Here is a 121,896-nt window from a genome sequence, read left to right as displayed (position 1 = left end):
ATCGTAGTCCACGTGGATTGTAACGTATGAAAAAGTTCAAATTTTTTTTTTTTTAAAGTGAACAAATTTGTCGACTTTTTCATGTGTCAACCTAATGCTCATGTCAACCTTTTGTAGGTGTTGACCTAATGCATGTTGACCAATAGTGGTTGACCTAAGTAAGGTCCACCTAAGGACCATATCCCACCTGTTGTCCTCGTTGCAAGAAATAGGTTTATAATCTGGCTCGTTAGAGCATGCGAATGTTCATCCTTTGAATATACAGTACACGCCCATAGAACTATTATCCTTTCTGCAAATGAACCAATGCTTACAGTACACATTACACACACTCAGCTGAAGGTGTAGATGCAGTCAAGATAAATACATAAGACAGAGATGTCCGTACTTGCTCAGAGTTGAGTATGGAGGCTCCAACGTGTGAGCAACAGCTTAGCATTGAGAAATCTATTCCCAGCGCAGACCTTCATGCAAATTTGAATAAGGCCCCCTGAGTGCACCATAAAATATGCATTGGGTAGATATCAACGCCAGTGATCATCAATGGTCATATCCAATTTCTGCTCCTAGGAGATGACTCAACAAATTCAACTGTACAGAACCTAGATGTGCTGAGAGATGGAAAAATATGAACAGTTTGCAGAGTGTAACCGCCCATTACAGTTCGGTCTCCAATCCCTCTAATCTCACCCCTTTCAGTAAAGGACATTTTTCTTTTTATCTTTGTGTAGATAAAGGACTATAGTGGGTCTAGAAACTATAGAACAGATGCTCTACATCTTGTGAGGGACCTCCATTGGCTGATTTGCCTTCTACAATAATAGGCTATGAATAATTGCTGAGGCAGAAGAGTCCAAAAGCATGTTGCACCCTTGTGTAGCGAGAACCATTCTGCAAGGTACTGTTGCTAGGTGCACATGGAGATGGGTTGTGTCTATTTCCTAGTGGGGTAAGGGATATTTGACCCACGTGACACGCAAGAGAAGGGGAGGAGCAAGTTCGGAAAAGGGTCCAGAAATGGACCCTTGTGGGCTTGCTTCGCTCACCATGCTTTGGGCACGGTGGCTCGCTCCACTTCACTCGCGACCTGATTACTTAAGGTAACAGTTGGTGGCGTGGATACTGAAAGTAGTATCCTGCCATCCTTGCTCCGCCCCCTGACATCACAGGTCCCTTAGCCCACTAGGATTTAGCATCTACCCAAGGGATGAGGTGGTGCTTCAGTATTTGAACTCCCCAGAAACAAAAATTGAACAGGAAGTTCCACTTTCAGTGACATATATAAAAGTGTGCTACTTATTGATTTTTGTCTGAATCTCTCTAATGGGCCTTTACTGGGTTTGTTCCAGGGGCACATCAAGGGTCATTATAAGACCCCGATGCTGTCCCAGGGTCTAGTGCAGTGATGGCTAACCTTGACACTCCAGCTGTTGTTGAACTACACATCCCAGCATGCCCTGCTACAGTTTTGCTATTTGGCCATGCTAAAACTGATGCAGGGCATGCTGGGATGTATAGTTCAACAGCTGGAGTGTCAAGGTTAACCATCACTGGTCTAGTGTGCATGCACAGGTCTTCTAGAAAATGGCGCAGTGGCCATATTCCTAGTGATTTTCCTACTGTTCCTGTGTGAAGGACTGGGAAAAATTTTAAGGTGGTTTCTTCAGCGCTGTTGAAGTGGGACTGCAGAGGATAAGCATTAGAAAAATGCACCAATTATAGATACACCAATGGCTTGTTCCTAATGTTATCATAACTGATCAGTCTACCTGTTACTTGTATCCTGATTATCTTTTGAACTCTTATTTATTAACCTGCACCCAAGATACTACTGTGTCATCATTACTTTATCCCACCTAACCCATTAAAAGTTATTCACTGATTTCGGCTCAATATATTCATCACACTGCATACTGTGTTTACGTCTCCCCATTCCCTTTACATCACAAAATATACCTCCAAACTTTGAGTCATCAGTTTTGAACATAGAGGGGAACAATGTGAAGATCTACACAAGCAAGCTCTGCATATGTTAGCTCTGCGTGTGCTCCGTAGCTGAGGAAACACAACAATGAGCAAATATGGGTGATACATAGGCTTATTCATACCTCCCAACATGACCCTCTCCAGGAGTGACAGAATGCTCTGCTCCTGGACATCTCTTAGTTTAGGATTGCCATCACCTGTGCTGAAACACCTTTCTTATCCATTAACCTGTTCAACACAGGTGCTGGCCACCATAAATGAAGAGGGAAGTCCAGAAACAGAGCATTGTGTCCCTCCTGGAGAGGATCATGTTGGGAGGTATGGCTTATTGTCAGGTCTGCAACTGTGTCTGTTCCTGGAGGGGGCACTTGTTAGTCAGTGGTGGGAGAGGAAACGAGGAGGCTGTAGAAGATTTCTGCGCATGTGCGCAATGATATTTATTTAGCACACAGATGTATGACAGTCACTGAAGCACAATACAATACTGATGGTTTGAGCAAGGAAGCTGACAGAGATATAACAGTCACAGGTGATGATCTGTAAACCAGTGAGATAAACAGTGATGACCCGCCTAGAAGTCGATGGCAAACATCGGTGGTCGACTTGGAAGTCTATGGTAACAGGATCAAATATGCAGATGATGGTAATGCAACTGATGACAGTGAACACAGGCAATAGTAACTCCGGTGATTGGTCTGGTAACCAACAGCAATGAATTCACACAGTCTGTATATAAGCACAAGTCCACAAAGCCAATTGCAAGCTGGTTGCTTTAAGTGCCAGATGGAATAGCACAGTGCTGAACGCAGATAAACAACACACAGATGAGAATGGTAAGTAGCACCTGGAGAGGTGGAAGCTGACTGTGGAAGGAGTTGTAGCAGAGCTGAATGGCTGGAGCCTATAGTTCCATAGAGACACTGGAGCAAGGAAATCACTGGAGACACAGTGGCGTACCCGGGGGGGGGGGGGGGGGGGGGTTCCGAGCACCAAGAACCCCCCTCCTCCACTAAAAAATATATATATATATATATATATTTTGTTCTGCTTCATGAGTATTATTAATGACTGTCTAGCATCCCCTGCAGCCTGCTGTCTTCCTGGTGGCACTTGTAAGTGCTTAACAAAAGTTTACTTTATTTTAATTATAGTACATATATAGCCATGTGCATACATATATACACACATGTTATAACTATATACTTATAAACACACACACATATGATATACATACATGCGTATATATACGTGTACTATATATATATATATATATATATATATATATACATGATTAATATGCTATGTATATATGTATATATATATATTCATATATAGGTGTATATACGGTATATATATATGTGTAGATATGTATATGTGTATGTGTGTATATATATATATATATATATATATACACACACACACGTTTTATGGACCCAGCACATACTGGGTCACCTCAATCCCCAACCCCGTGCTTGGCTCCACCCAGTTCTGCCCCCCCCCCCCCCCCCTCCCATGCAAGTCCTGCGTTTCCCACTGAGACAGGCGATGCTGTACACTGGATGCAATGCATTGTACACAGTAGCGGATCTTGCCACGGGCAAGCAGTACTTTTGCCCGGGGCGCCGCACCAGGGCAAGATCCGCTGCTGGTGTGTGCCCGCTGCCCCCGGCCGCTGCCGCTGGGAAGGGAAACTAGACGCGTACGCGTCTAGTTTGCCTTCGTGGAGAGGACCTTTGCTGTGCGGTGCGCGATGACGTCATCGCGCACCGCACATCAATTCAGTCTGTACAGGGGGCGTAAATGACCACGCCCCCTGTACAAAGCCACGCCCCCTAATGCCGCCCGGGGCGCCAGAAGCCCCGGAGCCGGCCCTGATTGTACAAAGCAATGAGACTGAGCCGATGTTCTTGATTTATACCCCCTGGTCAGCAGGCATTGGATGCTTGAATCATATGTGCAGACACGTCACAGGATTGGGTGTTTGCAGGTCAGCAGACCGCAAGTATCATGGCGGCGCCCATGCTGCACTGATGGTGGGTACACACTGGATGGACTTCAGGGGTACACAATGAAAATGGGCTTCATGCCCGCGGACAGAGCATTCATGCAGTCGCAAACTGGGGCCGTGACCTCCGGAGGCCTGCACACCAGCGCTTCTTAAGTGAGATGCCACTAAACGCCGATTCCTGACACTTACCACGTCATCCCTTTAAATTGGGACACTCATGAATTACACAGGTTCTGTGGCTGAAACCAGGTGAAATGCTGTCTTGAAGTCAACCATCCACAGAACCTGTGCAGAACCTGTGCTGTGCAATTCGCAAGTGTCCCAGTATAAAGGGACAGTATGGTAAGCCTAGTGATACAGAGTTATACATATCTCAGTTTCATCTCCACTTTCCGCTGAAGGGTTATAAATAAAGGGATGAAAATCGGGTGGCATTCCTGGAAAAGAGGGCAAGTCTCCCGAAGCCGCTTCCATTGGCATCACCACTTACCTATTACGTAGCATCATCGTAGCTCTGTCCTCTGCTTTACAATGAGCCTACAAGCCTCCCGCACTGCACACTTATGACAATGCCACCCACCTATGCCAAACCGGCTGCTCCTTCCTGGAGGGGGTAGCTTGAAAGTCAACAAGTATGACATAACTGGGTGACAAAGGGCAGTCACTAGTAGGGTAGTTTGAGTGAGAATCTGCCATGGGCATGTAGGTATAATTGTGGGCTGTGCTGAGTCATGTATACACAGAGTTTTGCCTGATTTTGGACAGCTGTCTTGCACTGGTGACAGCGTGCGCTGATAACGATGATATCTACTTCCTTACGGGTAGTGGGGGCGCGGACACATAGAAGTGTGTAACTCTGCAAACGGGTAAATACCTGCAATTATTAATGTGCATGCAGTGCAAAGTGCAATTGTGATTGATTTGAATGCAGTTCTGCCCCAGCCACAGTGTGTGTTCCAATGCTATAGAGGGGCATGCCCATGCCACCCCAGGGGCATTACCACAGCCGTGAGGGCAATCCTTGTACTTCTGTAATGATAGACTTCCCCTCCTCCTAAAACCCCAAATTCATTGCTACATGCACTAGAGGCAGATGGATCTGACACCTGTTCCCCACCCCCTGCAGGAATTAAGGGGCATAACGACACCTTGTCCGCTGAGCATTGTAGGAAAAACACCACAAGTACAAAGTGATACATGTTATAGCTGAGGCTTGGAGTATTTATTTGAGGTGTTAATAAAGCTAAACCAGACGGCAGTGATCATAATGATTGTTCCCCTCTCTACACATCTAGAACCACTATTAGGATGTGGAGGGGGTGGCACTCGATATCCCGGTGCTCGGGATCCCGGCGCCCAGCATATTGGTGCCGGGATACCGATAATTATTCTCACTCTTGGGGGGCCACGACCACCCTGGAGAGAGAATAAATAGCATGGCGCGTAGTGCATCATCGTCCTTCAGCGTGTTGAGCGCAGTGAGCCTGCAAGGGGCTCTTTTGCGCTCACCCCGCTGCCGGCATTCCAGTGGTCGGGATCCCGGCGTCGGGATCCCTACCGCCAAAACATCGTAATCCACCCTGTGGAGGCTTCTCCCGAGTGTGCACACCTTAATGTGGAGGAACATTGGTGAGAACACGGGATGTCTTGCAGAACGCATCGGGTGTACATTGTAAATAACATGCTTTACATTTAATCTAAACCACTATATAACTCATTAGAAGCATAAGTCACCTCATTTAGGGCTCTATGTATTAAGCCTCGGAGAGAGATAAAGCGAATGGAAATACAGGGGTCTGTGGGCCTATTTCAAAGATGGATGCAGCCGTGCAGTCTCTCGCAGCGGCTGCGTGCATGAAGGATGTGGCCGCAGTGTGATTGACAGCGGCGACCGTCGGGGGGGGTGTCAATGCGGCGTTGGGAGGGGGTAGGGCATTCCGAACTGGGGCGTGTCGGGAGCATTTTCGTGGTGGCTGCGTGCCGTCACACGCAGCCGTTCGGGGAAAAAAATGGCCGCTGACAGCCTGACAGTGCAGATCCGATGCATAGGAGGGCGGCCTCACACATGATGGGCGGCATTGGCCTGTGCTGGACGCCCCCAAGCCTATGCAGCAATCTGCATTCATCTTTGAATAGCCCCCTATGTACTAAGACGTGGATAGAGGTAAAGTGGAGAGAGATTAACTACTGAACCAACCAGCTCCTGTCAGTTTTCAAACACAGCCTATAACATGGCAGTTAGGAGCTGATTAGCTGGTACTTTATCTTCATCCATTTTATCACTCTCCAAGGCTTAATACGCGGACCCCATTATCTGCATCGCACAAATTAAATATTTAATTTAAATCTTTAAAAAATTGTAGTTTCTCTTTAGGTTGCCGAAATTTGTGGTATTTGGAAATGGCTGATTCTGGCATGGTGACGTTATTCCTTCTCTTCCGCTCCCTCATCTTTGCCAGTAAGAAGAAGAGAAGAACGATTATCAGTATCACAAGTGAGTTTCCCAGGAGAAGACTGTAGAGGAGTACAGGGTGAGGGGCCACCGGGTCTCCTAAAACCATAAAAACGTGATTACTGACAAACACCGTTACTAATTTCACACAGATTTTATTTACGTGGATATTCTCGAATTGAGGAGACTGTCCATGGCGTAAGTGTCCACCAAGACAAGTGTCCACCCTTACGTAAAAGAATTTTGCCAGATTGATCAGTATATCCAAACTACAGAACATCACATAAAAATTTGACTAGCATGCATATTTACTAAAGCAGCGTTTATCCATGGATGTACAGTACTGGAGCTGTATATCAACAAGAAAGGTACTGTACGAATATCAAACTGTCATGTTTGTCTAAACATTTCACCGTATTACCTCTATCTCATGTCGCTGTAGTGTATGGGGCCCTTTACACGTGTAAAATGTAATGGAATCCCTCACTGTCCAGACCAGTGGTAGCTCTCCTGGTCCTCAAGAGCTACCAACAGTTCATGTTTTCCAGCTCACCTAGCAGGTGCACAGGTGCAGCCATTACTAACTGACACGTTTTAAAAGATCCAGAGATGGAGCTAATTACTTAATTTGGGATTCTGTGAGGAGACCTGGGAAACGTTAACTGTTTGTAGCTCTCGAGGGCCAGGGTTGGTTACCCCTGGTCCAGACCAATGCTGTAATAACACTTTATCCTATTCTATTTATTCTCACTCCTTCATCTTCTGTATTTTTCTTCTGTCCTCTCTCTCCTTTACTCTCTCTCTCTCTCTCTCTCTCTCTCTCCCTCCCCCTCACTCCCTATATAATCCTCTTTTTCCCCTTTGCCTGCCTTTGTTCCTCACATCTCTCTCTCCCTCCCTCTCATCCTCCATCTGCCCCCACTCCCTCTGTCTCCTTTTATCCCTCTGTCTTAAAACTCATTTTCTTTCTCTCAACACTCTAATTTTCTCGCTCAACACAGTCTATCTCCCCCATATACCCTTTCTTTCCTCCCCATTTTCTTTCTTTCTCTTCCCTTCTCTCTACCTCTCCCTCTCTCTCTCTCTCTCCCTCCCTCACCTCTCTTTCCCTCTCATTTCTGTCTTTTTTTTCTCTCCTCTCTTTCTCCCTTACTCCCTCTCATTACTTTCTCTCTCCCCTTCCCCCTCTCACTCCCTCTCTTCCCCGACCGTTATCCCTCCAACGCTTCCTTTCTCTCTCTCTCTCCCTTCCTCTCCATCCTTCTTTCTCTTTCCCCTGTCCCCCCTCTTTTCCCTTTCCCCTCTGTCTCTCCCTCTCTCTAAATCCCTCTCCCTCTCTACCCACCTATCTTTCTGTTTCACTCTCCCTCTCTCATTGTCTATCTTTCTCTCACTCTCTCCCTCTCCCTCTGCCTCCCTCTCCCTCTCTCATTTCTTGGCCTTCTCTAGTTAGTCACATTTTATGACTTCTTTACTCTTTGCCTAAGTCTGTTACTTCCAATTGATAAGTTAATGTAGAAACCAATACATCTGATAAGGGGACCTCGGTGAGAACAGTTGGGGTACATGTGTGCTAATTTCCAACCAACTTATCCAAACTTTGGGGACGATTCAGACCTGGATGCTGCTATAGCAGCGGTCGCAGACTGAAGCCCGGTGAAGTGTGCGCACGCTCAGAAGCCGCACTGCATGCACGCACAAAGGGAAATGCGCCGGCATCTCACTTGTGCAATCGCCTCTGCCTGATTGACAGACAGAGACAGTTGTGTGGCGGGAAGGGGCATCGTGGCGGCGTTGCGGCGGCATTGAGTGTGCGTTGCGGGGGTACAGACATTTACGGACTGTTTGCGGGACAGGCTGCAACGGCTGCGTGACGTCACACACAGCCGATGCGACCCGAAACATGGCGGGTAGCTGTCTGCCTTCGCAGCTAGGTGGCGCAGGCAGACTGCTTCTCTAAACACGCAAAAGAATCGCCACCGTGCGATGATGCTCTCGCATGTCTGCGGGGGAAGGAACTCTGAATCGGCCCCTTTGTTCTTCAACTCTACATCACATTTTGACTGTATCTTACCTTGGCGCCTCGAGCTATTGAAGCCACCTAGAATACATAAGGGGAACAATTAATGTAAGTTTGTACTTTGCATTCTCTGCTTCACATAAACATTTTAAACACTTATTATTATTATTATTATTATTATTATTATTATTAATGTTTCTGTTTACAGCACACAGCACTTCACAATGCTATAAAAAGATAATGTGCTATTACACCAGGGATGTGCAGTCAGGGGAGGCAGGGGAGGCAGTGCCTCCCCTGTGATTAATTAGTAAAAGAATATATACAAGATATTCTATGTCATAAGTATCTTCCTTATGTAATGGCATTTTTTTTTTGGGGTGAAATTACTTTGGGAGGCACTGTTAGCGGTGCCTCCCATACAGAATAGGAACGGGGAGAGAGCGGGGGGCAGAGCCTAGCACCGGGCTGTAAAAGCCCATTGAAATACAGTGGCAAAGCGGCACTGAAAAAAGTGCCTCGCTGACAGGGACACCACCCCCATGTCAGCGAGGCAGCTGTGATTGGACTGCGGATCCACCACTGGATCCGCTGTCCAATCACCAAGACGCGGCGGGAGGCAGAAGTTGGAACGGGAGCAGCAGCAGCGGTGGGTCTGCAGTGACTGCTGCTCTCCCCTGTCATGCTCCGCTGGCTCCGTCCCCCCCTCCCGCACACAGGCACCAGACGTCTTTCCTGTGGGCAGCTGATAGCTGCCAGAGTCCGGCGGCTCTGTCCTCCCCTCCCGCTGACTGCTTGTACTCTGTGCGGCTCTCTCCGGGCGGCTGCTCCGTCGGCATACAACAGCACGCAGGTTTTTCTCTCTCTCTCTCTCTCTCTCTCTCTCTCTCTCTCTCTCTCTCCTTCTCCTTCTCCCCCTCTGTAACTCCTTATTTTCATTCACTTTTACAGGTCCCACTATTGGATTCTACTGGACAAGTGGACGTGATTCTCGGCGTGGGATGAAGGTAAGTAATCTCTCATTTTTACAGGTCCGCTGTAGGATTCTACTGGACAAGTGGACGTGATTCTCGGCGTGGGATGTAGGTAAGTATGTGTGAGTGTGTAAGTGTGTTATAATAAAATTTTACTTTCACGGTGTGTGTGTTGTGTTTTTATTTGGGTATTTTTGTTGTTGTAGAACTACAAGTACCAGCGAGCCCGTTATTTACCCGAATGCTGGTTCTTGAGGTTCTCCAAGTACCAGCAAGCGGGGGAGGCTTTCTGGGCCTTGTAGTTCCATGACAAAAAACAATATTCTTTTTTTAACACTCATGACTATCAGCCTGGCACCCACCGCCCAGGGGTGCTGGGGACAGCCTCGGGCTTCACCCCTGGCCCTTGGGTGCCTGGAGGGGGGGACCCCTTGATTTAAGGGGTCCCCGCTCCTCCAGGGAACCCCGGCCAGGGGTGACTAGTTGGGGGGGGTAATGTCACGGCCGCAGGGACCTACGTAAATGTGTCCCCCGGCTGTGGCATTATGTCCCTGGCTAGTGGAGCCCGGTGCTGGTTTTAAAAATACGGGGGACCCCTACATCTTTTGTCCCCCGTATTTTTGGAACCAGGACCGGACTAAGAGCCCGGTGCTGGTTGTCTAAATACGGTGAACCCCTGTCCAATTTTTCCCCAGTATTTAAACAACCAGGACCGGCTCAAAGAGCCCGAGGCTGGTTATACTTAGGAGGGGGGACCTCACGCATTTTTTTTTTTAAATTTTTTAACCCATTCAGACCCTTCTCCATTAAGTTAATGGAAGCCCTGGACAACAGAATTGCATTCATGTCCTCCTCCCACTCCCTTCCCAGTACCAAACACTCATTTTTTTTCTATAAAAATGTACAATATATCACAAGTATGATGAGCAGGCAGGCAGTGGGCATTGGCGGCATCGGAGTGAGATGCAAATTAGTGGCGGAGGGCTGGGTCAGTTTATGGTGGCCGAGTTTGTAAGCCGGTGGTGGTGGCAGCGGGCATCGACTCAGGGGCAGTAGCGGGCATTAGCTCGGTGGCGGTAGGGGTCATCGGCAGATTCGGCGGACATTATGGCTGTAGGGCCTCACCAGCCACTGACCTCACCGCACACCACTGTATTACACAAAGAGGTAATTAGATCCTGCAGTCTTATAAGCTATAAGAGTGAGATGGTCCCGTCAGCAGGAATGGGAGCGAGTGATGCTGTTTGTATAAATGGAGACATTTCTGTTTTTGGGAAGAATATTAGCACAGCTTTCAAAGCTTTTCCATGGAGTGGAGAGAAGACATCTGAGGAGAACTATCAGAAAGACAATCAGTAACACGATAGAACACAGATCCAGAAAGGACAAATGTGTCATGGTGTCCTCTGTGTGACGGTAATACTGTGAAACCCAAATGAGTTTATCCGTTTCCAAAGAGAAGTGGTTTAAATAGAGAATCTTTTAGGCCTGAGTCTTGTGGTACTCAAACTGATAAAGGTAGTGGACAGGGAAACTAAGACTAAGGGGTGTATTCAATAGCTGTCAGAAGCTGCTGTCTTGTCGGAAAGATTTCGGTTGGAAGGGGTTCCGACCTATTCAAAAAGTGCAGTTTTTTTCCGACAAGTAGGGAATTCCAGAATAGCCGCCGATCCAGGTGCTTCTGTCGGAAACGGAGCCAAATCCGACAAGTTTTGACCCCCTTTTCCGACAATCTCAGTCTGACTTTAAAAAGAGTCGGATTGAGGTGAGGAGACGGGGAGCGGTGCGGTGACTACGGGGAGCGGTGCGGCGGCTACGGGGAGCGGGGATGAGAGGTACCTTGACGGCCGTCCCCTGGCCGGGCACCTCTTTTCCTGCAGCACGGCACTGGGCGGCCGTGATATGCGGCTCAAGCAGCTCCCTGTGTTCTCACACACCGGGAGCTGCTGACAGCCGCACGGACACCGGACAAATCTGACAGCCGGATTTGGCCACTCTTTGAATAGGGGTTGTCGGATTCATTCAGACAAATGCATGTCGGAATGGATCTGACTCATATTGAATATACCCCATAGGGGCCTATTTATTAAAATGTATTTGCAGCATATCCCCCCAAAACAGCCATAAATATAAATTATCTTCAAGATGGACCAAGGAAGGACCACAGCAGATTTCTCCAAAATCTTCCACTGCCCCCCCGACAAATGAAGCAGCCACCATAGTTTTGTACAGTATATGGACTGCTTTGCTACTGGATTTACAAGCTGCAGAATGTAACACATTACATCGTCCCCAACAACTAACAACAACATGAAGTTGAGAAAAGGAAAAAAGTAAGAGCTGAGAGTGAGACTGTTTGTGAAGTACTGGGGGCAACCATTAATGCCGCCCTGCAACTGCCAGCCTGAGTAAGCTCAGGCTTGTTCAATCTGCTGTGGCAGATGAACATCGTGACCGATGGTCGCGATATTCATCCAGAACTGGGATCGCATCGTAGTGTACTGACCGCAAATGCAGGAATGAGGTTGTATGCTTCTCCGCCTGCATTTGCATAGCTAAGGATTGCATTTGCAAAGCTTACTGAATGAAGCCCATATTGTAGAATTGTTATCTTTATCAGGTTCACTTAAGTACACTCTAAGATATTTTCTGATTGGCTGGTACAGAGCAAAATTGTGCTTTATTTTTAAACCATCCGTCATACTGTACTGGTCAGATAAAGCCAGACTTGAGCTTTCCAGGCAGCAGAATAATATCTTGGGTTTAGCAACTCTATTCTCACTACCTGCAGTTCTACTGTACGTAGTATTACAGCTGTTTTTCAGCAACCGTGTAGTTAGCGTGACAGCTTTTTTTGCTGCAGGCTATAAATATGTTAGATCTTTTCAATAGCTTTCGGAGCAGGAAATCTGCTTTACCGTATGTGATGTTGCTAGGCAAAGCTCATTAATTTCACCAGGACATAATCTTTATACAAAGTAAGTGCCGGTTTGAAAAAAAGAGGAACAGAAAAAGCTCTTGCGTGACACCACCCTAAGATGTGACTACTATGGTATACAGATGGTAGATCCCCGGTAATATGGTCGACATGCAATAGGGCAACAGTAAATAGGTTTAAAGGGTCAAAAAGTCAACAAGGACATTGAGTCAACAGGTAATTGGTCGACAGTGATTTAGATCGACAGGGTTAAAAGTTGACAAGTTTATGTGTTGACCATTTGAATGTCAACCTTTTAAAGTTCGACACATTGTTTTTCATAGTATTCATGATTTTGAAAGTTAGGGATAGGGTTAGAGTTAGGTTTCGAGTTACGGTTAGGATAATGGCACTTGGTGGAGGGGTGGGGTTAGGATGTTGGAGGGGAGGGTTGGTATTGGGATGTTGGAGGGGAGGGATAGTATTAGGATGTTGGAGGGGAGGGTTGGTATTAGGATGTTGGAGGGGAGGGTGTGGGTTAGTATGTTGGAGGGGATGGTTGGGGTTAGGATGCTGGAGGGGAGGGTTGGGATTAGAATGTTGGAGGGGAGGGTTGGGATTAGGATGTTGGAGGGGAGGGTGTGGGTTAGTATGTTGGAGGGGATGGTTGGGGTTAGGATGCTGGAGGGGAGGGTTGGGATTAGAATGTTGGAGGGGAGGGTTGGGATTAGGATGTTGGAGGGGAGGGTTGGGGTTAGGATTTTGGAGGGGAGGGTTGGGGTTAGGATGTTGGAGAGGGTTGTGGTTAGGATGTTGGGGGGGTTGGGGTTAGGATGTTGGGGAGAGGGTTGGGGTTAGGATGTTGGGAGGGAGGGTTGGGATTATGATTTTGGGGGGTTGGGTTGGTATTAGGATGTTGGAGGGGAGGGTTGGGGTTAGGATGCGGGGGGGAGGGTTGGGGTTAGGATGCAGGGGGGAGGGTTGGGGTTAGGATGTTGGGAGGGAGGGTTGGGATTAGGATGTTGGAGGGGAAGTTTGGGGTTAGGATATTGGAGGGGAGGGCTGGGGTTAGGATATTGGAGGAGAGGGTTGGGGTTAGGATGTTGGGGGGGAGGGTTGGGGTTAGGATGTTGGGGGAAGGGCTGGTGTTAGGATGCTGGAGGGAAGGGTTGGGGTTAGGATGTTGAGGGGAGGGTTGGGGTTAGGATATTGGAGGGAAGGGTTGGGGTTAGGATGTTGGAGGGGAGGATTGGGATTAGGATGTTGAAGGGGAGGGTTGGGGTTAGGATGTTGGAGGGGAGGGTTGGGATTAGGATGTTGGAGGGGAGGGTTAGGGTTAGGATGTTGGAGGGGAGGGTTGGGATTAGGATGTTGGAGGGGAGGGTTGGGGTTAGGATGTTGGGGGGAGGGTTGGTGTTAGGTTGTTGGAGGGGAGGGTTTGGGTTAGGATATTGGAGGGGACGGTTGGGGTTTGGATGTTGGTGGGAGGCTTGGGATTATGATGTTGGAGGGGAGGGTTTGTGTTAGGATGTTGGAGGGGAGGGTTGGGATTAGGATGTTGGAGGGGAGGGTTGGTATTAGGATGTTGGAGGGGAGGGTTGGGGTTAGGATGTTGGAGGGAGGGCTGGTGTTAGGATGTTGGAGGGGAGGGTTGGGATTAGGATGTTGGAGGGGAGGGTTGGGGTTAGGATGTTGGAGGGGAGGGTTGGGGTTAGGATGTTGGAGGGGAGGGTTGGGATTAGGATGTTGGAGGGGAGGGTTAGGGTTAGGATGTTGGAGGGGAGGGTTGGGATTAGGATGTTGGAGGGGAGGGTTGGGGTTAGGATGTTGGAGGGGAGGGTTGGGATTAGGATGTTGGAGGGGAGGGTTGAGGTAAGTATGTTGGAGGGAGAGTTGGGATTAGGATGTTGTAGGGGGGTTGGGATTAGGATGTTGGAGGGGAGGGTTGGGGTTAGGATGTTGGAGGGGAGGGCTGGGGTTAGGATATTGGAGGATAGGGTTGGCGTTAGGATGTTGGGGGGGAGGGTTGGGGTTAGGATGTTGGGGGAAGGGCTGGTGTTAGGATGCTGGAGGGAAGGGTTGGGGTTCGGATGTTGAGGGGAGGGTTGGGGTTAGGATATTGGAGGGAAGGGTTGGGGTTAGGATGTTGGAGGGGAGGATTGGGATTAGGATGTTGAAGGGGAGGGTTGGGGTTAGGATGTTGGAGGGGAGGGTTGGGATAAGGATGTTGGAGGGGAGAGTTAGGGTTAGGATGTTAGGGGGGAGGGTTGGGGTTAGGATGTTGGGGGAAGGGCTGGTGTTAGGATGCTGGAGGGAAGGGTTGGGGTTAGGATGTTGAGGGGAGGGTTGGGGTTAGGATATTGGAGGGAAGGGTTGGGGTTAGGATGTTGGAGGGGAGGATTGGGATTAGGATGTTGAAGGGGAGGGTTGGGGTTAGGATGTTGGAGGGGAGGGTTGGGATTAGGATGTTGGAGGGGAGGATTAGGGTTAGGATGTTGGAGGGGAGGGTTGGGATTAGGATGTTGGAGGGGAGTGTTGGGGTTAGGATGTTGGGGGGAGGGCTGGTGTTTGGTTGTTGGAGGGGAGGGTTGGGGTTAGGATGTTGGAGGGGACGGTTGGGGTTAGGATGTTGGTGGGAGGGTTGGGGTTATGATGTTGGAGGGGAGGGTTTGTGTTAGGATGTTGGAGGGGAGGGTTGGGATTAGGATGTTGGAGGGGAGGGTTGGTATTAGGATGTTGGAGGGGAGCGTTGGGGTTATGATGTTGGAGGGAGGGCTGGTGTTAGGATGTTGGAGGGGAGGGTTGGGATTAGGATGTTGGAGGGGAGGGTTGGGGTTAGGATGTTGGAGGGGAGGGTTGGGATTAGGATGTTGGAGGGGAGGGTTGGGGTTAGGATGTTGGAGGGGAGGATTGGGATTAGGATGTTGAAGGGGAGGGTTGGGATTAGGATGTTGGAGGGGAGGGTTGTGATTAGGATGTTGGAGGGGAGGGTTAGGGTTAGGATGTTGGGGGGGAGGGTTGGGGTTAGGATGTTGGGGGAAGGGCTGGTGTTAGGATGCTGGAGGGAAGGGTTGGGGTTAGGATGTTGAGGGGAGGGTTGGGGTTAGGATATTGGAGGGAAGGGTTGGGGTTAGGATGTTGGAGGGGAGGGTTGGGGTTAGGATGTTGGAGGGGAGGGTTGAGATTAGGATGTTGGAGGGTTAGGGTTAGGATGTTGGGGGGGAGGGATGGGGTTAGGATGTTGGAGGGGAAGGGCTGGTGTTAGGATGCTGGAGGGAAGGGTTGGGGTTAGGATGTTGAGGGGAGGGTTGGGGTTAGGATATTGGAGGGAAGGGTTGGGGTTAGGATGTTGGAGGGGAGGATTGGTATTAGGATGTTGAAGGGGAGGGTTGGGGTTAGGATGTTGGAGGGGAGGGTTGGGATTAGGATGTTGGAGGGGAGGGTTGGGGTTAGGATGTTGGGGGGAGGGTTGGTGTTAGGTTGTTGGAGGGGAGGGTTGGGGTTAGGATGTTGGAGGGGACGGTTGGGGTTAGGATGTTGGTGGGAGGGTTGGGGTTATGATGTTGGAGGGGAGGGTTTGTGTTAGGATGTTGGAGGGGAGGGTTGGGATTAGGATGTTGGAGGGGAGGGTTGGTATAAGGATGTTGGAGGGGAGCGTTGGGGTTAGGATGTTGGAGGGAGGGCTGGTGTTAGGATGTTGGAGGGGAGGGTTGGGGTTAGGATGTTGGAGGGGAGGGTTGGGATTAGGATGTTTGAGGGAAGGGTTAGGGTTAGGATGTTGGAGGGGAGGGTTGGGATTAGGATGTTGGAGGGGAGGGTTGGGGTTAGGATGTTGGAGGGGAGGGTTGGGATTAGGATGTTGGAGGGGAGGGTTGAGGTAAGGATGTTGGAGGGGAGAGTTGGGATTAGGATGTTCTAGGGGGGTTGGGGTTAGGATGTTGGAGGGGAGGGTTGGGGTTAGGATGTTGGAGGGGAGGGTTGGGGTTAGGATGTTGGAGGGGAGTGTTAGGGTTAGGATGTTGGAGGGGAGGGTTGGGGTTAGGATGTTGGAGGGGAGGGTTGGGGCTAGGATGTTGGAGGGGAGGGTTGGATTAGGATGTTGGAGGGGAGGGTTGGGGTTAGGATGTTGGGGGGAGGGTTGGGGTTAGGATGTTGGGGGGAGGGTTGGGTTTAGGATGTTGGAGGGGAGGGTTGGATTAGGATGTTGGAGGGGAGGGTTGGGGTTAGGATGTTAGAGGGGAGATTTGGGATTAGGATTTTGGAGGGGAGGGTTGGGGTTAGGATGTTTGAGGGGAGAGTTGGGATTAGGATGTTGTAGGGGGGTTGGGGTTAGCCTGTTGGGGGGGAGAATTGGGGTTAGGATGTTGGAGGGGAGGGTTAGGGTTAGGATGTTGGAGGGGAGGATTGGGATTAGGATGTTGTGGGGGGGTTGGGGTTAGGATGTTGGAGGGGAGGGTTAGGGTTAGGATGTTGGAGGGGAGGATTGGGATTAGGATGTTGGAGGGGAGGGTTGGGGTTAGGATGTTGGAGGGGAGGGTTGGGGTTAGGATGTTGGAGGGGAGGGTTAGGGTTAGGATGTTGGTGGGAGGGTTGGGATTAGGATGTTGGAGGGGAGGGTTGGGGTTAGGATGTTGGAGGGGAGGGTTGGGGTTAGGATGTTGGAGGGGAGGGTTTGTGTTAGGATGTTGGAGGGGAGGGTTGGGATTAGGATGTTGGAGGGGACGGTTGGGGTTAAAATGTTGGTGGGAGGGTTGGGGTTATGATGTTGGAGGGGAGGGTTTGTGTTAGGATGTTGGAGTGGAGGGTTGGGATTAGGATGTTGGAGGGGAGGGTTGGTATTAGGATGTTGGAGGGGAGGGTTGGGGTTAGGATGTTGGAGGGAGGGCTGGTGTTAGGATGTTGGAGGGGAAGGTTGGGGTTAGGATGTTGAGGGTAGGGTTGGGGTTAGGATGTTGGGGGGAGGGTTGGGGTTAGGATGTTGTAGGAGTGGTTGGTGTTAGGATGTTGGAGGGGAGGGTTGGGATTAGGATGTTGGAGGGGAGGGTTGTGGTTAGGATGTTGGAGGGGAGGGTTGGGAATAGGATGTTGGAGTGGAGGGTTGGGATTAGGATGTTGGTGGGAGGTTTTGGGTTAGGCTGTTGGGGGGGAGAATTGGGGTTAGGATGTTGGAGGGGTGGGTTGGGGTTAGTCACTATGGGATTGGTGTAGGCTAAAATAACAAAAAAGCATGTGCTGACCTTTTTAGTGTTGACCATTTGAATGTCACAGTTTTAAACCTGTTGACTTTTCAACCATGTCTATCCAAGTCACTGTTGACCAATTACCTGTTGACCTAATGTCCCTGTCAACCTTTAGACCATGCTAAACTATTAAGTGTTGACCATCTGGTGTTGACCTATCCTATTCACTGTCTACCATGGTACTATTGATCTATCAACTCAGACCCAACTCCTATATACAGCCACCATGTCGACACTGAAAATGATGACAATCATATTGTCAGCACCAGAATTTGACAGCTGTGATGTTGACATGCAGTATTTAGGAGAATTAATGTCAAGGCCTGCAATCAGATCTTAACCTGTACAGAGTTATAACCAGCGGCGGCTCCAAGCTCTGTGTCGGAGGGGGACTGCTGCTGGCCGTGCTGTCTGGTTTAGAGGAGGAGGAGAGGAGAGAAATCCCCTGCCACCGGCCAGGTCCTGGCACCTGCACAATGGAGCTGACGGCACCGACGCTGGCACTTCGTGATTTGCTCATGCTGCCCACTATAATCTATGTATGCACACAAAATGGCTGCCTCACTGGGTACTCTCTATGGCAGGCTGAAGAACCCATTTAACTATTTATGCAGTGAGTATTGTGTAAGTCATTGCTTATTGTTTCTTATAGACAATTTCCAAAGACCTGAAGTTTAAATGCTCATTGTGATTCCACTTTTTTAATATAAAAAAACTTTGGGGAGAGTTATCGGATACAAGTGTGGCCCGGGACTATGGGCCTAATTCTGAGTTGATCGCAGCAGCAAATATGTTAGCAGTTGGGCAAAACCATGTGCACTGCAGGTGGAGCAGATGTAACATGTCCAGAGAGAGTTAGATTTGGGTGGGGTGTGTCCAAACTGAAATCTTAATTGCAGTGTAAAAATAAAGCAGCCAGTATTTACCCTGCACAGAAACAAAATAACCCACCCAAATCTAACTCTCTCTGCACATGTTATATCTGCCTCCCCTGCAGTGCACATGGGGGGTCATTCCGAGTTGTTCGCTCGTTATTTTTTTCCGCTACGGAGCGATTAGTCGCAAACTGCGCATGCGCAATGTACGCAGCGCGCCTGCGCCAAGTAAATTAGCTCAAAAGTTTGGTATTTTACTCACGGCGTAACAAAGTTTTTTCATCGTTGACGTCACACACACGCCCAGCGTTCGGCCAGCCACTCCCCCGTTTCTCCAGACACTCCCGCGTTTTCCCCTGAAACGCCTGCATTTTTCCGCACACTCCCAGAAAACAGCCAGTTTCCGCCCAGAAACACCCACTTCCTGTCAATCACAATACGATCACTTCAACGATGAAAAATCTTCGTTCCGGCGTGAGTAAATCTACAAAGTTTTGTTGTAAATTACTAACCGCATGCGCATTTTTGCCTTAATCGCTCTGTTGCGAAAATCGGCAAAGAGCGAACAACTCGGAATGACCCCCTATGTGTGATCCTGTGCTGTACTCGCAGCTTCCAGCTGACAATATAAATGACAGCATGGTCAGTCATTATGGGTATTATAGACGAGTGGCACAATAATTGTCTTGGGTTTTGCATTGGTGCTTTGGATTTTATTTTGTCCAGGACGCTATCTGTCTTTAGTTTGTTTGATCTCTGTGTACTTTTTTGGTTCCATCTTGGTGCTTCAAACAAAAACTGGTAATTTAATTGGCTCTTTTGGTGCAGGGACTTGTGTGAATAAAAGATAACGACTAATACAACAACAACAACAACAACAACAACAACAATAATAATAATAATAATAATAATAATAATAATAATAATAATTAATAACTAGCTGATGTGCCCGATGTCAAGTGGGCAAATGTTTGCTTGGCAGAAAATTTTACCCCTCTTCACCTGCTTAGGAGTTGAATTTCAAAAATCCCTGCTGAGTGAGTGGCTGCAAATAACTGTCACAGTTTCCAGACCACCCAGCAGGTGAACACAGGGAGAGTTCCCCAACTGTCTGCATTGTAAATGGCAGGTGAATGTTTTGCCATATAGCTCCAAAATCAAGCTATCAATTATTATGCCAACATTTTCCTGCAAATCTGCAGACCATGGGGATTATTCAGAGTTAGCAAACCAAAAAAGTTAGCAATTGGGCAAAACCATGTGCACTGTAGGTGGGGCAGATGTAACATGTGCAGAGAGAGTTAGATTTGGGTGGTTTATATTGTTTCTGTGCAGGGTATATACTGGCTGCTTTATTTTTACACTGCAATTTAGATTTCAGTTTGAACACACCCCACCCAAATCTAACTCTCTCTGCACATGTTACATTTTCCCCACCTGCAGTGCAAATGGGGCCTAATTCAGACCTGATCGTAGATATGCTAAATTTAGCACATCTACGATTAGCCACACTGACATGTGGGGGGACGCCCAGCACAGGGCTAGTCCACCCCACATGTCAGACCCTACCACGTCGCACAAGTACAAAATCGCTTTTTTACTTTAGGAGTAGCTCACTACCTGCGCAGCTCCTACGCACTGGCAGGGAGCTACTCGTTGCTGTGAGGGTTGAAGCAGCTGCGTATGACATCACACAGCCACCGCGGCCCGCCCCCCCGCACGGTCCGGGCACGCCTGCGTTGCCCGGACCACGCCCCCTAAATGGCGGCCATACACCGCGGTTCAGACATGATCTGCTGCTGTGCAAAAACGCACAGCATCGATCAGGTCTGAATTAGGCCCTTGGTTTTGCCCATTTGCTAACTTTTTTTTGGTTATTAAAAAGAAAATGACCTAGACGCGGGAGGTGGTCAAGATCCCACTGGACGGGATCCCGGTGGTTGAAATACTGACACCGGAATCCCGACCAGCACAATCCCGACATATTCTCCCTCCGTGGGTGTCCACGACACCCATAGAGGGAGAATATAATAGTGTGCCGAGCGTAGCGAGCCTGCAAGGGGCCGCGTTCCGCTCGCCACCCCTGTCGGGATTGTGTGGTCCGGATTCCGGCGTCGGGATTTCGAACGTCGGGATCCCGTCCAGCGGGATTTAGTACTGATCCCCTAGACGCTGAATTTCAAAAACCAATTGTTATCAATAAGAAATATATACAGTATATGGGACATATTTCAGATCTCGTCAGCTTCCATTCGCTGTTGCAAAAAAACCTCTGCAGGTTTGTAATATTAGTACAAGAAAAAAAGATCAATCAACTGCGCCTGGGAGTAGCGGACAATAGAAAAATATGCAGCTGTATATAAATGCAACTGTGTGTCGATAAAACAATAAACTAATCTAATAGATGCATATAAAATATTTTTATATAGACTGTAAATCTATAAAGCCAAAACAATTTAATAAAAATACTGTGCACAGTACTCTGACAATTCCAGAGAATCAATACAATATATTAAATTTGTCAATTTGAATGAGCAACAATGAAACATAAGCTGTACTGTATGTCTAATAGTAGCAGCTATATAAGAACAAAATGTCCATTTAATCTTACCGCTTTGAAGTGAGGAATTTGGTAGCTGAATATTCAACCAGTCTCTCAAAACTTAGTAAATAAAAATCACAGTGGGTATAATATGTCCTGTATATCCACTTGTTGGTATTATTTCTCTGGAATTGTCAGAGTATGGACAGTATTTTTATTAAATTGTTTTGAATATATATATATATATATATATATATATATATATATAGTGTCAGAATAAGGGGAGCGCACCAATGAATAATATTAAAAGACACACTTTTACTTGTATAAAATATCCACATACATGTAAGTTAAAAACGTTGCACTTAGCCACATTCCCCGATGACCACCACTTCAGTGCAGTTCAATCCGACAGCGGTGTCTTTTCCACGGAGGTACCGTCAGCTCTGTTGCTCAACTTGTGACAAGAATTCATCCGCAAAGGTAAGCCATGTCCAACGCGTTTCGTCACAGGAGGACTTCGTCAGGAGATTCTTTGACGAAACTGCGCCTGGGATTAGCGTTGAGCAACAGAGCTGACGGTACCTCTGTGGAAAAGACACCGCTGTTGGATTGAACTGCACTGAAGTGGTGGTCATCGGAGAATGTGGCTAAGTGCAACGTTTTTAACTTACATGTATGTGGATATTTTATACAAGTAAAAGTGTGTCTATTAATATTATTCATTTGTGCGCTCTCCTTATTCTGACGCCTTTTAGAAATCCCTGACTCCTGGCTGGAGTGGATGAGCTGGCACTGCATGTAAACTTCACAATTCTGGGAACTATCTGTGTGCGCGGACCAGACTTTTACAATATATATATATATATATATATATATATATATATATATATATATATTATATGCATCTATTAGATTAGTTTATTGTTTTATCGACACACCGTGACATTTATATACAGTTGCATATTTTTCTAACTTTTTTGGTTTGCTAACAACTTTGAATAACCCCCGAAGACCTTTCATGTGCCTTGCTCAGATAACGGCTTTATAGAAATATGTGACTTATAAAAGTCATCCTTCTGCTATTAATATATAGATAATAATAAGTGTAATCTCAGGCTAGAATATAGGTTCAAATTCAGTGTACTCTTGCTATAAATCTGACTCGTATATATGCAACGCACATTCCTCCATATTTGCTCAATCTTACCACCTCCATACACCACGAGCTCTGCACATTTCAGATTTCATTTTGATTGAGGATGTGAGCACCATTAATCAGGCATGCAGAGGGGGTGGAGGGGGGAGGGGGCTACTCATCTGTGCCCAGGCCGGTTAGAGCTGCCCACCCCCACCTGTAACACCTCTCCTCTCTGTCTACTACCGCCAGCTGTGCTTGAATAGCAGCGCAGCTGCAGTAACACAATGAGCAGTGAGAGTTCAGAGGCTGCTGCCACTGTGCAAAAGCAGTCTCCTATCACTGCCCATTGTACTATACTGCCCAGTGTGCTATATGGCCCATTGTACTACAGTATATTGCCCTGTGTGCTATACTGCCCTGTGTGTTATATGGCCCTGTGTACTATACGGCCCAGTGTGCTATACTGTCCAGTGTGCTATACTGCCCTGTGTGTTATATGGCCCTGTGTACTATACGGCCCAGTGTGCTATACTGTCCTATGTGCTATACTGTCCTGTGTGCTATACTGCCCAGTGTGCTATACGGCCCAGTGTGCTTTACGGCCCTGTGTGTTATATGGCCCAGTGTGCTATACTGCCCAGTGTGCTATACTGCCCTGTGTGCTATACTGCCCAGTGTGCTATACTGCCCAGTGTGCTATACAGCCCTGTGTGCTATACTGCCCAGTGTGCTATATGGCCCTGTGTGCTATACGGCCCAGTGTGTTATACTGCCCAGTGTGTTATACTGCCCAGTGTACTATATGGCCCAGTGTGCTATACTGTCCAGTGTGCTATACTGCCCAGTGTGCTATACTGCCCAGTGTGCTATACGGCCCAGTGTGCTATACTGCCCAGTGTGCTATACTGCCCAGTGTGCTATACTGTCCAGTGTACTATACTGTCCTGTGTGCTATACTGAGCAGTGTGCTATACTGCCCTGTGTGCTATACTGTCCTGTGTGCTATACTGACCAGTGTGCTATAATGACCAGTGTGCTATACTGCCCTGTGTGCTATACTGTCCTGTGTGCTATACTGACCAGTATGCTATACTGACCAGTGTGCTATATGGCCCTGTGTGCTATACTGCCCAGTGTGCTATACGGCCCAGTGTGCTTTACGGCCCTGTGTGTTATATGGCCCAGTGTGCTATACTGCCCAGTGTGCTATACTGCCCAGTGTGCTATACTGTCCAGTGTACTATATTGCCCAGTGTGCTATACTGCCCAGTGTGCTATACTGCCCAGTGTGCTATACTGCCCAGTGTGCTATACAGCCCTGTGTGCTATACTGCCCAGTGTGTTATACTGCCCAGTGTGTTATACTGCCCAGTGTACTATATGGCCCAGTGTGCTATACTGTCCAGTGTGCTATACTGCCCAGTGTGCTATACGGCCCAGTGTGCTATACTGCCCAGTGTGCTATACTGCCCAGTGTACTATACTGTCCTGTGTGCTATACTGAGCAGTGTGCTATACTGCCCTGTGTGCTATACTGCCCAGTGTGCTATACGGCCCTGTGTGCTATACTGCCCAGTGTGTTATACTGCCCAGTGTACTATATGGCCCAGTGTGCTATACTGTCCGGTGTGCTATACTGCCCAGTGTGCTATACGGCCCAGTGTGCTATACTGCCCAGTGTGCTATACTGTCCAGTGTACTATACTGTCCTGTGTGCTATACTGAGCAGTGTGCTATACTGCCCTGTGTGCTATACTGTCCTGTGTGCTTTACTGACCAGTGTGCTATACTACCCTGTGTGCTATACTGAGCAGTGTGCTATACTGACCAGTGTGCTATATGGCCCTGTGTGCTATACTGTCCAATGTGCTATACTGCCCAGTGTGTTATATGGCCCAGTGTACTGTATGGCCCAGTGTGCTATACTGGCACGGTCTGCGGAAGTGGGTAGAGAGGAGAAGTCCAGTATAGACAGATTGGCTAGGTAAAAGGTTTAACAGAAGCAAAAATTGCCAGGGAAAAGCAGGAGCACCGAATGTAAACCTTTAGCTTCCAGTAAGTAAATCTGTGAAACATCACACGGTGCCCTTAACGTCAATTAATTATTTAAATAAAATCAAATAAACTGTAAGGAAGAGAGTACAGTATATCAGTAATCAGCTACACGGTGGAGTCACATTATTCTGACCACCAGCTAATAGCCAGAGTAACTGCCGTGTGCGGCACGGACAGCAGCTAGACGGCTGATCTGTCATGTTATACACACGTCTGGTAGCTTCCAGGTTCATTGTGACTGTGAGCTGCTTCGCTGTAACCTGTCGGTCGGCCCTCACGCACCTTCATGGCCGATGTTCACCTCTCACATCAGTGGCACGTGGTGCTCCGCAGGTTCCACATCGGTTATTTGCAATGGTGCCATTTGTCCTGTCACGATACACCTTCACCGCAGCAGCACACGGACAGGTCACACTGCACTGTGTCAGAAATACCGCCACCCTTGGCCCCAAAGCTGATAATCATCCCTTATAGCAACTCAGATAAATCTACCCTGTTACCCCTGACGGCAACGAGTGATATGTGTGCAGACGGCCTATCGCACACCTTATATACCCACCAAGCCAGCGCATGACATGTGACGTACTTCATTGGCTACGCGCTGCCGACGTCACATGTAGGAGGTGCTCATTATAATGTGACTTGACTGTGTAGTAGTAATGCAGTAATATACAGACAGAATATACATTTCAGTGTCATTGTCCATGTGTTACAGTGCGTCATACTGTACCTGCGCAGGTAACATCTATAGTGTGATACAGAAGGCTTTCCCCCTTGTACTGGAGCAGGCAGGAGAAGGTGACGTTCTGTTGGGCTTGGCATTGTGTGGTCCCACTATACAGACGATTGGCAATCCAATATGAGTTACTTGGCTTTGGAAGCAGGCCATGAACACTGTCCTTATACTGACGCCCTGCATATTCCAAAACCAGCGTCACGTGTTCCACTTTATATACCTCAATTTCACAAATGAGATCTGTGCCGTTGGTATATGCTTTCAGGTTTTCTTTTGGGAGGCAGAAAAAAATGGGCAAAAAAAAAAATGCAATTAGTAATTTAAGATGATATTTATCACAGCTTGCTATCATTGTTTGGAACATACAGTAGATCCCTCATGATAGAGCTCCCCCTAGTGTCTAGAACTTGTCACTTTTCTCTTCCTTCAAAGGCAAATGTCTAATGCTATGTACAAAAGCACATTTTGCACCGCGTTTTAAAAAATAATCTGGCTTCATATTAATGCGCTGAGATATTTGAGAGAGCCACGTAGAATGAGTAGAGCCTATAGCAGTGACCTACTGTACATTATAATGGGAAGTCAGCCGTCAGTATACCAGCAACGCCATCCATCTGACAGTATGCCGGCAGCGGGGTGAGCGCAGAGAGTCCCCTTGCAGCCTTGCTGCGCTTGCCGCACTACAAGCTCGTTGCTCTCGCCACAGATTCTATTCCCACTCTATGGGTGTCGTGGACACCTACGAGTGGGAATAGACCCTGAGTGCAGTAGCGGATTTCCCACTAGGCACTTGGACACCCGGTGCGGCGGTAAAAAAGTGGCGGAGCTTCGTGGTAAGGGGGTGGGGTGTCACTGTAGGGGCGGGGCTTTGTGCCCCAGCATCCGATTTACGGCACTTGGGGTCCAAAAAAGGGGCCGCGCTTCGCGGGAAGGGGGCGTCCCAACCCCCGTTTTTTGTCACTTGGGAGGGGCGGGCTGCCTCCCGCGGAGTGCTGTTTCTGCAGTGCCGGCTCCTGCTCACTGACAGGAGCTGAGTGCTGCACATAATGTAACAGTGGCAGCACTCGGCTCCTGTCACTGAGCAGGAGCCGGCATTTTGGTGTCGCCCCTCGGCGGGTGACACCCGGGAGCGGGCCGCACCCCTTATGGTATCCGTTTGGATGGTAGACCATGTTACGGTCGACAGTCATTAGGTCGACCACTATTGGTCGACATTGACATGGTAAACATGGACACATGGTCGACACATGAAAATGGTCGACACTTGAATGTCGACACATGAAAAGGTCGCCGTGAGTTTTTCGCAATTTTTTTTTTCATTTGTGGAACTTTTCATACTTTACGATCCACGTGGACTAGGATTGGGAACGGTAACCTGTGCCGAGCGCAGCGGTATTTGGAGCGAGGCACCTTGCTCAAAGCATGGTGAGCGAACCGAGCAATGCGACTGGATGCGGTGATCTAATTGGGGTTCCCCATCACTTTACGCAGAAAGCGACACCAAAAAAAGTAAAAATCATGTCAACCTTTTCATGTGTCGACCATTTGTTCATGTCGACCATGCCAATGTCAACCAATAATGGTAGACCTAATGACTGTCGACCATAACATGGTCGACCATACATACCGGAACCACCCCCCGCACACCCCTTGTGACGCCAGTGCACGTGAGGCACATGCCTAGGGGCGGGGTACTTGCTGGGAGGCGGCACACCAGGCTGATAACGGTCAGGTGATTCTTTTTTTTTCTTCTTCTTTATTACTTTTTGTTTTCTCATTTATTTTGCAAATGACGGGGGTGGGACAATGGGCAGAAAATTGTGGTCCAGGAGTTGGTAGTAGAGTGAGGCTGGGGCTGCTTTTGTGGTCTCGAGGCATCTGGACTGGCACCCGAAATGAAGGGGGCAATTACATGATTGGGGGGAAGGGGGGGGGGGGGGGGACGGCGGGCCAGTAATGTACCTAGAGGCGGCCTGATCCCTAAATCTGCCCCTGCCTGAGCGGCGGGATTGTGGCTGTTGGCATTGCCAGCTGTTGGAGTTCCGGTGTCGGCAAATTAACTGCATCCCTTATAATGCACTGGATTTATCTGATTGTTGGAGGGGAGTGAATGGGCATAAGGAGCAGATTATTACGCAGCAACAATGGGATATAGTCACGCCACCATCATTGTCACAGAAGGGCACTTAGAGGTTTATTCATGAAGCAGTGAAAAGTGTGGAGAAGTTGCCCATGGCAACCAGTCAGCTGCTATGTATAATTTTATAGAATGCACTTTATGAATGTTACCTCAACGCTGATTGGTTGCCGTGGGCAAATTCTCCACTTGCTCACATCTCCACTCTTTTCACTGCTTCATGAATTGACCCCTTAGTGCCAACATACCCGCTTCCAAAGGAGTCTCCATATGGACATGCACCGCCTCTCTCCAGCCTTAAAGGCAGGCACATTTAGACGTGACTTCACTTTGCACGCCAAATTTGAATCCCTCCCCATTTAAGTAAGATCCTGAGCACTTTCCCTGGACATGTAATAAGTCACATTACCTTGCTCCATCATCTGTATTGTATTCATTGTCTGTGTACTGGACCCTGTATCTCCTGACTACAGTTCTGCTACCTGCCTGTGCCCCTTGACCTCGGCTTGTCATACCGTATTGCTCCTTTGTCTGTGACCCTGACTTGGGAACTCCTGACTACATTACGGTCTGCTGATTCAGGGCCACTTTTCAGTTACATTCTCGCACCATCACCTCCAGAGGGCAGCTAGAGATCTGCGACCTGCAGATTACTACCAGCAAAACAGGGATGGCCTACCAACGATGAACAATGGTTTATGGCCGATGTAGAATAGTTTTGCCATCAATGAGAGAGAACCAGATGATTTCCCTCCATCGATAGCATGGCATAACCAAGTGTGTTGTGTTTTTTAACAAGGTGCTGGGACACGGAGCATAGCTCCACCCCCGCAACTCCTGCACAGCCCTGCCACTTTGTTTTGATTGGTCCACGGGCCAGTCTGTGAAAGAAATTGAATGACCATCGGTTGTGGTAACCATCAATGGTCACCCATTACATAGTTGGCAGCCATTGATGGTCAATTACCATGTCGCTATCGATGGGAACCATCGATGATTACCACACCGATGGCCATCCCTAAAGCAAAGCTACACTATAAGATCATCTGTCCAATCTTTCTGGTTGGAGCGAAAATTTGGTAATGTCTCTGGGAGCAAATGACAATTAACCATTTGCTCCCAAAAGCCAGAAAATGGGCAAAAATGGTCGTTCGGATAAATTGGTTAAATCTTATCAAATGGATTTAACCAATTTGTCAGAACGTCCATTTGTGTCTGTTTTCCAGTGTTTGGGAGCAATTGGTCATCTGTCATTAGTCCCCATACATTACCAGATTTTCTTTCCAATCAGAAAGATTGGACAGGTAATCTTATAGTTGCGACAGAACTCGGCAAAGACAAAGGGGTACGATAGACGGGATCCGGTCTGAAGATCGACAGTATCTAGGTCGACAATGTTTAGGTCGACCACTATAGGTCGACAGTCACTAGGTCGACATGGATGGAAAGTCGACAGGGTTTCTAGGTTGACATGTGCTAGGTCGACAGGTCTAAATGTCGACATGAGTTTTTCACATTTTTTTTCTTTTTTTGCATTTTTTCATACTTAACGATCCACGTGGACTACGATTGGAACGGTAAAGTGTGCCGAGCGAAGCGGTAGCGGAGCGAAGGCACCATGCCCGAAGCATGGCGAGCGAAGCGAGCCATGCGAGGGGACGCGGTGCACTAATTTGGGATCCCGATCACTCTACGAAGAAAACGACACACACAAAAAAAATCCTTATGTCGACCTTTAGACCTGTCGACCTAGCACATGTCGACCTAGAAACCCTGTCGACCTTCCATCCATGTCGACCTAGTGACTGTCGACCTATAGTGGTCGACCTAAACATTGTCGACCTAGATACTGTCGATTTGATGAACCACACCCACGATAGACACTACCTCTTGACCCTGCCATAGAAATCTTGGTCTGAAAGAATCCTGTCCCCCAAAAATGTGATAATCATGAAGAGGCCAGTCCCCTTTTATTATGGTGTCTTAATTCAGTTACTGTTGGGAGGCAGCAAATTCCTTAGCAGGAGTATAGAAAAGATATGTTCCATTTCAAAATGTAGTAAATGCAGGGAAGCAAAACGATGAAAAGAGGTCTGACATCAGTGAAAGTTGACTTCATGCCAGTTGTTTTTATTGTTTGTAACCTCTAACATATCCTGTTTCTATTTTATTTTATTTTATTATTCATTTATTTTGCTGAGGTTTGCAAAGGAAATCAAAATGAACCATACTTTAAAATATACAAAGCCACAGAGAAATGACACAATAAGGTCTGACATTGTATTTTACTTGCACGCAGTACTGCTGTCTGGATTTAATTAATGTGTATTTTTTTTTTTTTGGTGATTTTTTTTCTGTGAATATTTTAAATATCGCTAAAACCCCTTTTCCACAGAGCAGAGAACCCGGCTTATTGCCGGCCCAAGCCGGCATAACATGGGTCCAGGCTCGGGGTGAAAGTGTCAATGCTGGGTCGTGCATCCCAGGTCTGTTCTGGGTCAGCAACCCGGGGTCCGACCAAGGTTATTCCCGGGTCCAAACCAGGTCGGCTGCAGTGTGAAAGGCAGACCCGGGTTATTGGTGACCCGTTCTGCCTAAAAGGCAGCAGATTGGTGGGCTCAGGAGCACTTGGAGATGACATCATTGGCATCGGATCACCCAGCATCAGATTAACATCATGACCATTGGCCGCAGCTTCAGACCTCTGAGTAACCAGTCTGGCTTTGGCACACCCAGAAAATGGGGCAATCATGCTTTCCTCTAATGCTACCCATCACCACCCCTGAAATTCTTACACACTGTCAATGTGGCAGCAGCAAACAGGGAACCTGCGACCGGAGCCGTAGCGCCATCACAAGACATGCTCACTGTGACTACAGCACATGCTCAGTCCCGAAGACATTGTTCAGTTGTGACCAAATCGGGGCTTCATCCGGGGCTGAAGAAGCCTCTAACAGCAAAAGGCTGCAGAACCATTTCTGGTATAAGTTTAACCTGTTGTATCAATTTACATTAGGTATGGTAAACACCGGAAACACATGCTATATGGCTGAAAAAACTGTAGCATAAATAGGAACCAGACCAAATTTAGGCCCTAATTCAGACCTGATCGCAGCAGCAAATTTGTTAGCTAATGGGCAAAACCATGTGCACTGCAGGGGGGCAGATGTAACATGTGCAGAGAGAGTTAGATTTGGGTAGGGTGTGTTCAAACTGAAATCTAAATTGCAGTGTAAAAATAAAGCAGTCACTGTTTACCCTGCACAGAAACAATATAACCCACCCAAATCTAACTCTCTCAGCACATGTTACATCTGCCCAACCTGCAGTGCACATGTTTTTGCCTAACTGCTAACAAAGTTGTTGCTGCAATCAGGTCTGTATTACCCCCTTAGTCAGATTCAATCAAATTTGCTTGAAACCCATTATTTATTAAATTCTGAAAAATTAAAATTGTAAATTAAAAACTTGCATTGTGTTGGTCTATAGACATCAATGCTCAAATATTTAGTTAGGCTGATCTAAGATGTAAACCCATTTTTCCTACCTAAAAAAGTGACTTGCCAAAAATCTATCACACTGTCCTTGAGAACAATTGACATCACCGAGCTAAGACTACAGTATATAACAGTTGGGGCCCCATAGCTTTGGACAGGTATAGCAAGGGTAATAATGGGTAAATTCAGTTAGGGCCGTAAAGAGCTGGCTTTGGCCTGGGTACCTTCGAAGGGTGTGACCTAATCGTGAGGGTCATGCTGAACAGAGGTGGCAACATGATCCCACCAGCCAGGAACAGATCCAAGATGGGGTGTTCAGTTTGATTGCACCACCCCCACCTACTCAAACCCATACACACATAAACACAGACAGAGTAGACAGTAGAAGCTTCCCTGGCCCCACTACAAACCAGCGCACTGCAGCATGTTCTGGGCTGGGGATAGAGTCTGTTGAAGACCCTTTTTTTTCCTGGCGGGCCCCACCAGCAAATCCAAGTATAGGTATTTTGTACCCATGCCCTTCCACTCTCTGGGACTGGAGCTTGAGTTCAGTAGAGCAGCGGCATGGAAACACAAGTCAACCTAGACCCTTATATTTGGGGTATGACCTGTCGTTCAATGTAGCTATTATTTTGCACTTAAATGACATTGGGGGTAATTCTGAGTTGATCACAGCAGCAAGTTTGTTAGCAATTGGGCAAAACCATGTGCACTGCAGGGGGGGCAGATATAACATGTGCAGAGAGAGTTAGATTTGGGTGGGTTATTTCGTTTCTGTGCAGGGTAAATACTGGCTACTTTATTTTTACACTGCAATTTAGATTTCAGTTTGAATACACCCCACCCAAATCTAACTCCCTCTGCACATGTTACATCTGCCTCCCCTGCAGTGCATATGGTTTTGCCCAACTGCTAACAAATTTGCTTCTGCAATCAACTCAGAATTAGGCCCATTGGTGGTCATTCCGAGTTGTTCGCTCGCAAGCTGCTTTTAGCAGCTTTGCACAGGCTAAGCCGCCGCCTACTGGGAGTGAATCTTAGCTTCTTAAAATTGCGAACGAAAGATTCGCAATATTGCGAAAAGACTTCTCTGTGCAGTTTCTGAGTAGCTCGAGACTTACTCTGCCAGTGCGATCAGTTCAGTGCTTGTCGTTCCTGGTTTGACAAACACACCCAGCGTTCGCCCAGACACTCCTCCATTTCTCCAGCCACTCCCGCGTTTTTCCCAGAAACGGTAGCGTTTTTTTGCACACACCCATAAAACGGCCAGTTTCCGCCCAGAAACACCCACTTCCTGTCAATCACATTACGATCACCAGAACGAAGAAAAAACCTTGTAATGCCGTGAGTAAAATACCTAACTGCATAGCAAATTTACTTGGCGCTGTCGCACTGCGGACATTGCGCATGCGCATTTGCGACTAATCGCTCCGTTGCGAAAAACAAATAACGAGCGAACAACTCGGAATGACCCAAATTGTGTAGATTAAATTTAGAATTGGGAAGCTTGGACAGCAATTTTGTCAGTCATTCTACACATAAAATATGTTCAGAGATACATATCATTGTCATATAAGCATTATATTTTGGATATGTTTGAAACATGCTCACCATATACAAGAACATATGTTCCATCCCCCACTGAGGATCTGCTGTCTGAACCAATCAGCAATGAAGTAAAGCAGAAATATGTCTCGGTGTAAGCGAGTCTTAGATTGTCGATGGTCAAAGACATATCTGTTGTGTGGTTTGGGTTACTAGGTCGTGCTGATTGTTTGCTGATTATAGAATTAGGATCAGTACCAGGAAAAACGTAGACTCTTCTTGTTGTTTTAGCCTCTATTTTAAACCAATATAAAGTAACTCGGATCACTTTCTCTGTACTTAATTGCAGCTGGCAACTTATGTTAGTGGTGGAGCCGACCAAGGCGGCTAGAGCAGCGGGTTGCTGCAGTTTTACAGCAGAATATCTGCTGCCTGCAAAGGGAAAAGAGAAATGAGTTAATATATATTATAATTATTTACTTATATCCATCACGTTTTCCAAAACACAGATTAAAAATGTATGGATTGAGGTTGGGGAGTGGATACAAGTTGCCTTTAGAGATTGGCAGAGGCACCCTTTGTATAGTTTAGTCTAATGGCCACCTAAAGTTTACCCAAAAGGCTCTTCGAAATAAATGGCAGCAAGATGACTATGGGGTATATTCAATTAAAGTCGGATCCATTCCGACATGCATTTGTCGGAATGGATCCGGCAAGCCCTATTCAAATGAGCGGCCAAATCCAACTGTCAGATTTGTCCGCTCATGGGCCCTCATTCCGAGTTGATCGCTAGCTGCTTTCATTCGCAGCGCAGCGATCAGGCAAAAAACTGGCAAATCTGCACATGCGTATGGGGCGCACTGCACACGCGCATCGTACTTTCACAAAAGCCGATGCAGTTTTACACAAGCTCTAGCGACGCTTTTCAGTTGCACTGCTGGCCACAGAGTGATTGACAGGAAGGCATGCCAGGTGTTTCTGGGTGGTAACTGACCGTTTTCGGGGAGTGTGCAGAAAAACGCAGGCATGCCAGATAAAAACGTAGGAGTGGCTGGAAAAACGTAGGCGTGGCTGGGCGAACGCAGGGCACGTTTGTGACGTCAAAACAGGAACTAAATAGTCTGAAGTGATCGCAAGCTAGGAGTAGGTCTCGAGCTACTCAGAAAATGCACAATCTTTTTTTGTAGCCTCTGTGCGATCCTTTCGTTCGCACTTCTGCTAAGCTAAGATACACTCCCAGAGGGCGGCGGCTTCGCGTTTGCACGGCTGCTAAAAGCAGCTAGCGAACGAACAACTCGGAATGAGGGCCATGGTGTCCCATCCTGCTGCTGCTAGCGGCTGACCGGTGTAGCTGTCAGCGGCGGCAGGGAATGGGGGGGGGGGATCCCCATTAGCGGCGGCCAGGGAGAGGTAACTGCATCGGCCGGGGGTACCTGTCAGACGGCGAGGGATGCTGTCAGTGGCAGAGGGGGACACATCAGCGGTGGAGGGGGACACCTCAGCGGCGCGGAGAACCTGTCAGCGGCGGCGGGGGACACATCAGCGGCGGCAGAGGACCTGTCTGCGGCGGCCGGGGTGCGCTGCCGGACACCCATCAGAGGTGGTGACCTGCAGCCCGCCGCCCTGCTTTCCCAACTCATGTCCTCAATCCAACTTTTTTTTAAAGGTGGATTGAGATGGTCGAAAAAAGGGGGCCAAAATCTGTCAGTTTTGGCCCCGTTTTCGACAGAAGCACGCGGATCGGCAGCTATTCCGCCGATCCACGTGCTTTTCGACTAGTCAAATTACTCGACTTGTCAAATAATTTGGGGTTATATTGAATAGGTCGGAACCCCTTCAGACCTAAAAAAGTCAAAAACTGCCGTCTTTTCGACAGACGGCAGCTTTCAACTTCAATTGAATATACCCCTATAAGTCAATGTCCCAAAGAGAATCCTACGTGAGACTGCTGAATACTGGCAAAGGCTGTGAATACTTATGTACATGTGATTTGTTGGTTTTTTATTTTTAATACATTTGCAAATATCTCAACAAAAACTTTTTTTCACGTTGTCATTATGGGGCATTGTGAGTAGAATTTTGAGGGAAGAATTAATTTATTCCATTTTGGAATAAGGCTGTTACATAATAAAATGTGGAAAAAGTGAAGCGCTGTGAATACTTTCCGGATGCACTGTATATCCCATCGGATCCAGTATGTAATATCTGCGGTATGTAATATCTGCTGACTGGATGCCGGCTGTCAGTATCCCAACAGCTGCATCCCATTTGCCAGAATACCAGCGGCAAAGCAGCGAGTTCCTTTGCTGATTCGCTGCGCTCTCCACGCATCGGGCCAGGTGGCAAGCTTCGCTCACCAGAGGTTCTATTCCCACTCAGTTGGAAGTGTGGACCCACCAGCTGAGTGGGACTTACGGGCGGGTGTCGGTATTCTGGCTGCCGGTGAAATGCCAGTTGTTGGGATTCCAGCGTTAGTCTCCTGACCAGCGGGATCCTGACAGCCGCCATTTTGACTGCATCCCCAGCCCACCATCTCACGATGGCAACATTATAATAAAATAATTAGATTTTTATTCTTTATTCTTGAATAAGATACATCTTTAACAGTCCTACTAAAGAGATGGTAAATTAGCAGTTGAAGAGGTTGAAGAGGTTAGGTGACCAGCAGCATAGCGCAGCATTAGTGATACCAAGAATACTGTAGTATGGCCAAATGTATCGGAAGCTGTGAAGAAGCCAAGGAGACTAAGGGGGCCATTCCGAGTTAATCGCTGGCTGTATTTGTTTGCTGCACAGCGATGAAGCAAAAAAAAGGCACTTCTGCACATGCATATGCGGCGCAATGCGCACGCGCGACGTACTATTACAACGATCTATGTAGTTTCACACAGGGTCTAGTGATGCATTTCAGTTGCACTGGCTGCCGCAGAGTGATTGACATGAAGTGGGAGTTTCTGGGTGTCAACTGACCGTTTTCAGGGAGTGTTCAGAAAAGCGCAGGCATGCCAGGAAAAACGCAGGCGCGGCTGGGCGAACGCAGGGCATGTTTGTGATGTCGAATCCGCAACTGAATGGTCTGAAGTGATCGCAAGCGCTGAGTAGGTTTTGAGCTGCTCTGAAACTGCACAAATTATTTTTGTAGCCGCTCTGCGATGCAAGCGTTCACACTTCCACTAAGCTAATATACACTCCCTGTGGGCGGCGGCTTAGTGTTTGTACGGCTGCTAAAAACTGCTAGTGAGCGATCAACTCAGAATGACCCCCTAAGAACTAAATAACGATCCCCCTGTGAAGATGCAGGAATATCACAAGACATTTGAGTAAGATCTAATAAAGGGATCGGTGTTTGGGGACAGATTTTGAGAGTTATGAACACACTACCTTTTACATATCCCAAATATAAACAGCTGTCTGTATTAAGCAGCAATAAACTCAGACATTACAATTATTCATGGCGTAGTAGAATAGCTCTTACAGAAAATATGAAGTATGAATATAATAGTTAGATACTGAGCCGCCATTGTTTTCCTGCTGCTGTAGACCTGAAAAAGACAAAGAGAGAAGAATGAGGGTTTTACTTGCACATGTTAATAGGCTACTCAGCACTTACTTACAAGCTCATGAAGCATAAGTAATTTACATCTTCAGACAATGGGGGTAATTCAGAGTTGATAGCAGCAGCAAATTTGTTAGCAGTTGGGCAAAACCATGGCCCTCATTCCGAGTTGATCGGTCGCAAGGCGAATTTAGCAGAGTTACACACGCTAAGCCGCCGCCTACTGGGAGTGAATCTTAGCTTCTTAAAATTGCGACCGATGTATTCGCAATATTGCGATTACTAACTACTTAGCAGTTTCAGAGTAGCTCCAGACTTACTCTGCCTGTGCGATCAGTTCAGTGCTTGTCGTTCCTGGTTGACGTCACAAACACACCCAGCGTTCGCCCAGGCACTCCCACCGTTTCCCCGGCCACTCCTGCGTTTTTTCCGGAAACGGTAGCGTTTTCAGCCACACGCCCCTGAAACGCCGTGTTTCCGCCCAGTAACACCCATTTCCTGTCAATCACATTACGATCGCCGGAGCGAAGAAAAAGCCGTGAGTAAAAATACTATCTTCATAGTAAAGTTACTTGGCGCAGTCGCAGTGCGAACATTGCGCATGCGTACTAAGCGGATTTTCACTGCGATGCGATGAAAAATACCGAGCGAACAACTCGGAATGAGGGCCCATGTGCACTGCAGGTGGGGCAGAGTAACATGTGCAGAGAGAGTTAGATTTGGGTGGGTTATATTGTTTCTGTGCAGGGTAAATACTGGCTGCTTTATGTTTACACTGCAATTTAGATTTCAGTTTGAACACGCCCCACCCAAATCTAACTCTCTCTGCACATGTTATATCTGCCCCCCCTGCAGTGCACATGGGCCCTCATTCCGAGTTGTTCGCTCAGTATTTTTCCTCGCATCGCAGTGAAAATCCGCTTAGTACGCATGCGCAATGTTCGCACTGCGACTGCGCCAAGTAACTTTACTATGAAGAAAGTATTTTTACTCACGGCTTTTTCTTCGCTCCGGCGATCGTAATGTGATTGACAGGAAATGGGTGTTACTGGGCGGAAACACGGCGTTTCAGGGGCGTGTGGCTGAAAACGCTACCGTTTCCGGAAAAAACGCAGGAGTGGCCGGGGAAACGGTGGGAGTGCCTGGGCGAACGCTGGGTGTGTTTGTGACGTCAACCAGGAACGACAAGCACTGAAATGAACGCACAGGCAGAGTAAGTCTGGAGCTACTCAGAAACTGCTAAGTAGTTAGTAATCGCAATATTGCGAATACATCGGTCGCAATTTTAAGAAGCTAAGATTCACTCCCAGTAGGCGTAGACTAAGCGTGTGTAACTCTGCTAAATTCGCCTTGCGACCGATCAACTCGGAATGAGGGCCATGGTTTTGCCCAACTGCTAACAAATTTGCTGCTGCGATCAACTCTGAATTACCCCCATTGTGGGACTGCAGCAGAAGTGCAGATTATTTTATTTCTCCTGAGACGTCTTGCCACTATGCCAATTTTTGTGTCGCAAGATGAGATGTGATCATTTATCTTTTCAAAAACATTTAGGGTGGGATGTTTCTGGCTGACCGCCGAATGGGATGCCGGCGGTCACAACACCAACACCGGAATGCCGATCTGTGAAATCCCGACAGGGGCAATATAAATATGTTCCCCCCCTCTCCCCTTTCCCCTAACCCTCCAGCCTAACCCTAACTCTCCCCTTAGTACCTATCCCTAACTTTCCTCCGTTGGTGCCTAAACTTAGCTCCCCTTATCCTGCAGCCTTACCCTAACCTCCCCTCTAGTGCCTACACCTAACCTCCCGTCGGTGGTGCCTAACCATAACGCCCCCTCCCCGGACCCTCCTGAGTGGTCGCTCATAGAGCACGTCATTTAGTATGTACCCACCTTTAGGGTAATTATAAAATAGTGTTTTTACTGATGCCAAATTGAAAAGTGTAATTGTTACAAACTGTAAGGACAGTGGGTACAAACTGCTTTCCTTTCAAGTCAAAATAAACATCTTCCTGTTAAATAAAGCCTGAAGTTATTATTTATGTGGTCACTGAGTCTCGTAGTGAAGTATCTGGTAAATAAGGCTTGAAGAAAACAAAACATCAGGTAATACCTAAATAATATTGTTACACATGCAAATCAGTGACTTGTAGAGGTTCTCAGGTCTGCTTCAGGGGGTTGGTCCAACAATGGAATCTTGGGTGGAGGCACCGTAAAGACAGTTTAGAGATCAAAGAAGTTTTTATTAGGTTCAACTAAAACTGTAGTGAACTAAGGGTGACATGTACTAAGCAGTGAAAAAAGTGACGTGAGCCAGTGGAGAAGTTGCCCATGGCAACCAATCAGCTGCTCTGTATACGGTTATAGTATGTAAATTATAAATGTTATGTCAATGCTGTTTGGTTGCCATGGGCAACTTCTCCACTGGCCCACGTCTCCTCTTTTATCACTGCTTAGTACACGTCCCCCTAAACCAGTACATGCAGGTCAGGGTCATAATTTCATATTAGGAGCCCAGAGGTGAGATAGTTGTTTGTGCCCCCACCATACTTGCTAGCATTCACTGCCAACACCCTGTCCCATCAGCACCAAGAAACACACTCTTTCCAGGGGTGCTGAGATAGTGGGAGGGGACTAATTACATGGGCCTAGGGTTGTTACAGGATCCTTGACTGGGTCTTCTGCTAAGGAGGACATTATCACACTGTGTGGCTGTAAGGAGGAGGGGACGTTAGAGTGGGGGGAGTGTGCACTCAAGAGAAAGTCTCTCCCCATAGGTGCCAGTTGCTGTAGGAGGGGCTGTAGGAGAGGCCCTGCCTCCTGCACATCACATTCACTTCCAAAACCCCAGCAGCACCCAAACAGGGAAAAGGAGGACTGTGGCAGATGCCCCCTGGGCTCCCAGCTATGGAGTAGGTCAGTGTGTCCCCTTCAGGGCTAGCGCCCGTACGCGACTGCCTTCCATTGCCTCTTGTATTTACTAACCTGATGCAGGTAACACCCAGGCTACATTTGGTCATCCTGGTTGCATTAATGTGTCACGCGCAAACCCCTGAAGAACAAAGACCTGCGTAGACAGTGTGAGGTTGCAGGTGGGAGCTGCATACAATGCAGCTAAACTGTAGCCCTGGTGCAAGCCCCACCATATGCAGCGATAGACTAAGCAGACTGCAAGGACTGACCTCTGCTATTTTAACAATAGTGAAGTAACGGATTGATGAAAGCTACTTACTTTACCTATAAATTCACATTTCCGGGCAATAGCATAACTCACCTCTGTACTCTTGAGAATGTGTCTTAAAAGTTAGGAGTGCTAAAGCAAATAGCCTTATGACATGGGCCCTCATTCCGAGTTGATCGCTAGCTGCTTTCGTTCGCAGCGCAGCGATCAGGCAAAAAAACAGCATTTCTGCGCATGCATATGGGGCGCAATGCGCACGCGCGACATACTTTCACAAAAGCCATTGCAGTTTCACACAAGGTCTAGTGACGCTTTTTAGTCGCACTGCTGGCCGCAGAGTGATTGACAGGAAGTGGGTGTTTCTGGGAGGTAACTGACCATTTTCGGGGAGTGTGTGTAAAAACGCATGCGTGTCAGATACAAATGCGGGCGTGTGTGGAAAAATGCAGGCGTGGCTGGCTGAACGCAGGGCGTGTTTGTGACGTCAAAACAGAAACTAAACAGTCTGAAGTGATCGCTAGCTAGGAGTAAGTCTCGAGCTACTCAGAAACTGCATAATCTATTTTTTGTTGCAGCGCTGCAATCCTTTCGTTCGCACTTCTGCTATGCTAAGATACACTCCCAGTAGGCGGCGGCTTAGCGTTTGCACTGCTGCTAAAAGCAGCTAGCGAGCGAACAACTCGGAATGAGGGCCATTGTATTTTGACAGCCACACAGCCGGCTCATCTCTAGAGGGAGTTAATCCAGTAATTTAATGCTATTGGCTGGCTTGGAGCCTGGATTTTGCAACACTGTAGCCGGCTATCCAATTGCTACTTTGGTACTTTGGAATGTAACTGATTCATAAGTGAAATATTTACCATACTGGTTACAGTTGCAGTACTTTTAGTAAAAAGTGACATTAATCCTTCCTTAGGAGCAAAACTCAGCTCCATCACTATTGTGGTGAGTCAGTCAGCTACCTAGACAGGATTTGCTGTAGAAATCCCAAGAGGATTCCTGTGCACCAAAATAGTTACCCAAGCCTTGTACCCTTGAGGGACTTCTATTATAGCCAGAGCTTTTTACTGCAGTATAAAGAATTGAATAGGGTTATTCTAATTGTTTTTTTTATGTATTTTAATAGTGTAAGTTGTGAATTATTCTTGAAATGACTTCTTAACGCCTTATGTGGTAAAAGTACTGTGTAAAACAGTTTAGAGAACAGTTTATTAAGCAGTGAAAAAATGATTAATGGAAACCGTGAACAGACGTATGAGTTAAATGACTCATGTAATTTATTTGTCACATTGTCGGTGAATTCTGAAAAGTCCTACCTTGGAAATTCTGCAAAGCTGCGTTCTTGTTCCTGAAGTCTGCTAATTATCGTTATATATTTTTGTTTAATGCGTATGAAAAATGTAGAAAGGGGAGACTTCTGTAGGTGAAATAACTGTCAGCTTCGGTTACAATACTTTAGCTGGAGTTCACACTTATGCAAATGAATCTGAGATAATAGTTTCGCCTAAGAAGGTTACACTCACGTTACAGTATAAGGTAACAGAAGCTTATCTGCATAAAAGGGGAAGCAATGGGGGGAACTTTACCTCTCTGATGTGAGTAGGGATCTGTGCAAACATGAAACAGAGAAATGGCATATTACTCACCACATTGCAGTAGCACAGACCTGTAAACAATCCTAATATTGCAACAGTAGCAATATGCTACAGTATATGGCCTCATCGTGAAGGTGGTGTGGCTATATCCCCCTACAGGGGTGTGCCTAGGGGTCAGTATGGAAAGCCGGCGGCCGGGATCTCGATATACAAAATACTGACGCCAGGATCCCTATTGCGAAGAAGTCGACAGGGGTGTTATACCTTCTCTCCTACCCCTCTAACCCTAACCCTCCCTACCCAGGCCCGGTGACAGGGGGGGGATAAAGGGGACACTTGTGCAGGGCACCGAGGTTCAGTGGGGCCCCAAGGATCAGGGACACAAATAATGGGGCCACAGTGCCAATATTGCTTTTTAAAGTGTATACTCCAACTGCTCAATTTAAGTAGGAATACAATTAACAAACCCCCTAAACTCTCTCCTTTCCTTTTACCACATCACTGTGTCCAGTCCCTAAGGTCCATGCTGTATTGCCATCATTATGCATGTTGCTGCGCTGCGCTTTTCTGTATGTCCCTGCCACCACCATTGAAGAGACGGGTAGCCCAGCAGGAAAACCACCTGCTGATCTTACTGACAGTCAATGCTCCATTTTTAAAAAAAAAATCCCCTCTAACGAGTTAAAGGAGGTTGAGGGGACCCCAGAGATATCAGTGTACTGGGCCCCAAGATTTCTGTTGCTGGCCCTGACCCTAATCCAAACTCCTAAATTTACCCTAATGCCTTAACCCTAAAGGTTATGATGAGGTGATGACTCCAAAACGTTGAAGAAGGATAAACTGTTACGTCATTTCAGCTGCAGTGCCATGTTGAGGTGCTGGCTTGCATGCCGGAAGATATCCAACACTTAGGGGGGTATCCAATTACCTGTGATAGTGCATGGGCGTGAAAAATTTGTTTTTTGCTTGTTTATTATCACACTATCCAATTAGGTCCTGTATTTTTGCACGGAAATACATAGGTCCCACAAAAAGCCGCTGACCTCTGTATTTTTGCGACACTTATCGTGGGTCAAGGGGGCACTTATCGGAGATTATGCTTCATGTGCTTAAGCCCTATCAGGGCTACTTGGCTACCCCCCATACTCCTTAAAAGGGTGCAAACATTAGTGTTTTTATTGTGTTAAATGTAGCACATCTAGATTTTTCTTTTTCATGTTACCTTTGATTATACTTTTACTAATTTGCACCTTTTTTGCATATACCATTTAATTGACGAAGTTAAAGCACATGTACACCAAGATACATTTTTCTTTTAGTGTTTTCAATTTAGTTTTATTCTCTATATCATCAAATATTTTTTTCTTTTGATATTTATAGCTGCTTGTAGTATTGACGGGAAGCTCATAGACAGAGATCTTTGTTTAAAGTTCTAAGTTTTAGTATCAATTCCTTTTCTCCTTTTTTTCTGGTTATTATTCCTGTATTTTGGGCCTTATTCCGGTTTGTTTGTGAACCAAAAAAGTTAGCCATTGGGCGAAACCATGCTGCACTGCAGGTGGAACAGATGTAACATGTGCAGAGAGAGTTATAGGCCCTACACACTGGTCGATCTCACTAAAAGACATGAACGATCTCGTTCATGAATGAATGAGATATCGTTCATATTTTTCAGTGTGGAGGCCCAAGCAATGAACGATGCGCGGCCCCACGCTCGTTCATCGCTGGTGCCCTGTCGGCTGTGCGTGCAGGCCAATATGGACGATCTCGTCCATATTTGCCTGCACTTCAATGGAGCCTGGTGACGGAGGGAGTGAAGAAACTTCACTCCCCCGTCACTGCCCCCCGCCGCCGGGTTGCCCGTCGTCCGTAACTGCCGCCGAGCAGCTCGGCGGTGGATCTTTAAATGTGTAGGGCCCTTTAGATTTGGGTGGGGTGTGTTCAAACTGAAATCTAAATTGCCGCATAAAAAATAAGCAGCCAGTATTTACCCTGCACAGAAACAATATATCCTACCCAATTCTAACTCTCTCTGCACGCTCATCTAAAGCTCATCTGCCCCACCTGCAGTGCACATGGTTTTGCCCAATTGCTAACTTTTTTGGGTTCGCTAACAAACCTGAAGAACACCCTTTATTCAGTTAAGAGGTTTATATAGGAATCCTAAGCCAATTCTATATAGAGATAGACATACAGTATTCATCTGATTGCAAATGTAACTTACTTTACCATTAAAAAAATCTGGATAAACAAACAGGCTCAGCAATTATTACTGATCATCCATCATTTTTTGGCTAAAACTCTGAAAACAAATTGGACCCTCCCAGGCTGGTGGTGGAACACCCTTTTTTACTGAAAACATACAAAATCTTTAACATTGCGCCTATTTCAAGGTTTATTGCTAAACAACATTTTCCTCTAATGGGCAAAACCATGATGCCCTGCAGGTGGGGCAGATATAACACGTGAAAAGAGAGTTAGATTTGGGTGAGGTGTGTTAAAACTGAAATCTAAATTGCGCCATAGAAATTAAGCAGCCAGTATTTACCCTGCACAGAATCAATATAATCCACTCAAATCTAACTCTCTCTGCACATGTTACATCTGCCCCACCTGCAGTGCACATGGTTTTGCCCAATTGCTAAGTTTTTTTGGTTCACTAACAAAGCTGAAAAACACCCTTTATTCATTTAAAGATATGAGACAGAGGGTAAAACTGTATATATGGTGTTTCAATCTTTGTAGTGATTAAGGTACTTTTTAGCCCTCCGTTCCCATGTCTCTCTGGCTTATGTCACTATTACCCCATGTGCGTGTTCATTCGTTAGCCTATATATTCTGAACTATAATCTTACTCAGGTAAATACAGGTATGCTGTGACCTGACACATAGTGCTGTGATGTTATGTTATTTTAGGAGTGCGCAGAACGAGCTGCAGGTGAGAAATTGGCTTTTGAGGGAGAAAGGACTGCAGAGAGCTGCGAAAGTACTGGGTGCGGAACCTCAACATTGGCCTGCCTTTAGGCAGCTGTTCCTTGTGCAAGGGAGGGGGGGGGGGGGGGGTGGAAAGTATTCCCTGCACCGTTGTGCTAGAGGCAAATGTATTAGTACACCCAATAGGTGTGCCGAGTGTAAGAGTTTGCAATGTTTGCGGAGTGAGGATACCCAGCATCTGAATTGCTAGATCTCCTGTTGGTGAAAATGGATATGTCATATCGTAATATTGTCCTTGCTGGTTGTCTAACAATACTGCCTCAGTCTTATCACATGCGTCTAGTCAGTGTGACATCACCCTGTAGGAGGGAGGAGGGAGATACCTGAAATGGGATTCCACCAATCAGGAACCGGTGTATCCTCCCCAGGTGAGCACGGCATGATGGGCATTTGGAAGGTTTTAAAATAGGTTGTGCAGGTCAGCTCCTGATGTTAGTTGCAGGACTCTGGCTAAGGGGTGATACTGTGCCAGGGTACCTTGTGGAACGCATCACCAGTGCTGTGTGGACTTACACTTATTTACTCCTGTGGACTAATCTGCTATCACTGCTGTGTGGACTCAGTGATAGTTCTGCTGTGTGGACATGTTTATCTGTAACTTCTGTGTGGAATTGCTGTGGACCTATATCCTCTATTGGGATTTAGTATTTAGACTGCTACCTGTGTATTGTTTCTGGGCTATATTTACTCCTGTTTCCTGTGTATTATCTATTCCTGTGTGCTGTGAGAAATAAACCATCACTTTGGTTTTATCGGCTCTGTGTCTGAGTGATTCAGTTAAGAGGTTTATATAAGAATCCTCTGCCAACTCTATATAGAGATAGACATACTCATCTCATTGCAAATTTAACTTACAGTACCATTAAAAAAAAACCTGGATAAACAAACAGGCTCAACAATTATTACTGATCAGCCTTAACTTTTTAGATAAAATACTGAAAACAAATTGGACCCTTCCAGGCTGGTGGTGGAACACCCTTTTTTTACTGAAAACATACAAAATCTTTAACATTGCGCCTATTTCAAGGTTGATTGCAAAACAACATTTTCCTCTAATTGGCAAAACCATGGGGGTAATTCCAAGTTGATCGCAGCAGGAATTTAGTTAGCAATTGGGCAAAACCATGTGCACTGCAGGGGAGGCAGATATAACATTTGCAGAGAGTTAGATTTGGGTGGGGTGTGTTCAATCTGCAATCTAATTTGCAGTGTAAAAATGAAGCAGCCAGTATTTACCCTGCACAGAAATAAAATAACCCACCCAAATCTAACTCTCTCTGCACATGTTAAATCTGCCTCCCCTGCAGTGCACATGGTTTTGCCAATTGCTAACTAAATTCCTGCTGCAATCAACTTGGAATTACCCCCCATGTGCACTGCAGGTGGGGCAGATTTAACACATATACAGAGAGAATTAGATTTGAGTGGGCTGTGTTCAAACTGAAATCTAAATTGCAGTGTACACATAACACAGCCACTATTTAACCTGCACAGAAACAATATAACCCTCCCAAATCTAACTCTCTCTGCACATGTTACATATGTCCCACCTGCAGTGCACTTGGTTTAACCCATTAGAGGAAAATGTTGTTTTGCAATTGACCTTGAATTAGGCCCATTTTACAAAAACAATACAATGCGTTGAATTGCACAGCACAGAAAAGCAGCACAACAGCATAACAGAAACTATTCAGAATACAGGTGATGTGGTTTAATATGGTGGGCTGGTAATGCTAGCGGTTAATGTTCAGTTCAGAGAATGTGAAAACACTGTTTCCTCTCTAAATGTAATTTATTATCATAGTAGCTTGTACAGGAAACTAATACAATTACAGTTCTTTTTACATTGTTAGTGAGGAAAAAAATAATTTAGACTTCAACGTTTCATACACCCTGGGGAATTCAATTGGGCGAGAGGTTCGTCAATAAAACTTTGTGTCTATCGTGGCCAATTTTGGATTACTGCAGTATGTGCACCACCGATACCCAAGGTATACCCCCCCCCCAAAAAAAAAAAAGTTTATAATTTTTTTTTATCTCTGTGGCTCTTGGTGGTCTCCCTGCCATCTTACCACTGGGGAGGGGGCTGCTGGGAGATGTAGTTCTCCCAGCTGCTGAATCCAGGGGGGGGGGGTTTACAATCACAGGTATCTGGATGATATTTTGACAGTTAAAGGGTCAACGCCAAGTGGTCAGCATGCACATGGTTGACAAGGTCAAGAGGTTGACAGGTTCAAATGCTGTACATGGCAATAGTCGACACATCATATGGTCAACATTTTTTTTTTTTGCTTTTTATCCCAAACTTTTTCATACTTCCATCCATGTGGACTACAATTGGGAACAGTAACCTATTTCGAGCGTAGCAGTAGTGGAGCGAGACACCTTGCCTGAAGCAAGGCAAGCGTAGCAAGCCATGCGAGGGGACGTGGTGCACTAATTGGGGATTCACATGTTTCAAGGTAAAGTAGACACTGAAAAAACATGAAAAACTCATGTCAATCTTTTTGTGTGTTGACATTTCAGTGTCAACCTGCTGACCCCTGACACACACTTACACTTACTGGTGCTGAAGGAGTCGGGGTACCAGAGCAAGTCTCGGTGCTTTTACCTAATAATAACGTTTTTAGGAACTAACAGGCTTGCTCTGGAGGTGCGTGAAAAGAGACACTTTGTCTATAGAAATCACAGCGTCTCATTTTCTCTCCTGCAGCAGAATAACAAATCCTCATGCCGCATTTTTTTTTTAAATTCCTGCCCTAAATTGAATTCCCCCCCAGGGGTGTAATGCTGTACTTACGCCAGCTTGCCTACCCTAAATTGACCAAATTCACATTGCGTATCCCCACAAAGGAATAAAAGCATGATCAGTGGCAGACAAGTTTTGTCAATTCTAGAACAGCATATACAGCACAGATTAATAATTTTACATATGACAAAATAGAGAATTGATTGTTTTAATAAATAAAATCATTTGAGTGACAGCAAACATAGCAGGCTGCAATATGGCGCTTTTACATCCAAACGGCTACAGCAATCTTATTTACCTGAGAGTACTAATTACACCACAGACAGCTTACTTTCCCACAAGACAGAACTGCAATAATTATGGAATGTAAACAGTCTGCAGAGTAGTGTGAGACCCCGTCAGGGCCGCTTCTCGGCAATTTGGCTCCTGGTGCGAACAGCAAAAAATGTGACCCCCCCCCCTCCCTGCACACATTATGAAAACCAAACATTTGCATGCACCTTTAGCACGTATGCAAAAGGGGGTGTGGCCTGCTAAAATGGGCGTGGTGTCGCTGCAAGGGTCATGGTAATGAAGGAAAAACCACCTTACACCCCAGTTTTGCACCCTGCACCACCAGGCGTTGGCCACCACAGAAAAAAAAAAACATTCCTGATTGGTGCCCCTTAAATTATTTGTCATTTTTCCTACTTATACTAATGCCCCTTACACATTATGCCACACACCATAATGCCCCTTACACATTATGCCACACACCATAATGCCGCTTACACATTATGCCACACACCATAATGCCACTTAATCATTATGCCACACACCACAATGCCCCTTAATCATTATGCCACACACCATAATGCCCTTTATGACATTAAGTGCCTTCTACACATTATACCGCACACAAATCGTTCCTCTTACACCATATTATTAATGCCCCTCACAATAGTGCCCCAGACATCATGTAATTCCCATACAGTAATGCTCCTTATAAATTATATCCCTACCTGCTCGTTGTCAGGGGCCAGCATCTCGTTTGTACTACCTCCCCACACACTAGTCAGAGTTCCCGGTACTTTCAGGGAGCGCTTTTCCTGCCTGCATTCCTTTCTCCTAGTAAATGTCCTTTCCAAAACAGCCTCTGCCTACTCTTGCATCCTTCACAACTCTCTTCTCTCAGGAGGCGGCCATTTTGGTCAGACCGCATAGGAATACTGCGAACATTGGCCGCGATTGCACGGATTGCCCACCCCGAGAAACAGCCCTGACTCAGGGACCCTGACCACCGACAAAACAGGACCACAGAGAGAACATGTGCTTAAGTGCCGCCATGCACACGTGTCTACAAGAATACAGTGTTTTGACTTGAGCATTTTTAAAAAAATCAAGATCCAAGTGTTTTGATACAAAAAGCTAAATATAGTCCCTTTTGTAACAGTTCAGATTTACAGTAGGCGGATAATTATTTTAGCTAGTAGACAGATAAAGAGGAGAAAGATAAAGAACTGACCAAAGTACTACTAACTCTCATTTTACATGCTGTGTTTGAAAAAAAATCAGATGATGATTGGTTGGTACTTTTATTTCTCTCCAATCTACAGTATATCTGACAGTAACATTTGATAGATCTGCCCTACAGTATGTCTGACAGAAAGGGTGGTATTCAATTCTTTCCGCCCCCTTCCACACACGTTCTGTTTCTGCCGACGAGTGTGGTACAGTATCATCTTTTCAGCTTGCTACTCCCGGGATAGTGAGGGTGCCCAACCCTTTACGCTGCTAAACCTGATTACTATGGGCGTGATATGCGAGATCAATTTAGAAAGGAGATTGGATGTGAAATATCACTTGAATATCGCCCATTGAATGGTGGGATCCATCCTGACCCCAAAATGAATCTAATCTAATTTCAATACATTTCCCACAGTCACCATATGGTAAGAAATTCCACAGCTTTATTTCTCTCTCACAGCAAAAAACGGAATCATATGCTTATGGTGACATGTTGCTGATAAAGTATCGCACCATAATACATTTTCTGGCTTAAATACACCGGCAGGGCTGTTTCTATACAATTTGTCTCCCAGTGAGAGCATTAAAAAGAATGTGCCCCCCATAGACATTCAAAAATGCGCCCCCCCCCCCCCCCATAGACATATAAAAAAAAATATTTTGTGCACGGCTAAGGCGAGTGAGTTCCCATGGCGCACGGACAAAGCATTGCTAAATGGGTGTGGCCTCTCTAAAATGGGAGTGGCCTTGCAAGAAAAGACTACCTTACACCCCAATTTTTGACCCTGCAACAACAGATCTCGGCCACCATAGGAAATAAAAAAAAATTCCACCATGTAAAGCCCCGTGCAGTAATGCCTCTTGCACCATATTATGCCCCTGCACCATATTATGCCACACACCGCAATGCCTGAGATACATAATTCCCTACAGTACAGCTTCTAATTACTTTTAAATTACCTGCTCGTTGCCAAGGGTTTCATGCTCCGGGATCCATGCTTGTTGCCAAGGGTAATGCTCATTGTCAAGGGATGTATAATCACCCGACAGTATTGTTATTCTGCTTCTCCTCCTCCTGCCCATATAACTCTGCTCGGGGGGCGGAGTTTCGCTATATTACGCGGCTGTGTTGTGACGCCATGATGCAATCACGTCACTCCGCTAAACTCTGCCCCCCGAGCGGAGTTCTATATGGGAAAGAGGAAGGGGAGCCAGATAGGAGCTGCAAGTGCCACAACAGGTGCCCCGCATGGCTCACCCACCGCTGGAAACTGCACTGCATGTTGGGAAGTGGTGGTTTTGTAAGCCACCGCTCAGTAACAAATGTATACAGTAATAAGTGATGTACATTTCTATTCATTCAACCAATCGGTAACGTATGGAAATCCGGCGGCTTCGTTAATGCACCCGCAAGGATAACCAGCCATATGGAACTACCAATGGGAAGACTCCAAATAACATCATATCTGTAAGCTGCTGTATGAGCAGGAGAATACAGGATTGTGTTGTACACAAGGCAGAGCCACGTTTTATCACTTTTCACAAGGGTCCAAGTCAAAGGAAGATGTAAAAATAAAAACATAAAAATGCCAAAATAAAATAGTTTTAAACACCTCCCCAAAAAAATCTAAATTGCTTCCTTCCTTCATTCCATCATATTTTTGTTTCTTTTTAAGATGTACAAGTTTGGCTAAAGGATGACGAGTGTTCACCTTGTGATCATTTTTGTGTAACGAATCTGTAATGAATATGGTGGTAGAGGGGAGATTTATTAAAGCTTGGAGAGAGATACAGTAAAGAGGAGAGTAATAACTTACGAATCAGCTTCTTTCACTTTACAGTTTGAAAAATTACATTTAGAAGCAGATAGGTTGGTACTTTAGCTCTCTCCAAGCATTGATATATATCCCCCATAGTGAGAACTTACCTTTTAGAGGGCTCATAGTTAGAGATGGCCATCGTGGATTATCCATAGATGGTCACCATCGATGGTGTAAAACCATCTGGAGGGAATCCATCAATGATTTTACCCAGAGACGGATTAAGGGGGGTGCCCTTGGGATAAGTAGCCCGGGCCCCCCCAATCTAAAAGGGCCCCTCACCAACCGCCGCAGATCGGATCTCTCTTCAATCCGATCTGCGGTGCTGCGCTCATGAGTCACGGCTTCCCGGCCCCGCTGACCTGTCAAGCTCCTCGCTGCCCTGTCCTTCCTCCGTCTTCAGTGCAGCCTGCGGTGTGTCAATGACTGAGCCGGACAGAAATTGGACAGCTGAGCCGCCGCTCAGCTGCCCTGACTAAGAGTGCTCTAAGAGCTGTAGTCAAGGCAGCTGAGCGACGGCTCAGCTGTCCAATTGCTGTCCGGCTCATCAAGCCTGGGGCTCAGTCATTGGCGCACCGCAGGCTGCACTGAAAAAGGAGGAGGGATTCATAGCATGCGTGGCGCCCCGGAGGCTGTGGCTGTGACTGAGTTTACATCCTTGGAGGAGAGACCGAGAGAAGCCAGCTCTCTGTCTCCAGCTGTACGGTACTGCATAACCAAAAATGTAAGGCTGGCTATGTTTTTATTTCTTTTATTCTTGGTTTTATATATATATATATATATATATATATATATTATAGTATAGGATAGTCCGGCACTCAATGGGAGATATGGATAGTTTACTGAGGTGTCCTCCTAGAACTGATGCAGGTTCTTATGTAGATATGGGATGAAGGTGACGCTCTGCAGTCTGTTACCATAGATTAAAAAATGTGTCCTTTATTGGGGACCCCAATAAAGGACGAATGTTTTAATCTATGCTAACAGACTGCAGAATGCTGCCTTCGTCCGAGATATATATATATATATATATATATATATATATATAGTAGATATTCATTCTATACTACCGCCCTGGATAGTGCCACATCGATATTTCTATGGTGGAGGTTGCCATACCCAGAGACAGCTTAAAGAGGGACACTGGGAGTATGTACTTCTGGACAATTTTAGACCTTAGGGCCCCCCTGTCTTAAATACCCCGGGCCCCCCATAGCCTTAATACAGCTCTGCTTTTACCCATTGATGGTCATCCTTGCATTACTGTGTAATGAAATGCAGGCCAATCAGGGGCCGAAGGCATGGCTTCACCGGTGTCATGGGGCGGGGCTAAGCTCTGTGCCCTGACACTTTGAGAAAAAATAATAATTCAGTAGCACTGAGCAATCGATGGCGGGAAACCATCTGGTTCTCCTCCACCGATGATAAAAGTATTCAACATCGGCCATAGACCATCGATGATTTTGAACCATCGATGGTCGATGGCCATCCCTACTCATCCAATGCATCTGACACTAGACATAATTGCAGAATGGTTTAATGCAAGTGGAAAAACTACATTATAGTTAGGCGGTAGAATGAGTTGGGTCTTCAGTACTGTAAATGTACCATGAAGTTCCTCTCACCCTGATGCAGAAAGATTTTGGTTTAAACACGTCCAAATTACACAACTTTCATCCATTCTCCTGATTGTCCTGTGCAACGCGCACATTTCTGCGTTTAGCTCTATTATGTCTTCTCTAATGAGATTTATAAAATCAACACTAATCAAGGATATATATAATTAAATAACCTTACCCCTTTGTGGCAGAGAATGGTCAGAACTCCACAGAATTCTGCACGTCTTCGTATAATGAAAGTGAAATAGTTTGTCTTTGATTGTTAAGCACTAACGGGAAACAGATGTTTGAAGTGAAAGCGAGACTAAAAAATGTTTCTTTAATAGTTAATAAAGAGCCTGGAGCCTCACTTGTCGTCCTCTAGTATACGCCAGATTTAAAATAATCCAAAAATGATATTTAGAATTTAGAAATATCATCTTTGCATTATCCTAATCATTTTTTATAGTCAAAACAGTCGGTAAATCTGGCTCTGATACTAGAAAGGAACTCCCCAGCCATAAACCTCACTGCACGTCCCTGAATTACATTACAGTATATATCTGTGTATACTAGCAGGACGTTTCTTATGCACACTTACAGGATAGCAGTTATACTGCAACTGTTGCTCCAATTGCAAATTATTACTGCTCGTTATAATATTAGATCAGTAAAGAGACATTGCTAAGCAATCACCAATTATCAATCTCAAGTATAAACCAGACCGAGTGCTGCAGTGAATCACCGGAACGGAGTATTGGTCTTGGTCTCACTGGGAGTTTTGATAACAGGTCCTTCTTACTCATGACATCATGGGGCACTGTAGCGTAACTATACATTTTGCACTCCATCTGCCCAAATAGTTTCTGGCCCCCACCCCCCCCATGGCATTTTAGTGTCACTTACACATACTGCCCCCAGTAGTGCCACTTACACATAATGCCCCCAGTAGTGCCACTTACACATAATGCCGTCAGCAGTGCTCACTGGCATCGGCCTCCTGCTCCTTTACTGCCACCGCTGCTGCTGTTGTTGTTTGTAATCGGTGCTGTCTCTAAGGGGAGGAGAGCAGAGAGCACCTCTCCTGCCTGTCACTGATGGTGCTTGCAGTCTGGCAGTCAATCAGATGAGCTCTGATTGGCTGGCAGCCAGTGCCACTTTCAAAATGTTGAGTGGAAGCCCCGGCACCCCCAAGCTACAGTGCGGTCTGTGGCGGCTATTGCTATTGCTCTTATTGGGCATCTAGAAGGCGCATGAGTGGGCTGTCTGATCTAAAATTCAGTTACTTGGGCTCTCACCTCTGTAGTTACCCGGCACCCAATTCCTATAAGTGTCACCACGGAGAAGGTGTGATATGGGGGGGGGGCATTTCCCGGATCACTCCCTCACCCACTTGGATCCACCTCAGTTCGTATGCAATTCAGGGGTCTATTTACTAAGCCTTGGAAGGAGATAAAGTGAATGGAGATAAAGTACCAGCCAATCAGCTCCTAACTGTCATTTTTCGAACACATCCTGTAACATGGCATTTAGCAGCTGGTTGGCTGGGACTTAGTAAAGGCTTAGTAAATAGACCCCTCAGTCACTGAAAAGGTGTAACTGGGTAGTATCTTGGCATTCACACATAGGGGGAGATGTACCAAGCCTTGGAGAGATATAAAGTACCAAACAATAAGCTTATAATTGTCATTTTTCAAACCCAGCCTGTAACACGGCAGGTAAAAGCTGATTGGTTGGTTCGTTATCTCTCTCCATGCTTTGATAAATCTCCCCATGGGCCGCTGTAACTGTGCGCTGTACAGAGTCGCACATATGCAGGATTACGCCTGGTTCCTGATGCATAATACTGATGACGATGGAGATCCAGAAGTATGGATGGGAGTGCTCTGATTGCAGACAAGCATCACACAGCTCAGCACATGGGCAAACCTTCAGCTCTGTGTGCGCAATTACAGGAGCAATTATGGCCAACTTGTGCTGATCTCTGCATTAGCCCCTCAGAGTATAGAGAAGTAACTGGTATACCATGGCTTTCCAGACTGGATGATGGCAACAAGTATTGTAGTATACTAAATTACCTTTAATAAAAACTGAATTCAGAGTTTCTCAGCCTCAATAGAACTGAACGTACTGACCAGCATCAGTGTTACATGATATGAAAATGGTTTAGAGATACTACACAGGAATAAAGCAAGCACAGGGAATGTTTAAATATATGTTTGTTCCTATTTGTCCAATATTGAAGTCCTTTTATCATGCACAGCTAAAAGCAACATAAGCTGAGTTTGACCTTTTGTGAATCCCATAAATTGACCCCATTGCCCTGCAGCTCCAGAACGCTAGAGATCTGCAAATCAACAATTCTGCGCACACCCCTCGTTGATGGTTCTATGAATCTGCACCTCCTTCACTACCCCCTATACCCTACACTCACTGGGGATCATGCAAATTGTCTCCACACTTACTCACCCCCAAAGTTCCAGCAATCCTGAGGTCCCTTGAATCATCACCTCTTGTACCTTCTCCTTTCCCCTTGAAGTCCTGCAAATTAGCTCCTCCCGCACACCCCCACCAAAGGTCCTGCAAATTGACACTTCCCACACTCAACCTCTGTTCCATCAATGAAATCCCTGCTAATTAGAAACTCCACAAGTCTTCCCATAACCCCACTATATCAGTGGGTGTCTTTCAAATAGGCACCATTGGGGGAAGACATTCTGGAACTTGACACCCTCTGCACCCCTGTTGTGTTGCTCAAGATTTATAGTCCCCACTGAGCCTTGCTCTGTGATTGAGTTGACGACATAAGGTGTACTTGACGACCTAAGGTGCAGTGGGGAAACATCTGCAGAGTTGTAAGGAAAGGGGGAAGAACATGGGAGTGCTGGAAAGTCATGGGGTAAGTACATTGGCGTGATGGGAAGAAAGGGGAAGAACATGGGGACATGGGAGGAGAGGGGAAAATAGAGAGGAAGATGGGTGGAATGGGGAAAGAAGAGGGGGAGATTTGTGGAAAGGGTAAATAAAAGAGGGAGATGGTAGGAAAGGGGAAAAAAATAGGGGGAGATGGTAGAAAGGTGAAAAAAAGAGGGGGAGATGGGTGGAATGGGGGAAATAAAAGGGGGAGTTGGGTGGGATAGGGAAAGTAGAGTGGGAGATAGTGGGAAAGTAGAGGGGGAGATGGTAGGGAAGGGAAAAAATGGGGGAGATGGGTGGAATGGGGAAATAAGAGGGGGAGTTGGGTGGGATAGGGAAAGTAGAGGGGGAGATAGTAGGAAAGTAGAGGGGGAGATGGGTGGAAAGGGGAAAGTAGAGGGGGAGATGGGTGGAAAGGGGAAAGTAGAGGGGGAGATGGGTGGAAAGGGGAAAGAAGTGGGGGAGATGGTAGGGAAGGGGAAAAATGGGGGAGATGAGTGGAATGGGGGAAAAAGAGGGGGAGTTGGGTGGGATGAAGAAAGTAGAGGGAGAAATGGGTGGTAAGGGGAAAGTAGAGGAAGAGATGGGTGTAAAGGGGAAAGTAGAGGGAGAGATGGGTGTAAAGGGGAAAGTAGAGGGGGAGATGGGTGGAAAGGAGAAAGAAGAGGGGAAAACTGGGTTAGACAGAAGGAAAGTGGGGAAGACAGGAAGTTATAGCAGTAACAGTGGAAGGACATGTGGTGACTGGAGGAAAGGGGGAAAGAGTAATAGAAAAGAAAACAATCTGTACACAATAGCTAGCTACACAGCAAATGATGACACACACATAATCACATCCAAAGTCACACACAGACTCCGAGAGTCACACATACACAGTCACACATAGACATGTCTAGAGGCACCCAGAGTGAATGATTTATATTAATCCTCAAGTTTATTTGCATTTGGTTTATTATTTTATGTATTCACTGCCAGAGGTGTAGCTAGGTACCATGGTGCCCAGAGCAAGGGTATGTTTCGGTGCCCCCTCCCCTGTACTGAATTGGGGGCCTGGCCAACATGTGGTGGCATGTTATATTTTAAAATAAAAAATATTTACAAATTCTAAATTGGTGACAGGGCCGGTTTTAGACCTTGTAGAGCTCAGAGCAAAAGTTTCGTTTGGGCCCCCCCCCCTTCCCCCAAGTTTAAAACAGGGTCGTGGCTTCATGGGGAAGGGGTGTGACACAGAATAGTATCAATTCACACTACACTGCACAGTAGTTTCCGTTACTCATTTTATACCGCACAGTAAAGACTGTTATTCATGTTACACCACACAGTAGAGACACTTATATACATTACACCACAGTAAAGCCCCTTATACACATTACACCACAGTAAAGACACATATACGTTACACCACAGTAGAGAGCTTATACACGTTACACCACAGTAGAACCGCTTATGTCCCTCATTCAAAGTTGATCACTCGCTAGCTACTTTTAGCAGCCGTGCAAACGCATAGACGCCGCCCACGGGGGAGTGTATTTTCACTTTGTAGAAGTGTGAACGCCTGTGCAGCCACGCGGCAGCAAAACACATTTTGTGCAGAACAAGACCAGCCCTGTAGTTACTTATTCTGTGCGATGATTGCTGCAATGAATGACATGGTAATGATGTCAAATACCCGCCCAGCAAACCCCCAGCCACGCCTGCTTTTTTCCAAACACTCCCAGAAAACGGTCAGTTGCCGCCCAGAAACTCCCACCTCCTGTCAATCTCATTGCATTCGGCTGTGCGATTGGAATTGTCGCTAGAACCAGTGCAAAACCGCAAAGGACGTACGACGCGTGTGTGCATTGTGGTGCATTCACATGCGCAGATTAGCCATTTTTTTCACTGATCGCTATGCAGTGAACAACTGCAGCTAATGATCAACTCGGAATGACCCCTATATACGTTACACCACAGTAGAGTGCTTATACATATTACACCACAGTAGAGCCGCTTATATACGTTACACCACAGTAGAGCACTTATAAACATTACACAACAGTAGAGCCGCTTATATATGTTACACCACAGTAGAGCGCTTATACACAGTACACAACAGTAGAGCGCTTATACGCGTTACACCACAGTAGAGCCACTTATACACGTTACACCACGGTAGAGCCGCTTATGGGGGTGATTCCGAGTTGTTCGCTCGCAAGCTGCTTTTAGCAGCATTGCACACGCTAAGCCGCCGCCTACTGGGAGTGAATCTTAGCTTATCAAAATTGCGAACAAAAGGTTCTCAAAATTGCGAATAGAAATTTCTTTGCAGTTTCTGAGTAGCTCAAGACTTACTCTTCCAGTGCGATCAGTTCAGTGCTTGTCGTTCCTGGTTTGACGTCACAAACACACCCAGCGTTCGCCCAGACACTCCTCCGTTTCTCCAGCCACTCCCGCGTTTTTCCCAGAAACGGTAGCGTTTTTTTACACACTCCCATAAAATGGCCTGTTTCCACCCAGAAACACCCACTTCCTGTCAATGACATTACGATCACCAGAATGAAGAAAAAACCTCGTAATGCCGTGAGTAAAATACCAATCTTCATAGCAAATTTACTTGGCGCAGTCGCAGTGCGAACACTGCGCATGCGCAGTAAGCGGAAAATCGCTGCGATGCGAAAAAAATTACCGAGCGAACAACTCGGAATGACCACCTATATACGTTACACCACAGTGGAGCCACTTATACACATTACACCACAGTAGAGCCGCTTATATACGTTACACCACAGTAGAGACACTTATACACATTACACCACAGCAGAGCCGCTAATGGGGGTCATTCCGAGTTGATCGCTCGCTAGCAACTTTTTGCCGCACTGCGATCTTAGCTTATCAAAATTGCGAACGAAAGGTTCTCAAAATTGCGAATAGAAAGTTCTTTGCAGTTTCTGAGTAGCTCAAGACTTACTCTTCCAGTGCGATCAGTTCAGTGCTTGTCGTTCCTGGTTTGACGTCACAAACACACCCAGCGTTCGCCCAGACACTCCTCCATTTCTCCAGCCACTCCCGCGTTTTTCCCAGAAACGGTAGCGTTTTTTCACACACTCCCATAAAACGGCCAGTTTCCGCCCAGAAACACCCACTTCCTATCAATGACATTACGATCACCAGAACGAAGAAAAAACCTTGTAATGCCGTGAGTAAAATACCAATCTTCATAGCAAATTTACTTGGCGCAGTCGCAGTGCGAACATTGCGCATGCGCAGTAAGCGGAAAATCGCTGCGATGCGAAAAAAATTACAGAGCGAACAACTCGGAATGACCACCTATATACGTTACACCACAGTGGAGCCACTTATACATGTTACACCACAGTAGAGCCGCTTATATACATTACACCACAGCAGAGCCGCTAATGGGGGTCATTCCGAGTTGATCGCTCGCTAGCAACTTTTTGCCGCACTGCGATCAGATAGTCGCCACCTATGGGGGAGTGTGTTTTCGCTTTGCAAGTGTGCGAACGCTTTTGCAGACGACGGCACAAAAAAGTTATTTGTAGTTTATGAGTAGCTCTGGACTTACTCAGCCGCTGCGATCACTTCAGTCTTTTTGGTCCCGGAATTGACGTCAGACACCCTCCCTGCAAACGCTCCCTACGTTTTTCCAAACACTCCCAGAAAACGGTCAGTTAACACCCACAAATGCCTTCTTTCTGTCAATCACCTTGCAGTCGACTGGGCAAATGGATTCTTCGTTAAATCCATCGACCAGCACCGATCCACTTTGTACCCGTACAATGAGCCTGCACATTGCGTTGCATACGCATGCACAGTTTTGCCAAGATTTAACCTGATCGCAGCACTGCAAAAAGTTGCTAGCGAGCGGTCAACTCGGAATGACCCCCTATACACGTTACACCACAGTAGAGCGCTTATACACGTTACACCACAGAAGAGCCATTTATACATTTTATTTTGCAGCTACTATTGCAGAGAGAGGTGCTGTAGCAGCAGCTGGGGCATAGAGAGGTGTTGCAGCAACCAGGGGCAGAGAGAGGCGCTACAGCATCCGGGGCAAAGAGAGGTGTTGCAGCAGTGAGGGCTGCAGGACAAAAGTAACCCAGCTGCACAGCTACAAGCAGACAGTAAAACATATAAAGAGGGCGCACAGAGCTCCGGCGTGTGCTGGATGTCAGTGTCTCCTGCTGTCATCACTGGCCTGACCTGTTCTCCACCTAGTCTCTGAGTCCAAGTCAGTGTGCGCCCCATCTGTGCCTTCTAATTTTTTGGGCCCCCAGAGCTTGCGCTCCACTGGAGCCACCCACAATACAACTCTGTTCACTGCACAGTGGTGCATTTTTAATACCAAGCATATGCTGTAAGTCACAGGTTCTCAAACTCTGTCCTCAGGACCCCACACGGTTCATGTTTTGCAGGTCACCTGTAGATTTTTAAAAGTGACAGTTGGTGATACACAGTGCAGCTGCTGGGTGACATGGAAAATGTGATCCGTGTGGGGTCCTGAGGACCGAGTTTGAGAACCACTGCTGTAAGTATATACAGCCATATTTCTGACTGATGCTACATGGCTACGTCACTTATCTGACACCAAGAGGGCAACAGCTGTGCTATTAAGCTCACCGCAGGATATGTTTTTTGCTTTTCCAATGAGGAAGTTAAATCAATATTACATGAAAATTTACATGACCAGGATGCATTACCTTCGGAAAATATAATGGTAAAAATGAAGAAAAAGATCCATTAAAAACTTATATTATGGCATCACATTATCGGATAGTTTTAAAAGCAGAAAAATTCCACATAGTTTTAGAATACAGAACATACCCACAATCCTCTCTTATGCAGCAGCAGAACCACCAGACAGCCAGAATGTGAGCAGAACAGTGGGGGTCATTCCGAGTTGTTCGCTCATTGCTGATTTTTGCAACAGATCGATTAAGGCAAAAATGCGCATGCGCATGGTACGCAGTGCGCATGCGCTAAGTATTTTAGCACAAATCTTAGTAGATTTACTCACGTCCGAACGAAGAATTTTCATCGTTGAAGTGATCGGAGTGTGATTGACAGGAAGTGGGTGTTTCTGGGCGGAAACTGGCCGTTTTCTGGGAGTGTGCGGAAAAACGCAGGTGTGCCAGGATAAAAAGCAGGAGTGGCTGTAGAAACGGGGGAGGGCGTGTTTGTGACGTCAAACCAGGAACGAAATGGGCTGAGCTGATCGCAATGTAGGAGTAAGTCTGGAGCTACTCAGAAACTGATAAGAAATTTTTATTCGCAATTCTGCTAATCTTTCGTTCGCAATTCTACTAAGTTAAGATACACTCCCAGAGGGCGGCGGCCTAGCGTGTGCAATGCTGCTAAAATCTGCTAGCGAGCAACAACTCGGAACGAGGGCCAGTATGCAGTGCAGGCAGAGACACAGGAGTGTCAAATTTCATGAACTATTGACAGGGCTTCCTAACCAGAGTAGAGATAGGAGGATAGAGAGAGCTGTTAAGGACACGGTGTCACTTACTCCAAACCTGGGTCTCTGAGTCCTGTGTAACTTGTTATCTAATGAGGGTCTAGAGACAGAGGGGACTGGACGGAGATAAAGTGGATGGAGATAAAGTACCAGCCACTCGGCTCCTAACAGACATTTTTCAAACACATCCTGTGACATGGCAGTTAGGAGCTAATTGGCTGGTACTTTATCTCCATCCACTTTATCTCTATCCAAGGCATAGTAAATAGACCCCAGAGAGACATGCACACACAGAGTCCTCCTGAGTCCTATCCCGGTGTGTAAGCAGTACAGAGACTGCTGATATTTTTGCATGTGACAAGATAAATTATAGATTTTATTTTTCTTTGTTTATGTTAAGGTTGTTTAAGTTGTCTTTGTTCCACTACAAGAACATTTTATAAAATAGTTGTCTTTGAATTAGGTGGAGCTATAAACAGTACCCAGGCATTATTAAACTATTAGTTTAAATCTAATATACACCATCAGGCTAAATTTAATATATATGCAATCCATACATCCTAACATGACCCATTCCAGAAGGGATAAAATGCTGTCTACCTGGCCTTCATTCTTAATTTATGATTGCAATCACCTGTGTTCTTATCAATTAAATAGTTCAACACAAGTCACGGCAATCATATACAGTATTAAGAGGGAAGTCCAGGTAAAGAGCATTTTTTCCCTCCTGGAATGGGTTATGTTGGGAGGTATGCACAATCTAATAAACACCCACCATTCCTTCGGGCACCCCCTGTCTAAAGAGACCCGGGCACCCCCAATGCATAATTTGGCCCTGCCCACAATAGGATGATACAATGTTATTTTTTGTAAAAAGTGGGTAGCAATTTTAAACAAATGTTCTTTATACCTTATTTTATTAGTCATAGAGCAATCAGCCAAGGAACTTTCATTGACAAGAGACAAACTTATAAAAAATATACTGATAAGCATTGGCATTGTACAAGTCTTAGGTTAGACAAGCTGAACAATCAAATAAATACATACACAAAGAGGAGAATACAATTAGCTGTGGGGTTGGCTGTGCAGGGAAAGGCTCTGGGTTTCATGCCATGCCTTTGACCTCATGCAGTAAATTCTGGGTTAATGCACGCTAACGCATTGATTGTGTGTAAAACGCTGAATCAATGGGTTCCCCCATGCAATAAACCCCTTTTATTGCAGACTTTTCCTTGCAGCTTCTGAAGTGCCCCAAGTACATGTCCCACTGGTTCTAAAAGCAGCACATAGATACCTATGTTAGGGGTGGTCACCTGGGTAAGTGCAAACCTTGAAAAGAGTTCTGCTTAGATTTTATGGCCGGGGATATACATGACCATGAAAAAGTATTGCCAGGCTTGCCCTGTTTTCCAGAGAACCTGCCTTAAACCCTCATACTGGGCCGCTCTTGTCCAACTACCATTGACCTGGTGAACAAGCCAATCCCTGGCTAAGCATGTGTCCAGTCAGAGTCCGGTGTGTGTATGGACTAGGCCTGCAGCACAAGTCTTGGTAACTTAAGCATTTATGCAATTTATTATAAAGTGTGATTATTTGGCTTTATGCCTACTAGAAGTGATATACTCAGTATGCACCGTTACCTTTGATAACACTTACTGTGCTGAGTGTGTGGGTTGCATTTGATCAGGATAACACAGTTTTTCACATATACACCTATTGGGGTTACACTCGCACAGTGTTATCACATAATTGCAGCCACACCAATGCCTGCTAGAAGTGATATTTCCAGTATTCACCATTACCCGTGATAAAACCAATTGTGCGGAGTGTGTGGGTTGCATTTCTTCTGGATAACACGGTTTTACACCTTTATTGGATTACAATCACACAGTTGTACTAAACACCTAAACCCTCACAGCTATTGCAACCTTGTGTGAGTCATGCACATATCTCACCACAACTTGGCAGTGAGACACAGAGCCTATGTGAAAATTTAGATCACAACACACACATACTGTGTTTTTCTCCTGCTACAGCATTTATCATGTTCTATACTATCTGGGACTTATTACTATACCTTTCCACCTGTCCTTTCTATTGAACTTTCATTGCAAGAGGATCTCCAGTTCTCCTTGGGCTGGTAATGCCAGCAGGGGTTACTGGGGGTATACTCAAGCAAAAGCAAATTCAATTGTATCATCTGTATTCCTTTCAGAAATCCATTCTATTTTCACTCCACTCACTCATCTGTTCACTGCTACAAGGCACACAGGTGGGCAGCAGAAACTGAATGGAATTACAATGATTTCTGAAATACTTTATTTTTCCCTGGTCCCATATTATTGATGCATACATGTAGGGAACTTCCTTGCCTTACCAGGATAGCTGTACCTAGGGAAACCCTCTCTATTGGATAATTCAACCTACAATGCAGAATTATTACTAGGGTCTCAACACTCTCAATATGCTGAATTGTGATGTCACCTCATCAGGATGTTATTTAATTTACTTATAAACTTCACACTTTTCTGCATTATCAATATAGCTAGTAACAACAGTGATTTGCAGGATAGTTCCATATCCAAAACCATTGCAACCACTCAAACACTGGCTGTTACATACTGTACAAGTTTTACTTTTATAATTTTTCACTTTATTACAAGTGTTTATCTATCATTACCAACTGGCCTAACAGGATGGTTGATGCTTTAACGCATACCAATAAATGTTTTATTTTAATAATCTATAATTATATACAAAAGTGTCCCAACACCAGAGTCCTCCTTTTTCTTTGTAGTTCGACCCACTACCATTGATACATGTGCTCTTTGAACAAATCAGCATGAATTTAGTTGGGCCCTTGGAGAAGTCAGCTTGAGGCCATCATTATGTATTGGTTGTGCTCAGGAGCGGTCCTTGGTGCGGGCAAGCAGTGCCTTCGCTAGGGGCACTGCGGCCTGGGGGCGCAGCTGCAGTCATCCTGCAGGCACCGCCGCCCGCACCCTGCTCCCCCGGCTGCAGAATACGCCATGGGCTGTGTGGGCGTCCGCTGCCGCCGGCTCCAGGGACAGACACTAGGGGTCAGTATTGACCTCTAGTGTCTGTGCGGAGCTGCTATGAAAGAGACGTCATGATGTCTCTCCAATAGAGAGAAGCCGGCGGCCAGACGGAGCAGCAGCAGCAGCGATCGGGAAGCAGGAGCAAGGCAGTGGTACGTATTGTTTTTTTTATTTTTGTGTGTGCACAACTACTGGGGGCAAAGAAACGGGGCACAACTTCTGGGGGCAAAGAAGGAGGGGGCACAACTGCTGGGGGCAAAGAAATGGGGCACAACTACTAGGGGCAAAGAAAGAGGGGGCACAATACTGGGGCAAAGAAACGGGGCACAACTACTGGGGGCAAAGAAAAAGGGGGCACAACTACTGGGGGCAAAGAAAGAGGGAGCACAACTGCCGGGGGCAAAGCAACAGGGGGCACAACTACGGGGGCAAAGCAACAGGGGGCACAACTACTGAGGGCAAAGCAACAGGGGGCACAACTACTGAGGGCAAAGCAACAGGGGGCACAACTACTGGGGGCAAATCAACTGGGGGGCACAACTACTGGGGGCAAAGCAACAGGGGGCACAACTACTGGGGGAAAATCAACTGGGGGCACAAGTACTTGGGGCAAATCTGGGGGCACAGCTACTGGGAGCATAACTGTGGCCACGCCCCTCCCCTATTTATTCTGCGGGCACAAACAGTTTTGCCGAGGGGGGGCGCCAGTGAAAACTTTCGCACTGTGCGCCACAAGGTGTAGAATCGGCCCTGGTTGTGCTAGACTATGCAATGCGCTATCTGGAGACAATACCCTTAGGAAATATATAGTCTAATATGGTAGCTAAGGAGCTGGTTCACTTGTATGCCTTATTCGGAAATCCTAAGAAAATGCTTACCGATCAGGGTATCCCATCCATGTCCGTACTAATGAGGGATATCTGTCAACTGCTAGGGGTGAAAATGTTACACACTTCTGTTTACTATCCACAACCATATGGACTAGTGGAGAGGTTGAATCAGACCCTGAAGCTTATGATCAGCAAGGCAGTAGCACAGGAAAATAAGGATTGGGACACCCTTCTTCCTTACCTGCTGTTTGAGGTACCCCAAGCCTCAGTGGGGTTTCGCCCTTTGAGCTACTGTATGGGAGGCCACCCTGAGGCATTTTGGATATACTAAAGGAGAGTTGGGAACAACAGAGGCCTAGAGAACCAAACTTAGTACAATTTGTTTCTCAAATGTACAAGAGGTTGAGGAAGATAAGCCCTTGGTGCACCAACACGAGGCAGAAGAGCAAGGTTGAAAGACGAAAAATTATGATACTACCTTGATAATTCAGTCCTTCTGTCCTGGGGATAAGGTTTTGGTTCTAGTGTCATCCCAAGATAGTAAGATCTTCACTCAGTGACAGGGGCCCTATGAGATGGTAGTGGTGGTTAGCCATGTGAACTATAAGCTCCAGCAGGCTAGGAGGAGGAAGGCAGAGCATATATATCATGTACAGTAACTGTATTGAAATAATGGCATGAAAAGGATTCAGTGCCAGGTTTGTTTCGTACGGTAGTGTAAAAGTCCTTGATTACCATAGAAGCTACCTTGTCAACAGAGCAAAAGCTGCAGGAGGAGGAGACATGTTCTCTTCCCTACCAGGGCGTAAAGACTTTATTGAACATGATATTGTTATGCCACCTTTTGTAGTAGTGAAACAAAAGCCCTTACAGATCCCTTATGCTAAGCGAAGTGCTATTAGAAGGGAGGTGGAGAGCATGGTTCAACTTATGGTAATTGAGGAGTCTACCAGTGAGTGATGTAGCCCATTGTGCTGGTATAAGACCTAATATCAGCTTACGGTTCTGCTATGACATTATAACGTTAAACAGTTTGTCCCAGTTTGATGCTTATTCGATGGGTGGATAGGTGGACAGACTGGTGGTAACTTTGGCTGGCAGCAAATATTTAAACCCCCCGTGAGCTCATAAAGTTCTGCTGACAGATTCCTCTTACATCCACAGCTAAGGAAAAGACAGCTTTTCTCACCCAAGGTGTGACCCTTTCGATTACATGGAGCACCGCCCACTTTCCAAAAGTGATAAACAAAGTAATGAAACCCCATACTGCCTATGTATAGACTATAGAGGATATTGTTATACAGTCACAAGACTGGGAATAACATCTTCCTAAATTTGAGGCAGTACTGGCCTCATTGAGATATGCAGGTTTCATGGCTAATCCGGAGAAATGTGCAGTGGTACTGAGAGAAGCTAAGTATGTGGGTTATATAGTTGGACAGGGTCATGTGAAACCTCAAGAAGGAAAAGTTGAGGCCATTAAAAATTGGTTGAAGCCTAAGATCAAGTCGCAGTTGGGCTTGGTAGATTACTATAGGTGGTTTATCAGTCACTTTGTGGCTAGAGCAGCTCCATTAACAGACTTGCTAAAAAAACAACGCTGTCCCGATGGGCAAGAGTGGACCAGTCTTGCCGAGGCAGTATGGGCATATCTTTGTCTGGCCCTTTGTGCCTCTCCAGTAGTATAGCCACCTGATTTTGCCTGCAGATCTTTCTTCCATACAGACACCACTGATGTTGGCTTACAGTAGGTGCAGTTCTGTCCCAGGAAAGTGAGCAGTATAACACCCTGTATTTTACTTGAGCAGGAAGTTGTTGCTGAGGGAACAAAAATACACTATGGTAGAAGAGTGCCTGGACATGAAGTTGTCCATAGTGGCACTTCGGTACTATTTGTTGGGGAGAGAGTTCTCCTTAATCACAGACAATGCTCTATTACATTGGATGTAGAGAAACCAAGAAGTGAACGCCAAGGTTTCCAGGTGGTTCCTGGTGCTACAGCCATAGGGGATCAGTATGATTTACTGGTGGCCATGATGCCGATCATAAGTATACAGACAATGGCATCCTGGCCGCCAGTGTGCCAGCAGTGGGGTGAGCGCAAAGAGTCCCCTTGCAGGCTCACTGCATTCGCCATACTGCGGGCTTGTTAGCTTGCGGTGCTCGCCACAGGTTTTGTTCCCACTCTTAGGGCTCTCTGGTTAAAAAAAGTAAAAAAAAAAACGACATGCAGTCCCCCCAAAAAAAGCATAACAAGACTTTTCATAACACAACATGTTTTCATAACATTGAAGCCCAGATCCAATCACCGGCAGAACTCTAAGGGGATTGGCTCAGGGGTTTGCCATTGATAGGAGTCGCCCTGGTCCTGGTCATTTATGCAGAAGGGAGGCATGTGGAAACACATGCTGCTCCTCAGTCCGAAGTGGATCGTAAAAGTGATTTATTCCTTTTTTACCTCTGGGATGCCTATATGGAACGAAGAGGACATGATCTACACGGGAATAAGTGAATATATGTATATTATTATTTTTATCAGATAATTTGGATTACTACTGGAGGAGAGGACTGAAGGGCAATGTAGGATGTATGTAAGTATGTATGAGTGTCAGTATGTATGTGAGTGTCGGTGTGCATAATTTCAATATTAAAGTTGTACTTTTACGCTGTGCATGTACTGTGGTTATTGAAATATTTTTTTACAGGTGGAACTACAGGTACCAGTAGGCCCTTCAATGCCCTGCATGCTACTACTTGTGGTTTGCCAAGTAGGCTTGCAGGGACCTATAGCTCCACCGGTAAAAGACAATATTACCAATGCATGTGTAAAATGGAAAGACAAACTTCAGCAGCAGGAACTGTTAATGTCAAATATTGTCAATCATTTAAATTGGGGTCATTCTGGCAATCCCTGTTCTTCAACTTGTTGAATGAAGTTCAACATCCTTAATCTCAGAAAACGTCCAGGCAGTACTGCACCTGCCAACACTGAACCAACAGACATCCACCAATGTGACAGGGACGTGCAGTCAGGGGAGGCAGTGCCTCCCCTGTCATTAATGAGTAAAATAATACAAAGAAGATACTTATGACACATAAGTATCTTCTTTATTATTTTACCTATCATTAATGTGTGTTAAAATCACTTTGGGAGGCACCGATTGTGGTGCCTCCCGTAGTGATTAGGAAAAGTATGGGGAGCGGGGGGCGGGCGCAGGCGGGCCCTAGCAATGGGCTGGAAAAGCCCATTGAAATAACATGGGAAAGCGGCACCATTAGTGGTGCCGCTTTCCTACAGGGACGTGCTTTCAACCTATGAAAGCACGTCCCTGTGAGTGAGGCCACAGTGATTGGCCAGCGGATCCGTCACTGGATCCGCTGTCAATCACTGTATGGGGCGGCATCGGTACCTGCGGAGGTGCGGGCGGCGGAGGTGCGGGATGCGGCGGGCCGGGCGGCGGAGGTGCTGGCGGCGGAGAGGCGGGCGGCGGTAGCGGCGGCGAGACGCGCTTTCAGGCTCCATGTACAGAGTTTGGCAGCGGAAGCGGTACCCATTTCAAAAATGGCGCCTCAGCGTCATTTTTGAAATTCAAGATGGCCGCCGCGAGCCAATCATGGCTCGCCGCGTCATCGCCCCGCCATCGCCCCGCCCCCTCCCGCTGACTTATATAAGTCAGCGCGAGGCAGCGGCTGTCAGTCCAATGGCGGAGGAGGAGCGGAGAAGAGCTCCTGAAGACTGAAGACGCCGTGGAAGTCCTGGATGGGCGGCGGCTATGCAAAAGAGCTTAGCAGCCGCCGCCCACCAAGTGAAGATGCTGGAAGTCCTGGGAAGGCGGCGGCCATGCAAAAGAGCTTAAAGGCCGCCGCCTCCCAGGTGAAGACGTCGTGGAAGTCCTGGATGGGCGGCGGCTATGCAAAAGAGCTTAGCCGCCGCCGCCCACCAGGTGAAGACGCCGGAGGAAGACCCCAGAAGCCCTGGGGAGGTGGCGCCCTCCCAGGTGAAGACGCCGGAAGCCCTGGGAAGGCGGCGGCCATGCAAAAGAGCTTAAAGGCCGCCGCCCCCAGGTGAAGACCCAGTTTAATAAAGGATTTTTTAAAGAATGTGTTGTGTTTTTTTTTTATATTTTCTTTACAGGTGGACTACAGGTGCCAGCGGGCCCTTTATGTCCGGGCATGCTGGCACTTGTAGTTCTCCAAGTGCCAGCATGCTGGGGCAGGCTTGCTGGGATCTGTAGGCCACCTGTAAAGAACAGAACATACAATGAACCCCGCACCCACCGCCACCAGGGGTGCGGGGCATAGCACTGGGCTATCAGCCCAGTGCTGGTTGTTGCTCGGGAAGGGGGACCCCATTTTGATTTTTTTGGGGCCCCACTTTCCGAGGAATTCCAGCCCTGGGCTGACTGGTTTGGGGGGTGTTTAATGGCATAGCAGGGGGACCCCACACTGAGTGTCTCCCCTGCTATGGCATTATCCCCCCTGGCTGGTTCTGCCTGGTGCTGGTTTTAGTGGTGTGGGGGGGGATTGCACTTTTTTTTTTTTTCCGGTGGGGGGGGTTTAGCTGCAGTGCCTCCCCAGGCCCTGACCTCACCGCACGTCACTGTAATGTGATGTAGACTGCAGACAACTCTTTACTGTCAGAAGTTAAAAATGTTACGCAAGGTAAATATAATTTCCATAATAACCTATACAGACAGTGCCAAGCCAAAGGCAATCAAAACAGGTTGTTGTTTTTAGTTCACAACAAAACAGTTAGTTTAGGACTATCAAAGGATATTGTAATGGAACAGGGAAAAAATGTCTCACAGTGATATTTTTGAGAGCTTTGAATTTATCACGTCTAAATTTCAAATGATACATTGGGAGAACATATTGATTATCTACACCAGGGGTTCTCAAACTCGATGCATGTTTTGCAGGTAACCCAGCAGGTGCACAGGTGTATTAATTACTCACAGGCACATTTTAAAAGGTCCACAGGTGGAGCTAATTATTTCACTTGTGATTCTGTGAGGAGACCTGCAAAACATGCACTGTGTGTGCCCCTGAGGACCGAGTTTGAGAACCCCTGATCTACACAATCATGTAATGGTGTCACAATAAGGTTATATTATCTTCTCCACCTTATTCTCCAAGTCCCTTAATTTGTAACTTTATATGTAATGGCTTAACTCTCTTCAGATGACTAAGGGGGGCTACAGTATGAATGATCAGGAATTTATTACTTTCATTATAATTTTTTAAAACCACTTATCACGGCAATAAGCAGGTAGAGAGCCTACAGATCCCCCTCCTGGTATAGTTTGGGACTTATAGTACATAGGATACAATGGTAACAATGGTGACACCATTCGGTAAATTTAGCATTTTAGAAGTCCTCATAGAAACCCATCTAATCAGACCAATCAGAGCACTCCCAATCATTTCAATGGCACTGTTCACCTACAAACTGTGGGCTGTTACGTCCTGTGACTTGGAGGCCATATTGTCCGCAGTGACAATGCACAATTCACAATTTTCTCTCATCTCCTATATAATTTTCCAAATCTGTGACTGTGTGTCTAATGCTGGGCGTGGCTAGGAGCTCTCATTGGGTTAGCAGCAGGTCTATCACACCCAGTCCACAGCTGATTGGGTGAAAAACGCCCTCCCACACAGGTTACATCCAATGGGAAGTTCTGCCCTTTGGCTGCTGTGTGTTCACAGAGCAGGATTAACAATGGGACTGATGGAGCTGCAGCTCCAGGCCCACACCCCAAAATAGGCCCCACTGCATCTGCAGCAACATACCCTCCAACAATTTACACATAAAAATCGCTGCAAATTCAAAAAGGGGGCATGGCCATGGGTACAGCGGCGTGGCCACGCACCTTTTCCTATACTTTTAATGGAAGATTGGAGAGCCAAAAATCGGTACAGACAATAAAAAAGGTACTGTACCTGCCAAAAAAGTACAGCTGGAGGGTATGCCACTGCATCTGCAGCAAGTCTCTGCGCTGCAGATAGGGGGAAAAAATCCAGTTACTACAGCGTCCTATGCAGAATTGCCTACCCTCCCTCATTCTGCAGGAGACTCCCTGAAATAGCAGCAATCTCCCTCACTCCCTGAATAGACCAGCAATATCCCTAATTTTACCTTACCTCCATTATACAGCTGTTACATTCTTGGGGAAAAGATACTTTAGAGATATATACATTCAAATGGGATCATCAGCGCCATTTCCCTGTATTGGTTATAAGGCACAATGATCTTTATGGCTACATTCATTTTAATTAAGGTTTCTCATGGCCACTTACAGTATATGTGTATACAGTATACTAACTTTGGGGCTCATTTACGTTTTGCTATAAGTCATTTTCATGACACGCTTCACAGAAGCAGCAGTACACAACCGTGCTTATAGGTGTTAATTTCACAATCTCCCTGAAATGCTTTTTCAAAAGTAGGCAAGTATGGTCCTATGTCCTGCTGCCAGTCCGCCTGCCCCCCTCCGGCATCAACAAACCCCACTCCCTAGCCACGGCGCAGGTGGAACAAAAGCTGCTGTGGGCCACTGGCATAGATGTGTATGAAAGCGGTGCAGCGGAAGGCTTTCATAGTCCTCTCTACGCCGCTTAGTCTCTGAGCCCCGGAGCCTCCTCTGCGCGTGATGTCACAGAAGTGCCTCCCCGCCACAGCCGTGACCAGATCCCCAGAGCAGGGCCGTAACTAGGGGGGGGCTAGGGGGGCATGTGACCCGGGCGCGAGATTGTATTGGGCGCTGGGATCCGTGTGCTGCTGACATAGCAGAGAAGGTAGTGGAGTAACATGGGATTTGTAGTCATGTCTATTACCGCTTAAACTTTAAGCAGTAGCAGAGAGACTACAAATCCCATGAAGCATTGCACCCTGCAGAAAGATGGCCGCCGCTGGAGCAGGTGTAGTCAGCTATCTTCAGCGGCAAGCCGATAAAGTAAACCAGCCGCCCGTTCACTTCTCATGCTGCTGACCTTCCTCCAGCCCCACGCACACAGCATTCAGCGGGGAGCCGCTGATTGCACAGTGATTGATGGAAGCAGGAGGACAGCACCCTTCACCTCCATCCCCGTAGGTACTGGGCTTACGTAAAGAGAGGAGGTTAAAAACACACACGCTCACTCTTTTTTGTTGTTAACCCCTGCAGCTCATTTACACTGTAGTTCTTGAGTTTACATATCTTGCCTTAAGTTATAAAAGTGATAGTGCCTATTTTCACCACCATGACAGCTGCAGATCATTTTATATATATATATATATATATATATATATATATATATATATATAGTGTGTGTGTGTAGATATATATATATATATATATACCATGTCTGTACTGGGGTCAGCCGGTCTGAGGGATATCTGTTTTTAATTTTGTTTTTTTATTTATTTAATATATATATATATATATATATATATATATATATATATAGTATGTAGAAGCAGCACTCCCAATAAATGTGGTACTTAGCCGGTGCCCTCCTAGGTATCTCTGCAGGTCCACCACATATCACTCAAATGGCGGCACTCGGAAATAAATGCACAGACAGGCAGGTATAATATCGACGTTTCGAAAATTTACTTTGTCATCAGGATCCTGATGACGAAGTACAGTAAATCTTCAAAACGTCGATATTATACCTGCCTGTCTGTGTGTTTATTTCCAATTGCTGCCGTTAGAGTGATATATATATATATATATATATATATAATGTAAAAAATTTTGTGTGTGTTTTTTGAGGGGGGCGCTAAATTACTGCCTTGCCCCGGGTGACGTAAGCCCTAGTTTCGGCCCTGCCCAGAGGCCCTGACTCCGCACACAGCACCTGGCCTGCCGACCTGGAAGCCCAGAGATGGCTAATGTAATGGATAGAGTGGGTAATATCGCTGAGGGTAATTTCTGGACGCTGAATCAATGTAAAAGGTGACAGTGCTGTGCAGTGCAGTGCAGTGGGTGTGCAGTGTCACTGACACTGCACAGCACTCTCACCTTTTACATTGATGCAGCCAGTTAGTCACTTCTGCCAGCCAGTCACTATTGTTAGCGACGGTGTCCCAATGCGCCGCATTACAGGGAAGTAGATTCACTAAATAAACTACAGCTCACAGCAGCCCTTAGTGCAGGAGAATTCCGGTGCTAAGGCCTGCTGGGAGCTGTAGTTTATTGAGTGCGTCTTCTTCCCTGTAATGCGGCGCGTTGGGACACTGGCACTAACAATAGTGACTGGCTGCTGTGCGAGTCTCCGGGAGAGCCACTGCCAAAGGGAGGACAGCAGCTTAGCTGCTTCCAGGAGGAGAAGCAGCATAAGCATTACCCACCCCTCCCCCACTCACAGTACCTTCGGGCCCCATCCGCAGCACCCGCACACCCCCCCTCTACCACCCGTGGTGGGTCCGGACCCCATCCCGCACCCTCAGGACCCCAGCACCCACCCTTCCCCCACTATCAGCACCCATGCAACTGCTCCTCCCCCACTTGCAGTGGCTAGGACCCCCTCCCCCACCAGCGGCACCCACTGACCCGTCCCTCTCCCACCCATGCCCCCCAGCCCCCTCCCCATCTGCATCTCCCCCACACCCGCCACTCCCCCAACCATAGTACCTACTACGTGATTCATCAGGCCCTGCGTGCGCTGTTCACGCCATTGCAAGGGGCTACGACCCCTTAACCATTGCATGCCCTTTGTCCATACAATATTTAACCACTCACACAATTATGATTGGAAGTAATACTTCATATATTAAAAATATTGCACACCACAAGGGCGTGTATGGGTAAAGGGGGCGTAGCCCCTAACGATGGTGTGAAGATTGCCCATAGGGCGCAATGAATCACCTAGTAGACATTAACAGGCATGTTGAAAAATAAAATCTCACTGTAAATCCACTCATTTGCTACAATAATGTTTGAGCCATTGTCAGTTATAATATTTCCAATGGCATCGCAATGCACAACTTGTTTTGTTTTTTTGTTTTTTGTTTTTGATGATGAAAGTTAATGAATGTGAGGATGAAAAGTATTATGATGATGCTGACAATTGTGTTCATGATGATGAAAGATCGGGGACTTGAGCATTTTTGGTCACTCTAGAATAACCCACACATGCTGTGGCATTAACCTGGGTGCAAAGAGGTTGCAGGGTGATCACTGTTTGGAAGTTGGAACTACTGTGTGACTCTTACCCTCAATGCTAAACCACAGTATTTGGCATATATCGTCACACGTTTGGTGGGTATATTTGCCTTCTACATACAGGCTTGATATGGTGAATTCCCACTAAAATAAGAAGGGCTGAAGAAAAAGAAATGGACCAAATTACAAGACCTGAAATGCATTAAGAATTTTTCTTGCTTAATAGAAGTTTCTACATACAGAACAGAATCATTCTACCTTGGATTGCACACACTCCTAATTAGAGATGTGCTGGTTTGGCTTCACCCGGATCTCAAAACGGCATCTTATTGGCTTTCGGATGTCACGTGTTTTGAATAGCCAAAAAGAAAAATCTGGATAATTCCGAACTCACATACTTTTTGGCGTGAAGAACCGAGTAAATACGGACCCGCACATGTCATCTCCTAATGGGATTTTATCTCAGCACTCATTTGGTATCCAGTCATATGGTTAATGGCATTCATGTCAACATTCAAAATGTTGATACTAAAATGCTGACAGCATGGTAAAACTGTGAACATGTCCACATACTCAGAATGGTCACATGGCAACATGGTCAACAGCTGTCATGTCGCTATGTGTCATTCCAACATTCTGTGGATACCATACGATCAGTTAGGGTTAGGTGCCTCAGGGAGGGTTAGGCTGTGAGGGGAGCATAGGGTTAGGCTTCAGGGTAGGGGAGGTTAGGGTGAGGAACTAGGGGAAGGGTTAGGGTGATTGTGGGGAAATACAAAAATGCTGGTTCTCAGAGATCTGACCTGCACGTTTAGGTCTCATGACCTGAAGGCCAAGCTGGAGTCGCTGAGAGAAGGTAAGACACCACTAGACCACCAGGGACAGTATTTTTGTAAGCTGATCATGTCAAAGGATCATCCGAGTACACACAATGTATATTGAGATAGTCAATAGACAGTTTGACAATACTGGTATTCTCATAGGGTTAACATCATTTATTGATACCACTGTATTTGTATGTTGACCTTTAATATTAAGATTAAATAGTGTATTGTTAGCAAAAGGTAATGAATAAAAGTCTCTAGTTTTGCTCCTCTTTTAGCAGCTAATTAAACTTGTCATTAATCACTGTACTTGCATCCTACAATTTGTTGGTTACAGGATACCTAATCTAATATATTTTGAAGACCAGTAGTTAAAAAAAAACACATAAGATTACATCATGAACTCCAGAAAGCATCATATAATGCAACAACATCCTCGAAAGCGGGATTGTACATGATGTAGTTAGTTACATGCTTTGTATTGGTTGGAAAGGCCTCTGGAAATGATTTTGGAATATTGGCAACTACGTGCTTATACCTACTTTACTTATTTCTATAAATATACTGAGTATACAGTATGAATATGTTTACAATATACAGCTCAACAATAAGTTAGGAGTGGCGTTTGCTGTCCTTCTCCATTCTTGAGGACACCCGGATGTAAATGGACCATGCAATCATCTGCCTCTTGTTTTCAGCACTCATAACTCACCTCAGACAGTGGTGCTGGAGCAATATGGCCCTTAGGTTGGCATCTTATTTACCCCCAATGTTAAAAACCCTCACCTGTCATGTGTTTCCCTCTGCCCTACTGACTCCACACAGCATATGCCTACAAAGTCGATAGGTTAATGTAGTTTAGGACACATTGTGTTACTTGTTTTAAGTCAAAGGACCACATTAGAAACTCCAGGGACACCGGACATTTTATTCACTGTTTACTCTTCTTTAACTTCCAGTTAAAAAACACTTCTGAAATAGGATAAGTGGTAAATCATATGTGATCGTAAATGTGCTAAATTTAGCACATCTACGATCACTTTCTCTGACATGCAGGGGGACGCCCTGCACAGGGCTAGTCCACCCCACATATCCCTGCATATCTGGCTCTGCCCACCCCCACACCCTCCCCCGCACAGGTGCAAGGGCATTGCACGACGGTAATGCATCAAGTAGCTCCCTGTCTGCGCCGGCCCACCACCGCGGCCCACCCCGGGAGTGGTCCAGAGACGCCTGCGCTATCCAGACAGACCTCCAGCAATGGCACTCTAACACCATTGGCATGCCCCCTCCTTACCCACGCCTGTCAATCAGGCTCAGATGATCGCAAACCTGAGATGCATTTAGCATCTCAATGGTCTCCCGCGGTGCGCGATCACACTCCACATAGGGATTCACACTGCGATCGAGGACGCTGCAGCGATCCAGTCTGAATTAGGCCCATAGTCATTTGCACTATTGTGAATCAGCCTTTCTTAAATTGCCCTTTTATACAGTACATAAAATAGAATGTCACAATTGACATAAAGGCTGATAAAAGTCCCAATATGACTGACGGAAGTTAAACCCTGGGGACTAACGAAAGTTAAACCCACTGAAGACTTTGTGACTAAGTCAGACCTCTTACGGATAAGCAGCGGCTAAATATCTGCTCTCCAATCAGAAAATAGCAAGGGGGAGGTGCTGAGGCATCTGAGGTTAGCACAATATTAATAAAAGATACATGACTCCCAATTGAAGCCTCTTTGAATCAAGCCACCATATTTCACTCTTCTATTCATTCTACAGTTAACAAATAAATTGAGGACCTATTGAAGTGCCAAATAATTTATTTTTTGAGGTTTTTTTCTGTGGTTTGGGAAGGGGTGTGTGTGTGTGTGTGTGTGTGTGTGTGTGTGTGTGTGTGTGTGTGTGTGTGTGGTGACCTTGTTTCGGTAGCAAAGTGATACCATGTCTGCCATTAAGAGTTTATCGACTTGCCTAGTTTAAAATAAATTGTATTCAGTTGCTCATGACTAGGAAGAAGGAAAGTGTATGCAAAATAGTGTGATTCATTTTATTTGGGTCATGTTTGCTATTGCTGTTGAATAAAGTCCAACATCCTCAATCTCAGAAAACTTCCAGGTTCTGCTCCTGCCAACACTGAATCAACAGACAACCTCAAGTGTGATGTCAACGTCAACCAAGTCTGTAATTTCAGTGCAAATGTTCTGTAAGAGGTACAAAAATGGAATGGAATGTTCCATAAAAGACTCTATAGACAGTGCCAAACTAAAGGCAAGCAGAAGACGCAGGTGATTTTAGACCAGGACAAATTCATTTTCCAAGAAGGATTGAGAGGCACTGTGTGTGTGTTTACCAGATACAGTCCATCCATTGCATGCTGTGTTCATTCATGAGGACATCCAGGTGGAAATGGTCCATTCAGTCACCCAACTCCAGATTTCTCCACTGAAGGGGCCATTATTGGGTAGAGTTTACTGGATCAAATGGCCCCTTCACTTACCACCTTATTTGCCCCCAATAATAAAAGCTTTCACCAGCCATGGTCACCACCCTCTGCACTCCCGACTCCATGCAGTATAATCTCACAAAGGCGATAGGTTAGTGTAGTTTAGAACTTGTTAGTGTAGTTTAGAACATATTTTTGTTCTCAGTTTAAGTAACAGTGCCACATTCTATGCTACAGGGACATTTGACATACACACTAAGGGTAGACTCTTTCACTTGCAGTCTTTTGGGCAGATGTATTAATCTGTAGAAGGCATTAGGAAGTGATAAACCAGTGATAAGCGCAAGGTGATAAACGCACCAGCCAGTAAGCTACTAACTGTCAGTTTGTATATTGGAGCTGATTGGCTGGTGCGTTTATCACCTTGCGCTTATGATTGGTTTATCACATCCTTATGCCTTCTCCAGGTTAATACATCTGCCCCAATGAGCCTTCCTCATGTTGCCAATATATGTAAAAAATGGAAAGCCAAAATGAACATCAATGAACTTGCCTTGTAGTAAAGTGTCAAGAGATATAATTAAATTGCTGGAAACTAGGCAGCAGAAACTGTCTTTTAATTTGGGTCATGCTGACGATCCCTGTTCTTCAGCTCGTTGAATGAAGTTCAACATCCTTAATCTCAGAAAACGTCCAGGCAGTACTGCACCTGCCAACACTGAACCAACAGACAGCCACCAATGTGATGTAGACTGCAGCCAACTCTTTACTGTCAGAAGTTAAAAATGTTACGCAAGTTAATCATAATTTCCATAATAACCTATAGAGACAGTGCCAAGCCAAAGGCAATCAGAACAGCTTGTTGCTTTTAGTTCAGATCAAAGGAAGTTGTAATGGAACAGGGGAAAAATTTCTCACAGTGATATTTTTGAGAGCTTTGAATGTATTACGTCTAAATTTCAAATGATACATTGGGAGAACATATTGATTATCTACACAGTCAAGTGATGGTGTCACAAGAAGATGATATTATCTTCTCCACCTTATTCTCCAAGTCCCTTAATTTGTAACTTTATACTGTATGTAATGGCTTAACTCTCTTCAGATGACTAAGGGGGGCTACAGTATGAATGATCAGGAATTTATTACTTTCATTAGAATTTTTACAACCACATATCGTGGCAATAAGCAATTAAAGAGCCTACAGATCCCCCTCCTGGTATATTTTGGGTAGTACAGTCCATAGGATACAAAGGTAACAATGGTAACCCCATTTGGTAAATTTTGCATTTTAGAAGTCCTCATAGAATCCCATCTAATCACATCAATCAGAGCACTCGCAATCATTTCAATGGCACTGTCTGCCTCCAAACTGTGGGCTGTCATGTCCTGTGACTTGAAGGCCATATTGGCCGCAGTGACAATGCACAATTCACAATTTTCCCTCATAGACATTAATAGGCGTGTGGGAAAAATAAAATCTCACTGTAAATCCACTAATTTGTTACAATAATGTTTGAACCATTGTCAGTTATAATATTTCCCATGGCATCGCAATGCACAACTTGTTTTTTTGTTTTTGTTTTTTTTGTTTTTTGATGATGAAAGCTAATGAAGGTGAGGATGAAAAGTATTATGATGACGCTGACAATTGAGTTCTTGATGATTAAAGATCTGGGACTTTAGCATTTTTGGTCACTCTAGAATAACCCACACATGCTGTGGCATTAACCTGGGTGCAAACAGATTGGAGGGTGATCACTGCTTGGAAGTTGGAACTACTGTGTGACTCTTACCCACAATGCTAAACCATAGTATTTGGCCTATATCGTCACATTTTTGGTGGTTAAATTTGCCTTCTACATCCAGGCTTGATATGGTGAATTCCCACTAAAATAAGAAGGGCTCAAGAAAAGTAAATGGACCATATACAAGACCTAAAATGCATTAAGAATTTTACTTGCTTAATAGAAGTTTCAACATGGAACAGAAGAATTCTACCTTAGATTGCACACACTCCTAATTAGAGATGTGTGGGTTTGGCTTCACCCAGATCTTAAAACAGCATCTTATTGGCTCTCGGATGTCACGTGTTTTGAATAGCCAATAAGAAAAATCTGTATAAATCCAAACTCACATTCATTTTGGTGTGAAGAACCAAGTGAATCCGAACCCGCACATCTCAACTCCTAATGGGATTTTATCCCAGCACTCATTTGGTATCCAGTCACATAGTCATGGCATTCATGTCGACATTCAAAATGTTGATACTAAAATGTTGACATTAGAATGCCAGCATGGTAAAACTGTGGACAGCATCATGTACACATCCTCAGAATGGTCACATGGCCACATGGTCGACAGTTACCATTTCAGTATGTGTCATACCAACGTTCTGTGGATACCGTACTATCAGTTAGGGTTAGGTGCCTCAGGAAGGGTTAGGGTTAGGCTGTGAGGGGAGCATAGGGCTAGGCTTTAGGGTAGAAGAGGTTAGGGTGAGGAACTACGGGGTGGGTTAGGGTGATAGTGGGGAAATACTTACAAAAAATGCTGGTTCTCCGACATCTGACCTGCAAGTGGTGGTCACATGACTTGGAGGCCAAGCTGGAGCCGCTGAGAAAAGGTAAGAGACCACTAGACCACCAGGGACAATTTTTTTTGACAGTTGATCATGTCGAAAGATCATTCGAGTACACACAATGTATGTTGAGATGGTCACTAGACAGTTTGACAATACTGCCATTCTCATAGCGTTAACATAATTTATTGATACCGCTGTTTTTGTATGTTGACCTTTACTATTAAGATTAAATAGTGTATTGTTAGCAAAAGGTAATGAATAAAAGTCTCTAGTTTCGCTCCTCTTTTAGCAGCTAATTAAATTTGTCATTAATCACTGTACATGCATCCTACAATTTGTTGGTGACAGGATACATAATTTAATATATTTTGAAGACCAGTATTTAAAATAAAACACATAATGTTTCATCATGAACTCCAGAAAGCTTCATACAATGCAACAACATCCTCGAAAGCTGGATTGTACGTGATGTACTTACATGGTTTGTATCGGCTGGAAAGGCCTCTGGAAATGATTTTGGAATATTGGCAACTACGTGCTTATACCTACTTAACTTATTACTATAAATAGACTGAGTATATCATTATGTTTACTATATCCAGCTCACCAATGAATTAGTAGTGGTGGATGCTGTCTTTGTCCATTCTTTAGGACACCCGGGTGGAAATGGACCATGCAATCATCTGCCTCCTTTTTTCAGCAATCATAACTCACCTCAGACAGTGGCATTGTTGGCCAATGGTGCTGGAGCAATATGGCCCTTTGGCATCTTATTTACCCCCAATGTTAAAAACCCTCACCTGTCATGTGTACCACCTTTGCCCTACTGACTCCACACATTATATGCCTACAAAGTCGATAGGTTAGTGTAGTTTAGGACACATTGTGTTACTTGTTTTAAGACAAAAGACCACATTAGAAACTTCAGGTACACCGGACCTTTTATTCACTATTTGCTCTTTGTTAACTTTCAGTTAAAAAACACCTCTGAAATAGGATAGGGGAAAATCCAGATGTGATCATAGATAAATTTAGCTTATCTACGATCAATTTCTCTGACATGCGGGGGGATGGCCAGCACAGGGCTAGTCCGCCCGGCATGTCAGGCCCCGCCCCAGCCCCCCTCCCCCAGCACAGGTGCAAAAGCATTGCACGGCAGAGATGCAATTGCACCCATCAATTAGCTCCCCTGGGTTGCAGTAGCTGCGTGTGACATCGCACAGCTATTGCGGCCTGCCCCCGCAATGACCCAGACATGCCTGCTTTGTCGGACAGCACCCCACCAACGGCATTTTAATGACATTGGCATGCCCCCTCCCATCCTGCAACTGAATCTGCCTGTCTACCTCGGCTCCCGCCCCTGCCTGTCAATCGCACCGGGCTCCCGGGGTGCGCACTCCGCAAAGGGCTTCAGACTGCAATCGCTGCTCCAGTCTGAATTAGGCTCATAGTCATTTGTTCAGCCTTTCTTAAATTGCAATTTTATACAGGACATAAAATACAATGTCACAATTGACATACAGGCTCACAAAAGTCCCAATATGACTTACGGAAGTTATACCCTGGGGCAGACCTTTTACGGATAAGCAGCGGCTAAATATCTGCCGTCCAATCAGAGAATAGCAAGCGGGAGGTGCTGAGGCATCTGAAGTTAATACAATATTAATAAAAGATTCATGACTCCTAATTGAAGCCTCTTTGATTCAAGCCACCATATTTCTCTCTCTTCTCTTCTCTCTACCGTTAACAAATAAATTGAGGACCTATTGAAGTGACAAATCATTTGTTGTGTGATTTTTTTTTCTGTAGTTTGGGAAGGTGTGTGTGTGTGTGTGTGTGTGTGTGTGTGTGTGTGTGTGTGTGTGCATGCGTGCATACGTTTGTGGTAAGGGAGGGTGTTTTGGTCACAAAGTGGTACTATGTCTGCCATTGAGAGTTTATCGACTTGCCTAGATTAAAATAAATTGTATTCAGTTGCTGATGACTAGGAAGACGGAAAGTGTATGCAAAATAGTGTGATTCATTTTATTTGGGTCATGTTTGCTATTGCTGTTGAATAAAGTCCAACATCCTCAATCTCAGAAAGCTTCCAGGTTCTGCTCCTGCCAACAGTGAATCAACATACAACCACCGGTGTGATTTCAACGTCAGCCAAGTCTGTAATTTCAGTGCAAATGTTCTATAAGAGGTACAAACATGGAATGGAATGTTCCATAATAGACTCTATAGACAGTGCCAAACTAAAGGCAAGCAGAAGACGCATGTGCTTTTAGATCAGGACAAACTAATTTTCCAAGGTGGATTGAGAGGCACTGTGTGTTTTTTTTACCAGATACAGTCCATCCATTGCATTCATGAGGACATCCAGGTGGAAATGGTCCATTCAGTCACCTGACTCCAGATTTCTCCACCGAAGGGGCCATTGTTGGGTGGGGGGTACTGGATCAAATGGCCCCTTCACTTACCACCTTATTTTCCCCCAAAAATAAAAGCTTTCACCATGCATGGTCACCACACTCTGCACTCCTGACTCCATGCAGTATAATCTCACAAAGGCGATAGGTTAGTGTAGTTTTGAACATATTTTTGTTCTTGCTTTAAATAACAGAGCCACATTCTACAGGGACACCTGACAGAGGGCCATTGTGCAGCTCTGGAGGTAAAAGCAAGGGGGGGAGTAGAAGATGGAGAGGAGAAAAGACACGAAGAAGGAATGAGGTAATGGGAGGTGAAGGAAAAGAAGAGAAGGGGTAAGAGGGGGTTAAAGAAAATTTTGGGTGATGGAGGGGGAAACAGAGGAGAGGTATATCCTATTGTTTTGGGTGTATGAATAATGGAAATTAATCTGTACTAATTTATTCTATTCTTCACTAGTAAAAAGATGGAGATGTGTTTAGTGCTGTTTTATAAGCTGTTGGTTTTATTGCAGTTTTAAACCCATTTGGCTTTAGTAAATATGAGGTTTGCAAAACCAGTGGGAAAACCTCTAAGGTGGAGCTTTACCAAAACTAGTCCTTAATTAATGTAACCTCAAGATATTATATCTGTGGCCTGTTGTACAACATCTACCCTCGGTAAAAAACAAGAGGCTGATGCCTTGTTATAGGGGAGATAGAAATTTAAGAGATAGATTAGATTAGTGTGCACGGATGTATCAAGATTGAAACCGGTGGTAGGTAATTTTTTAACAAAAAATCCGGGAGTATGTCGATGTCTGGGGTGCACTACTTGCACCTATATGGAAGTAGGTGATTCATCTGCACACCCGCAAACGGAAAAAAGAATCCCTATTAAACATGTAGTAACATGCTCCACCAGATATACGATTTATTTTATTAGATGTCCATGTGGCAACTACTATGTTGGGAAGACAATTAGAACTTTTAAAGAAAGGATGGCCCAACATAGAAGTGCCATACATCAAGCACTTAATGGTAAAAGGATTGACCAGCCTGTTGCTAGGCATTTCAAACAGTACATAGATCATGTATCAGACAATGGGCCAGATGTACTAAGCCTGAAAAGTGATAAATATCACAGTGATAAAGCACCGGCCAATCGGCTCCTAACTGTCATTTTTCAAACACAGCCTGTAACATGACAGTTAGGAGCCGATTGGCCGGTGCTTTATCACAGTGATATTTATCACTTTTCAGGCTTAGTACATCTCCCCCAATAAGAGAGGTGGTGACCGGGATAGGTTATTACTGCAAAAATGAGTCGAGATGGATTTTTTAATTAAATACAGTACAGCCCTTTGGGCTTAATGAGTATCTAACATTTAGTTGTTTCTAATAGGAATGTTTATGTATACATATTCATTGCTTATCTCTAATTGCTAGCTTTTCCCTGTTTAAGGAATGTATTGTTTTTGCTGAGAGATATAGCGTAACGGCAGCGCCGTATATGTTGTTTATACTCAGTTACCTTGGTGATGGGGAAGCCGACACTGGTAGTCAAAGCAACGGCGGGGCCGCTGCTGATGATGTCAGTTCAAGCCGGGAAATGGCGGGGAAGCACGTGGGGCACTAGTGATGTTTAGAGTATATAAGGTAAGCCTGTTTGTAATGTACTTGTTCTTGATGATGATTTTGCACTAAAATCGAAACGTAGAAAGTTTCCTTTGGTCTTTGACTGTTTATTCGAATGGGAGTGCCGCCGACTGTTTGCTGCATATGTCTATTTTCCACGGAGGGCACCCGGCGTGTTGAATTACAAGCATGGAAGCAGTGAGTGCCGAACAAAACTACCTGTATATATATATATATATATATATATATATATATATATATATATAGTCCGCTGTTGCTAAATTAGCAATCTGCACATCACTCCAGTACTGATATAAAATCCTTTAATGCTTGTAAAGATGAAAGTAAGAGGTTACTGCCAGGGGCTGTCTGACAACTTTCAGCCTGGGGGGCAGACTCAAGAAAAGAGGCCCAGTTTTTCTCAAGGAATCTGCAGTCATGTGGCTCTTGAACACCTAAATTGCACTTGCCCGTGGGGCAGATGGCACCCTGCCTCCCCGCCCAGCCAGCCCCTGGTTACTGCTTCTAATCCAAAAATAATAAAGACAAAACTGATTTTTTATTTTTGGATTAGAGTAGTCATGCTAGACTACAGCAGCATTGCCTTATCCTGACGATGGGACCTTAGAAGGTTCAGAAACGAGCCGTTGAGTAACAGAAAGGCTGCCAATCATAACATGCTGTAACCATTTGCTTTCATCTTTACAAGCATTAAAGGATTTTATATCAGTACTGGAGTGACATGCAGATTGCTAATTTAGCAACAGTGGGACTATTGTAATGTAGCACGAGCACACAGTTATTTTGTTTTTTTTAGTATGGGAGTACCGGATACTTTGGATAAATTTATCTATCTATTCTATAGCAGTATTTGTAACTGCTGAACGTTGTGTGTAAATGAGTTCTGTTTCTACACTTTGTATTTCAGCTTTTGGATATTAAATGGCACTCTAGTCTGTTTTTCTTCACTCCCGGAGGTGAGTTATACCTAAATAACATGTGTGTCATCTGCGTCATTTGCAAATGCTATGTATTTGTTGTGCAAATTCACTGAACAAGCAGCTCCATCTATGATGTGCTTTCATGAAGCAGTGTACAGGGAGACTATTTTTATATGTGGTTAAACTAATAAAAAAACTGCCATTTTCCATATGTATCAAGCTCCAGAAAACAAAACTTTTCAGAGCTTGCACCTGATAGGCCATGTATGCATGGCATTGCCTACAGAAACCTATGGGGCTTCTTCATGCCCAAGTCCCCTGACAGGGATTGGAGTGGGCTCTGTCCACTTGGTGGCTTGCACATGCTCAGGCTAAGGGCCATGTATAGTAAGTATAGTTCATGAGTAGCAATTTGTCTGGAGGGTTGGTAAGAAGAATGTTGATGTAATTATTAGTGGGATTACACATAAATCAGTTTGTTTCATTCAACATCTTTATTAACTAATCTTGTAAGTGTCAACTATCTTTTATTTCCTTGGTTTGTGTTTCCAAACTATTTAATTTATAATGCTTCAGTTTTCCCAAAGTGCCATGGACTGCCATGGCAAAAACAGTCACAAGACACATGACGTAGTGACCAGGGAGACTTTGATGTCTATTTCTGTGACTATGGGGACTATTTACTAAGCCTTGGATGGAGATATAGTGTATGGAGATAAAATACCAGCCAATCAGCTCCTAACTGCCATGTCACAGGGTGTGTTTGAAAAATGACAAAAGCTGGTTGGCTGGTACTTTGGGGAAGATGTATTAAGCATGGAGAAGTGATAAAGCAGTGATACGTGGAAGGTGATAACACACCACCCAATCATTATGAGCTTGAAAAATGACAGTTAAGAGCTGATTGAGCGGTGCCTTATCACTTTCCACTTATCACTGCTTTATCACTTCTCCATCCATCCACTTTAGTCCGTCTAAAGCTTTGTAAATAGACCCTTAATCTAACTCCATCATTGATTGAACCAATGTGTTCAAAGTAAAGAACAGACCAATAATAATACTACGATATTGTGTAAGATTTATTGACTTTTAGAACAATGAAATGTCTTTATAGCGGTGCATTTTATTTTATCTCTAAGTATCAGTAGTGTTTGAAATATTAGATTTATTGAACACAAAGACTTTATAAGCTGCAGTACCCAAAAATGTAATACCGTATTACCAATTTTAGTACATATTAAATTACCATTAGCTATATCAATAATCAATAAATATAATTTTAAGGGTGACTGCACCAAAAAATGAATCTTATTCACATTTGTGGAGTCCTCAAGAAAAAGTTAATACAATAACTATGTTTTAGCATTAACATTGGAAATAAAGGCATATTGTGCCGCGTACTTGACATTTTTGTAACATATACTGTAGTTCTTCAATAGCGCCATCTTCAGGATGTTTCTCAGTTGAACAGTTACACAGATTTCTGGTTCCGTCATTTACAGTCATTTCAGTCCCCCTAGGAGAACAAAAATAAGTCACAAAGAGAAGTATTCTAAATTTCCAATTGTAAAAATGTCACACCTTAATAATGGAGAAAACTTGAATTTTTACTTGTATATTAAAATGATGTTGTCAAGACCGCGCTGTTTGCTAATTCATTAAATGGAACAATAGCTTCAAGAAGCAAACATTTCGGTATTCAAACAAAACATAAAATTCACTTAAAGTGCAAAGATCACATGAAGTAGGCTTCAATATATATGGTTCTGTGTTGGTAGTACCCACTGGCGTCACCAGGGGGTGTCATCAGGTGGGTGTCACCCCTTCCAAGGGGCTGACACCAATATGCTGACTCCTCCATGGTGACAGGGAGACGAGTGCTGCACTGTGACGTTATCATACAGCACCCGGCTCCTGTCACTGAGGAGGAGTCAGAAGTGTAGCCTAAGGGCCAGATGTATAAAGATTTCAAAAGTGATGAAGAGGAGAGTGACAAACTATCAACCAACCAGCTCCTAACTGTCATTTTTCAAATAGGGTCTGTAACATGGCAGTTAGGAGCTGATTAGCTGGCACTTCATCACTCTCCACTTTATCACTTTTTAAGGCTTGGTACATCTGGCCCAAAGTCTCTGGGGGCAGCCCAACATCTCCAGGAATGCTGGACACGCCCCCAGAGAGATGAAAATGGGACATACCACGATACCAAACATCCCCAATGCAAGGCCTCACCTATTGCCAAGCTTTACACCCCCTTTTTCAGGTGCTCGCATCAATGGCACACACAGGGGGTTAATATAGTGCAATTGCTGGTAATTCCCCACATAGGCTGGAATGGAGGAGCACACTGATAAACCTGTTTTGGGATAGTCATGTTGAGACCTTCATACTTTGCAGTGTGAGTTCCTAAGTTGTGACATTACCGCCTGATGGAGCACTGTACATAAGACGATCCATATGTGATGAGGTAAACATTCACAAATGGCGTTTTTTGGAGGATTTACCAAATTTTGGATTTTATATAACCAACAATTACGTTTTCGCTTTGTGAGATGTAAACTGATTACAGGAAGACATACTTTTCTAACTGGGAGATGTACTAAGCAGTGAAAAGAGTGGAGAAGTGAGCCAGTGGAGAAGTTGCATTGAAGTAACATTTATAATTTGCATACTATAAAATTATACAGAGCAACTCATTGGTTGCCCTGGGCAGCTTCTCCACTGGCTCTGTTCTCCACTTTTTGCACTGCTCAGATCACATCTCCCACTAGTCTCATATATATATATATATATATATATATATATATGGCAAAAAAGGAGATTGAATCACTGATTGACTCATCATGAAATCTCTTAAACCACAAAGCCTACAATCTTGAAACTTGGCGGGTAGCTTTTCCTTAGGTCCCAGGTGCTTCCTAAGAACCAGTTTTACAAATGACACTGTCCATCCACGGAAATCGCCAAAAGTGTATGTGTGTAATTATGTATGTGTGCATGTATGTATGCGTGTATGTATGTGTGTATGTATGTGTGTATGTATGTGTGTATGTATGTGTGTATGTATGTGTGTATGTATGTATGTGTGTATGTATGTGTGTATGTATGTGTGTATGTGTGTATGTGTGTATGTGTGTATGTATGTATGTATGTATGTGTGTATGTATGTATGTATGTATGTATGTGTGTATGTATGTGTGTATGTATGTGTATATATATATATATATATATATGTTCAAACATAACTCCGGAAGGCCTGGAGCAATTTACACCAAACTTGGTACACATATGACTTACAAACTGGGAACAAACACTATGAGGGTAAGACACCCTTAGCACCCCTAGGGGTGAGACAGCAGCACATAGTATTTCAGGAGACAGCATAACTCTGGAATGCCTGGACCAATTTACACCAAACTTGCTACACATATGATTTACAATCTGTGAACAAACACTATGGGGGTAACACACCCCTAGTAGCCCTAGGGGTGGCCTAGCAGCACAGACTATATCAGGACATGCATGATATGTCAGGCAAGACAGGGCTGCATGTGACAGGGGCAGTGACATGGTGTGAGGAGGGGAATGGAGGCAGCAGGAAGCCACAGATTGAGATTTATATAGTGGGAGGAGCAGGATCCCCAGCAGCACAGACTATATCAGGACATGCATGATATGTCAGGCAGGACAGGGCTGCATGTGACAGGGGCAGTGACATGATGTGAGGAGGGGAATGGAGGCAGCAGGAAGCCACAGACAGAGTTATATAGTGGGAGGAGCAGGGTCCCCAGCAGCACAGAGTATATCAGGAGATGAGTGATGTCTCAGTGAGGACAGGGCTGCATGTGACAGGGGCAGTGACATGATGTGAGGAGGGGAATGGAGGCAGCAGGAAGCCACAGACTGAGTTATATAGTGGGAGGAGCAGGGTCCCCAGCAGCACAGAGTATATCAGGAGATGAGTGATGTGTCAGTGAGGACAGGGCTGCATGTGACAGGGGCAGTGACATGATGTGAGGAGGGGAATTGAGGTAGCAGGAAGCCGCAGACTGAGAGTTATATAGTGGAAGTAGCAGGGTCCCCAAGCAGCACAGAGTATATCACGGGATGCATAATGTGCTCCGCTATATAAGAAACGTTAAATAAATCAGTCATGTCACAGGGGCACTGACACAATGTGAGGAGGGGAATGGAGGCAGCAAAAAGCCACAGACCAAGAGTTGTATAGTGGGAAGAGCAGGGCCGACCAAAAAGTGGTCCGGCCATTACACAAAGTGGGTAAGGGAAGCAAGATATGCCTATATACTAGATCTCAAACCAACGTAAATTAACATACAACTACAATTCTAATTTACCTTCCTCATCCCGTAGCGAAGCACGGGTATTCAGCTAGACTTATATCGTTTTCAGTCATGGAAATGCAATACATTGGGGCTGATATCAGAGGATATCGGGTGCAGTGGAGCAATGTGTTTTGACTCAGCATGCACCTCAGTCAGACTGTGCATGTGTAATGATTTTGTATGTACAGAGTCGCAGTACAGATTTATGACGCATGGTCGCAGTAATGTGAGGGGTGTTCCTGGAAGGTACCTGTGAGGTAACAGGGGGTGACTATAAATATTATGGGAGTGTTGGAGGCATGATGTGGCTGTATCAAGGGGAGCGTCTTACTCCTTACACATTTGGATGCACAGACATACATGAGGGAAGGACTTAGTAGCAGCAAAAGCATGAAGACACAGATGCAATCACGGCAAAATAAGTAGATACACCCAGTGTTGAACTGGGGCACGAAGGGGCCACTGGGGAGAATGTAGTAGTAGTGGCCCATGTTTAGGGGTGCGGCCAGTCTTAGACTGGGGGTGGCCAGCTACCACAGAAGGTTGGCTTATCATTAGAGGGTGCATGGTCTGAGCCCCTTGATAAATACTTAGTAAATACTGTTATGCAAGCATGATAATGTACCAGAATAATAACTGCAGTGCACTGTAGAGAATACTATAGATTGTAAACTCCAATGGGGCGGAGACTGATATGAATGTCCAAATATGCTCTGTAAAGGGCTGCGGAATATGTGTGTGCTATATAAATACCTGATGATAAATAATTATATAATATGTGTAATGTATAATTCAACTGCACAGTTTGGAACCTGATCCCTAGAGGGGGAAGTGGGTCCTCAGGAAGTTGGGCCCACCAGAGTTTTCCCCTTTACCTCTGTGGGCCAGTCTGACGCTGAACATGTCCACATCTGCATCCGACCTAAAATGAGCCCCTTTATCTCATGTATCAGAGAACTTAAAGATGGCCAAATATCTTAAAACCATATGGATTGGTAATTAACAAATATATATATATATATATATATATATTTTTTTAATGGACAATCAAGAATATAGTACGTAGGCTTACCATACTATCCCTGTAGTTCGGGACACTCCTGAATTACACAGGTTCTGCGTCTGAATAAAACCACCTGAAATTCAAACTTGAAATTCCAGCCACTGAACCTGTGTAATTCATGAGTGTCCAGTTTAAGTTGATAGTGTGGTAAGCATAAGAATACGGTTTGATGGATATATGGTTTAAAAAATAATAATAATAATTATTTGCAATACTCATGGAATATTAAAGTGTATCAATCAAGCACAAGTTACAAATCCCACAATAAAAAAAAATTAAAATTTATAGTCTATGGTTATTTTAAAGATGTTTAAGAAATGAAAAGCCATATACTGAAGACATTTTTAACCGCAGAAAAAATAATTGTGGCTAAGGGGCTAATTCAGCAAAGATAACAAATTCTGCTAATCGGCAGAATGTGTTTTCCATTCTCTAGCATGCGGGGGGGCGCCCATCGCAGGGCAAGGCCGCCCAACATGCTGACTGGACTCTCCCCCCCCCCCCCCTTCAATAAGCAGAATATGTGAGTGATCACAATTTCTGCTTGTTAGCAGAAATACTGGATGCCTCCTGCCGGCGCAGCTTAACTGTGCCCGCAGAGGACCCGCTGCCTTCTCCCTGATCATGGCGGCTGTGTGTGACATCACGCAGCAACCGTGATCACACCCATGAGACGCTACCGTTCGGCCGCCTCCGACGCTGTTCGTGCCACACCGCCCCTGCAACGCTCCGTCTCCTCCTCAGAAACAACAGAGAGTTGCCTGCTGCCCTCCCCCCTACCCTGCGACCACCTCTGCCTATTATGGGGGGGGGGATGTTGGCAAAGAAGCAAAAGAAAAAAAACTGTTTTGTTGTCTCTCTGGGGCACACTTTATATCAATCAATGTACATATATAGCATTCGTGCAAGGTAGTGATGAGCGGGTTCGGTTCGTCGGAATCTGAACCCCCCGAACTTCACCCATTTTACACGGGTCCGAGGCAGACTCGGATCCTCCTGCCTTGCTCGGTTAACCCGAGCACGCCCGAACGTCATCATCCCGCGGTCGGATTCTCGCGAGATTCGTATTCTATATAAGGAGACGCGCATCCCCGCCATTTTTCACTCGTGCATTGGAGATGATCATGAGAGGACGTGGCTGACGTCCTCGCAGTTCTATGTTCAGGGGGCTGCAAATATCTGTGCTCAGTGTGCTGAAAATATCTGTGCTCGCACTGCTTTATTGTGGGGACTGGGGACCACCAGTATTATATAGGAGGAGTACAGTGCAGAGTTTTGCTGACCAGTAACAAGTGACCGCCAGTATTATACGTTCTCTGCCTGAAAAACGCTCCATATCTGTGCTGCATTGTAGTATAAATAGTAGAGTACAGTGCATAATTTTGATGACCACCAGTATATAATATATAGCAGTACGGTACAGTAGGCCACTGCTCTACCTACCCCTGTGTCGTCAAGTATACTATCCATCCATACCTGTGGTGCATTTCAGTTTTGCACAGTTTGCTGACCACCAGTATATAATATATAGCAGTACGGTACAGTGGGCCACTGCTCTACCTACCTCTGTGTCGTCAAGTATACTATCCATCCATACCTGTGGTGCATTTCAGTTTTGCACAGTTTGCTGACCACGAGTATATAATATATAGCAGTACGGTACAGTAGGCCACTGCTCTTCCTACCTCTGTGTCATCAAGTATACTAGTATCCATCCATACCTGTGGTGCATTTCAGTTTTGCACAGTTTGCTGAACACCAGTATATAATATATAGCAGTACGGTACAGTAGGCCACTGCTCTATCCACCTCTGTGTCGTCAAATATACTATCCATCCATACCAGTGGTGCATTTCAGTTTTGCACAGTTTGCTGATCACCAGTATATAATATATAGCTGTACGGTACAGTAGGCCACTGCTCTACCTACCTCTGTGTCGTCAAGTATACTATCCATCCATACCTGTGGTGCATTTCAGTTTTGCACAGTTTGCTGACCACCAATATATTAAATGTAGCAGTACGGTACAGTAGGCCACTGCTCTACCTACCTCTGTGTCGTCAAGTATACTATCCATCCATACCTGTGGTGCATTTCAGTTTTGCACAGTTTGCTGACCACCAGTATATAATATATAGCAGTACGGTACAGTAGGCCACTGCTCTACCTACCCCTGTGTCGTCAAGTATACTATCCATCCATACCTGTGGTGCATTTCAGTTTTGCACAGTTTGCTGACCACCAGTATATAATATATAGCAGTACGGTACAGTAGGCCACTGCTCTACCTACCTCTATGTCGTCAAGTATACTATCCATCCATACCTGTGGTGCATTTCAGTTTTGCACAGTTTGCTTACCACCAGTATATAATATATAGCAGCATGGTACAGTAGGCCACTGCTCTACCTACCTCTGTGTCATCAAGTATACTAGTATCCATCCATACCTGTGGTGCATTTCAGTTTTGCACAGTTTGCTGACCACCAGTATATAATATGTAGCAGTACGGTACAGTAGGCCACTGCTCTACCTACCTCTGTGTCGTCAAGTATACTATCCATCCATACCTGTGGTGCATTTCAGTTTTGCACAGTTTGCTGACCACCAGTATATAATATATAGCAGTACGGTACAGTAGGCCACTGCTCTACCTACCTCTGTGTCGTCAAGTATACTATCCATCCATACCTGTGGGGCATTTCAGTTTTGCACAGTTTGCTGACCACCAGTATATAATATATAGCAGTACGGTACAGTGGGCCACTGCTCTACCTACCTCTGTGTCGTCAAGTATACTATCCATCCATACCTGTGGTGCATTTCAGTTTTGCACAGTTTGCTGACCACCAGTATATAATATATAGCAGTACGGTACAGTGGGCCACTGCTCTACCTACTTCTATGTCGTCAAGTATACTATCCATCCATACCTGTGGTGTATTTCAGTTTTGCACAGTTTGCTTACCACCAGTATATAATATAAAGCAGTACGGTACAGTAGGCCACTGCTCTACCTACCTCTGTGTCGTCAAGTATACTATCCATCCATACCTGTGGTGTATTTCAGTTTTTCACAGTTTGCTTACCACCAGTATATAATATATAGCAGTACGGTACAGTAGGCCACTGCTCTACCTACCTCTGTGTCGTCAAGTATACTATCCATTCATACCTGTGGTGCATTTCAGTTTTGCACAGTTTGCTGACCACCAGTATATAATATATAGCAGTACGGTACAGTGGGCCACTGCTCTACCTACCTCTGTGTCGTCAAGTATACTATCCATCCATACCTGTGGTGCATTTCAGTTTTGCACAGTTTGCTGACCACCAGTATATAATATATAGCAGTACGGTACAGTGGGCCACTGCTCTACCTACCTCTGTGTCGTCAAGTATACTATCCATCCATACCTGTGGTGTATTTCAGTTTTGCACAGTTTGCTTACCACCAGTATATAATATAAAGCAGTACGGTACAGTAGGCCACTGCTCTACCTACCTCTGTGTCGTCAAGTATACTATCCATCCATACCTGTGGTGTATTTCAGTTTTGCACAGTTTGCTTACCACCAGTATATAATATATAGCAGTACGGTACAGTAGGCCACTGCTCTACCTACCTCTGTGTCGTCAAGTATACTATCCATTCATACCTGTGGTGCATTTCAGTTTTGCACAGTTTGCTGACCACCAGTATATAATATATAGCAGTACGGTACAGTGGGCCACTGCTCTACCTACCTCTGTGTCGTCAAGTATACTATCCATCCATACCTGTGGTGCATTTCAGTTTTGCACAGTTTGCTGACCACCAGTATATAATATATAGCAGTACGGTACAGTAGGCCACTGCTCTACCTACCCCTGTGTCATCAAGTATACTATCCATCCATACCTGTGGTGCATTTGAGTTTTGCACAGTTTGCTGACCACCAGTATATAATATATAGCAGTACGGTACAGTGGGCCACTGCTCTACCTACCTCTGTGTCGTCAAGTATACTATCCATCCATACCTGTGGTGCATTTCAGTTTTGAACAGTTTGCTGACCACGAGTTTATAATATATAGCAGTACGGTACAGTAGGCCACTGCTCTACCTACCTCTGTGTCGTCAAGTATACTATCCATCCATACCTGTGGTGCATTTCAGTTTTGCACAGTTTGCTGAACACCAGTATATAATATATAGCAGTACGGTACAGTAGGCCACTGCTCTACCTACCTCTGTGTCGTCAAATATACTATCCATCCATACCAGTGGTGCATTTCAGTTTTGCACAGTTTGCTGATCACCAGTATATAATATATAGCTGTACTGTACAGTAGGCCACTGCTCTACCTACCTCTGTGTCGTCAAGTATACTATCCATCCATACCTGTGGTGCATTTCAGTTTTGCACAGTTTGCTGACCACCAGTATATAATATATAGCAGTACGGTACAGTGGGCCACTGCTCTACCTACCTCTGTGTCGTCAAGTATACTATCCATCCATACCTGTGGTGCATTTCAGTTTTGAACAGTTTGCTGACCACGAGTTTATAATATATAGCAGTACGGTACAGTAGGCCACTGCTCTACCTACCTCTGTGTCGTCAAGTATACTATCCATCCATACCTGTGGTGCATTTCAGTTTTGCACAGTTTGCTGACCACCAGTATATAATATATAGCAGTACGGTACAGTAGGCCACTGCTCTACCTACCCCTGTGTCATCAAGTATACTATCCATCCATACCTGTGGTGCATTTGAGTTTTGCACAGTTTGCTGACCACCAGTATATAATATATAGCAGTACGGTACAGTGGGCCACTGCTCTACCTACCTCTGTGTCGTCAAGTATACTATCCATCCATACCTGTGGTGCATTTCAGTTTTGAACAGTTTGCTGACCACGAGTTTATAATATATAGCAGTACGGTACAGTAGGCCACTGCTCTACCTACCTCTGTGTCGTCAAGTATACTATCCATCCATACCTGTGGTGCATTTCAGTTTTGCACAGTTTGCTGAACACCAGTATATAATATATAGCAGTACGGTACAGTAGGCCACTGCTCTACCTACCTCTGTGTCGTCAAATATACTATCCATCCATACCAGTGGTGCATTTCAGTTTTGCACAGTTTGCTGATCACCAGTATATAATATATAGCTGTACTGTACAGTAGGCCACTGCTCTACCTACCTCTGTGTCGTCAAGTATACTATCCATCCATACCTGTGGTGCATTTCAGTTTTGCACAGTTTGCTGACCACCAGTATATAATATATAGCAGTACGGTACAGTGGGCCACTGCTCTACCTACCTCTGTGTCGTCAAGTATACTATCCATTTATACCTGTGGTACATTTCAGTTTTGCACAGTTTGCTGACCACCAGTATATAATATATAGCAGTACGGTACAGTGGGCCACTGCACTACCTACCTCTATGTATTCAAGTATACTATCCATCCATACCTGTGGTGCATTTCAGTTTTGCACAGTTTGTTTACCACCAGTATATAATATATAGCAGCACGGTACAGTAGGTGACTGCTCTACCTACCTCTGTGTCATCAAGTATACTAGTATCCATCCATACCTGTGGTGCATTTCAGTTTTGCACAGTTTGCTGACCACCAGTATATGATATGTAGCAGTACGGTACAGTAGGCCACTGCTCTACCTACCTCTGTGTCGTCAAGTATACTATCCATCCATACCTGTGGTGCATTTCAGTTTTGCACAGTTTGCTGACCACCAGTATATAATATATAGCAGTACGGTACAGTAGGCCACTGCTCTACCTACTTCTGTGTCGTCAAGTATACTATCCATCCATACCTGTTGTGCATTTCAGTTTTGCACAGTTTGCTGACCACCAGTATATAATATATAGCAGTACGGTACAGTGGGCCACTGCTCTACCTACCTCTGTGTCGTCAAGTATACTATCCATCCATACCTGTGGTGCATTTCAGTTTTGCACAGTTTGCTGACCACCAGTATATAATATATAGCAGTACGGTACAGAAGGTCACTGCTCTACCTACCTCTATGTCGTCAAGTATACTATCCATCCATACCTGTGGTGTATTTCAGTTTTGTACAGTTTGCTTACCACCAGTATATAATATAAAGCAGTACGGTACAGTAGGCCACTGCTCTACCTACCTCTGTGTCATCAAGTATACTATCCCTGGCTAAATTAATCCTATTAAAAGCCAAGATAAAGATAGCTCCATCTGTATACCTGCTTTTGCTACTGACCGTCCTACAAGCGGCTAGGAAGATCCATGAGAGGGGCTTTGCTCTGCTGCTGGGATGATGGTACTTACAAGTCTAGGACAGTCTTCCCGCCGCATGCACTCTCCCTCATGGTATACCAGGTTCTCGTTCTTGCATATACAGCTGCGTGTACACTTCTTGTCACAGTTGCTATTAGGGTAACAGAAGGCTGAGCATTTGGCACATTCATGCCACCAGGTGTCTCTAGAACAGGGCGGTACTGTCAATCAAACACAATGGGAGATGTATCAGGAAATTGCCGATGTAAAGTTCAGTGAAAATAACACAAGGTTGAGAAAAAGGATATGGACAATACTGGAGAAATTGCCAAAAATGTCATGATAGACAATTTATATGGGGGTCATGTAATGTACAGGTGAAACTCAGAAAATTAGAATATTGTGCAAAAATTCATTTATTTCAGTCATTCAATTTAAAAGGGAAACTAATAGATTATATAGACTCATTACATGCAAAGTGAGAAATTTCAAGCCTTTACTTGTTAGAATTTTGATAATTGTGGCTTAAAGTTTAAGAAAACCCCAAATCCAAAATGTCAGAAAATTAGAATATTTCATAAAATCAATAAAAAAGGATTTTAAGTATCTGAAAAGTATAATCATGCCTATGTGCTCAGTACTTGGTTTGGGCCCCTTTTGCATGAATTACTGCCTCAATGCGGCGTGGCATGGATTCTATCAGCCTGTGGCACTGCTGAGGTGTTATGGAAGACCAGGATGCTTCAATAGCGGCCTTCAGCTCTTCTGCATTGTTCCGTCTCATGTCTCTCATCTTTCTCTTGGCAAAGCCCTGCTGGCCAATCCAGCACAGTAATCCCACATTGAACCAGGTTTTGGAACTTTTGGCAGTGTGGGCAGGTGCCAAGTCCTGCTGGAAAATAAAGTCGGCATCTCCATAAAGCTTGTCTGCTGAAGGAAGCATGAAGTGCTCTAAAATGTCCTTGTAGATGGCTGCGTTGACTCTGGACTTAATAAAGCATAGTGGACCAACACCAGCAGATGACATGGCTCCCCAAATCAACACAGACTGTGGAAACTTCACACTGGACTTCAAGCATCTTGGATTGTGTGCCTCTCCATTCTTCTACCATACTCTGGGGACCTTGGTTTCCAGTCTGTGGCCAGTAAATCTGCATCAGAAGATGCGGACACTGACCTCGGCACTCCCAGAAAATGGAGACTTTGAACGCTATTCAGTAAGGATTGCAAATTCTGCTGAATAGCAGAATTTGCAATCCTTTTGTTCACATGTGGGGGGCGCCCATCACCAGGCAAAGCTGCCCAGGATGCTATCCATCACCTCCCCCCTGCGACCACGCTGCCGCAGTTTCAGCATGATCGCAGAAAGTAGGGCAGCCTCCTGCCGGCGTAGCCTGGCTACGACCGCAGGATTCCCGTCGCTATCTTTGTGATCGTAGTGACCCCTTGTTCGCGCCACCATTTGGGCCACCACACTTCTGTTTCCCTGACACCGCCCCCAGAATGCTCCGTCTCTGCCTTGGAAATGGAGCGTGGAAACCCCCTCCCATTGCCCTCAGATACTTCTCAAATTATACATGACTCGATCTAGTCTGCCCCTTTATTACCATATTTTTACCTCAAACATTATTTGATCCTGATTTCTTTGTAAGGATATCCTTATGTCTATACCATGCATGTTTAAATTGCTCTACTGTCTTAGCCTCTACCACCTCTGATGGGAGGCTATTCCACTTGTCCACTACCCTTTCTGTGAAGTAATTTTTCCTTAAATTTCCACTGAACGTACCTCCCTCCAGTCTTAGTGCAAGTCCTCGTGTTCTAATACTTCTCTTCATTTAAAGAATGTTTTCCTCCTGGACTTTGTTAAAGCCCTTAATATGTTTGAAAGTTTCTATCGTGCCCCCCCACCCTTTCCCATCTCTGCTCCAAACTATACATATTGAGATTTCTTAGTCTTTCTGGGTATGTTTTGTGATGTAGGCCATGCACCATTTTAGTTGCACTTCTTTGAACAGTCTCTAATGTATTAGTATCTTTTTGAAGATATGGCCTCCAGAATTGAACACAGTATTCTAGATAAGGCCGTACCAATGACCTATACAGTGGCATTATTAGTTTTTTTCTTTCTGCTGTTGGTTCCTCCCCCAATGCAGCCAAGCATCTGACTAGCCTTCCTCATTGCTTTGTTACATTGCTTACCTGCCTTTAAGTCATCTGAAATAGTGACTCCTAGATCCCTTTCCTCCTCAGTAGTTTCCAGTATAGTGCCATTAATACTGTATTTAGCCTTTAGATTCTTGAGACCCAAGTGCATGATTTTGCATTTTTGGGCATTAAAGTTTACCATTTGTCCTTTACTGTATGTATCTATCCATCCCACAGGGCCGGACTGGTGAGCCGTTCCGATCCCACAGAAAGCCGGGAAGGCCGTGCGCAGTGCAGCCTCCAGCTCTCTGGTTTAGCCGGCCCCACCGGTCTCCCTGGACTTGCGACATGGCCCCATCCTCAGGAAGCGTCTCCATGGAAATAGCGACGTGCCCCCTGACTCGCAGCACACCCCTGTACATCGTGTCAGTGCTCAGTCTGTGACGTGTGCGCTTCCCGCCATGATGTGTGCACCTCCGCGTTCACGAATGCAAGGGCCAAAAACGGAGCCCCAGTCCATCCCTGCTACCCCCCAACCTAGGTTTTATATGAGTGCCATTTTTTTGCTACAGGAATGAATTAACCCCTTTCTATACATAACAAACTGCCTCACCAGATGTGAAAATATACATGTTTCTAAGTATCCCTTGTGTAGCAGTGGCAACAAAAAAAAGGGTGTTTTTAATAGGGGATTAGGATCAAGGGCTAAGGGGTTTTGTTTTACAGGTATATTGCTCAAGAAGTGTTCCAAATTCTTTTCTGGAGCTGAATTCTAGCTAGGGTATTCAATTATCTGCAAATTCGCTGCAATTTTTCAGCCGAAATTTTTTTGCAGCAATCGGCCGAAAATTGCAGCGAAACCGGCTTTTCTCGGGTATGCGCGCTCCCGTTTTTCGACCTATTTAATTCCAAACGAGTTTCACATGAAAATTCTTGCAGTGAAAAGTGTAGGTGAAAATGTGAAAATCAGCCTGTACCCCAAAAAATGCTAAACTAACATAGGAAAACAGAAGAAAAGTGTATTAGAGATCACATTAGAGCGTTTTTGGGGACTTAAATTGTGTGAAATGGCTGTTATATGCATTTTTTTTTTAAATGCAAAAAAATGATAGAAAGCAAGTTTTTTTGTGCAAAATAAATGCTCTCATTAAATTTGGGGTACATGAAAATGGGTATAAGTATATATTTGGGTCATTTTAGGGTACTTTAAAAAAAGTGGAAACAGACCGATTACTCCCACCTGCAAGCCTAAAAACACCCGTCCCACTCATAAAGCACCCCAATATACCTGTCCCATACCTTGAACCCCAATTTACATCACTTTGTACTTTTTCACCCCAAAAATGACATGTCATTATTGGCCAATTAAAAATAATTAAAAACTTCAACATGCCTAATTAGTCATTAAGGGGGGTGTCCCAGGAGTTCTGTACCATATCCAAACATTTTTACCTTAAAATAGTGACTTTTCCCAACTTTTCACCTGTTCAGAGTAGGTGAAGTGAAATTAGTGAAAAGATTATCACTGATAAATTTTCCCGGAAAATTGAATAGGCTGTAATTGCGTTTCGCGGGAAAAGTCCGTTATCGCTGCTAATTGAATATCCCCCTAAGTGTTAATCTTCAATAATTCTTTGTTGATAAGAAACATTAGAGACGTCTGGACATTGTAGGGGCATAACAATAAGTTACTGTACTAAGTAAATAGACAGTTTTTTTTTCCATTTTATATGATCATGGTACACAGTGAATCAAGATACAAACTTCTTATTTCATTGTTCTCTATAAATGAAGTTATGTCTTACCATAAACATAACTTATTGGACATACTGCTTTATAAATGCATTTCCCAAAATGCATCTTATAGTTCCCCTTACAAACACAACCCGTCCTGCAGATGTCTACACATTTACGTCCTTTAACCGGGCAGTAATCGTGACAATATGAACAGTCCTTCCACACCATGTTTCTTGGACACCCCTCTTCTGAAAGAGAAGATTGGAACATGGAATGCTTGGTAAGGCAAATACAAAAGACATAGGGGGAGATGTACTAAGCAGTAATAATAGTGGAGAAGTGAGCCAGTGGAGAAGTTGCCCATGGCAACCAATCAGCATTGACGTAGCATTTGTAATTTGCATACTATAAACATATACAGAGCAGCTGATTGGTTGCCATTGGCAACTTCTCCACTGGCTGACTTCTCCATTTTTATCACTGCTTAGTACATGTCCCCCATAGTTCTGATTTCCTGTTCTATTGTGAACAGATACAATGTATAATTGGTTGGTCTTTGGCAAACAATAAAGAGAAAAGAAGGCTCTACCTTATCCTGAGACAGGTAAGTGCCCAGGTTGACGTAGGATTCTGGTATACGATATGGTACTTGGGTCGTGAATAACTAAATGGATTTGGTGATGACCAGGATTTTTATTAGCATCTAATTAAAAAGTTGTAGGTGGGATTTAAGGAGGACATATACAATAAGTAGAGGCTTTGGGAATTTTATCCATCCCAACCCCATGTCTGCAGTTTGGTTTCTTGTTTAAGTAGTCTCAGTTGGTTTGTTTGTGCCCAGGAGGTAGTTGCAGAGTACTATCCTGGGATGTGAGACTGTTTAGTCAAAACCCATTAAGGCACAGGCTATGGGGGCGATGTACCAAATCTTGGACATACCAACCTTTAATTATTATTTTACAGGCTGTGTTTGAAAAATGACAAATAGGAGCTGATTTGTTTACACTTTATCTCTCTCTCCAGTTTATCTCTATCCAAGGCTTGATACATCTCCCCCCAGTGTCAAATTAAGTATATTGCTGCACCAGGGTTGGGATCCGTATGAGATCCCACCGGTCGGGATCCCAGCGGTCGGAATACCGACACCGGGATCCCAACCAGCACAATCCCGACAGGGGGGCGAGGGCAACGCAGCCCCTTGCGGGAACCGTGACTCGCTACGCTCGGCACACTAATTTATTCTCCCTCTATGGGTGTTGTGGACACCCACAGAGGGAGAATATGTCGGGATTGTGGCGGTCGGGATCCCGGTGTTGGGTATTCCGACCACCGGGATCCCGTCCGGCGGGATCTTGACCGCATCCCCCAGGGTTATGTGGTTGACTGGTGAGTAATTTTCTTGTAACATGTTGTTACAATGAGGTAGGAAAGCATTGCTATCGGAAGCCACAAATGGTGCAGGAGGTAATTTGGGAGCACTGAACTGGTTGGTGGTCCAGTTCAGTCACAACCCATGAGGAAGGATCTGGGCACCTTACAATGGAAAGGTCCAGACAGTGGCAAGGGATGGGAGGTCCTGCTCCACAACAGGGTCTGTGCCAGGGTGCAGTCAGTCGTCAGGTGGGTAGTTTTGGTTGTTCCATGTTCTTAGAGTGAGGCAGGAAAACATTAGAAGCCACAATTGGTGCAGGAGGTAATTTGGGAGGACTGAACTGGTTGGTGGGCCTGTTCAGTCACAACCCATGAGGAAGGATCTGGGCACCTTCTAATGCGGGGTCTAGAGTAGAAATGTGTGTGGAGTCTTGTGTTTTGATTTTGGTTCTAATTTCATCACCATGTTTTGGTTTTGCAAACCACCCTATAGTGTTTTTGGCTTGGAATTCAGATTTAAAATTAGAACCTTGGGTTTCGGATATTGTGAAAATGGATAAAAACAGCTGAAATTATGTACATTTTGCAATCCAAAAGCCAAAATTCAGATTTAAAATCCAAATTCTGAACTACTGGAAGATCCAAACTGTGACTGTGGGCCTAAATCAGACCTGATCGCAGCAGCAAAATCTTTCTCTAATGGGCAAAACCATGTGCACTGCAGGTGGGGCAGATATAACATGTGCAGAAAAAGTTAGATTTGGGTGGGTAATTTTGTTTCTGTGCAGGGTAAATACTGGTTGCTTTATTTTTAAACTATCAATTTAGATTTCACTTTAAACACACCCCACCCAAATCTAACTTTCTATGCAGTTATTGTATCTGCCCCACCTGCACTGCACAGAGTTTTGCCCATCAGAAAAAAAGTTTGCTGCTGCAATCAGGTCTGAACCAGACCCTTGGTTTGGTTCAGATCCGAAAAATTCGGGTGGGTTGGGATTTCTAAAGAAATGAACCACACATCTCTCTAGATTAGGCTGTGCCATGGAGGAGAAGTTATGCCTCACAACTCAGGATGCACCAGGGGGGGTCTGTGGTTGCTCAGATGTGTTGGCTGTTGCTGACTAGTTAAAAATATAACATAATAAAAATAATTACAAATCAATTGTGACTTTTCTATTTGCCACATAAAGGCTCAGTGACATTATTATAATAATATGTTATATAGTTTAAGATGTTAATGGGAGGGAAACTCAACTGCTATGTGGCACAATGCAAGTAATAATATTAATATTATTAAAATAATCTGCATGAATACATACAAACGCATTTTTAAATATGACATTATTTAAAGTTTTTAATGTGTGAATACGGTATAGGTGGAAATTAAAAACAAAGTTGGTCATTCAGACTCGGCCGCTAATGCGTCTCACATCGCAGTAGTCTGATATCGTCAAACTGCGCATGCGCAGCGGTCGCATTGCGGCTGTGCAGCCACACACATTGTGGTCGCATTCCCGATGGCTGCGACCGTAATGTGATTGACATCGGCGGGCGTTTTTGGGGCAGCAATGCGGCATTAGGGGGGCGGGGCGAATGGGGGTTGTCAGGGACTGTTTTTGGGGCCGCTGACCGCCTGACAGCACAGCCTGGGCACAACCTTAGATCCAATGCTTTCGCAATCTAATTGCGGACGCATCGGAAGGCGGCCTTACACATACTGGGCAGCCTTGCCATGTGCTGGGCGGCCCACAGCATGTGCAAAGATGAACACAGATCTGGCTGCGTATGCTCTCTCCGCACATGTTACATCTGCCCTACCTGCAGTACGGAATGGTTTCACCCATTAGTGTGCTTTTTTTGGTTTGCTAACAAACCTGAATAACCCCCTCTGTGCATTTTGCCAAACAACTCACACAAACATCATAGCAGTGTTTTATAGCCCCAGTCTCTACTGATTACCCCAACTTACATAAAAAGTAGGAAACTGCCCCACAGCAGAAAATCATATGTTACCTACAAGTCTTTTGATCAATAAATCCCTTTCTTTATTACCATTGCAACCATTAAGTAATCCACTATATACACATTTTAGCTGCTTGATCCTTGACAAAGTGCTCGCTGTGGCGTGAAACGCGTAGGGAAGCTAAGCCTATTGGGAGAGACCGCAAGTCTGGCAATCGAACATCCCCCACCACGCTCCTTACAACCGGTGATGTCATCGCTGAGTGCATGCTGCCTCACACAGCGCCCGGCTGAAGGGAGAAACCACCACTGGTTAGGGTAAGAACAGAGACACTGTGCCACCAATGTACTCTGAACTTTGTGCATTGCTAAACGGCACCATTCCTACCATAAGTTTGAAAAAGAGCTGCAAACATAATTGTTTTTATGCAAATTATTTTTATGACCTTTTATTATTATTTTTGTTCATTTGCTTATTTTCTTAGTACATAGAAAATATAATTTCAAGTAGCGCTTGCTATTTAACCTCACTATTAAATATGTGTTATCTTGTATGATTAAGGTTTGTGGTTTATCTTAATATGATTCCTACTAGCAGCTCAACCATTCTCGTGCAGTTCAGACCATTGTAGCCTATTTATAAGTGACCACAAAGACCACACAGACAGGATGCAACATATTGTGTTCTGTATAAGATAGAAAACAAAAAATTGGTGTGAATCATTAAATCTACACTAAAAAGGTCTACAGTCAGTAGGTCGAGCACTAATGGTCGACAAGCAATGTGTCGACAGGCCAGGGGGCGACAGGATAAAAAGGTCAACGCAGAATAGGTAGAAAGCAGAAAAGGTCAACAGGGTCCAAAGGTCGACAGGCTCAAAAGGTCGACGTGGAAATAGTTGACACATACAAAAAGTCAACACTTTTTTTTCCTGTCACTAAAAAGGCCTGTTAGTGTACCGCACTATGGCTTCGCTCGCCATGCTTCAGGAAAGGTGCCTCGCTCCACTACCGCTGTGCTCACCACAGGTCGCTAATCCCAATCATAGTCCACGTGGATGGTAAAGTATGCAAAAGTAAAAAAAAAAAAACCTTTGGTGACCATATGTCAAACTTTTGAACTTTTTGAACTTTTAATCTGTCTACCTTTTACACGTCGACCTTTTGACCTTGCTGACCTAATGCCTGTTGACCATTAGTGGTTGACCTATTGACTGTAGACCTTTTTAGTGTAGATCTATAGACCGTATACCAAAAACAAACAAACAAAAAAAAACCCAGAGTAACAAAATAGTAAGAAATTACTTACCATCATAGGGAATGTATGGGCAGCTAGTAAGGGGTATACAGCCACCGTTGTGTAAAACATATCCCTTTTCCTTACACGCACAGCCATCTTCACATTCAGTGGTACATATCTTCCCTGTAATTGGACATTCTGACCAGCAGCCGGTACAATTTGATGTTTCTGTGTCAGGAGGGCAGGCAATCGAGTAGTCATCTGCAGATAACATTGATGTTATACTGTATATTGTTATTTCATGGGATCGTAAAGTATTTTCTATTTACTGTTTATGCTGCTTGCCATTAAGTAAGCTTTAATTACTAACTGAGCAATTGAATAGTATTTCTTCAAATTTAATGAGCGATGCGTGGCAGCAGATCTCTGTGGCCATTTGATCTTCAAACTATTGAATCAGCATGAATTAGGGTAGTATAGGCTTCACATCATTCATCAAAACATCAAATATAGGCTTGATACATCTTATAATTGTTCAGCATTTTATCGCAGACCTACTGTACACAACTGTATGATCTGTCCGGAAAATGATCGGTTAGCGGAAGATGTATCAAACCTTCTAAAGAAGACTGGTGTAAAAAGTGCCAAGGGGAACCAATCTGCTTCTAGAATTCATTTTATATCATGTAGATGCTAAATAGTAGCTAGAAGCTTATTGGCTGCTATGGAACAGAGGTGTCACAAGAGGGTGCCGGCCACATCTGTTTGTCACCCTTCCTGGGGAGACACCAAAATGGCGACTATTCCGCAGTGACAGAAGGCGGATGTTGCAGTGTGACATTTTTCTGCAGCACTTGGCTCCTGTCAATGAGAAGAAGCCGACAGTGCTGGAAGGTTGTCCTGAGACAGCCCACATTCCCCTGGAGTGAAGCAATCGGGGAAATGCCGTGATATAACCAAAAAAAGAGAAGAATAACTTGCGCCTTAGTTGCAGCTTTGTCCTATACTCTCAAAGAGCACCACTCTTTGATAAGCATATGTATACAGAAAAAATGAGTAGTCCACAAGCGCTACTAGAACTAGGAGGATCTCTAATGGGATTCTGCCCAAGTATTTTCTTTATCTGGATGCAAAAAAAAAATTTCCCCCATAGTTGTATAGTTTTTATCCTCCGCCTTTAGGCTCGCACCTGTGGACCGACCTCCATTCAGTGCGAGATGTACATCAAAAGGTTTCTTTATACTCTTTCACAGCATTTCAGATTGCATCAATCGGACATCACCACGTCCCTTGTAGGGGACACTCACCTCTATCTGGTTCCCTATGTTCCTTGATAGGTTTCTTTATCTGTGTCACCGTCCCGATTCCCTCAGAGTTCAGAACATCACCACAGCAATTGGTGGAACAGGAGACCGGAAAAAATGGGTAACGCAAAGGTTTTTCCCAAAGTGTTTCAAAAAGGGATATTTTATTCCAAAATCTAAAAATATTTTTAACAAAGACTAAAAACAATTAAAACATAAAAAGCAATGAAGACCCCACTAGTCCTGTGTTTGTTCTGCCCTATACCCTCAGGAACTGACTGTGTGAAAAAAATATATCTTTAGACAACGGACCTTAATAACGGGTAAAGGCTATAATGAACACTTACAGGCAGGAGTCAACACCAGTACCAACGCGTTTCGGATAAGCATCTGATGCCCTGAGGAAGGACAGCTTATCCGAAACGCGTTGGTTCATTATAGCCTTTACCCGTTATTAAGGTCCGTTGTCTAAAGATATATTTTTTTCACACAATCGGTTCCTGAGGGTATAGGGCAGAACAAACACAGGACTAGTGGGGTCTTCATTGCTTTTTATGTTTTAATTGTTTTTAGTCTTTGTTAAAAATATTTTTATATTTTGGAATAAAATATCCCTTTTTGAAACACTTTGGGAAAAACCTTTGTGTTACCCATTTTTTCCGGTCTCCTGTTCCACCAATTGCTGTGGTGATGTTCTGAACTCTGAGGGAATCGGAACGGTGACACAGATAAAGAAACCTTTCAAGGAACATAGGGAACCAGATAGAGGTGAGTGTCCCCTACAAGGCACGTGGTGATGTCCGATTGATGTAATCTGAAATGCTGTGAAAGAGTATAAAGAAAACTTTTGATGTACATCTCGCACCGAATGGAGGTCAGTCCAAAGGTGCGAGCCTAAAGGCGGAGGATAAAAACTATACAACATTGGGGGAAAAAAAATTTTTGCATCCAGATAAAGAAAATACTTGGGCAGAAACCCATTAGAGATCCTCCTAGTTCTAGTAGCGCTTGTGGACTACTCATTTTTTCTGTATACAAGGGGAAATCCCGTGAGGCCAGACCCCCTTTAGTGATGTCAGTGTGCCTCCCACAAGGCAACACCCCCTATTTGGGAAGCCATGCCCCCTTTTCAAGCAAGCGCGTCTTCGGCACCAACATGGTGAGGTCTCTTTGCCGCACCGGATGCTACTGCCACTTGTGCTTTTCAGAAGGTTTGATATTCCCTCTAAAACTTTAACTAAGAACTTCATTTGATGGGTTTAAGGTGGGGTAACAGACATAAGTTAGAAGATAGAAGAGGGGGGAACAACGTGAGAGCATCAGATCTACTATTGTAGGTTGAGAGGAATGGGTTACCTACTGTTAAGCACTCAGCTGTTACAGTATGTTGGGTCAGGAAGCACTGCATAGGAGCAAGATAAGCCTGGTTGCATAATGTTAAATACTGTATGTCTTTTGAATGTTGTTCATAAATAGAGTGAACTCACTTAAACAAATGAAATGTACCTAGGCCTATTAGTGGATTTCCCACTAGGCATGTGAGACAGTGTGCCAAAGGACACCCTTGCCACTGGACAGTTGAAGCAAGTTGATACTATTCTTTTTGTCTTTATTATCTTTTATTATTATTCTCCTTTATCTGGATCCGCAGCGCCCAATTATAGAATACATAAACGAATAATCAAAACAGGAAAACAGTGACTTACAGTTGAAGACAATATAGTACAGGGTAAATAAACATAGCTACAGCAGCAGTTGACTGATATAATTACCAGGGTGGCAGAAAACCATAGGATTTAGTGCAGTCGTAGATGGTTAAAGTAAGAAAAGTATAAGCACATGAGAAAAGAAGGCCCTGCTCGTGAGAGCTTACATTCTGAAGGGGAGGCGCAGAAAGACAGGGGTGACACAGATGGGGTAGACAGACAACGTAGAACAGAGAACTAGGATAAGATTTGTCTGTGTTTGGTGAAGAAATGGGTATTTAGAGCTCATTTGAAGTTTAGTAGGGTGAAGAGTCTGAGGGAGAGAGTTAGAAAATTTCAGAGAAAGGGAGCAGCACATGAAAAATCTTTGTGGTAGGAGTAGGAGGAAGTAATCCGTAGGCAGGAGAGTCGGCGTGCATTAGCAGAGCATAGAGGATGGGTGGGAGTGTATAGAGAGATAAGATCAGAGATGTAGACGGGAGAGGAGTGGGTGAGGACTTTGTAAGTGAGTGCGAGAAGCTTGAATTGGATTCGGAAAAGAAAGGGATGCAAGTGAAGGACTTATAGAAGAGAGGAGGTGGATGTAGTGTGTTTGGTGAGGAAGATGAGCTGGGCTGCAGCATTGAAGATAGACTGAAGTGGAGAAAGGTATTGTCAGGGATGCCAGTAATGAGAAGTTTACAGTAGTCAGGTCTGGAGATAAACAGTGAGTAGAAAGGGTCTTAGCAGCATCCTGAGTGAGAAAGGGTATGATCCTGGAAATTTGTTTGAGATTAAAGCGGCACGTTTGTGAGAGGTGCTGAATGTGTGATTTAAAGGAGAGGGAGGAGTCAAAGATTTCTCCAAGGCAGCACACTTGGGGGCAAGAAGAGATAGTTGTGCCATTAAAAGATGATGAAACTGTGGGAGGTGAGGTTGTGCAGGAGGGTGGGAAGATAATCAGCTCAGTCTTAGACATGTTGAGTTTAAGAAAGTGCTGGGACATCCAAGAAGAGATAGCAGAGAGACAGTTGGAGATACAAGTGAGGAGTGCGGGAGAGAAGTCCGGGGAGGAAAGGTAGATTTGAGTATCATCAGCATAGAAATGATATTGAAAGTCAAAAGAACTATTGAGTTCACCTAAAGATGACATACAGAGATAGAAAAGGAGAGGACCAAGAACAGAAACTTGGGGGACACCTACAGTTAGAGGAAGTTGGGGGGAGGTGGAGTCATGAGAAGAGAAAGAGAAGGAATGATCAGAGAGCTAGGAGGACAGCCAAGAGAGGGCAGTGTCATGCTGATCAATGGAGTGAAGGATTTGCAGATGGAGAGAGTGGTTCACAGAGTCAAAAGCAGTAGAGAGGTCAAGAAGAAAAGCAGACAGTAGTGGCCTTTAGATTTGGCAGCATGGATGTCATTGCATACATTTGTGAGGGCAGTTTCAGTGGAGTGCAAAAGATAGAAGCCAGAGGAATGTGAGGAAAGAAAGGCAGTAAGGTAGTTGTATACAGTAGGCTCAAGGAGTTTGGAGGTGGTAGTTGGAGACAATGTTTGGATCAAGGGTAGGATTTTTTAGAATAGGAGAGACAAATGCTTGAAGGTAGGGGGACAGTACCTGATGAGAGGGAGAGATTGAGAAGGTGGTCAAGATGGGAAAAGGCAGAAGGAAAGAGGTAGCAAAGGGGATATGATCAAGTGGGGAGGTGGTGATGGGGGAGGAACAGATGAGAGCCATGACTTCCTCACCAGATACATGGGAGAAAGATGTCAGAGTTGGTGAGAAGGATGGGGATTGGTGGTAAGGGATAGGAGGTGGCTGATTGAGGATGGTCTGGTTGGATGTAATGTCCTGACGTATGGAGTTACTGTTGAATGTGAAATAAGTCTAGAGCAGAGAGTGAGGAGGGGAGACAAGGAGAGATAGGCAGAGGAGGGAGTTGACAGTGGCAAAGAGGCACCGGGGGATGTAAGACTGGATGCAGATGAGATTTTTGAAGTTTGACTGTTTAGCGAAGGAAAGGGCAGCATTGAAGGATGAGAGCATTAGGTTTAAATGGAGGAAGTCTGTCACAGAGCGTGGATTTCCTCCAGTGTTGCTCGGCAGTACGCAAGCATTTTTGCAAATATCTGGTGCATTTAGTGTACCAGGAAGGAGGTATTAATTTGCCTGGGTGAATAGTGGTTGGTGAAGAGACACAGGGGGTCATTCCGACCCAATCGCTCACTGCAGTTTATTGCACTGCAGCGATCGGGTTGGAACACCAGCACCACAGTGCACCAGCGCATGCCGGATGGCCGAAGGCCGTCGTTCCCTAGCTATTTCCTCTGCCTGATTGACAGGCAGAGGCAGTCGCTGGGTGGGAAGGGGTGGTACGGCGGTGTTTGGCTGCCGTTTTGGGGGTGCGGTCCGGCCAACGCAGGTGTGGCAGGACTGTGTGGGGGGCAGTCCGCAGCGGCTGTGTGACATCACATGCAGCCGCTGCGACCAGAGGCAGTGACAAGCAACTCCCGGCAGGCAGCAGGAGCTGCACTGGCCAAGAGTTACCTTGTGCAGCGGAAGGGGGGGAAGAGGGCGGACAGACATGCGGGGCAGGCTAGCCCTGTGCTAGGCGTCCACCCACATGTCTGGGAACATGATCGTAGCTGTGCTAAATTTAGCACAGCTACGATCAACTCGGAATGACCCCCACAGTCAAGAGCAGAAGTAAGGGATGCATTATATAGGGTAGTGGCTTGTTTAGGGCATACAAGAGAGAATAGGTCAGAGAAGTAAGTCAAACAGGGAGGATAGGAATGTGGTGTCAATAGCCTCAATGTTATGCTTAGTGATGTTAGCCTTAGGAAGCAGAGATGGAGAAGCATAGACAAATAGGTTAAAGGAGAGCAGGTGGCGGTCAGAGAAAGGACATGGGGAGTTGGAGAAATCAGAAATATCACAAAGGTGAGTGAAGACCAGATCCCGTGAGCTACCATTCACAGGCGGAGGAGGTCCACCGGGAGAGATCAAGCAAAGATGTATGGTTAAGGAGTTTAGAGGAAGGGGATATTGTGGGACTATTGATAAGGATGTTGAAATTGCCTAGGATAATGGAGGGAATGTCAGAAGAGAGGAAATCAGGAAGTCAGGAAGCAAAGTTGTCGAGGAATTTAGAGGCAATGCCAGCGGGGCGGTAAATGATAACTACTCAAATATGGACAGGTTGGAAGAGGCGTATAACATGGACCTCAAATGTAGAGAATGTAAGGGACGGTTCTGGTGGTATGAGTTGGGAGGATTAACTAGAAGGTAAAAGGAAAGGACCCTAACATTACCCCCATGGTGACCCCGAGGATGGGGTGTGTGTGTGTGAATGTGAAGCCCCCAGCAGAGAGAGCAGCAGGAGAAGTAGTGTCAGAGGGAGTAAACCAGGTTTCAGTAATGGTTAGTAGATGCAGGGAGTTGGAGATAAAAGGTCATGAGAGGGGATCAATTTGTTATAAACAGATCTGGCATTCCACAGGGCACAGGATAGGTGGTGTGCGTTTGTGGGAGAATTGTGAATGAGATAATTAGGGGTGCTGTAGCATTGATGTGAGATTAACTTGGAGGGCAGGGATGATGAGCGAGTATTGATGGTGCGCAGGGCTGCCAAGATAAATCCTGGGCCTTGGTATAACAAGTTCCCGGGCCCCATGGAGTGGGTGTGGCCACAGTATGTCTATTTATCTATCTATCTATCTATCTATCTATCTATCTATCTATCATATATATATATATATATATAATGCTAACACTAATGGTAATTTATGGATGCATGTATTATAGAATATTTATATAGAATTTATAAATTGTTAGCAGCTGCCTGCAGCACCACAGTGCTGTGTTTGTCACTCACAGTTCTCAACTCAGTGTTTCAGCCTGCTGATTCTTACAACCGAGCTGAGCCACACTACTTCTTAAACCCATGGGCCACGCTCAGCCAGCTGCATGCCTGCCCCTCCCAGTCCCTGCTTGTTGCCCAGAGCCTGCTGATTCTGAAGAGGCTATCCAGAGCTGCCTGAAGAGGTTGACTCGAGAGATGATGATGTCATCATCACATGGGATCTTAGCAGCGATGTGGCAGCTGGAAGTGGCTGTGAGGGATGTCCACAACAAGGGACAAACAGCCAGTTGAAACACACATACATCCCACCTCCCGGCAACCCGACCCGCTGCTCGCTTGCCCGCACACTGGTGTACAATTAAAAAAAAAATTACCCCTCCCCAAAAAATACCTAATGGTGTGGACTGACCTGGGCCCCCTGACATGCCTGGGCCCAGGTAATCTGTACCCTCTCCCCCCCTCTCTTGGCACCACTGTCAGTGTGGGTGCCTGAGAGGAAAGGAAGCTACAGGAGCTAAACACGGAAGGAGTTCAATGTGAAGTGGATGGGGGTGTGGTGAGATGACAGGGAGAGGAGGGAGGGTGCAGGGCTGAGTGGTGGGATAGTAGGGCCATGGTGGGGCAGAGGTGCATTAAAGTGGGGTAACTGGAGAGGAGGGGACAGGAAACAAAGGGGTGGAGGGAGACAGAGGAGTAGAGAGAGGAGGAGGTGTAGGAGACTATGGGGAAGGATAAAGTTGGGATCAGGGGTCAAGATAGACGATTAGGTAGACACTGAGTGAAGGGTGGGAGTAGAAGGAAACCAGAACATAGTGTGGAGGGAAACCCGTACTAGGTGTGGAGGTTTTAAGGCAATCAGAGCAGAAGATTTGCAGAAATGCAGGTGAGAAAAGCAGTGTAAGCTCAACGGGTGTAAATTATGACTTTACGTTTTTGTGGGTGCAGTGGGAAGTTAAATGTGGTGTGGGAGATGGAGAGGGATGAGGTTGGGGCTGCACTGGAAGTCTCGAGGACTGGCCTTGTAATGAAGGGGCAGTGATGTGATGGGTGTGGGCAACCAATAATATGCCAAGGGGTGGTGGGACCCCTAAATTCGCCCCAGCCTATAGTTATACTTTGCTGTGTGATGTAATAAAGTTTTTGATAATTCTAGTCATGTCTTCCATTTTATGCATGTGCCAAACTGACAGATTACATAAAGAATGGTGGAGAATGTGAAAATAACCATTGTGATTTGACAAAGGAAGAAATACAGTATATGCTTTGACTAAACTGGCAATCTTCAATGTCAGTGAAGTTTTTTTCTCCAAAATGGCAACAAATGTGGTAAAGCAAAACATTTGGTGGACATCCCCTCAAACAAAAGGCAGGGGATATGGACAAATAACTGATTCGGATATAAAGTCTAATTTGCCGCAGTTCTCAGTTTAGATTGTACAGATAAAAATGTGAATCTGGCAAAAGCCCAGTGGTCCATGCAGTAACCAATTGTCACAGAGGGCAAGCAGAACCCCCACATAGAAATCACAGGACTGGAGATTATTTTATGGCTGTTTAGTAAGATCTAAATCACAGGCTCTCAAACTGAGTCCTCAGGACCCCACACGGTTCATGTTTTACAGGTCACCTGTACATTTTTAAAATGTGACAGTTGGTGATACACAGTGCAGCTGCCGGGTGACATGGAAAACATGAACCGTGTGGGGTCCTGAGGACCGAGTTTGAGAACCACTGATCTAACTATTACTACAATAGAGATTTCATGGAGTTCAACAACTAGTTCTACAACCAAGTTATGGCATAATAGGTCGACAGTCTAAATGTTGAAAGCATCTAGTTCAACACCAAGTGGTCATCATGTACAAAGTCAACATGGTTAACAGATCAACAGGGTCATAATGTTGACACAAAATGGTTGACACTTGAAAAGGTCACCACTAGTCTTTCATGGTTTTTTGGTGTCAAATTTTACCTTGCACCATGTGGACCACCAATTAGTGTACAGTGTCCTCTTGCTTTAACCGCTTTGCTAGCCATGCTTCGGGCAAGGTTACTATTCCCAATATGTAGTTCACGTGGATGGTAAAGTATGAAAAAGTTGAAGAAATTTTAAAAAATAAAATAAAAAAACTCACGTCGACCATATGCTGCGATAACCATTGTAATAGTGACCATATGAGGACCTTTTGATCATGTCCACCATATAAATGTAGACCATTTCCTATTGGTTGTCATCCTTTCAACTATCAACCTATCATCTAGATACCCTACAACCATTGGTAATAAGGTATGGCGCTCATTCAGTGATTGGTGGATATTGGGATGTTGTTCACCTAACACCCTCAATAATGAAGAATTATTCAAGAAAGTGTAACACTAAGGTAAACTCATAAATAACATTCACAATATGAGAAAATTTAGCTTTTTAGCAAAAATATTTGTTAAGCTTTTCTTGTGGAATAAAATTAGGTTCTTTTTATGTCTCAAAAATAATTCCTTAGATATATGGAGCAAAAATGCAATTTTTTAAATGTATTTTTAGACAATGGGGGTGCCGTTATTAGAAATGGTGCATGCTCCAAAACTCTGATCTATAAAGCAGGTTCTACTGTACTTGTTAATAATGTAAAATATATTTAGTGAAACTAGATAATTGTTACACAGTAACTGTGAACTTAAGGTTAAGGTGTGCTTATCCAGGGTCAGCATAACTTTATGCTACCAATCTTAATCTCCTGGTCATCTGACAGTCTCCAAAGACAAAGCATAGAACAGCTTGCAGCCACGAAATTGCTTATTACAGCACAAAGTATACAATACTACAATTCTTTATAGGATTCTCTTGTTGCTTGCACATACAGAAGCCACACAGAGCAGGGGTGAAGCTAGTGGGGGGCTGGCGGGGCTTGTGCCCCGGGTGCTGGATGTGGTGGGCAACAGCAGGGGCTCCAAGAGTGTAGAACAATACCCTTATACAAGGCATTAAGATTAATATCACATTAAAGTCACGCAGAACTACAACATTATGATAAGAGGAAGTGTGTTCATATGCTGACTGAGCAGCACCGGAACTGAAGCAATGATGGGGCAGTTAAAGAGCAAAGGAGGGACAAGGAGAGAGATATGGAGGGGGCATTGAGAGGATTATGGAGGGGGTAGTGAGAAAGATATGGAGGGGCAGTGAAAAAAAATGCAGTTAGATATGTGCCCTCCAGAGGGGCAAGAACAAATCTGCATTAAGTGGTGCCCTAGGGGCTAGCCAGGGACTTACTGTGGGACACTAAGCTGATGGTAGTGCCCACAGCTGATTAAATTCTCCACATGAACATCACTTGTGAATTATCAAGCAATCATATAGTATAATACATAAGTGTTGACATAAGTGTGTAAACTCCTGTAAAAAATCTAAATAAAAATCATAAATCATTATGTCAATTTATGTAAAGAGTGAATTCTGAGGTTAGAACCTCAGAGTTAATAAGGAAATTGTTCGCTGAACGTCACCCCTGCATGTCAGTTATTTTGAAAATCATATGGCCCTCTGAATTCTTGTAACTCTTGTGACTCAGACTGCAGCCTTGTATCTTGCGATGTCTAATATCATTATAATTTATGGCTAGTACACATTATCTTATGTATAAACTATAAATTCTATATTATCAGTGAGTCTGGATGTCATCACTTCAGCAATAATTAAAAAATACCTTCAACCCAACCTCCTCCCTTCCATACCCTTCCCTTCCAGTCCTTACCTCTAATTATAAAGGAAAGGGCACAGGGCAGACCTGTAAAAAGATGATATCATAGTATAAATTGACAAATAATTATGTGCATATTTGCAACATACAGATGTGTCCATGCGCAGCGTTGCCGCAATTGCGAATATGCGTGGGAAAGCGGGCGTGATTAGTTTGCCCGCAAGTATACACGTGCTCTGAGTTTGCAACCACTACCCATAGGGTGGCATGGTGCTTACATTCCTGCATATGTAGTACTCGCTTGCAACACACGTTTTTCCATTACTTCCCAAATAATTAAATTCAGGAAGTTTAGAACATTTCAGTAAACAGAATCAATGTTGCTATTTACCAATTTGACAATTATTTGTTTTGTAGAAGTTTGTAAGTAAACAGCACAATCTGATTACAGTTAAGGTGTGTAGTGTGTGTGTACACACGGTGTAGTGTGGGTGTACACACGGTGAGATCCTTGCTATGCCCGATTTTGACTATACGATTTCCCTTGAAATCCCCCAGAGCCCAGATAGCATAGATTGTACAGATTTTGACTATCTGTGCTTGAGCTTTTGTCTATGTACGATTTTGACTATGTGCCAATTCTGACTATACTTTCTTCTAGACTGTACACTAGATAGTCAATATTGACTTGCCTGCACAGTCTATCTAGCCTTGCGATACCGACCCCACGGGAGCGCACATCAGGATCGAATCGGTATCGCAAGCTGCCTAACACCTTGAGATATGCACTAACTTTCCTTAAGATTTTGACTATATAGTCAAAATCTTACAGATTTATCTCACCGTGTGTACACACCTTTAAACTTAACAGGTGAACAGAAAACAACAAGTAAATTATACCACTTTCAGACAGAAAAGTCTGAAAGTCCCAGCAATTACCCGGCATTTCAGTGCCGGGTCATTTTGCTGGGATCTGCCTAACCCCCTTTCACACAGACATGCAAATTACCGGGTTGAAAATTTCAACCCGGTAATTTGAAGATCAACACGGGTATTTAGTATGTGTGAAAGGGTTAACCCGTGTCATAATTCCCGTGTCTCCGCCACTGCTAAATTCCTGGGTCGAAGTCCCGGGAATTACAACACGGGTTGACCCCTTCACACAGAAAAAGGACCCACATGTTTCATGAAATTACCGGGTGGAAGGAACTGCTTCACCCAGTAATTTCACTTTCTGTCTGAAAGGGGTATAACTCTGAAGACTATATCCAGCTTCTATATTTCTTATCCATTACTTTATCTACAGTACAAATAATGTTTAGTTTAATAGTCATTTGTTTATTAGCGCAAATATAGATATAAAAAAGTTTACTAAAAGTTTTGTTAGTTTGTTCTTACCAAATATAAAAAAACAACCATAAATCTTCCATCTCTTTATTTCTTTTTCCTGGAAGATATAAACAATAAAGCGTTGCATAGTTTGTATTTTCATTTCATTCCACGGTTTGCCTGTCTAATATACCTGTACGCCTGACTAGATCCATTTCTCTATTTCTGCCAGCCATCAGATATTCCTACAGCACGATCGCCATAAAAATGCAATAATACATAATAATGATATCTGATCTTAATGAGAATCTCAATACCAGTAGTTCACGCAGTATGCTGAATGTACAATAGATGTTGTGTTTATAATGACACCATACAGGCACGGCTAAAATGTTTGGTTATTTTGGAGTGATTTCCTAATTTCTATATGCTGTACAAAAAGAAACACAGACATTGTTTTTAAAAATAAATGTAAGGAGTACTTTGATATAATCATTACATCCTTTGAAGTATTACGATAATATGTTAATGCATGTTAAAATTACCATTATGTATTTATAATGCCATATTGTCTTCCTAAGCTCCTTTCAATTTTAATAACCGTTTGCTGCTGCCAAATATACACAGAGCTCACAATTATATTGCATCTTTAAATTAAATTACTATCAAAGACAAATCAAGAAATTTATACATTTTTATGACCTACCATTGTTACCTTCCTGAGCAAAAGTGGAACATTTCCACCGGAGTGTAGCAGTGATATTGCTGACTATTAAGTAATTTGCCACCTGTTAGTCTCTATAGGCATGCATTGTGTGCGGCATTAATTAGTTCTGCTTCATGGCTGTTTTAACAATGAGCTGTCTGATGTATGAATTATTTTAAGTCGTGCTATTGATCTATTGGATGGAAATATCCAATTACACAGTAGGTGCGTTTCACTGCGGCTAGAATGCCAATTGTAACAATTTCTCTATAAAGGTAAATCTGTGTCTCACCAGTTTCAGTGCACACTAAACACCCCCTCCACACATACAAACACACACCTGCACCATTACACCTTATTGTAAGTGCCTTCACCCCAGCTAACTATTACACTTAGGTTGTCACCGTGCACATATAATATATTCATACATTAAGATATCCAGACCTTTCTGAAAACATTAATAGTTGCTGTTTTAAGTGTACCCGGATGTGCACTGGTTGCAGGTCACACTTTGTTTGTGAAGTTAAGCACAGGTCACAACAGCTTCAGAATTGCATAATGTGCAGGTTACCGATGATCTAGACTAGGATCCGGGTGTGCCGCAGACAACCCCTTTTTTGTTCTCACTTAACACTTGCAATGTATTCATCAGCCAATGAGTGCATGCTGAGTGATGGTAATCCACCATAGGCCCCATGATACAGTTTCCAAGCCCTATGCTGCCATAGTGAGATACAGTATGTAATGATGAATTTGTGTTGTGTGTTGCTGAATGCACTAACAATAAATGCTTTACACTGCAGGTGGTAACCCCATATGCGTGAGCGACATATAAATCCACCCAGAAAGGGGCGGATCTACTATGAAACTAATGAAGTTTAAGCTCCTTGCCCATAATCCCGGAGGGGCCCTGAAGCAACTTTTTTTTTTCTATGAGTGAATTTTGTAACAAAATCATTGGAGTGTTTAAGGTGTGTGCTTTTAAAATTAGGTTATTTCAGTGAAAGAATCATCTCTTGCCTTGCTTGTCCATGTTAATGACATAAATCAGATTTTCACCTCTTGTTTTAATGTACTGAAGGTTATAGCTCGTCACCAATAGCACCATGACAACCGGGCTTCTAGTACAGCACAGCTGCTATTGCAACTTGGATGCACATTGTTTAGTAATGCGGGAGCTGCTGGGAGTTGTAGTCTAGCTCTGTGATTTGCGCTCTGTAAATAGCATGAAATGTGTGCCCATTTTAGGCTTCAGTTCCCGACAGCCTGCAGAACTTCTCATTGTGACATTTCCAGGAGTGGTAGTGCCTACGAGGTTCTAGGTAGGAGGCTGGGAGCAATAAAAGGTGAGAAGCAGCCCTGGGACAAGGAGGCATCTAATAAGGTAATTTCGCTGGTGCTGAGCAATGTGTACTGTCAGGTGTTAATTGAACAGGGGGGAGACTGCTGTGACTCACAGCCCTTGGCCCATTTTCAAGGACTCCAAGTAACCACCCCGTTCTCAACCATTTGGGCCTCAAAGTCCTTGTGAGGTAAGCAAGACCTTTTGGCAAGGACCTTTGGACCTTGTTGGACATTGCCTTATTGTTGGTGGTTGCGAACAGGGCCATCTTAACAGCAGTGTAGGCCTCTGGGCACAGCAATGCACTGGGCCCCCAACCCATCCTCCAGCGGTAGGGGTGGGGGTGGCTATCAGCGGCAGCTTTGATGTCCCACATGCGGTAGGGGGTGTTCTATCTTCCGATAGGCATGTAGGACCTGGATCAGTAATTTCTGCTAATTACTCCTTTACTGCACAGATGGGGCTAAACTGTAGAAAGGGGCATTGGGTTGAATGAAGAAGCCCTCATACATGATGTCAAAGGTGGTAGGGGGTGTTTAATACGTAGGGGAGGGTGTACAGTGGAGTGGGCTTAATATTCCACCATTTTCCGGTGGGAGGGCAGCTGCTGACTGCAGATATCTCAAGTTCCTGAAAATAGATTTCTTAGCTTGGTATAAAAAAGAGCCCCACCTTTCAGAAGGTACTGGGGACACCATTCAGGTGGTTTTGGGGACTTAAGGATCAGAGCTCAGGAGCCAGAGCAATTCACCAACGAAAATATAAAACTGCACATTAGGCTTGTGGGGCTGGAGCAGGGGCCAGCTGCTTGTAGGCTGATATCTCTAGTTCTGGGCATAGTAGAGACAAGCTCCACCAAAAGGGGAGAGTCTCAGATTTTGGAATATACCCTCAGAAAAACTCTAAGTCAGACAGAACCTGAGATATCTGGCTGGGAAGAGCAATTAATAGGCTTGGATGGGGACCACTGCTTTCAAGTTGGATATCGCCGGTTCCCCAGGGCCAATTTTTTAAAATCTGGTACCCCTGGAAAGAGAGGACCCTCAGCTATCAGCCTATGGCCCTTATACTCCTGGGGCCCTTGGGCAAGAGCCCATTGAGCCCATACAAAAAGACGGCCCTGGTTGCGAAGCGGCCTTCATAATAGTTCAAGCTTCAGGATCACAACAATGTAGGTGTGCCACTGCATCCAGGTGAGCTGCTCTGTGGATAAGGCATAGCCAAGAGTTAAATACTGCCTTAAGGACTTCCGGTTCCGGCTTCATGGAGACCGGAGCTCCGTTTTGAGCTCCGTCCCCCGCTCCTCAACAAACACCTTTTACTAGGCTTTTAAAGCCTCGTTTGGCGCCCGGAGTCCTCCCGCAGTGACCTTGCACCCCTACAGCCGATATGGACCGCTTTTTAACTCAGCCGACGCCGCAACCCCAGACGGACCAGCAGCAGCAGCCGCAGCCTCCACGCCAGGAGAAGCGGCGGGCCGCAGGGGCCATGCAGGCAGACTCTGCAGCAGAGAGCGCACCTCCCCTGCACAAGAAAACCACGGCCGAAAGACCTGGGGGACACGTGAGTGCGGGCTGCGATGCCCCTGTGACTTACTCAGAGGTGGTGGCAGCCATTACAGCTACTATGACCCCACTCCTATCCAAAGCAGTGGCTGATATTACTAGCCAGCTACAACACTTAACCCACAGGGTTTCCAGCGCAGAACAACAGATCAGCGTGGCCTCCCACGATATAGGAGACTTGCAACACACCGTGAAACGTCTCACTAATGACTCTTACCAGCTGTGGAACAAGATAGACGATATTGAAAACAGATCGCGTCGGAATAATATTAGGCTGGTCGGCCTCCCTGAATCTATCAAGGGGCCCGCTTTGGCCCATTTTGTCCGCAACACTCTACCCTCGCTTTTAGGCATAGAGGCGGTTTGCCAAGACATGGTAATAGAGAGGGTCCATAGGGTGGGCCCGACTACGACCCCCAACAGGCCGAGACCCCGTGTTACCCTGTTTTGCTGCTTAAATTACCTACACAAAATGGAGATATGGTCAGCCTCTCGCAAAGCTAAATCCCTATCATGGGAAGTTCATAAGCTTCATATCTTTCAAGATTACTCCGCTGAACTATCACGGGCCAGGAAATCCTTTTCCCCTGTTTGCTCTCAATTAGTCGCTGAAGGGCGCAAATTTGGCCTGTTATATCCTGCCATGCTTCGTATTTATGACGGGTCTTCATTTAAGGACTTCTCCACCCCGCCTGACGCTTTGGCTTACCTCCAGGAGCTGTCCCAGGCCAAGGATGCAGACATCTCTGATTCAGCTAAATGAAGAACTGTGCTCCATGTTCTAAAATTGCCTCATTAAGTTCTCACTGTTTTGCATGATTTCATGTCTGTTTACTGATCTCAGAATTTATACCGCTATTTCTTTTTTCTCCATACTTAGTGGCTCATATTCTCATATTCTCTATATTACATGTTATCTCAATGTTCTTAGGTGTAACGCGCTGTCGGGACCTACGGGCCCCAGTTAAACAGTTTCACGTTAGTATCTTGTAGCACTTTGAGGATCGGGGGCGGACACGCCCTTCCGTGCTGGATGTGTGTCCTTTTTGACATGTTACTCTATGTGCTATTGCTTGGAAGTCTGGCATCAAATGCTAGCGTTTGTATGCCTCTTTTCATATATGTTCCCTATCTCCCCTCCCGTACACCCCTCCCCTCCCTCACTGCCTGGTACCTCACTCCATTTCACGAGGGCGCTGTCCTACCATATACAAACTGGCGAGAATGTATGATACCCTTTGACATTGTTATACTAAAAGTTCCCCCTTTTGTCTTTTTATGGTTAAAGATGATGTTTCTTTTTCTCCCTGTTTCCTGCAGGGATGCCTAGTCTACCCTATGCAACCTGGAACGTTGGAGGAATTAACTCTCCAGCGAAACGCAGGAAAATTTTGATTTTCTTACAAAAATCTGGCGTGGACGTGGCATTCCTCCAGGAAACTCACCTGACTCCCTCTGAATCTGCTAAACTAGGAATGCTGGGTTGGTCTGTATTGGCATCTTCTTCCTACGGCTCCAATGTAAGAGGAGTGGTTATCCTGGTAAAACGCAATCTGGCTCATGAGGTACACCGCATTGTTACTGACGATACACGTAGATATGTGGTGGTCTCGGTGGATATACTGGGCAAGAGGCTCACGCTGGCTAATGTATATATTCCCCCTCCCTACTCTAAGTCATACTTTCAGAGCTTGATTACCCTCCTGACCCCCTTCATGGGGGACAATTTGATTATTGGTGGAGATTTTAATCTGATCTCTTCCTCCCTATTAGACAGATCAAACACCCGCGGGACCCCCCCTCCTCTCCCTAAGGTTGGCATCCCCCTTCTCACCTCCACCCTACAGGTTATTGACCTATGGAGAGCCCTGTACCCAACAGAATGAGAATACACCTGTCTCTCAGCGGCGCATGGCTCTCTCTCTCGCATCGACTATTTCTTCATCTCTCATGCTCTTTTCCCTCAGGTCACAGACTGCTCTATTGCCCCCATCTCACTGTCAGACCATGCTATGATTTCATTGACTATCCACTTCCCAGACGACAGAGACACGACTAGACTATGGAAATTCCCAACTAGACTCTGCCATTCTGATACTTTCAAGTCCTTCTTGGAGGCTGCTTGGGACGACTATTACACTACCAATTCTGAACACCTCCAGACGAATCCCTGTCTGTTCTGGATGGCAGCGAAAACAGTACTCAGAGGGGCGATTATGTCCTTTACCGCAGCCTCCAACAAGAATTTCTCAAAGCAATATCTGGCACTCCAGAACGCTCTCACTTCAGCCTTTCAGGCATACAAACAAGCACCTTCACCAGCTACTAAGCAAGCATATTTACTTACTAAAACCCACTTTGACGAACACATTTCCGAAATGGGAAATAAATACCTTTTTTCTGTCCACTACAAGTTCCACAAATTCGGGAACAAGTCTGGCCGCTTACTCTCTAACTTACTTCGTGGCACATTCTCACCTGCAGTGGTTCACCCTCTCCGCACACAGCAAGGCACACTGACTTCCACAAACAAGCATATTGCACACATTATGCAGTCTTACTTTTCCCAACTATACTCATCCACCCTCCCAAACACTCCGCAACCGCCTTCGCCTGCTTCACATCCCCTAACATCATGCTCTCAACCACCACACCTTCCCCCCACTCCCATATCTAACTCTCTCAACCCCCCATTCTTTTGGGAAGCACTACCTTACCCTGCTCTTACAGATGATATGACATCTCAACTTCTATCCCCGATCACCATCACTGAAGTCTGATCAGCGATCAAACAATTAAAACCTAATAAGGCCCCAGGTCCTGACGGCTATAGTGGAGAGTTCTATAGACTCCTCTCCCACAAATTTGACTCCATTCTG

At 45.1% G+C, this 121,896-nt stretch overlaps 1 protein-coding gene across 1 annotated transcript; it reads right to left on the bottom strand.

Annotated features, from left to right (window-relative positions):
- Positions 1-5,188: 5,188 nt before the first annotated feature.
- On the bottom strand, positions 5,189-51,392 carry LOC134965871 (uncharacterized). Its single transcript, XM_063942256.1, has 6 exons — positions 51,327-51,392; positions 35,601-35,667; positions 32,192-32,557; positions 24,941-25,216; positions 8,521-8,547; positions 5,189-6,545 (listed from the first exon to the last, which is right to left on the bottom strand). The coding sequence occupies exons 2-6, from the start codon at positions 35,644-35,646 to the stop codon at positions 6,331-6,333; spliced, it is 930 nt and encodes a 309-aa protein (XP_063798326.1). The 5' UTR covers positions 35,647-35,667; positions 51,327-51,392; the 3' UTR covers positions 5,189-6,330.
- Positions 51,393-121,896: the final 70,504 nt, after the last annotated feature.

Source organism: Pseudophryne corroboree, chromosome 10 (assembly GCF_028390025.1).
Source record: "Pseudophryne corroboree isolate aPseCor3 chromosome 10, aPseCor3.hap2, whole genome shotgun sequence".
Classification (NCBI taxonomy): Eukaryota; Metazoa; Chordata; class Amphibia; order Anura; family Myobatrachidae; genus Pseudophryne; species Pseudophryne corroboree.
This window is presented reverse-complemented; position numbering and strand designations above follow the sequence as displayed.

Excerpts from the sequence above, each read along its gene's own strand:
- LOC134965871 (XM_063942256.1), bottom strand. The coding sequence starts at position 35,646 with ATGGCGGCTCAGTATCTAACTATTATATTCATACTTCATATTTTCT. Across the intron at positions 32,558-35,600 it reads ATTCATACTTCATATTTTCT|GCAGCAGATATTCTGCTGTA; the intron begins GTAAGAGCTATT and ends TTCCCTTTGCAG. Across the intron at positions 6,546-8,520 it reads CAATAGCTCGAGGCGCCAAG|GAGACCCGGTGGCCCCTCAC; the intron begins GTAAGATACAGT and ends TTATGGTTTTAG.